The sequence below is a fragment of the Protopterus annectens genome, chromosome 1.part0 (genome assembly GCF_019279795.1).
Source record: "Protopterus annectens isolate FY-2018-M chromosome 1.part0, PAN1.0, whole genome shotgun sequence".
In the NCBI taxonomy this organism is placed as follows: Eukaryota; Metazoa; Chordata; order Ceratodontiformes; family Protopteridae; genus Protopterus; species Protopterus annectens.
In genome coordinates this window covers 327,454,962-327,599,140 of record NC_056725.1, presented here as the reverse complement: position 1 = coordinate 327,599,140, position 144,179 = coordinate 327,454,962, and positions in this window count along the sequence as shown.

The following is a 144,179-nucleotide window of genomic DNA, read 5'->3' as shown; positions in this document are numbered from 1 at the left end:
GGACTGTGTAAAAGTATAGCGTGTATATGTTCTTTGGGTTGTGTAAGGTGGGGGGGTACATGTGAGTGGCATGGACCCTTTCTATCTGACTGTGCATGCTGCTCTGGTCGGGGACTCTAGGGAATGCCATCAGTGGATACTAATATCCTTGTAGTGCATGTTACCTTTGCAAATGCATGTGTAGAGCCCATGATCTGGACTTGGGTAGTGTTATGTCCATCTGTTTGTAGTGTGGACAGTGATTGGAAGCTCAGTGCAGTTCCCCTACTGTTCTGTTATGTCCATATATTTGTAGGATGTACAGTTGTTTGACCAATACCTTTGGTCTGATCCTCATCACTGTTGTATATTCCTGACACATCAGTGATATGATGTGAAGATTGGGGTCACTACAGAATGAGTACTTGAGTCACAGACTTGTGATATTTCCATCAATATATGTTAGCAGTAACAGTGCTAGTGCAACAACTTTCTCAGCTTATCTACTCACATAATTTGGATATGTCTCTATTGTCATGCTTTTGTTCCCCCACTTTGTCTGGCTTGTTCCAGATTCACTGCACAAAAGGGTTCTGAGCATGCCTCTCCAATGCCAGGCTGTTTTCAGAATGTCCAGGTGTTTGGCCCATACATTTGTTCTGGTCCACAGTTTATTTGTATTTGTCTGGGAAATCACTGTTATGATCCAAGAATTTATGTCAGTGAATAATGACATACATGTCAGTTCCCATTCTCATATCCTGCTGAAGGATCTACTGATACACAACCTGTTGCTGTACAACTGTTCAGTTATGAGAGCAATATTCTGATTATGTCCCTATATGTAGCCCATTTCCCACCCTTTGTACGGCCTTTGTACATTAGTCCTGCACTAAGAGGTTGATAGGTATGGTTTTGAGGTATGGCTGCACTGCATGTTATATAACTACATGCATATGTAGATATCCCATGTTATATATATATATATATATATATATATATATATATATATATATATATAGATATATAGTATGTATCTACATTTCCATATATATGTTTCACCACACAGACACAGACACACACACACACACACACACACATATATATATATATATACTTATATATATATATATATATATATATATATATACATATATATATATATATATATATATATATATATATTCCTTTTTTGATATCTATACATATGTTTATCTAACAATATATATGTATATATTCTATACATATTTGTTTTATATATATATAGCTCCATATATCTGATGCATATACTTTTTAATATTTATCTATCACCATACACATCTATATGTGCATATTTGGAACAACTACTAAATACCGAACACTCACTCTGCCGACGCCCAAAATCTAGAGACCAAACATCCGAAACACTACAATAACGAAAAACCAGAAACATGAAATTCAAACTAACGAAAACTACAGACAACATACACCACACACAGACACATACACACACCTTCCCCCAAAACACAAACACACAAACCTAACCTACAGACAAGCAGGGAGGCAAGCCCCCACACCCCCTACTTAAATATTCTAACTCCAAGGTCGCAATACCCAGACAAACACATGAATACACCACCACATGCCTACATCCCTCACACACACACACACACACACACACACACACACACACACACACACACACACACACACACACACACACACACACACACACACACACACACATCACACACTTACACACTAAATCTCTAACCAACACAGTTAAACAGAAATACTTACCTGCCCTTCCACCATACCGCAACACCAGAAGTGCAAATTTCAAACTCCTGATAGTCAGGATTTTGAAATTTGTGCTTCTGGTCTTTCGGTAGTTTGGCGTTTCGACTATATGGAAATACCGAATTTCAAGCTTTCGAGATTATGTAGTGTTCCCATATATTTATATGTACTAAACATGACTGATTCCACTGAGATTGTTCCCTACTATTCTATACCTGTACTGAATGATATATTTGAAAAAACAGCATTCATTAATACAGCTCAGATGGTGTAGTGGTAAATTGCTCTGCCTATGGTGTACAGGGACTTGGGCAGTGCTGATTATTTTTTGCTAGGCAGAACAGTGGCTGATGGAGACAGAGTGATTAAGGCAGCTTTAACAGTTGTAAATGGGCTTGCGTGGGTTTGCGTGATAGTAACAGATGCCAACACACGGTTAAACGGGAAACTGCTTAACCTTTGTAGGCATCATTTAGCATTGCGCAAACTTGCTTACTGCTGCTTACTCCCCCGCTACTTTCTTTAAAAGAAAATAAAAAAGGTGTGATAGGAAAGTGGTAAAAAAGGGGGCACACAGAGGAAAAAACAATGTGACAGATAGCTAGGGATAAGCAGGACGGGTGTATGGAAGGTCTCTAACTGTCCATTTATGATACAGCAACAACTGTGCATTTGTACAGAATTTGAAGGTGAATTTGGGCTCTCAAAGCCCTGAGAGAGAGAGAGGTGAGGACAACAGTGATGTGTTGCTAAACCAATTAGACAAGATTACATGTGTCCAGTGGACACATATGCAAAATGGATAGCCATGTATAGAGTGTCCTTTTTGTGGGAACAGATTGCCCTTTTTTTGTTTTTTAATAAGGTGAGAGTGGGATGTTGGGGAAGGATAGTAGGTATATTTGAGGAGGTAGGTTGGGTAGGAAGACAGAGAAGACAAACAAGACAGCAGACAGGGGCAGTATATGACACATGTGGGGGGTAAACACCTTGGACAGAGAGGGTGGTTGGGAATCGGATACCCATGAGTTCCCAAATGGAAACAGTGGGACTGAGGTCCCCACCCATGGGCAGTCACCACTGCATCTTCATGGACCCAAAGATGGCTGTGCTGGGGGCTGAGCAGGAGGGGCAGGCTGACCCTCAAGATGTGCCACACAGCCCTCAAGCTTGCATAGCAGATCTTCAAACTCCTTTTGAAGCTTGCTATGCACCAATCCCCGGACCTGATGATGGGTGACGGTATTCTGTCCACACCCACTCCAATTAGGGGTACAGGCCCCATCCCCTGAGGCGGTTCCACCTGAAGGTGGTGCAGGACCAGGGAACGAGAAGGTCCTGGGTTGGTTCCCAGATGTGATGGGGCCTGGTGTCATGGCCAGTTGAGGCGGGACAGGCATATCTGCTGAGATCGGCCTTCCTAGATGTGCTATGGTGTTGCAGTTTTATAACATATGTTGGTTAGTCATGAAAAACACATTCCAGGATTAGTTATAACAGCATGCATAGGAATTCCCATTAACCCAAAACAACAGATTTGGAAGAGTTGTATAGCAAACAGAACACATGCATATATGGAACCACAGGGGGCATTATAATGGCATCATTTATACCTTTTCGTACCTGGCAGACCTGTGGAGGAAATTTCTGTTAACACTACCTGACTGTTTCTACACATATCCACATAGTCAATGTTACATATGTGCCCTCATTGTGTGTGTGTGTGTGTGTGTGTGTGTGTGTGTGTGTGTGTGTGTGTGTGTGTGTGTGTGTGTGTGTGTGTGTGTGTGTGTGTGTGTGTGCGTGCATGCTACTTCCATACTCTGCCTTGATTTTTATCAGTCATCCTGGGTGTTGGCGGCAGTGACCAATAACTGTGACAGCATGACATTTGAGGGACATTTCTTGGAGGACACTACTTTGTGTATGTATTTATCTTGCTGTCATTTGCAGCCTTGGGCTTGGACAGTGGGTGTTGTACACAGTGTATAATTACAGCCTTCTTACAGTTAAGGTATACCTTTCCTTACCTGTCAGACCCATGGAGGAAATTTCTTTTAAGACTACCTGACTGTTTCTACACATATTCATATATTCCTGGGTGAAAATATGCATGCAGTTTACTACCACTCTTGGTATTCGAACCGTGCCTTTTTGTGCATAAAAATAGAACAAATCTGTGTTTCATCAGAATGCACTATCAAGAAACTGATGTCTCTTATTTGACTGTTTTCTGCCAAATACTCTCTTGGTTGTATAATCTGACCTTGTAATTCTGACATTCATGCATGGCAGATATTTCTTATACTGTGTATTCATACTTTGACATAGCATATTCTGGAAAACACTAATTAACACAACATTACTATTCAGCTATCAGATCTTGGTGCATGGAGCATTTCATATAGCTAATCTCCTGTTTTACAACTCCACAATATTTGTAAGATGAGCCTTGATTATTTAATGCTTTCAGAGCTATAGTTGCTGTGCAGAAACTGTACACATTTCAGTTCATACCACCACATACCAAAGTAAACACGACCATTCTGGGGTTATGACTTTTATTGACAGGTATTGACACTTTTATTGATATATATACCCTGTACATCACTATTACTTTGCTAATGTCTGGTTTATTCAGTACAAACCATACCCATTTTTAAATACTGACAGGTGACATTCTACTCCTTTCTGTTTATTTGCCATGATTACTACAAGCTAGATTTGGACTCACCAGCCTCACAATGCATCCTTAGCAGCCTGCTGGCATGGGTGTCCATGTTCATGGCCTTCTTGTCTGCAGCTGTACAGGAGATAAAGAAACATTTATGCATATCTATCCATCACATGCACAATCTGGACTTTCAAAAACACTTATTGATACTGATACTTACACACAGCTGGGACATTCCTTGCCTATGCATCTTGAACACACCTGTCCAAGAGCTCCCTCTTCCTACACTTCAATTCAGCAAAGTGGTGCTGGACCTGCTCACCAGTCTGATGGATGCCAGTGGCACTGGTGTGGTCATGTGTGAGATGGTCCCAGGCTTCTGCTTTGTATTGGGAGCCCTGGCACAGGTCCTGCAGCAGTCTCCCTTCATGGTTTTGTACTAGGAGTCCAAACATGACCCTGGACTCCTGAATGCCCCAGCGCTGCACCCAAAAGCACCCACCTTCACCAACAGCAGCCATAGTGCCTGCAGTGATCAGCTACAACTGGTTATGGGCTGTATTCCCACCTGCAAGGTTTAAATAGAGCTGATTTCCCACACTTTGCCATGATTGGATGGTTTTGAATATGCTGCACTAAGCTAAATAATGGGCAAACCTGCTTAGCACAGATAGGCATTGCTTAAAGGGTGTGCAAATCCGCTTAGCTACACTAATTATTGCTAAGCACACAAATTTAAACAATGCTTACTCAGGCTAAGCATAGCTGAGCACAATGTAGTGTTGTTCAACTTTCATTTTATGGACTATCAGGATTGTGGGGTTGATTTCTTCTTAATGACATCTTATGATATGCATATTTCCCTTCCCTAACATTCCCCTATGTGCTTTTAATACATTATATTCTTTCTAAATATACTGTATGGGATACTTGTGTTTATATGGGGGTTCACATCTGTACTACACTGACACCTCACATTTGGACCTGCTACTCTACCCTGGTTAACAAATATATATATATATATATATATATATATATATATATATATATATATATATATATATACATATATATTATTCACTACCTATTTATAAAAAAGATACTTTTGCTGCTGTTTTCACATATAAAATGTATGGACTGCATAAGGGCATGAACCATGAATGACTGCATGCTAGGTGAATGCAGTAACCACTACGCTATTTCACTTTGACTGCTTTGGCTATATGTATCTATTTAGCTCCTTCTGATGTTTCAGCTATGCTATACACAGCTGTGTGATGTGCACACCCACTGACGTACACTTAAATGTTATTGGGAATGGAAAAAAAAATAAGTTAAACATTTTTTTTAATTTTTATTTACTGTAGGGGTATGCACATAGCTTTCTGCATGTTAGGGCAGGACATCTGGACAACTACATCATACATGGGGGAATTGGTTTAAATGTTCCTCTCAGGAACATGCTTACTTATTTGGTATGCCAGCATGTACACTGGCATACCATTCTGGACATTATGTGTTTTGGACCATTATGAGGGGCTGTGCTTTTGTGTGTTTTGTCCGAGGACACTGTTATGTTATGATAACAGTGTCAGTGGACATTGTTACTTGCTATGGGATTGCCGTACAGCAATTCTAGAGTGCAGGGGTGTGTGTACTGTGCGAGGAATGCTCAGACATGCCCCCTGCACTTGTACACAAATTGTGTCTGTGTAGAGAATACATCAGCATTCCTTCATTAATATGTAAGGCTTGCTGCTGTTGTACATGGGCATGAGCCACTCTGTGCAGGAATAGCACTATTCCTGCATGGAGTTTAATGAATCCCAGGGTATTAGATTCTCTTCTGTTTCCTAGAGACATAGCTGTGATGCAATGTGCTACCCATCAGACTGATAACTGCTGCATTACAAATGAAAAAACCTTTTTAGATTTCATGGCTAAATAGGCTGCATTGTATAATTCTGTTCAGGCATCTATTTTTGCAGCCCTTACAAATTAGTTTTGTTTCTGCATCATTACAGGAAGGCTTTTCTTTTCAAATGCAAGATGAGGACAACAAAATGTTAAAGCATATGTGTGATAACCTCTGTTGCTGTGCATTGAACTCACATTGGCCCCAACCTGATGGAAGGCTAGTAGCCCCGTGATAATTTTTACCGTAATTGGTTTGATCATTTCACATGGTATTTCATTGAGGCACGAATGCCACAGTTAAGAAAATTGTAACTGCTATCCCCCTTAAATTTCCAAAGTCATACACCACATTATAAGATTGTGTGAATCTTGTATTAAAATAATATCTGAAGAAGCAGAATGGTCCCCATTTATGTGCTACCAAATCCCTGGAGTCTGTTCTGCTTTATACAGTTGGATTTTGTGAATTACCACAATTTTAAAATGTTTGTTTTATGCTAGTCATTGTAGATATGTTTTAGGTGGGTTGAAGTTTACCCATGTTCAAAAGCTGATGTGACAACAGTTACAGAGAATTTTTTAAAGCAACTCTTTCCTGATTTGGTTTGGTTTGCTGTATTCAGTCTGACAAGTGGACCCATTTTATGAGTCAGTGTATCCAGCAAATTAGTAAAGTATTAGATGTGATTATTCAGTATCATTGTCAGGTATGATTGAGCACATGTACTAGGCAATTAAGGTTAAATAAATAAAACCTTGTGGATAAACTAGCCTTAATTTGCCAGATACCTTACCTTTAGTGTTTTTTTTAGTATTCATAGAGCAATAATCACTTCCAGAAAGTATTGCCTCCATGAAATCCTCATTTTACACTCCATATGGATATTAAATACTCCATTTTCCACAAATTTAAAACTTCAAATTATTGATGAAAACATTTGTCTTTGTTGTAAAACGAACTGTTTCCTTACTACACAAACTATTTCAGTCCAACAATAACCTGGCCTCACCTCATGAGGTATATATTCAATCATTCTTCCGATAACATGCTCTCCAGAGCAGATGGAAAGGCCCCTCTCTAATTCTCCTTACAATGGCAACTGCAATTAGGTGTGAAAGTGTGTCATCCAAAAGCTCCATTCAGATGGGGTGAGCCATCGATAGCAGCAGAAACAGGAACAGAATCAACATCCTGCAGATCATCAGCCATTGCAGGGGAGGCATCAGTTAGTCATCTCTGGTATACCACCTGTAGATGACCATGGAATCAACAGAACATGACCCATAGTTTGACTTAGTGCCACCTGAGAAAATCCATGATCCAGTGACAATTTTGATGTCATCACCCAATGAGCCCAGTGACTTAGTATCAGTTTCAGATATATAAGGAAACTGGTCTTCACTCATTGGAGTTGTTATGACTTACAGCTGTAGTTGCAACTTATTTGTGGTCAGTCAGAGAAATCAGCAGAGGACAGTTCACACATGTTCAAGACTTGATCAAACATAACAACTTTATCTGTTTCATCACTATCACATGGAACTTACGTGAATTATAGGAACAAACACACTCAACTTTTATTTAACATTTTGGTCTGAGTGGTTCATTTTTGTGAGTACTCAGATAAGCATCATACAACAGCAGAAAAAAAATATATGTATGTCTCAGTAGATTAAATTAATGCAATAAAATAGTCAAATCCATATAAGCATACATAGCATAAAAATGGGTCTATGTCAAAGCATTGAACGTTCTCTTCCCTGAACTACTATTCATCAAGTCTACAGGAGCAAACATGCTATTCAGCGAACCCTTATTTCAGTGAGTTTCACATTGTCAAACTGCCATAGTTGGCCAGCATCACAGACATTACACTAGTTGGTGAATAACAAAAGTAAACAGAAAAAAAACACTCTCCTGCACACACCACAAAAAACTGTTTTGCTATTCTGACTGCAAACGTTTTATAGTAGGGATCAGGAAATTTGCCCTTTCCCCACTGTAGTGTGATCTCGGAGTTGGTATATATAATTAGCAGGATGAGTGGGGGGCCAAGCCCCCCACTTGTATGCGCAGGGGAGCTTGCCCCATGCAAAAGCTGTTTTGTGGTGTGTGCAGGTGAGTGTTCTTTTTTTGTTTACTTTTCTTATTCACTGGGTATTATAACATCTGAAAACCTCGTCAACTATGGCAACTTGACTATGTGAAACTTAACAAAATCAGCATTTTCTGAATGGAATGTTTGCTCCTCTGGTCTCGATGAATAGTAGTTTGGAAAAGAGAATGTTCAATGGTTTGACATAGACCCCATAAAAAACATTTGTAAAATTCAACAGTTCAGAAAAAACTGAACACATCTCCATCTGGATCCATGTATTCCCTTACTGAAAAGATGGGACATAAGTGACCTCCTTGAAAGAGCTTTTGGATTTACTGTACTAAATCAGGGAGTGTACGTGCTGCTAGAGGATCGGAAGTGAATAGAAGAAGCATAACAGTCATTCGGCAATGAAGTTCTAACAGTACTGTTATACAGCCAAGGTTGTGAACCCATGCATGTAGGTCTATGTAAAGGCACAGCCTACTGCACAGGACTTAATTTAAGATATTATGAGTCAAAGCACATGTCTACTGATTCTGGCTGTAATATGCTTTCCCATGAAGTTCCTTTCAAATCAGAGTGAAAGCCCTTTAATAAAATATTAACAGTTGCTAATTTGACATGATTTAAGGGGAGAACAGGACAAATCTGTCAGTTATTGATTAGTTGTGGCTGAAATAGTTTGTTTAATGGCAGTAGTATAATTCAGGAATAAGTTTCTGAAGTGGAGTCAAGCCTCATTGATGTTCACCATGCACTAATCAACCAGAGGCATTTGAAAACATACTGAGATTGTATATAAGTGGAATTTAATGAGAGCATTTGAGATCTATACAAAAAGGCTCAAAGTAGTCAGTATGTTTGATAGTCAGTGCCTGTAAAACATGAAGTGTATAATGAAGTCAGGCAGAATTTGGTAAAGCTGCGGGAGAAGGCTAAGTAGACATTTAAAAGACCTGGCCAAATTAAATTGCATTGTACTGGATAAAATGCGTAAGTGGGATTCAAGGTTATAAGGTGCTTTGGAGGTAAAAGAGAGAACTGACTGACTGGACTGTGAGAGAGGGGAAAAGTGGAATGGCCTGTTTTTGCTAAAGATACTTTGAGCACTGAATTGATGAAACATTTGTTACTGCTAGAAAAGAAAGTAAGGATAGAAAGTCCAGGAAAGAAATGACAGAGTTTGTTTACTTGTGAGAGAATAAATTGCTGTGGTAATTGTGGTATCATGAAGGAGGGAAGAATGATGTTCATGGAGACAGATCACTCTGAGGTGACGTTAAGGAGTTATTCTCAATTGTTTAATGTAATAGGAAAGTGTAAATATAAAGGAATGAAATGGAAGCTGTCATTCCATGTAACATTGAGGTATTTTTGAACTGAAAAGCATTAGAGTTTGACAATCCTAATGAGGCCAGTGAAAAAATTGAAATGCTACCTGCAGGAATAATGCAATTGAAACTTGAATAAATGTGAAAATATATGATTGAAACTGAGAGACATATTCATCTGGGTTAGTAGAAAATGAGTGCAAGGAAAAACAATCAAATTTGATGCAGAAGGTACCTTGTTTGACAACAAATACAAAACTAATATATTGGCTGTAAACCTTGACACAAACTAGTGGGCAATTCTTACAAGTTGGTAATGTCCCAATGAGGACAAAAACGTTTGTTTTAGCTATTTTTTATAAGATGTGCGTAAAAGTCAATTTTCCATCTTTCTTGAATTGAAAGAAACAAAATCTTACAAATTGTGATCTGATCTCTTAAGTAAGACTGGGGAATAAAGACCTCAGTGATGATATGTTACAAATGGCAGTTTAAAAGCTTGAGTAATTCCACTCTTTACTGAATACATCATTATCCTATTTTTTTCTTTCTCTTTGTGTATGTTGTTTTTCCATTGTTGACTTTATTCAATGTTAAATAAGATAAGCATTTATTTTCTTTAAGTGTTGGTTGTTTCCTAAGAAATAATGATCCTTGATGGAGTTGCTGCATGTCCATAAGACAAACTCCAATCGAGCAACCTGCAAGCAAGGCCTTAACCTGGTCTGTGACATTAATAGAACTTGTTAGCAGGATAGATTTGTGTCCCTAAGACTCCCCATCTGTGGACTAGACTCCCTATCCATGTCAAGCAGAGTACCTCTCTAGCCTTCTTTAAGAGGAACCTGAATGACTGGATGGAAAACAGAAAATACACCCCTGGGATCCCACCTGTGTCCCTGCTGGACAGGGAAAACAGGTACTGACTTTGAGGGAACATCGGCAAAATTCTTGCCTAGGTTTATAAGGGCCTCTGGGGCAATAGCCTAGTATCATCCTATGAACCTATGAACTTATAAATATAAAATAACTGATATGGTGGATAAAAGGTTAATAGTCTAACATAACTTCAGGAACAAAATTTGATGCTTCCTAAAATAGATATAATACAACTTGAGATAAGCTCAACCATGTGTGTGAAGGTATGCACTGTAATGTGGGATCAAAAATTGCTAACTCACAATAAATACTTGGAAGTCTAGAAGAAAAGTAGAAAAGTATCTCAATATTAGGAACCATTGTTGGTAATGTATTTTTAAGTGCCTTAATTATAAACATACTAAACCAAACAAGTAAAGCATCTGAAATAACTGTTGTTATATAAATAATGAATCACTGAATTAAGAAACAGATGTGCTTCAATCCATAACAGATTATTTAAAGCTAATAACAATTGTGGTGAAATGAAAAACGTCTATATTTATAAAAAAGTGTTATATGTGCAGCCAAATGTTTTAAGGACAATGCGTTGGTTCAGTTTGCCCACAGGTTTAGAGTATCAGGATCAAAACAAAGACTAGATATAATTATATAGACTTATAAATGTTATGGAATAAAATAGACACATTTCAAATTGTTAAATATGTAGCAGACTGCTGTGGGACAAGTACTATATGACAGAAAAGTGAATGGTAAAAGCAAAATGAACAGCTAACTCATTTAAGTGAACAGTAATGCTGAAAAATGTAGCTTTCATTTTTTGCACCATACTTTGCCCCTGCAGTCTAAAAATAACCAGACCACTCCCAGCCAGGAAACCCAGTTGTTCACCATCACAGGGCAAGAGTCAAGTAGAAAGAGTCATCATTAAGGCAGTCATTGGGGCAATTCATTTTTTTCTGCTATGCTCTAACATCCCCATGTGCACTCAGCTTGCATGAGAGAAGGGTTAATAGTCTAACTGTGGAATAGACTAGCTACCATGAGAATTCCTGAAGGTTAGAACATTGGACTCATACTCTTTACCTAACATATTAACTTCCTAGTGCCACTGTATAACAATTATTTTCTACTCACATTATCTGGTATTGTTTAAAAATGGTCAATCACTTTCCAGCATATATATTCATTCAAAAAATGTTTATGTTATAGTGGGCTGACCCCAAAAGACAATTCCATTATTTTCACTAGGACCACCTCCCTGTGGTGGCTTCATATTCCCTTTCTTGCCAGGGCACAGTATACGTATAACAAGATATCTGATGAGGCATATGAAGACCCAAAAGCTCAAGAATGCATATAATACATATACATATATATATATATATATATATATATATATATATATATATATATATATATATATATATATATATATATTTATACCTACTGTCCACCTCTGCATCCAAATGTACTATTAGAGTAACTTTCACATGATACTATGTCATGCCCTGCAGTTATTACAGAATGGTTCTAGGTATAGCAAGTCATACATCTTCTGTTTTACTAGATTACACAAGTCTTTCTCAACCTTGCACTTGGCTTTCCTTGATCTAGATCTATGCATGCAAATAATTTGCATCCATATTTTCTGGAACTCTCCTGTACCTTCACAATCAGGGCACTAATACCTGTAATAAATCTCTTGCCAACTCCTACAGACAAAGATGGACTAAAAGGTGCAGTTTTTGTTAACTTGAAAAGGATGTTTTACACTTTAAAATCACTTACTTTTCATATGCCAGCTTCACTTATTTGGCATCTTTGTGACAGCTAGTTACAAGACAACAAATTATTCAAATAGATTTTGTTATGGTCAAAATTCACAAGACAGCCTCTATACAAGTAGCTACCATGAGAATTCCTGAAGGTTAGGACATTGGACTCATACTCTTCACCTAACATATTAACTTTCTAGTGCCACTGTATAACAATTATTTTCTATTCAGATTATCTGGTATTGTTTAAAAATGGTCAATCACTTTCCAGCATATATATTCATTCAAAAAATGTTTAATAAGACTTGTACATTCAGGTTTTTCAATTGTGTTATAAAGGGTTTATGACTGACAGGCTAATGAAATGGTGAGATTGGAATCAATAATATTCAAATTTTGGGGTCTATATTACATCACAAAATGCTTAAAAAAAGCGAACAGTGATTAATCGACCATGTGTAAGCGAAAATGTCGAACTGTCAGAACAGTGATTTTTTTTTCCAAGGGAAAAAAATCGCTGTTCCAACAAAAAAAAAAAAGAAAACACTAAAACATTACATTAAGTGGGGGGCTTTGCCCCCACAACCCCCTACTTAAAAATACCAACTCCGAGACTGCACTATTGTGCTGAAAATAGCAAAGTAATGAAGCGGCCAAGCAAATTCTTTCCCAGGGAAAGAATTTGCTTAAAAGCTGCTTCGATATTTTGCCATTTTAGTATTTTATGTTCGACCAAGATGCATTCAAAAGAATCCATCTTCGGTCTTGTAATAGGAACCTAAATTTTGTACCTATTTTCTCCCTACAAATATTAAAGTTTTGGTCAGTAGGGCTATGGTAAAATCCCACACTCTGCATGTTTTCTCAATCAGGTTTCTAAGTACTAGTATGCTTAGATACTCTGTATTGTGTATACTCTGTTGTATCCCATCTACACTTCATTTTTGAGTTGGGGTCAAAATAGATCTACAGTACTCTATTAGTTAGAAGATGCCAGAATGTTTAAATGTTTCTAGTTAAACAGGATGCCTTGTGCCTTCCTTCTTTAAAGATGAATTGTTAGAAACTATACATATACTAAGTACAGGAAAGCTGCTGGGCCAGATGGGCTCCTGAATGAGGTGTAATGTCTCTTTGGTCAGAGTTATTTGGATCCGTTGCTGAACATTTTAAATATCCATATTAAAGATCATTTGCATATCCCTCCCCTTTGTAAGTGTGAGACATCCATTTATTATTATGCCTCTGAAATTAGTATCCCTCTCTTTGAAGTGATTTTGGGCCTATCTCAGAAATAATTATATGGTTGTCTGAGAGCCTCCGGAATTGGCTTGCTACCACTTTGTTTAGTTCCTGCTGACCAGATTGTGTTCATAAACCAGTGGCAGGACCAGGTCAAGATTCAGGGGTTGTAATTCCATTTGCCTGCAGCGTTTCACACTGTTGCATAATGTGGATACAGAACAGCCTTTAGTAAATAATGTTTCCTCTATACATTTTTCCAGCCAGAACCATTTTGAGTTTCCATAGTAACCTGTAATTCGACGATGGAGTCTGTATAAAGGGATACTGTCTTGTGCACAGTCAAGTCCCTTATTTTCATGAATTTTATTGATTCAAATAGAGCCATAGCAGAGGTGTCTGCTATGTCTCCTTTGCTCAACACTAAATATTGATCTTATGGCTATATGCTTGAACATAAATGAGAATTGGTTGTAACTTTAGTTTTTATATATATATCTATCTATATATATATATATATATATATATATATATATATATATATATATATATATATATATATATATATATATATATACACACACACACACATATAGATATATATCATTATATATATATATATATATATATATATATATATATATATATATATATATATATATATATATATAGATATATATATATATATATTTATATATATATATATATATATATATATATATATATGCACACACACACACACACACACTCACACACACACACACACACACACACACACACACACGCAAAGATAGGCATGATTAAAAGCAGATTGTAAATATCTTAGCATGAGCCATCCCAGGCTGGTTCAATGGCTAAATAATGCAAAATCCCATGCATGGGTCCCCTCAAATTATTTATGGTATGATCCCAATTATTCTCATCAGGGGGTAATATGTAATTATCAGCCATGAGACAGGTAAGACCACTCTCTAACCAAATTAGATAGGTTAATTTGAACAGAAAAAGAGACATTGGCTAGGCTTAAAATAGCCTGCAAGGGCAGCTCACCTAGTACTTACATCTGAGCCAATGAACTTATAAAGCAAATATTGGATATATTCTGACTAATGAGGTATGTTATCTGGTCTTTTGCTGGAAAATGCAATAAAACTTCACCTGCCTTATGGATGTCTAGAGTTCTTGGCCATTGCATCCTGGGCCGGCCCATACTCTCACTGCACTTGAGTAAAGTCATTTATGCACCCTTGTTGACTCACATAGAGATTGTTTTTTGCAGATGCTATACAGGTCTTATATTCACATTAGAATTTTTGCATGCAAGTAACTCCAGTTTTATTTTATATCCCAGAAAAAAATGTTGCCTTTATTCTGATGCAACCTATTTGGTGTTAGTAGAGTGACGAACCAGCCATGGTCTCATAATGTCATATATTTACAGACGTCCCCACGCATACCCTGATGAGCACTGAGGCTGTGAGTATGTTCTTTATTTTCTGTGGTCTAGATTTATAGTCTGGCCTCACCTTTATATCTCCCCGGCAACTTCACCATTGTCCCCCATACTCAGTGTATTTTTATTATAGCCCTGGTGTATATTCAGGAAACCTGTTTGCTTAAATACCTATATGGTGTAGAATCTATTGTCAGTCTTATGTTAGCATCATGCCTCCCCATAGAGATGTTTTTTTTGTTTCCTAAGTTTTTCTACTGCTATTTTATGCTGTTGATTATGCTCCTATAATAAAGCTGATAAAATGTAAAGAAAAACATATATAAGCAATAAAGCAATGAAGAATCATGAATTCCTGGCACTACTAAAAAGGCGACAGTTTCACTTTAGGAGTACATCTGATGTTGCACACATTATTTTCATAAATGGAGCCTTTCATATGTATGCCATACAACAGCATCAGCCATGGAGAGCTCAGACTGAGTCTACCACTAACGCATCCTTCACATACCCAAAATAACTAAGTTAAATACATATACACCAAATCTGGAAAGCATTTCATGGAGCAAAATTCAGTGACATATTATAAAGTCTAACATGAAGTTTTCAAATTGTTTCCTCACAAATTTTCATAGATTAAAGAAAATGAGTCCATTGTGTCATTTTTTTCTCCTATTCCCTAGTCTTTTTAGAATTTTCCAGGTGATTTACAGGAAAAAATGTTCTTTTAATGATGACGATTTTGTCTTATGTTTGCTTCATATATAATTGTCTTTCACTGAACTCTCCCTATACCTATTGCTATCCATTCATAGTGCAATTTATGTGGTTAAGATTTACGCGACCTATAGTTACCGTTATAAGGTGCTCAATATATCACTGCTTATATTTCTAGCTGTAATGCAATATAAAGAGCTGTCCTTAAGAATCATTATTTCTTTATTAATTTTTCATTTTTTTCATACTTTTAATGGTTAGTCATTCTGAGGCTAATTCAGCAAACACCTGAAAAGAAGTTATGTATAATATTTAAACACTAATAAAAAAAGAAAAAATAATTCAGCCTTCAGCCCATTCATGCAGAATAACCTAGTAAGAAAATGGCATTTTACAAGAGCTGTGTAATATATAATATGGAACTAGTGATTCAGGGAGCACTTCAGTGTTTTATTAACATCGTAAATGTTACCAATCCCAAGGGTGTCTTCTTCTAGCATCCTTAGATAGTCATATGTGACATAGTTTCAGTACCAGAGTTAAGCAGTTAAAGACTAAAAGTAATATGGGTGAATCATGGGTTTGCAACTGCCAGTGGAATAAGATATTTATTTTTATTTATTTTATATTTGTTTACTGGGGAAGTCTAAATGAACTAGTACCCCTTTTTCAGTGGAGGCCTGCGGTGAAAAGCTCCACATATATAAAAATAATACACAAAATAAAAAAATGTGAAAAATACACATTTACAGAAATTTGAAATAAATTTACATAATTTGGTATTGTTCTAGATTGATACAGAATTGCAAAAGATGCAGAGAAATGCAAAGAGAAATCAACTAGTTAACACAGTGTTAACTAAAACATTCTTAACAGTGTATTCAATAATTTTATTCCCAGAAGTCAGGATTGTTATACAAAATTTGAGGGGCAGAAAAATACAGATATACAATGAACAAGATGAAATTTGTTTAATGGTCCTAGGATTGTTTCATTCTACAGCACGTTACAATATTTAGTTTCAGACATTGAACATGTCCCATTTGTTATTAGATAGAGATTTTGTGAAGACTGTGGAAATGTCAGCAGGTATAAGAATAGGAAAACTTGAAGAGTTATGGTAGTGGGAAAGAGGCTGGGTGGGTGGAGACAGAAAGTACAAGAAGTGCAGAAAGAAAGGAGTGAGAGTATGGAGGAGTCAGATAATAGCAATGTTGCAGTGGCTCAGCCTGGGGATATGTTTGTTTATCAGTCTGCAAACCTACAACTGTCACATGATGAACACTGCATTTGTCCCATGCATTAGATTAATGTCACTTTGCATATTGATGGCCTTCTGTTTAGATACTTAGCTCATCCTTGCAAGTTAGATATAATCCAAAAACACTATGTCATGTTGAATTTTACTGCTGTCTCACAGCAGCTGGTTCTCTGGTTTCTTCCCTGGCTGGGGTGTCTTCCATGCAGAGTTTACATTTCCTCCGTGTGTCTGAGTTGGTCTCTGGTTGCCATGGGCATGCTACAAGGTGAAATTTCAGTATTTCTAACTGCCCATAGATGAGTGTGCATGTCTTGAAATGGGCTAGCTTTGCATCTAAAATTTGTTCCATGCCTTATATCTAATACTTTTGTTATAGACTCAACTTCCCTACAAACTTGAAAAAATAAAAAACGTGCCAGAAAATGAATGAATGGATAAATGAAACTGACAATTCACCAAAGTTGTAATCCACCAATTTACTTAGATGAGTCACTTGTCAATAAATATATCCTTTTGTCTCTCTTGAACTTTAAAATGATTTTCATGTTATTTACCTAGATGAGTCACTTGTCAATAAATGTATTCTTTTGTCTCTCTTGAACATTAAAATGATGTTCATGTTTTTGTTTCTCTGCTTAAGAAGCTGTAAAAGGTATGTTAGTGGCCCTTCACTAACCATTTCACTGACTATCTCACATTTAATGTATTATCCAAGTTCATTACACTGCATCATATCAGTCTTTAGCATAACGTTAACTTAGATTAGTGACAAATTCTCCAAATTCATCATTAAGTTATACATAATTCTTTGGATTGGTAACTAGCTGTCTGGCAAAACTCATACTGTTAAGGTTGGGAGTGTTGCTAGACAGAAATATGTCACCAGCAAAAGGGCTCTGTCCTGAGCCCCCACGTCTTTGCTTTAAATTTCTCTGATATAAAGCCGATATTAAGAGACAATGGCTAGCCAAGTTTGCTGATGATAGAAAAGGGGGAGGCGAGGGTTATCAAATCACATTCTGATACTCAAATTCTGTAGCAAGAGCTGGACTTCACAAATGCTTGCTATATTAAGCATGGGCTTATCATCAATACGTCCATAGGTATGTATTACGCTAATGAACACCATGACCTTTATAAGCCTAGACATGCAACCCAACCCAACCCACTTGTGTTCCTGTATATCATGGGCATTTATTAAGAGGTTGTATGCTAGTAAGAAAGTCTATACAGGTTATATTGGGGGTATGTTAGTTTGGGCGCTACTGTCTGCCTCTGACTATCAGAGACATAGGGGCCAGACCCAGGGTGAATTTATGATTTCCAGCCATTGGTTGAGGTTACTCTTAAATAGAGTTAGGGATGGACTCTGCTTCAAATGGAGTAGGAGCTTGGTGCATGAAGATCCTCTGAGACACATATCTGTCTTGCTAATATGTCTTATTTATGTACCATGCCAAATGTAATTCCTTGGATCTATTGGCTCTGGTGGTGTTTGTTTTGCAGATGTGCTTCACAGCTTGCTCCAATGATGCTGCTTGCCAGACATAGATCGCCTCTCAGTAACCTATAGGAGACAGAGTATAGAGATAAGGACTCTAAGACAATCTGTATAGGACAATGTGTTAATACCCTAGAAGTCTGAGTTGAATTTAACTGACAGACAATTTTCTATGTCATTCTGCTCATTGAAAGTAATTCCATTGACCAACTGTTTGGCACATTGATTTGTGCTGCATTTAAGCTTTTGGACATAGCTGTAGAAGGACTTGTGGTTGTCTTTAGCCTGCAAGGCTATATAGACCTTTTAATTGTTCTTGTTGGACTTAATTAATCATCTTAGTTAAATTATAGAGATCCTATCATTATGTGAGTTGGTCTTCCTGATTTTAGTCTTGACCTTTTTCCTTAACCTAATAGGTTAAAGTTAGGATTCCACCTGTGTGGTTTGTTTTAAAGTGTGTTTTGTGTCTGCAACTAAGAGACAGTGTGTGTTTTCCCATCTATAGAAGGGTAATTAAAGTCTCCTATGAAGTGGGTATTTGTTTTAATAGTGAGTGCCTTTAGTAGATCTAGGTATGAGCTAGTGGATTCTATGAACATAGAGTGCAACTTATAGCTTGCTGAGATATGGTATGGGACTTTGTCTATGGTGATTTGCACATGGATACATTCCAGAGCATCATCCTGTTTGACCATCCTAGATTTATGCTTGTTTCTAATATAAACTGAGACTCCTCTCTCAGCTTTTGTCCCTGTCTGTGCATCTGATGGTCTAAATGTGTGGAAGGCACTGAAGTCATGCACTGCTGGAGTACTTTCTACAGATTTAAACCATGCCTCATTAATGACACAGATGCCTATATTCTCCAGAGTGAGAAGAGCTTACAGGGTGTGGAGTTTCTTTTTTTTAGGCTCCTAGCATTGAACAGTAACACTTTTAAGTTTCTTTGGGTATTATTTGCTATGTCAGTAGGTTTGTCAATTTAGCATTGCCTAAAAAAGGCTCCAAGGGGTGTGGATCAAATTTTAGCCAATATTTGGTAGCCTAAGGGTGACAGGAATAGACCATTGTTTGCAAAGCAACATGGGTTTTTACTCATGCCCCCCCCCCCCCATGCTGACAAATATTGAATCCCCCTGGAAATCCACCCAAAACTAAGCCAATTATTGAAGTCAATAATCTTTTTTTCGTACTGTGGCATCATCCTTGGTGAATGTAGAATGCTGCTCAATGCAAGGCAATACCTGCCTGAAACATATATTCATTGTGATCAACAATGCCTCTCTTTGTATAGTCCAGGGAAGTATGTCTCAGGTAAGTAATTCCCACATGGACTATGATAGAATCATACTGGTATCTGTAATGAAGTGACTTGAGTGCATTTGTAACTTGGCATATCCTGGCTGGAGATAAGCAACTGCTTCTTTTCAGATAAGCAACAAACCATTACCTTCTCTTTTTTCAGTCCAGTGAGTTGGGTATCTGTTTGTCTTACTATGGAGTCCCCAATGATAAGAGTCCTGGGTAATTTGTTTGCTTGCTGTACAAGCTTTTTTCTTGAATATCCACTGGGTATAGGTGTACATGTGGTATTTGCTGTTGCTTTTGGTGAGAGCTTTAGAGATTGCTGAGGATAAGTATTGCCATTTATAGGCTTATGAGGTCTCTGATGTTTGGGAAGATTGTTTTTTAGTGGCTCAGCATAGGATGGTCTAAGTGTGTGTGGTGGACATTATCCATGGTGGATGTAGTATGTGTGTTCTTGACAACCTTGTTTGTATGCAACATTTTTGCGTCTAGTGAAACTGTCTATGTGCATCTCTCCCATACTGTGTTTATTTCTTTAAGTATTAAACAGTTGCTGTGAACATAAAATAATTGTTACATCATCTCAGGATGCCCTTATCCACCAACCTGTCTATAGAGACATTTGGAAATTGCATATCAGTTTTGTCTGGATCTTTATTTGGGTGGACGGCTGTAGGTTGTGGACTGGTATATACAGAGGTCTCCTTGGTTGGTCTCTGAGGTTTGGATCTAGACTAGGTCAGATTATGCTAATATTTTATAGTAGTGCTGTTTATGTGCGAGCTAGCTGCTCTAAGCTTGTCCCAGTAGAAGGGCTTTGTTCTAGCCACACTAAGCTACAGGTTTCAGTACTAAGAGTAGTTTTATAGATAAAATGTATTTTTTGGGCATTTCTGTCTGCGCAAGGCACTGCTAATCTCTTGGTGTAAAAATACTAAGAAAGACTTTTGCAAGTGTAATGCTACAACAAAAAAAACTTACTTGACAAGGCAATTAAGTATTAGGGAACCTTAGAATGATTTAAGGGCAAAATCAACAAATAAAGTAGAAATAAACAGTAGACTCTAAGCAGTTAACTGAAGTGCAAAACAAGATAAATCACTTATCTGCCAAGGATGAATCAGGACCCCTTCAGAGTGTGGCAAGAGTCCATGCAAATGTCAGCTCTGCGAAAATGAGCAGGAGACAATTTGTAGTAAGGGATGTTTACTCAAGTGTAATACTGAATTTCTGGGTCGGCAATTAGTGTTATGAATATATGGGCAAAAATGTGTGGGAAAGTAATTAAGTGGGTTATACAAGAGACAATGGTAATGGAAGAGGGGAGGAGAGACTTTGTAAGTAAGTTAGATTACCACAGGGAGTGGAAGCCAGAGACACAGACTTTTAAAACCACAAGAGAAAAGTGGAAGGGTTGGGGAAAAAAAATCAAACTACAAGGTAGAGAGATAACATTCCAGTTACATTTGACATGGGCATTAGGGACTTGGGTAAGTTTTTTTTACTAAATGACACTTGCTTAACCACTATGTCTCTATGTAGGTTAGGAATTTCTACTTTGCACCTTAAGGTCCAAAGATATTGTCATCCCACTTTATTTCTCTCTTATTAGGCCCATCATTGTATGTAAAGCACCTTACAGCATGCACACTGCTAATCAGCTAAACCATCTCTGCGACATTGATGTTTCCTTGCCAAAAAGATCTCAGGTTTTAGTACCCTTAGCTACTGCGATACATTAAAAGCACTGTCCCACTATTCAGTGTCATATAGACTTCTAAGGTGTGAGCTCTTCTTATCCGTCCATGCTATGAATGACCCAGCACTCTTTGAACTCTTTCACCTAAACAGAACCAGTGGTAAAGCAAACACCATTTCTAGAGACATAAACCTATACCACCATATAAACAATACCAGAGAGTGTGATAGATACATTACTCAATGTATCCCATGTATTCCCACCATCTAGGCTAGATTGTTGATACTTATCAAGAAAAGTACTTCCCTAGCAAACTTTAAACCTGGCTGATTGACTGGATGGATCATTGTAAATTTTTTTCCATGGGTATGTGGAGAAAGTCTGTTCAATGGGACTTTTGTTAGTCTCATCTCAGAAATGGGTGATGTGGCTGAGGTTTTTTCCTTGCAGTAAGCTTATAAAGAAATTATGAACCTTTAAGGCTTCTATCACTGTGGTCTGATTTATGTTTGGTTATGTTAGTTCAAAATCTTTTCACTGTTTCATAATTTCAAGGTTTGAGGGTGAGTGTGGGAATGGAAGGATATTCATGCAAAATGTTATTTTAACAGCTACCACACATTAATGCGTCAGTCTGAAATTGGTGTGTCCAAAAACAACAACCTGCATTCACTTAAGCTAATAAGACAATCATGCTGTTTAAAATCTGGCAACAAATGAGCTTGTTAAGAAGTAAGGAGATGTCATACAGACACCTATATTAATGTGTGGAGCTTATCTTGTCACAGTAAACTTTTTTGTGCACTTTATTAATATAGGGCTGCACAGTGGTGCTGCAGCTAGACTTGCTGCCTCAAACTACTTGCTTCTCCAGTTATTGGCCGCAGCATCTTCAGTTGGCAGTCTGCCTGTCATCCCTAAGACTGTGTGGAATTTGCAATAATTTCTGGTCTCCTCTCATATGCCACAAATATGTCAACAGGTGAATTGGCAAACAATTAAGTTGCCCTTATGTGTGCATGCAGTTTGCATGTGTGTATGTGTTAGCATGTGTACGCATTCTGAGATGGCCTGGCATCCATCTAGGACTCCTTCTTTGCATTACACTTACTTAAGAGTTCCGGAATATGATCCAGCTCCCTTCAAGTCCTGAATACAAAAAACAGGTATCAAAGAATGAGTGACTGAATGAACAAATGTTTTGCACAGAACTAAAATGGATACAAATGTGATAATCAAAGTATTAAATATAGTCATACAAATCTTAGGAAATGTGCATGGCATAGTCACAGTGTATAGAACAACTTGTCTTACCCCAAAGAGGTGGAATCACAAGCTGTGTATTATAAATGTTATAAATGAACATTTTTTTGTTTTGCAACCCAATCAAACTACAGATGTAAGCAAATGCATGTATTAGGTATATGTGCATTTTCTTTTAGCTAACCCTTTGGGCTACTTTTTGTTATGTTTGTTAACATTACATTATGGAAGCTTGTATCACAAAATCACAGAATACTGACTGAGGAGTAGCTTTTAAGTGTAATAGTTATAATATTCAAATATACAACCCAAGGTTAAGAATCAGTTACACGTGACGCATTTGGTAATGATTTCTAATTGCCAGTCTAAAACACCCGTTCTTTATATAACTGATATAAGTAAGGAGGCCTGCATTATTTCTAACATGGCTTTTTCAGCATACATCATACTTAAATAGAAACAGATAAAAGTAAACTTCTCTCCCTGGAAAAAATAAGGCAAACTCAAACTTTCAGCAGAGAAATTATAAATCACATATTTTCTTTTAGCTCTGTTTCTTTCTATTATGAGTTCATGGATATAAGAAAACAGTTATAAATATATGCAACAATATCCTGCAAATAGAAGGAAATTGACTAAATATGATATCCATTTATTTTGTAAATGTTTTAAATTAATATTCTAGTAAAAAAATAGTTTCATCTTAAGAAGAGGAGGAAGGAAACAAAGGCTGGGATACAGAAATGGCAGCCAACAGAAGTATGCAAAACATGTCTAGTTCCTGCTGCTAGTGGTAGCCTTTTCCATTTCAGAGGTACACCCTTTGCAGTGTTTCCACACTGCCATGGTCATGCTTCAGTGTTATTGAGGCAATCTAGGGGAGTGGCCTATGCTAATTAGCTATATGCTTTCCCCAGAAATGCCTGTGTTAATTGATTTATGAAACTAAAAGATTCAGAGAATCACTTGTCTGCCTACATTAACGCAGCCAGCCATGTTAATAAACACAGTTGAAACACTACAGTGCCCCATTGTAGTCAAGGGGAAGGCTGTGTAAAAGGTAAGTGTCTGCAGAAATGTAGTGGTGGTGGGGGACTGTGTGTGTGTATATGTATGGCAACATGTGAGTGTGTGTGTCTATAGGGGTATGAGTGGGCTTGGGTGAGGGTTTTTTCTGTGTGTGTGTGTGTGTGTGTGTGTGTGTGTGTGTGTGTGTGTGTGTGTGTGTCTGTGTGTGTGTGTGTGTGTGTGTTTGTGGTTGACTGTGTGGAAGTCTGTGTGGGATAGTGAATGTGGGCCGATGTGATGCATGAGGCACTAGTGGTAGTCATTTACCAGTACTGATTACCTCTGATTAGAACTAACTCTAATGTGATGAGATAAAGTGACATGGAAATTAGCCTATAATGAGTTCTTTCCTGATTGTGGCATGTATGTCTTTGAATTTCCCTTCCTACGATTACAAAGACTGCTACTTTTGTCAGCAGCAGTTCTGCAAACACAGCAAAATCTTTCTGAATCCAGGCTTTAAAGTGTCTTGTGTTAGAACAATTGGCAAAAATGTTTCTTTTTATTTGATCACAAGATTATTCAGATGTTCAGCAAACATCCAGGGGGACTGCAGAATGGAGGTGGTAGTTTCAGTACGACAACAGAATAAATTCAACACATGCTGAGCACTAAATAGGTCAAGAATGCCCAGCCAGCAGGTGGGTGCACCTTTCTTTAAAATAATTAATACAGTCACTGGCAGGCAGGTGAGTATAAAAGATGTTTAATAAACTGAAAGCAGCAATATCATAATGGACTAAAATCCTATCTAATCACCACTGTCAGCACCACTCCCTGTAGCCTAGTGTAATACTGAAAATGAATTGCACTAAATGCTGAATTTCATTCCAGCTGGTTTTACTGTATAGTATATTGTATGATCTTCTTATATTTCTATGCATTTCCTACTCAGCAACTGTGCAGAGATGAAATGCTTAGTTTTATTTTTTTCATGTTATGCTTTTTGTTAGACTCATCAAATTTTGAGTGTAGTATAGTAATCACACTGATGGTATCCATAACATTTAAGTAGAGATATTTACTTACTTTATTTATTTATACAATTGTAAACTGTATCAGAAGAGCTAAATCATCTTTATTAGCTATGCCCTTGGTGATGGTTTCTGCCTTTTTTAGCTGGAAAGGATGCAATCAATGGTTTATTTTACTGCGTTTGGTTTAATGAAATGAAAAGAAGTAAAAGTACCACACTGTGATCACAATATAATATATATATTGTGTAATTACCAAAGATACCTACAAAACTCACAAAATACCACAGATTATCAAACCAGTGCTAGAAAGAGAAGCAGGACATTTTCAATAACAGCAGCAGACTGAGCAGCAAACTACTACATGACCTTTAAGTCATTTAAACAGTCCCCATCCCCAGAATAAACAATAAAAGCAGACAACAAACTGAAGAATTGGACTAAGCAGATGCAATGCATATGAAAAAAATGCCCATCATGTGATTCTAATTGATTTTTTTATAATTGCTTTCACAGAAATGATGGCTAATTCAATGCCAAAGGTAACAAAGTGTGAAGGTTTCATATATACTTTTCAGATAGTGTCTATTTATTTGCAGGCAGACCATTCTTTCCACAGCAATATTTCACCCCAGAAATAAAACTTTTAGTTACGATTGCCCTCATAGCACTATTAATACAGTGGCAGTACAGAATATTGAAAAAGGCAATTCTATGACAAAGATGAAGAAGTAGAATGCAATTCCAGTTTGGAAAGCACATGTATTACTTGCACTCAGCTAGATAACACATCTACATGACTCATCTAGGAGACAGAAAAACAATGTTTTTGGTGATTGCTTTGCTCTAGGACAAACAAGCAATGCCTTACAAGCAGGTAATATCATCACAACTATACATTTCCAGCTCAAAATAAAAGAAGACGTCAGTTGCCAGCAATAAGTGAAAAAATATTTGCACAATTTTGAAATTTTACATTTCATATCATACTGAACTTCGTTTTTATCAAAAATGGCATGCATGTGTATTCTTGTTTAGGGTACTTTGCCAGCTTAAGTGATAACAGCAAGGGTGCTGTAGCAGTTCATTTACAGACTTGGTTATATATTAAAATCAAACAAGGGTCTGTAAAGTAGGTTAGTGTACAAGGAGTCACAGCATAAGTAGCAAGTAACATACAACTCCTTCGCAAAACTGGAAACACAACAAGGAGGCATATATATATATATATATATATATATATATATATATATATATATATATATATGTATGTATATTTTGTATGATATTTTGTGTATTATAATAATTCTAAGTTTTCCCTTGTACAGATTCAGTCTGATTTTTTTTTTCTGTACAGGAAAATGCAAGTGCAGCCATTTTTCTTGTTTATGAACTAATTATGTTTGTCTTTTCAGCTTTTCCCACTTAGGGATCACCACAGCGGAACTCCGGTCTGCTAATGATTGGCAGTAGATTTTTATGGTGCCAAGTTGCCAGCCCAACGCCCAATCTTCAGCAAAGGCACTCCCATTCATGCATGTCTTTCGGAGGCCACTCGACCACGGCGATGACATGCAGACACCAAACAGAAGGCACTAATTATAAAGCTTAAAAATACTTTTCCTTATATCGGCACTTCAAAACTTTTACTTTATGTCTGTGAAATATTTGGTATAGCCCAATATATACATATGCAAGATTCTTCTTTTTATTACTGATCTCAGTGGGCATCCAGTCTGCAGGAAAAGTGAGAATGTAAATACTGTGTATTCTTCCTTCCTTCCTTCCTTCCTTCCTTCCTTCCTTCCTTCCTTCCTTCCTTCCTTCCTTCCTCTTATTTATTCCTTCCTTCCTCTTATTTATTCCTTCCTTTAGGACAGTCCACAATGCCAAGTGACAACTGTTCCAAAGAAAGGTAATGGGTTTCCTATTATCAAGCGACCCCACTGATCACTGGACAAGCTGTCCAACTTTAACATGTTGCTCTGGATGAAATGTAACAGTCTTATATACAGGGGTGGGATTGTTTACCTTTTTTTCTGTGATGAGCCAGTCTTAGACTTGGCAAAAATAAGTAAATGAGGTGTGACAGATGCTATCCCCTGCATAGTCCTTGTCTGAGTATAAGGTAAGAATTACTAACATTCACTCAGAAAGCACAACAGATGAGGTGTTTGTCTGTTGGCATGTTGACTTTCAGTGGGACCTCTTTAAATCCTCATTTCCGACAGCATTTGATGCACTACAGTATGATAACAAGGTCATCATAACTGTTAACAAGATCTCGGCCTTCATTCATTTTTTTCTTTATCTCTCTCTCACTCTTATTTTAGAAGTGTAGTTTCACTTGGTCTAATCTCTAATAAGCACACTTCTGAAAGTTCCATTGCAGGAAAGCAAACTGCAAAATGAACAGGTTATTAAAAATACTAAAAAAAAAAAATCAAAATAAGCTTGTCGAGGATTTTGGTATAGCTACATCACTGGATGAGGCTGCTATTATTTGGTAGTCAAGTATTTCATTGATACAGTAGTGCCTATAGATTGTGTTTCTGCTGGGCTATTACTGTTTGTACACTGTGCTCCTCAGTGTTACAGCATAGGTTCTGTACTGCTGCAGTAGTTGCTGTAAGGGGTATTAATATTTGTACGCTGTGTCCCTCAGTGTTAAAACATAGCCTCTGTACTGCTGTAGTAGTTGCTGTAAGGGGTATTAATATTTGTACACTGTGCCTCTCAGTGTTACAGCATAGGCTCTGTGCTGCTGTAGTAGTTGCTGTAAGGGGTATTAATATTTGTACACTGTGCCCCTCAGTGTTACAGCATAGGGTCTCTGCTGCTGTAGTAGTTGCTGTAAGGGGTATTAATATTTGTACACTGTGCCCCTCAGTGTTACAGCATAGGCTCTCTGCTGCTGTAGTAGTTGCTGTAAGGGGTATTAATATTTGTACACTGTGCCCCCTCAGTGTTGCAGCATAGGCTCTCTGTTGCTGTAGTAGTTGCTGTAAGGGGTATTAATATTTGTACGCTGTGTCCCTCAGTGTTAAAACATAGCCTCTGTACTGCTGTAGTAGTTGCTGTAAGGGGTATTAATATTTGTACGCTGTGTCCCTCAGTGTTAAAACATAGCCTCTGTACTGCTGTAGAAGTTGCTGTAAGGGGTATTAATATTTCTACACTGTGCCTCTCAGTGTTACAGCATAGGCTCTGTGCTGCTGTAGTAGTTGCTGTAAGGGGTATTAATATTTGTACACTGTGCCCCTCAGTGTTACAGCATAGGCTCTCTGCTGCTGTAGTAGTTGCTGTAAGGGGTATTAATATTTGTGCACTGTGCCCCCTCAGTGTTGCAGCATAGGCTCTCTGCTGCTGTAGTAGTTGCTGTAAGGGGTATTAATATTTGTACGCCGTGCCCCTCAGTATTACAGCATAGGCTCTCTGCTGCTGTAGTAGTTGCTGTAAGGGGTATTAATATTTGTACACTGTGCCTCTCAGTGTTACAGCATAGGCTCTGTGCTGCTGTAGTAGTTGCTGTAAGGGGTATTAATATTTGTACACTGTGCCCCTCAGTGTTACAGCATAGGGTCTCTGCTGCTGTAGTAGTTGCTGTAAGGGGTATTAATATTTGTACACTGTGCCCCTCAGTGTTACAGCATAGGCTCTCTGCTGCTGTAGTAGTTGCTGTAAGGGGTATTAATATTTGTACACTGTGCCCCCTCAGTGTTGCAGCATAGGCTCTCTGCTGCTGTAGTAGTTGCTGTAAGGGGTATTAATATTTGTACACTGTGCCCCTCAGTGTTACAGAATAGGCTCTGTACTGCTGTCGTAGTTGCTGCTCCTGCTTTGTTGCTTTCACATAATGTGTGCATGGCTGCACTAAACTGCTCTTAGATGCTCAAAATTAGTTTTGCCTTCACTTAGTTTAGCTCTCCTTCTGCAACTTACACCTGATTGGGCTACAAGGCAGTGTATATTGAACACTTATACCAAACTAAATCTGAGATCCACAAGGACAAAAAAATGTAGTCCTACTTGTGTATCATTTCTGCTGCCATCTTTGTAACTGTCAGACAGTGTAGGAACTTTAAAATGTTTACAGATAATGAACGTCTTCATGATGGGAATAGTTCAATCTGAGGGAGGCTCAACTACCAATGAAATCTGAAGGCATCCATCTCACCCAATAAGATGGTCTGTGAGTATCACATGCTATCACCCACGTCTCATAATAACCACATTAAAATGGCTTATGTTGAAGCTGTAAAAAAGTCACTGCTGAAGCCTCCTACATTTAAGAAGACTAGAGCTCAGCTGATTTCCACCACCACATCAGCTTCCTGTTCACATGGGTCTAACTGATACTATCGGATTCTCACTTACCCAAAAATTACATTCTCGAGACTACTTCACAGAAGACTTATTTTAATGAACACCTGGATCACTGAAGTTGTACTCTGGGAAACTAACAACTTGGCCAGCATGGTGAACTTTGCCTTTTTCCCCACTATAGTGCAATCTCAGAGTTGTTATATTTAGTTAGGAGATGTGTGGCTGAAACCCCCCCTCTTATGTGAGTTTGATTTGCTTTTTTTTTTTTTTTTGTGATTCGGGTGTTCATTAAAATACATTTTCTGTGAAGTCTTCTCATGAATGTAATTTTCAGATGATAATTTGATAATACGAAGTAGACCTGTTCCTACATAGTAAAGGTTCACCATGAGGTAGGCTGCAAACTTACTATCTCAAGTTTCATAAATAATAACAGCAATGTCTTAGTAACTGGTGGCTATTGTGAGGCACATTGACTCCACATTCACAAGACTAGACAAAGACATGTTTACAGTAAGTTGCCTTTGTTGTGCTAGAATCTGTGATATCACAAGGACTCTGAAGTCCCTCCCACTAGACAAATATGCAGAACCCTGAGGGACATGCAGAAAGACATGTTGGCGGTCACCATGCAAGTGTCCATTGCAGGCAGGACATTAGTCAGAAGGATATCTACATACAAATGAAAGATGCTTGGCTTCCATAATTGACTTAGTAGTTGTTGTCATTTGGAGGGTGGTAGTTGTGGTAGTATGTGTCAGCATGAGACAAGGTGGTTGACAGTCCAGCTTGCTTCACCTACAATGGGCTTCATCTCCAGTTACATGGCTTCTACATCCTGGCTAAAGTTCTTGCTGTTTCCACTGTGCCTTTTTTAGGACATCCTAACATAGCAGATATCAATGCAGCTACTTCCAACCCCAAAATAACCATATTAAACTGTCTCTTCTCAATGCCTGATCTTGTAGCTTTCCCATAACTTGAACACATACATGTTTATGCTAATACTGAGACTTTCAGAGTAAAGAGAATACTTCTTCCATACCTGGGTTTTACAACTATCATGCATTCAAGACTGATGGAAACTGTCATATCATTTTAATATTTGTTAAGGACTATATCATCCCTACACATATTCCGAGAAACCCACAGAATGAACTCATTAAACATATACTTACCTTGAACAAGACAAGTTATCAGATTGTTACCTTCTACAGGACACCCTTTATGTCCCCTGGTGACCATGTAAGATTCCAAAATGTACTTGAGGAACTACCTATTATCAAAAATAGCCTTATAAATGGAGATTTAAACTACCCCTCAATAAACTGGAACACCTATATCTTCCAATTAAGTTTTACTCAAAGATTATAAGCCTTAATACATAAAAATTCATTAGAAAAGGTAGTCAACAAAACAAATAGAGGACATAGCATTGATGATCTGGTCATATTTAATATAGCCACTACATGAAACATCCTTCTAGGTTCTCTAGCCCTTCTGACTACAAACCTGTAATCTTCAGTTTCAAAAATCTCTAATACAATAATTACGAATGCAAACATTTCAAATGAACAAACCTCCTCAGACTCTATGATGAACTATTCAAATCTGCTTGCAACATAGGTTCACAGGAGGTTACTAGGCTAACGCCCCTAGAGTCCTTACAAACCTAGCCATATTTATCCCAAGTTGCCCAGCCAGTTATCAGTAGTAAGGTGAGCAAAGTTTACAGAGATAAGGGTCTATGGTAGTTAATACCAACTTCCTCTGTCTAGGAAGGACATGGGCACCACCTCAGGAGTGAATTTTCAGTCAGCCATCCATTGATCTAGGTTGCATTTGAAAAGGGTCAGGGAGGAGCTTTGTTTCACATGAATTGAAGCTTTTTCCAGAAAAGTGGCAGTCTCTGTGATGTGTATCTATCTATCCAGCATGACCTGTTCAGGTCAGAGGCTTGGTTAAGATCCCTAGATTGAGTGACCATCCTGCACTTTGATTTTTGAATGTGTAGCATTTCCATTAGGGCCAGGTCAGGGACTGCCTTGTAAGCCAAGCACAGGTCACCCCTTAGCAATCTGTAGGAGACAGAATACAGTGACAAGGATTTCAGTCTTTGTGTGTAAGACTTGTTTTGTGTACTCTTTAATTTCTTGGTGAGAAATCTCTGTGGTCTCTCCAATTACTGCAGGTGTACGGTGAGGTGCACGGAAAAGGGAGCATTGTACTCAGTTATTGGTATGATGAGGGCTGAGTATAATAGAATTACAACATCCTTAGATCTAGATACAATGCCTTTACTTATAAGATGTGCCACATAGAAGGATTTCCTTACTATTGTGGATACGTGATGGTCAAGGTTCAGATTGCTATCAACCTGAGTACCCAGATCATGTACCACGGGGTCTAAACTTAGGGGTTACTATCTATAATGTAAATAGCAGGGATGTCAGTTTTTCCAAGCGAAATAATAATGCTTTTTTTTTTTTTTTTTGCATTTAGCTTTAATCCATTGCTATGGCACCAATCATTTGTCTGATTTAACACTGTCTGCAGTATATTAACATCTTTGAGGGACTCAATGATTGTTTCCAATTTGCAATTATCAGTGAACCTGGTCAACCTTAGGCAGTCCTAGTTTGCCTGAACTTCTGAGAAATCAATTCTGAGCATTAACAGGGGCCTAGGCTAGCACAGAACTCTGTGGCATGCCACTAGTGACTGCACTTTTGCTAGAGGTGAGGCCACGTGTCCTGTTGTTGAGCCAGTTGGCTACCCATCTGCTAATGTAGGGGTTAATTCCCAATTGGGAGAGTTTCTCTATAATAACTGAGTGGGGAATTGTGACAAATGCCTTAGCTAGGTGGTATGCACTGCCTTTCCCTCATCCAGGGCCTTGGTGACTTTGTAGAAGAAGTCAACAATGTTTAACAGGCATGATCTACCCTTTAATGTATCCGAACTGGGTTGGGTCCAGAGTTTGGAAATTACATATGTCCTTGTAAATAAGGTCCATAATTACTCATTCCATGGCCATTGCAGATGAGGCTGGTCAAGCTTATGGGACTATAATTCCCATGGTTGGTTAATGGTCTCCCTCTGTGCAGAGGGATTACTGTTGCTGTCATCTATTTTGCTCGAACATAGCCAGTTCATAGGCTATGTTTAAACAGGGATCCAAGTGGGTCTGGTAGGTCATGTTTTAAGTTGTTTAGGAGGTGACCTAGAATGTTATCTGGTCCCATTGATGCTGTGTTCTTGGCCCTGGAGATCGCTGAGATGCTGGCAAGTATACTTTGGGGGATGACCAGTGGGGATGGAGGGGGTGAAGTTTACTCCAAATCTGTCAGTTAGCAGGTTGGCTATTACTGCCGGCTGAGTATGTGTGGTGCCATCCACAACCAGTTTAGCGCTTAGCTGGGTATTTCCTTTTAGATTTTCAATGTAGCATAGTTAAAGAATGCCTTGTGATTATCCTTACCTAGGAAGGCTATTTTTGCTTCATAGTTAGCTTTGGATGACTTGACAACATCTCTAATTTGTTTTTTAAGCTAGAGAGGGATTTCTTCCTCACTAAGCAAGTTACATCTTGTTCTTGGACATTAGTTTCTTTTTCTTGTTGTATAGCCTGTTTATACTAGGGGTCCACAATGGTGGCCTGTTTTTCAGCAAGACTTGGTTTTAATCTGATCAGGTAAAGCCATTTCTATACAACTGCTTAAGTGGTTATACAGGGAATTGGTGTACACCTCTGTTTAGGAGTCCATGTTATCTGCATTTAAGGGGGCTTTAAAACGTCTTATACTATCACTTTGTAGGTGGTAATTTGTCTTTGAAAAATTCTTAAGCATTTTTGAGCTTGATGGAGTATCTGGTCTTATAATTACATTGAACAAGACTGATTTATGGCCCAATCTTACCAGGGAAGTCATCACATGGTATGAGGGGGGAGCATTGCTCTCTCATTTTAATGAGTACTATGTTCCGGACATTTGAGCCTCTTTTTGGTGTACAGATTAGCTGTTACAAAGCATTTGCATTGACAAAGTCCAATAACCTCTGAGCCAGCATGTTTGTGGTAGTGTATGTTTCTCAGTCAATGGTAGGATAACTAAAATCACGCATGAGTAAGGTGTTGTGCTATATGGCAAGTGACTCCAGTAAGTCCAGGAATGCAGTACACATTTCCTCTTTGATGGAGGGGGACCTATAGCTAGCTATGAGGTGGTTGGGGGCTTTGCCTATAGTTAATTTGCCATGGAGAAGCTCAAGACAGTCATACTAGCTAACCGGTCTCAAGGTGTACTTATGCTTAATGAAGATGGATACACCTCCTCCTTTGGTTCTTGTATGGAAGGCATTGTAGCCCTGCATGGCTGGATTGCCTTCTGCACCTTTGAACCATATCTCAGCGACTGCACAGATGTCAGCATCTTCCAAAGTAAGGAGTGCTTCCAGGGAGTGCATTTCTTTTGTTTAGACTCCTTGCATTAAGCAGCTGTACCGTGAGTTTATCTAGAGAGGATTTTATTATGATGGAAGGTTGGTTATTTTGACACTGCCTAAAAAGGGACAATAAGGCTGGCTAACACATTTGTCAGTATCCAAAAGTCTAGAAGTGACTGGTGTAGACCATCTCTGGTAAAGCAGCGTGACCTGTTGATCATGTCTTCCCAGGCTGACAGATATTGGATTCCCTTGCACTGACACCAAAAGCTAGGCCAGTTTTTAAAGTCAATCTTTTTAGTTTGTATTGTGACATCATCCTTGAGGAAGGAAGAATGCTGCTAAAGGCTAGGCTTATACCTTCCTGTGGCACATAATCAGAGAGTTCAGTCATGTCTCTCTTTATATAGTCCAATGAAGTACATCTGAAGTCATTCACCACCACATTGGTTCATAGGTAGGTACTAGGCTATTGGCCCAAGGGCCTAAGTAAGCCTATCCAACAAGGTTCCCTGGCTCACTGCCACCCAAGAAAGTAAATTTCCTGTGCCCCTGTCGAGCAAAGCCACAGAAGTGATCACCAGGGTGTATTTCCTATTTCCCATCCACTCATCAAGATTTTTCTTAAAGAGTGCTAATGAGGAACTTGGTTTGACATAGGTGGGTAGCTTGTTCCAGAGTATAGGAAGTCTCTGGGACAGGAATCTATCCCTCCAGCATGTCCTGTTTATTGTGGTGACAAGGTTTAGGTCCCTAGACCATGTAGCTTGGAGGGATTGGGATTTATTTAGGTGTAGCATGTCCAACAGCTCTGGGTTTAACATAGCTTTATATGTTAGGCAGAGATCTCCTCAGAGTAGGTGATATGCTACTGAATAAAGCTGGAGTTTTTTGAGATGGTTAGTGTAGCACATCTGTCTGAGGCCAGTAATCCTCTTTGTGAGGTACTTCTGCGGCCTTTCCAGCTGCTGCAATGTCTTGTGAGATACATTCCAAAAGGGGCGTTGTACTCTATAATGGGTCTAATGAGTGCCGAGTAGAGGGGAACAATGACCTCTTTTTTCCTGGATGAGAACCCTTTTGTGATGAGGTGTGCCACATAGAAGGATTTCCTAACTACTGTGGTGATGTGATTATCAAAGGAGAAACTACTGTCCAACTGGGTCCCAAGGTTTCTTATCACACATTTGGCGTTAAGTAGTCTGCCATTTATGTGGTAGTTCATGGGTACAAAGTTTTTACCAAAGGGGATGACAATGCACTTTTTGGCATTGAGCTTGAGGCCATGCCTCTGACACCAGGCATCTGAGCTTGAGGCCATGCCTCTGACACCAGGCATCTGTCTCCGTCAGGCCCTTCTGTCATGGACTATGATGGAGTCATACCGGTACTTGTGTTTGAGTGACTTGAGTGGTTGACTGACTTGATGGATCCTGGCACCTGACAGGCAGCTAGCCATAACCTGCTCCTTATCCATTCTTGTGAGGGGGACATCTGTGCACCTCACAATGGAGTCACCTATGACCAATACATTGGGTTTTTGGAGTTACAGCTTATGCGCTTATTTGTTGATATACTAGTGTGTGTGTTATTATGTGTTGTGGTTGTTTTTTGCATTGTGTAAGAGGTTTCCATTTAGGAGGCTTCTGATCTTTTTGTAAATTACTAGTGAGTACCTCTGCATATGTGGGTTTATGTGTCATGTCCTTATTTAGTGGGGGAAGTGTGTGTGTGGGCTGATGACCTGTTTGGAATTCTATTTGTCCTTATGTGGGAGTCTTTCTTTCAATTTCATACTGTAACTACATTTCTCACATAAAGTATTTTTTTGTTCAGGAGTAAGTGGTTGTCTATATACATGATACAATTGCTATATTTCCTCAGGATGCCTGTATCTATCAGGCTAACCAGAGAGATGAGGGGAAATTGCCCATCCTTGATAGGCTCTTACTGTATGTTTTATTAGGGAAAGGAATGGGTTAATTTGGCAGGACTGTGCTGGTAGCACTGAGAATACAAGAGGGACGTATAATCTGTGTAGGCTAAGCTTGAGCAGTAAGGCAATGATGCTCCTAGAGCAGCAGAAAAGCATGGAAGGGTTTCATTGACAGCTGTTTATGGAAAACTGAGCTTCTAGGCATTTGCATCTATACAGGGCACTGATAACCACTGCTGCGCAAAGAGCAGCACTACTCAAACATGAGGCTTAAATATGAGCAAAGAGCAACAAATGTTAAGCTAACACTAATCAGGAAAGCACACAATAAGCCTTTAAGCATTCCACCAGCAATCCTCAACTCAGACAGGTTAGATCAGCACACTTATGCCACAAGGGTGCATAAAAACACCTCCTTAATGTAGAATAGCTGGTGTGGACCCCAAGTGTAACAAGATCGCAAAAACTATCCACAATTGCCCTACAACTAACAGAAGCAATGTAATATGGTGTGATTAACTACTTAAAGGAGCAGCACATGATACAGTTTTTTTGAAACTGCTAAAGTACAGTCACAGTATATAAGAGAAATGCAAAAAGATAATATGATCCCTTTTGTTTGCTTCTCAGCTCAGGTAGACCAGGTAAACTCCTACTGTGACTAGATGAATAATCTCAGTCCTCCTAATTTAAAAGTACAGCAAAAGATTGTCCAGTATGAAATGCTATCACAAAAAACTTAAAAGATACAAAATGCTACCACAAATACATGTGGTATATATGGCAGTATACTTTAAACAGCTTATAAAAGTGTGATTATTCAATAAAATTACTTTCATTTGTATAAATGAGCCAAGAGACACTCAATTGTACAGAATTTATAAAGGCACTAAGAACAAGATAAGCTGATTAATAAGCCCTCCAGCCAATAAAACTACATGGAGAAATCTCAAGTGTTTCACCAACCTAAACAGAGCAGGTTACTTCCCAGTGCACAAGATGGAAAATCCACTGACCACTTGATGTAAAATATGTGCTTGCTAGAGTGTAAAAATATAGTATAATCCAACAGCTAGCTAGATAATAAATTCAGAGCAAATAAATTAGTAGTATAGACAATGACAGGCAAAACACACTTTTTCAGTATAAGCACAAATAAAGGCAAATAAATAATTCAAAAATATCAACAGCAATGTAGAAGGGGAGGAGCCTATTACATTTAATTTACAGTTGGGGTGGACAGCTTAAAACATTAGGTTTAAAAAGGTAAATCAAAGAAGGAGAAGGTGGGTGGGAAATACTAGCAGGGAATCCCAAGCAGTACTTTAGTTTACGCAGGCTTGAAATCTTTTCAGAAGACTACAAAGGCCAACACATTCACTGTGTATTTAAGTATCAGTCAAGAAAGAATTTACCCAATAAAAAACATGTGAAATTTGCAGTTTAGCCAATTTAAGTGTCAATGTTTCACATGGAACAAAAACACCAGGCCAAGCAGATTTCTTAAAACATAATAAAAATAAAATGGAGCAGGTAAAACAGAAAGTAGCTTTATCACTCACAGATAAAAAATATAGGTTTACTTTCCTCACCTGGCAGGGAATCACCAGCAGTGCTTTAGGTTATGCAGGGTTGAAATCTTTTCAGAAAAAGACAAAGGCCCATACCTAACCCTGACACTCCTGCTATTTATACAAATGGAATACTATTCCTGCATTGATATGTTCCAGGATATGACAGTCCCTACTACAGCCAAATATAATGGGACATTTAAGAATAAACCACCCTAATGGTCCATTAACTTAAATAAGCTGTATAACAAGAGAAATAAATTCTTAAATTATACAACTGATTTCAAATTCCTTATGTTAAAAACTTCATCAACAATTTCAGCAAGGAATTAAAAGTTACTATTAAGACTAGTAAGGCAAATCAAAAACTCAGATTAGCTTCGGAACCTAAGGATATTTACAAGTCCTTCTTTGGTTACACTGGGAAACTAAGAAATAATATCCAGCGGTTCTCTGAACTTATCCAAAATAGCATTACCTTTGAGACCGACATACCAACTTTACTATTAGACAGATTTACTGCAGACTTTACCCTTGAAACAACTATCTTAATTCCAGAAATTCCCAAATTCTTTACATGTCCTAATATCACAAATGAACACATACTGAAGAAGCTGCCTAAAACCAAAAATACTACCTCCATGGGCCTGATCATTTACATGGATGCCTAATAAATAACACCAAACGTGCCCTTGTGGAGCTTCTCCTTATGAAGTTTAACCTGATCTTAGGTACAGGATTTGTCCGTGAGGTATACTTTAAGGATAAAAGTGGTTAATTATAATTTCCTTAAAGGGTTTTACTTTATTTCTGTGTGTTTGGAATTACTTTAGCACAGTGTTTAACTGCTTATTGGTGTTTGTTGCTGTGCTTTCTGTTTTTATCTTTTTTTTGTCACTGAAGAATGGCAAACTACACTGGTGATGACCTTGCACAAGAGCAGTTGTACCACTGACCTGGTAAACTATGGACTATGAATTGAAAAGCCATAGAACATCATCATGTCTGCCCTGATAAACTATGATATCAAAAAACATATCAGGCTAAACTCACATAATTTTGGTTTGCCAAAAACAAATCCTTTCTACTCACTTTAGTTAACTTCTTCAAGAAGGTCACTCAGGCTGTAGACAGAAGCCATTTTGTTTACAAGACTTATTTGGATTTAGATTTCACATGTTACCCTATGCTGGTATCATACACAAGTTAAGTCCTTTAAAAGTAGATTTAAATGTCTTGACATGAACAGCCAACAAGCAAAAATATAGAAACTGCATAGTTAATGTGTAAGGAGCCTCCCTAGAAAATACAGGTAACTAGTTCTGTGCCCCAGGACTCAGTTCTGGTGTCTCTTCTTTTTTGACATTTAATTTTCCGGTGTCCAGACATGGAATCAGGAACTTTGGTCAACTAAACATGCAAATGACTGAAAACTGGACATTATTTTCAAATATTTTTCTGATACTCATTTCTTACAACAGGAATTATCCTTCATAAACAAGTAGTATGTGGGAAAAGGGCTAAAACTAAATGCAAAAGAAGTGTAGTATTATCACACTTTGTAAACATCTCTCCCTCAGCATACAGTATTGTCATTATGCATCTCACTTGATCACCATGTAGTGGCAGTTGTCACAAAAATCCTTCTACTTATCAAAAATAATAATTAAAAGCATATTGTGTACATCAAAAGAAGTTATAATCTCTCTTTATGCAGCCATAATTAGACTAATCATTGAGTAAAACTTCACAGGATGTAATTTTTTAGACATGTTAAGCAAATGGAGAAGTCTAAGAGGTTTATAACTAAGACAATCACTAGGCTAATGTCTCTGAGTTACCATGCTTTTGTGGGGAGAACTATGCCTTGCCTTCTGTGCCATTAGGGGCCCTGTGCTCCTCGATCTCCTGTATCTCCAAATAACTCTATTAATACCATTAACTAGGGACTTAAATCTCCACCAACATATAATTACAACATGCTGGAGAGACAATTTTTTTATCCAACTCCTATTCCTCCTACAAGTTAAATAGTGACTCTCTAGCATACTTTAAATTACATTTGGATAATAAAATGGATATCAATAAATATACTCCAGGACTAACATGATTTAGTTTCCTTGAGAGGCTGGGTATAGCATTAGGGCCAGCATTTGCAAGGCAAAAAACATTGTGTGACTCATTTGCATTGTATTTCCTACAATCTTATGATCCTATGATCCTATTGTGTCTTCCATTATAACCAGCTTGTTAGGTTTCCAACACATGGATGTAAAGAAACTCACCTCAAGTATGAAGCTTGACAGGTGACACTTGACATCCATATCAAAAACTTATAAGTAGTTAGTTTTGGTCAGTGAGACACGATCACAATTCTTTATACTACATATAGCTTTGCCAGCTCCCGTGTGCAACAAATGTTAGAGAAAAAAAAGTATGGGAGCAGTAATCAGTAATGTAGCTAGGTTATCTATTACCCTGTGTGGTTCCCCAGTTTGGCACCCCCTCAACTAAAAGTGGAGGAATCAAAAGAAAAATGTAAAAATAAAAAAAGGTCTTCACTACTTGAATTCTAAAAAGCTTTAGTAAAGACACTGAATGATTCTATACAGTAGCTTCATAAAATATATTAAGCAGCCACCAATTGCACCTACTAAGATTTCATGCCTGGAGCAGCTAGCTGCCTGTTTCATCTCACCCAAGTTATGGGTCAGGCACTGTGTTGTACAACTTTGACCATAAAAGAATTATTACCAGAATATAGACACCAGCCACCACAGAACAGTGACAGGAAGTACAAACAGCTTTAAACCCTGTTAAACTCTTCAGTCAGTTTTCTATACTGAAAAACCTGACTAAAGTACTTAGCTTTCAAATATGCTTGTGCTTTCAGTCTCTGTTCTGTATTGGCTACTGACCTCTGTTAATGATCTAATGTGAAGCTAGAGTTTAACTCAAGTCAAAGGTGCTAAACAAAAAATCTTTTTTCTGACATCTGAAAGGTACATATAGTTAGCCCAGTTTTAGAGCATAATTGTGGCACTCCATACACTACAAGTGTTAGGTAAAATCTGTTGTGTTGAAGATGCTAGTGTACAAGTATATGCATGTGTACATATTTTTGAGGATTCCAGCATTCATGTCCAAAGCCAGTCATGTTACAGAAATGACATTTTGAGAATCACATAAGACTTCCTCTGAGAGTAGATCTGTGTGTGAAAATGTTTTATATGAAAATTGATATATGTTCCACTGCATTTTTGAACAATAATTTAAACATATTTCACTGTAATCAAATAAGAATGTTTATATTATTGCACTGACTGTATATTTAAATCTGAAGCATAGTATATTAGGGTATACAATGTGTATGTGTGTGACCATCTCTTTGATTGAGTGTGTATACTGATGACAAAGCAACTAAATGACAACATCATCTAGATTGCTTACCTCTTTTATTACTGCGGTATAAAGTCATGTAAAGTTAGGTTATTAAGAAAGCAGTAAAGTCTGTTACTAGCTCTACCCCCCTACACACACACACACACACACGCACGCACACACACACACACACACACACACACACACACACACACACACACACACACACACACACACACACACACACACACACATATATTCCTAGATTAGTAGTGTGATTATTTCTAATTACAGTTACTGAGTACAGGGAAGTGCATGCAGTCAGTTGCCATGTCTCTGTAATTTCCACTTCATATGGATGAATTATTTATTTCAAAAACTGTGCAGACAGCAAATCTTAACAAACATGTCTAAGTGTTGTGACAGTTTCCATTTTAATGGACACACTGATGCAGTCTGGGTAGGTGATAATGGGATACAGTGAATCTTTCAGTAGAAAGGGTGATTGAGGTTGTTGACATCATAATGCCCTTTTGCAGTCTGGTATTCCACTGTACGGGCCAGCTGTCAAGTATGATTTGCATATATGATTTTATTCCCTTCAGAAATTCAGCTTTCTGCATGCAGAATTCAGAGCTACATGGTTATAATTAATAGTTTGTTACTATCCTTACTTAAGTGGTTCATTTTTAAACTTTTACATTTATAAGATTTTGAAAGTCTCTTCATTTTCCAGTTTTTCCTTCTTTTTTCTATTTCAGTTTGAGCATGGACTGCTGTCATGAAATATTTGAAATATAATTTGAAAACTCAAAATCTTGAACAACTAACTTGTAGAATGTAATTCAGTAATGCCAGAAGTTGTTTACAGTCTCAGATTCAATAGTTAATAGGCTCAGTAAAAAAGAACATTACCTGATTAACAAAATTGAATAAAAGGACATCACACCTCTCAACTTCATAGCACAAAACATCTGGACAAGGCCAAACATAATGGGGGGGGGGGGCAAAGGCAAAAAATAGTAACACATTTTAAATATTGCTCTTATAAACTTAAAAAGTTACTAGAACAAAATGTGTTGTGTTAGCATGCATTTTATGAAGAATATGAAGTCTGAAACTCAAATGTCTGTCATTATTTTGGGAAGTTAAATTCTCAGTGATTTGTCAGAAAACCACAAATTTCATGAGGAACAGACAAAAATATGAGGAAAAATCTGGATATTCTGTGAAAGTCTGGACAGCTGAGTGGTATGAAGAAGTTCACCCTCAATTCTTTTGCAATAAAAAAGAGTATGATATTCATTAAACAGTTCTGCATGCAGCGCCATTCTTCAAAACAAAGGTTAGTAGCAGAATATACTAATTAAGGCATAAGTAGGAGAAACACATGCTAATGATGCAATTCAACATGGCAAAGTGATTCAAGAACTTATAAAATGTGTGCATATATGCTGCACTCCTTCTTAGACTCAATTCCCAGTAGTGTATCTAGGGCAGGGTAAGAGGGCAATTGTCCTGGTTACAAAGTGTTGGAGTCATAATCAGCTGATTCTGATCTCTCTTTAATGCAAAACTGGCTTTTTAAAGACGGTATTGCATTTGCAGTCAAATCTGAGTACTGCAGTGCTCTGTGTCTGGTCTAAACTGCAGTACTCTATGCAGTCAAGGTGTAAACTGTATCAACTGTTTGCTACACTTGTAGCAAACAGTTTACAAAAGTTTAAGAGAAGACATTTTTAATAAAATAAGTTGAAGGAGAATTGGGAGCAGGGCACACAAATGGGACCTGAATGGAAGGGGCAGGAGGGAGGGTATGTCATGCATCTGGCCACCTAGTTGGTGTGCCAGTAGACAAAATGTCTGTTTGATTTATTTATTTATTTATTTATTGCTGTTTAATGGAAGAGCTGGGGGTGTACATCTAACTGTAATAAGATGATCATTGCAATCAGCTTGCTAAAGTGAGGTGCTTTTTTTTTCTTCACGTGAAGAGCTAAGAGTGTGGGGTGTTAATACATAGCACGAGCCCAAGGAGCTGGTTTAACCAGCTGCACTTCTCTAAGTTCCAATACTTTTTGGACTACAGACACAAGCACACTTGGAAGAAAATATAAGGAGTTGTTGCTGCTGTCATTAACCTGAAAGTGGAACAGGCTTTAATACAAGGTGATGCTGCTGCAAGACCTCATCTTAGAAGGAAAAGGGTCTTCAGACCATGTTTGACTTGTCATGTACTTCATAATACATTATTATAGAGTGTACAGTGTGAACAATGAGATCTTATATGAAATATTCAAACTCTGCCTCTTGAGGCCACAGTGAAATTGTGGAGAACCATCCCAGATCAAACTAAAGTATATGTATCATGGCATGTTATACCTACAGGCACTTTTCACAGACCCACAGGAGATATATTGGGATGTCAATAGCCTCAACCTCAAGAAAATTTGCATCAATTTCTAAATGCAATGCTACAACATGTAAGGGATCATGTGTGGTTTCCCCAGAGGAGAGACCTACAACCATGCACCATTACTATACCATATAAACATTCCCTGATGTTCTGGTGACCACAGACTTAAATAAAAGCCCCACATGGTAGACAGAGAATGAGGTACATCAACAGGAAAGGATACTACTATGTCAGCTGTCAGGTGCTCTGTAATGCTCAAGGGATCATCCACAATGTGTGTGCAGGCAACCCTGGCAGTTTCCAAGGCTTGGACATATGGCACACAAGTGACCTGTAGGTAAGGTTTCCTAGGGGTGATTTTCCACAAGAGCATCTAATGGGGGATGAAGGTTATGCTCTGGAACATTGGCTAATGATACCCATGACAAACCCACACAACCACACTGAACAAAGATACTATGATGTCCGTGCTCAAAGCAGGAATAATGTTGAACACATATTTAGCTTACTAGAAATAAAATTTAGATGTGTCTGATGGTGTCTTGAGGTATGGCCCTGCCACCTTTCCTAAAATACTCACAGTCTGTGCCATGTTGCACAATATAATTGCCAGGAAACAGATTCAACAAGGACAACAAGACCAAGGACCACAGTTACCAGCACCACAGACAAGAGCAGCAGGACAAGCAGAAGAAGTCTGAAGAAAAAACAGCAGACATAGATGATCCTGGCATAGGTATTCATGCACAACATGCTATGGCCTTGGCTAAGCAGCAAAGCATAGTGTGATGCCCCACCACTGGCCCAGTAATCAAGGAGCCTCAATCCTCATCACTAGCACCAGTGGGGGACATACATTGAGAGGATGACAGGTGCCCAATCAATATATCCAGATGCAGCTCACTGCATCAAGTACAATTTCCCTTAAGAGCTCACAGAGACCACAGTCAGTCCAGGGCTGGTTTCTCCCTCTTTCTCCAGATCACCAATAAGACTCCCCACTGGCACAGCTATAGAGTTGAGATCTCAATTGAATGTCCAAGCCAAGACCTCCAACAATCTCTGTGTTCAACCAGTGCTTCATGTCTCTGCCCAAGTAGCTAACGCACACACTCCTGGAGCTTTGTTTTAGACACACACACACACACACACACACATACACACACACACACACACACACACACACACACACACACACACACACACACACACACACACACCTGGGAAAGGCTCACACAGGTTTGCTAGCTATTCCTCTTCTTCCCAGATTATAAGGTAGTTATTACTGCCACCAGCCACCTCTTTATCAGGTACTTTAAGGCTCTTAACAAAGGGTGCCCAATCTTATTGTGTAATGTTACTATCAATACAAATGTTAGTTTGATCAGTAGCAAAGCTATTTAAACACTTATTTAATTAGAGCAGCAAGCCAGATGTGGTGAGTAGATCTTGATGTTGTCAGGTCAAAGACAAAATACAGAATGCTGCCTATCTCTCAGAGAGTTCGTAAATTAATATTCCTACTATTACTGCTGGGATAGCTTGCAGAATGGCACGATTTCTTGTCATCTGACTCTATCACAGGTAACCCCCCCTCCCCACTGATGCAGCTGGTAGCATTTAGCATCTACCTGTAAAAATCAGATCTAAGCCAGATCCTGGAAGTCATAAAACAATAAAACACTTCCAAGAAAATACAGAAAACTTTTAGTTCTAGACATTGTATCTGTTACTGCACTGAAACTGAAAGATAGCATCCTTTTATTACGTGGCCATAAGGTAATTTAATTTCAGCTATATTTCTGAAGTTAACCTCTTGTGTTCCAGTTTCCATTGTTAAAATGTATACATCTAAACAGTTACAATAGTGCAGGTACATTTCTGTTCTAATCCAGTAGGGCATGCTGTGGTTGCATCTTTAAACAATACTTTGTAAAATACCTCTTCAGCACACGTCTGTACAAAACATCTTATATGGCATACAGTTCTAATACATTTGTAACACAAGCATATGAATCATTTTGATATTCACAAATGACATACAATTATTTACAAAATTTCAGATAGCTGGGCTGGCAGTATCTCATTTCATGACAGATAGCACACACACTCAATATATAAGTAAAAACATAAGAAGCTAAGGACATGCAAACAGTAACAGTGATCCATACAAAATTAGCAACCTTTACTTACCCACGTAATGGTTATATTCTGTGAGCATCAGACAGAGTCAATCCCAGAAGATACAACTTGTAGCAGCACCATTAACCAAGGTTAGAGATTAAGCTGTTAAGAAAAGATAAAAATGGTTACCCCATATGCAACATTGTACATCAGTGAGTTAAATCATGGCTCAATTGTACAGCATTGTTGACAGTAACTCATGCATGATATATGCAACAAATATTAATCTGCCCGGTACTACGTATCAAACTTGCCTTCTGCCAAGAATTGCACTGCAGGTTCCTGCTGTATATGAATACACACATAATACATAAGTGTACTCCCCCCATCCCAATATACAATCCAATATCAAACCTCGTAAGGATGAAAAAATCTGTAACATCTTAACAGATATCAGCATTAACAATGAATCAAGTGTAGGAAATGAAAAGGTCACCATTTGGGATAAGTTTTGTTGATGTCAGACATTTACATAGGCTTAGCACAGTTTTGTTGGAATAAAATGTAACCTTTGAATTGCTACTAGCCATATAAAAATTTTATCACTTGTCCACATCTTCAGACAAATGTTGCTATAAAGACATGAAACATTAGCTGACGATATTTTACATAAAAACTGCTATATTTTCTATACCAGCACAAATGGATACATTTCAGAAATTACACAATGTTATTTGAAAAACAAGCCATCACAACTGTTTAAATAATTTATTTGTAAAGAAACATAACATACCATTACATAATTTGTATTAAAGTCCAAAAAAAGTAATGCAATTGCAGCAATGAAATAGCAGTATTTCATGATGGTGACTTCAAACAATCCCCCTTCCTGTAATACACTTGCCTTCGCATCAGGTTGTACTTATATAGTGCAAATTAACCACACTGGACACTGTGAATATGCAAATCAGGTGTCAACTCATTATTCATAAATCACGCAATACACTCAAAGTGATGGGCAGGAAACATAATGTGAAGACCTAAATGATACAGTGCTCATGCCCTAGTAGTACTAGAACATGAATTAAGTGGGGCTTTCTAAGGGCCTACAAGTGAGACGCATTAGTAGTAGTGCATGAATAACTGCCATTTTGATGTACACTCACACTGGGTGTGTCAGGGAGAATAAACTTACAAAAGAAATATGACATTACTTTGACTTATTTAGAAAAGAAAACATTATAACACATTTCTGAATATGTGCTTAAGAAGTAAATGTGCGTGATGCAAATTGCATGTAAGCTATGTGAAGTACATGATAAAGAAACAAGCAAGATTTATATAAATACATTAAAAACATAGTACTATCTCTTTAAAAATGTATCAAAAGTCAATTAATGCTCACAAAGGAAAGGGAAAAACACCCTCTTGTATTGCACATAATTGTCATTACTGGGACATGATTTGTTAGATTAGCTTTTCTAATATCAAAAGTACGTGGACATCATCTGTCAATTGACAAAAGACAACTTTGATAACTTGGATATATTACTCAATAAAATTAAAATGTTAGAATGTCAGAGTTTGGTAAATGTGCTTCAATTTCTCTGCCTAATACACCCTTTTCTGTATGTGCCACATACTGCTGATCTTCCTAATGTTTTATGTTAATGCCATTGTTTCAAGGTTCATATCTAGAAAGAGAGAGTGATGTCTATGTGAAACTAATAATCCTTAATGTCAACATTTTCATGGTATAAGAGCGCAGAATTGAGAAATTATCTCACAGATACATTTTTTCATAGTTCTCTTTTATTTTATTTATTTATTTGGCTTCATCCTTTCTGCAGAGTTTATCATTGCTGTTAGTGGTCACTGGAAGTCAATGATAGCTCACTGTACAAGTAAAAAAATCTCAGAACATTGATTTGGAATGCTGTCAGTAGTGTAAATAAGGCTGGTACTGGTGCACTTCTGTCAGCACCCTGGACAATACTGAGTGGAGAAAAGGCATCCATCAATTACTTTTCTCTGTAGCTCTAGGTGTTAAAGCAGTATGTTTATATAATAATTACAGGTAATGTAGTGTTTGAATCCTGTTTACAGATAGTTTTACGGAGGAGGTCAGAATAAGAACTGTCACACACTTTTTATTGTGAACTGAACAACTCAGCTCTGTGAAATGAATGCCAAATGTGATACCCATACTCTTTGATGAATTCCGTTAAAAATAACACTGGTCATATAGGATCATAGGATCATAGGAGATTACTAGGCTTTCAACTTGGAGGTAATTTCAAGCCTAGCCATTTCATCCCAATGTAATACCATAGAATATACCACAGATACTCTAGTCAATACCCAGGATTGTATTTAGTAATGACTGACCATGTCTAGGATGGTTGTGGATAATATCTCCAGTAAGAATTTAAGGTCCCCTATCCACTCATCCTGGTTCCTTTTGAACAGTGTCATAGAGGTGCTCTGCTTCACATGAATTGTCAGCCTATTTAAAAGATGTGGTAGTCGCTGGGAGACAAATCTGTCCCTCCAGCACATCCTATTCAAGTCACAGGCCATATTTAGGTCCCCAAAATGGGTAGCTCTAACTCTGTTTTATTTACAGATGTGCAGATTCATTAGGTTTGGGGTGGAGATTGCTCTGTAAGCCAGGCATAAGTCTCCCCTAAGAGGTCTATATGATACAGAGTATAGTGACATGGACTTTAGTTGGACTGTGTAAGACACATGGTGGAGACCCTTGTTCTTCTTTGTTAGAAACCCTGAGGACTCTCTAGTTGCTGCAGGTGCTTTGTACAGTACATGCCAAAAGGGACACTATACTCAATTATGGGATTGATTAGTGATGGGTATAGAGGGGTTAAAATCTCCTCTGTTCTAGAGGTGGTGCCTTTGTTAATCAAGTGTGCTACATGGAAGGCCTTACTACTACAGCAGACACATAGTGGTCAAAGTTAAGGTTGCAGTCTACTTGTGATCCTAGATACCTTATCACTTCATTGGTACACTGTTTTTGTTAATTTGATAGTGTGAAGGGACATTGTTTTTACCGAAGATAATTTTATTGCTTTTCTTTGCATTCAGTTTGAGACCATGACTAAGACACCAGCCACTGGTCTGTGTAAGACCCTTCTGAAGTACACTGACATAATTTGGGGATACAATAATTACACCCAGTTTGCAGTCATCTGCAAACTTGATTAACCACAGCCCCTTAGTTTTGGCCTGAACTTTTGAGAAGTATATGCCAAACAGTAGGGTGCCCAGCACTGACCCTTATGACACCCCACTGGTGACAGGCCTGTTGGTTGATTTGGAGTCAGCCAATTTAATAGTGTGTGACTGGTTCATGAGCCAGTTGGCAACCCATCTTAGAACAAAGAGGATTATATTCAGTTTGCTAAGTTTATTGATAATGTCTTAGTGTGAAATTGTATCAAAGACCTTTTCTGAGTTGAGGTATGCTGTGTACACAGATTTGCCTTTGTCAATAGCCCTGGTCACATTTTCAAAGAAATCCACCAGGTTTAACAGACAGGATCTGCGCTTGTTGAAGCTGAATTTGGTTGGATCCAGAGTGTGGAGGTCACCTAAGTCTTTATTTATGAGGTCCATGATGATGCGTTTCATGGCCTTACAAATGAAGCTAGTTAGACTTATGGGTCTATAATTCCCCAGGTCTGTTGCTAAGCCACCTTTGTGGAAGAGAATAACTGTTGCTGTTCTCCATTCTGCAGGAACAAAGTCTGTGGATAGGCTTTGCTTGAATAGGGTACTTAATGATGATGTTAGTTCATGTTTTAGTTTGTTAAGAAGACAGCCTGGGATGCCATCTGATCCCATAGAGGTTGTGATTTTTGCCTTAGAGAAGGCTTTAATGACCTGCTGTTTACATATGCAGGGTGGTGGGGAAGTTGAGGGTAAGGTTTGTGATAAGTTTGATGGGGATAGGGGAGTGAAAGTTTCATCAAATCTGTCCACTAGCATGTTTGGTATCTCTGTGGGATCAGTGTGTGTGTGATACAGTTAGTCAATAGTTCAGTACATGCTTGGGTCCTACCATTTAGGCTATGTATGTAGCTATAAAAGGCCTTAGGATTATCTTTGGATGTGATTGCTAGGTGTTTTTTTTCAAAGGTATCCTTAGAGAATTTGAAATGTTGTCTTATTTGCCTGTTGAGGCTGAGGAGGGTGCTTTTCCATTGTTGGGGCCTTGTCTTAGTTTTCTTAGACAGCAACATTTTGGGTTTGTTGTAAAGTGTGGTGATGCTGGATGTCCACCAGGGTGGCTTGTTTTTCCTTGGGGCTCGGGCCTTGATTCTCTCTGGAACAGCCAAGCCTGTACACTTATACAAGTGATTGCACAGGGCTTGAGTGTAAGCTTTGGTGTAGTTACCACTTCCAGCAGGGGGTAGGGCTTGGAATGCATTTATACCTTCCCCTAGGAATATATTTCATTTAAATAAAACTGTCATATGTATAATGCTAATAATGCTTAGCAATAACTGACAAAAAGACAGTTATTATTACAGTTTCTCTGCCTCAACATATTAATGTTGTAACATATGTGTGGAAGGAACAATAAGGCAGGGTCTGATTACAACTTTTGATAATTTCAAGGATCCATTCACAGTGACCCAAATATTTTATTACTGGAAACTGAACTATTGCTAGTAGTAATAAAATTTGATATGCATGATGTAAAAATGACATTTTCTAAACTGTGAGAAAAGAAAATCAGTAGCATTCTGGATTAATTATCCATATTTCCCAAAATAGTAATTCCAGCAGTAATACATTTCCTAAAAAAAATGTAATTATTACTTGTATATGGTGTGTCAAAAGGAGTGTATGTAATCTCCTATATGGCCCCTTTCTTAAAACGTGTCAGCCATTGTTTGGAATCATCTTTATTTTATAATTAATTACTTTTTCCTTTATGTCTCATGATAATGATGCAAAACATTTTGCAAAATATACAGATTATAGTGTGCTGTTTGACTTTTTAGTTACACTGTTTAATCATTTTTTTCTAAAATTACACCCACACTGTGATGCCAAAGCAGGTACTAAGCAAATATTTACATAAAGCTGCAAAAAAAGCATTGTGAATAATTAATGTAAATTACCCCTTTGGAAGAGCTGCGTTTTATTTACATTGTGGTTTCACTACTACACCTTCATATTCTTATTTCAATGTAAGATAATCCATCTGCAACAGTTATTTAAGAACTTGTCTTTCTAGGAAGAAAGATACTAGTTCTGATGCATTTAACATGAAAATACAGTAGTTTATACATTAATCCAGGAAGTGAGGCACTGTGTGTTCATACTTTCATGTCATGGCAGAGATTTTCAGCTCTGAAAAATGTTTTGGGGCCATCTTTACCAACAAAGTGAAATGCAAAAACAACACACATTTTTGCTTGAAAAACTGTAGAATTTGTCTTTGTGGTTGGGAGGGTGGCCTAATGGTTAAGGTGTTTGCCTTACAAACACAAGGGGCAGGGTTTTAGTCTCACACAGGACAATTGGCTAGGCTTAAAATGGCTCACAAGGGCAGTTCGCTTAGTACTAACCTGTGTGAATAGCAAGTAGGTTATATCCAACTGCACAGGTTTGTTACGTATAACTTGCCCAATACACTTTTAGAATTGGCATTACCTGAAGGCATAAAGATGTGTAACATTAATGCAAATTATCATGTGGCAAACACTGTTAAATGGATCAATGCCATAAGTGCTGTGCTGATTGCTAAACAGAACACATTTTTCTGTGGCTCAAGGTTTTAATGTATCAGTGGTAATGGAGGGTTTAAATCCAGTTTATAGATAGAATAATTACTGTCATAGAATGTTTATTAGGCATGTAACATGAATTAAAACTATTAAGAATTAACTTTGCTACACAGCAGCGTGCAATGATTGATAAATACGTCAGCTATAATCTGTGTAAAGTATAAGGATAAAAATTATGATTTTTAATTTCAATTACACTTACACAAGTATACTATGTGCAATAGTTATTTGAAAAAAATATGACTAATCGCATATAATTATTTGTGAATGACAGTATGTCATGTAAAGTATGTATGGCACCTACACCAACATTTATTACTCAGGTCATGCAACTCAATGCATATGAAGTTTATTTACAGAAATTAATACTGGGTTTTACATATAACACCAGTATTATGACAAGTAAATGTCACATACACATATATACAGGGATGTCATAATTACATCTCCACTCATTTTGAAATTCCTACATTATTTATGTATATTTATTTATTTGTATCAAGCAAGCTCCAACTGGGTAAAACCTATTTTCAGCTGAGAGTTGAGACCCAGGGAGAAAAGCTCCAGATTTAAGTTGCACACAATACACATTGCAGAGTAAAACATCTATATATTAGCTTATTTACATGATTTTTAAATATTTCTTACATGAACACAGCATTTTAATGTATAAAAGTGAGAGAAATTAATTTAAATTGGCTGATTATTGAATACAAAAATTAAATACAATAACATATTTATAGAATGATAGCTGCAATAGCAAACTGGGGTGTTTTTGAGGATAGTAATTTACAGGCAACAAGCAGTAATATAGTATAAGAATTGATAAGAAAGATAGGAAAGAAGAAATTATGAAAATGAGCAGGAAGATAAATGGACATACAAGGAATTGTAGTTAGTGGTGGGTGTAAGGGAAGAAGGAAAAGCCAGAATTTATGAAATAAGTGCAGTATGAGGGCAAGCGATAAGGTACAAAAAGATTGGGAAGCAAAGTGGCTGTAGAAGTTGGAGAAAATTAAAATACGAGTCAACTTATAACATAGAATGAGAGTTCTCCTTTAGCATTGACAGTTAAACAACATGTAGCATTTTGGTCTTCTTTTTAGTCAAGAGTTCCATTCTCGGGTGATATTACTCATAGCTTATATTTTGTATGTCCCACCTACCCATTATGCCCTAATTTATAAAATGTTACCTCTAAACTACACTAATCTTAGCTAACATCATAAAACATTTGATAATTTTACAGTGCAATATTTCTAGTACAGCGAGCATCACACATGGCCATATCTCACTGCCATTTCTCAGAGCATCAGTGTATTTTGAATGAATCATTCCCAATATTTTCTGGCAGCCAACCTTTATGATTTTAACTGCACAAATGCAGCAGTCAAGATTGCCTGTAACTACTCATAGGCTGTTACATATGAGATCTGAAGTAGGTGGAAATTTAGAGTCATATTTCTAAGTGTTCTTCAGAAGACATAGTAGGCAAAGGTGAGGGTGTTGCTACATTTAGAACTGAAAGGTGGTGTGGAGAGCAGTCCAGGATATTTGTGGCATTCATCATAAAGCACTGCAGCCATACACTTCTGTAGGAGAATTATACTGGATCTCAGTATAAGGCTGAGGCTTGGAATAACTTGGCCAAGGCTGTCGTCAGTGCAACAGGCATTCCACACACTGGGGAGCAATGTCATCACCATTATAGTGACATTAAGGGCACTAGTAGGACTTCCTGAGCTGATGGGAGGCAGAACTTAAAACTGCCAACACCCTTGAGTTTTGTAAGAGTAGTGACTGATCACCAGCCAATATAATGAGTCAATATTATAACATCGAAGTCTTACAACTTCGAATGTTATAATATCAAACCCAGTAGAGCACACGCTGGAAATAGCGAAGCTGCAGAACACCGAATACTTTCCTAGGGAAAGTATTTGGTGGGCCATTTCTGCAGCTTCTCTATTTCCTCGACTGTGGAGCAAAGGTTACGGACTGGGTAAAGGTAAGTGTGCGAATGAAGGTGAGTGTGTGATTGGGCATGGGTTAGATGAGTTAGGGTTAGGGCTTGGGTCAGGTAAGTGTGCAATTGTGTGGACGTGAGGGTTAGGGTACGGTAGGTGAGTTAGGGTTAGGGACTGGGTAAGATGAGTGTGCGATAGTAATGGACCTTAGAGTTAGGGTTGGGTTAAGGTAAATGGATAGCTAGTGGTGTATGCATGTATGGTTTAGTGTAGGGTTTTGTGAAGTGTTTGTGTGTGAATTATTTATTTTGATGTGCTTGTGTTGTGTGTATGTTTGTTTCCCTGGGAAAAAATTTGCTATTCTGACTGTTCTGTTTTCTGGTGTTTCATTCTACTGGGTTCGATACTATAACATTCGAAGTTGTAAGACTTCGATGTTATAATATAGACCATATATAACACCATGCACCATGCATTGGCCAGCCAATACAGTTATTCATGATGTGCCTTATTCTTCTTTTTTTGTGTTCTGTGCAGCTGCTGTGGACATTGCTAGGAAAAAGGAGGTGCAAAAGGAATGATTTTTATGCACCATTGAGGCAAAAGATCAGCAGGGACCAGGTATGAATGCAAGCAAGGTCATAAGTACTTCAGTAATGTAGCTAATCTTAACAGATTTCAGACCATCAGTGCATATGAGCTTGAGTAGGCATGCCTAGCCTTTATATCAAGCATACATGCCTGTTCCAATAGTTCTTGACCTTTGCATTATGCAATGAGTAAATCAGCTTTGCTGTTTGTGGGTTCAGCTCTCAGCAGTAGCAATTACCTTTTATTGCAAGATAGTACATAAAATTATTTACTGCCATATTAAATTACCTTAAACATTCCATTTGTGTAACTGGATGTATTTACTTGGAATACGCATAGCCAATATGCCATAGTCACCTAACTGTTTTCATATTATTTATAATAGCACTGAGTTTGATGCATTTTATGGCACAGTAATGCCTTCACATTATATCAGGATGTGGCAAAGGTTAACACAGTTATGTGTTATATTTGCTTATATATTGAAAAATTAATATAATGTGGCATTGGAGTTATCTATGTTTTTTCTCTCCAAACCCTACCTCTCTCTTTTATTTCATGTGTGGAAATATATCTGGTGTTACACAAATGGCCATCAGCACAGGGATCGAGACTGGCTACTCAGGTTTGGCCCACCACACCTCCACAGGTGGCTGCAGTGGAACCACCACACTCAGCACAGGCACCCAGCACATCTGGGTCCCAAACTGTCAGCATTGCCTCCACAAAACCTTCTCTACCTGCACCAACTGCATGATGAAGCTCTGTCTAAGTTGCTGTTGGTGTGGTACCCAGAAGGAGTAGCACTAGAGGCAGGAATTTTGTCACATATCAGGAGCTGACTAGGCTGGTGGGGGACATCATGGAGAGGGATCCCAGTGCCTGAACTGGCAGATTAAAAAAGATCCTGCATTGGCTTGCACAGTGCATCCAGCACAGACCCAGGCAGGTGACAGTGATGACAGTTCTGAGGGTGAGGACTAAATTCTCACTGTACTCAAGCTGGATGCCAGTGTGCCTCCAATGTCCCATAATTATCCCCAATCATGGTGCCCTGTCCATGTTTATATCCTGTATGCCTGCACCTGCTTCTTATCCTACCAGACCTCCCTTACCCTCTTATTTCTAACAACCTTTCCCAACAGTCCTCTCTATAAAAACAAATAAATAAATAAAATTGGCACTTCACCTATGTGTTTGTTTGATGCACTTGATTTAGTCCAACTGGCAGTACAAAATTATTATGTTTTCACCTAGCCCTGATGTGGTGACTATTCAAATTCATCAAATTTTACAAGTATACTTTTATCTTGTGAAGATGTAAATAGCTATGGTGCTCTCCCACCACCATCATGTACATTAATTTCATCACCCCCCTTTGCCTGCCTAATGCTCTCCAATAATTTTCACCACTATCCTATTATCTCCTTTATCACACATTTAATCTGGTCTAAAAATATAATTCCACACAATATACATGGCCAGAGATGGCCCATATAAGATCTTTCCATTTTTCTTCTTCAGCAAATGTGATGGTAAATGGCATTTCACATCCTATGGTAAAAATGGTGAGCTTTTTACATCAACTGCATTACTACTTTTATCTTTGCACAAATTTGTTTATCCCTGCTGCACTATACAAATACAGACTGAAGGCAATGTTGTGAGATAGTTACTCTAACATATTTATTAGACTGCTGATTGTAATGTCCATCTAAAAGAAATTTACATTTGTCATTACTGTGATGAATCCCGATGCCTACTTTCTACCATGCTGCAATTTGTTGTCACTGTCCCTTCAAATGCATGATTTTAATTTTGCAAAGAATGAGGTCTTATGTGGTGTGTTAATATAATGCTCAGGTCTCTAGATTGCTTTCTGCATAAAATCAAGGGTTTGAATCCACAAATTTGCCAAACAATAAAAATTTTTTATGTTACTATTGTATGTGTAACTGTTGGCTACATATATTATCAACCCACTGTTATCCGGCTTATGTCTTAATCCTGCTTCTACTCTCCTAGCCTGCTTATTTCATATTTGCAGCACTTTATTGTACAGACTTGACAGAAAAATTCTGAGGACAAACCTAATAGTAACACACCACAAACAGGGGCAGAAATGGCCTATAAACAAAATTCTTTCTGTCTGTATCCCATTCACATAATCTCTCTTTCACTCTTCCCCCACTTATGTCTCATCATTGTTCTCAGCATTTGTGCGACGCCTGGCACTGAGTAACAGAAGTAACTGGCAGCAAATGGGAGTTCATGACTTATTGCATTAGTCTGTTGCCCCTTGCATTATTGTACTTAACCAAAAAGAACTTTGGAAACACAGACTGATAACTCTATGAGGAGGCAAAGAAAAATAAAATTGAAGCAGACCACCACGATAAAATCAACGATTTAATAGTAAAAGATTAGCGCTTTCGCGTGCACAAAGAGCACGCTTCTTCAGATCTAATATACAGACATAAAAATCTTACTTATATACAAAAAGGGGGAGTGTTACTCCCTACACTCTGTGTAATCATCCAATTAATCAAACAATTAAGAAAGCAATTAAGAAAACTAATCACACATCCATCCCAAGATACAGCTCTGACAACTTTAGACAAACTGATAAGAACACTGTTATCAGAAATATATGTCAAGATAACAAGATGTTAAGCAGAAATATATAAGTATATACATATAAAATATAAAATATAAAGTATGCAACTACTCAGTTAGGTATTTTTATCATCCTGAGATGTAAAAAATGTTCAGTGTATATATATATATAGCTCACTAAACATCCAATACCAACCTAGAGACATGTGTGTTTTAAAAACACTTTATATTGGGGGGGGGGGGGGGGGGAGGGTTTGAAGTGGGGACCGAAGCGTTCACGTCTTCAGTGGTTTAGAGATGTTACACTTTAAGGGCTTTTAACTGCAACTGCAAAGTAGAGAGAGATGCTGCTTCCTTCCGGGATGCAAGACCCTTATTAAAAGGATGTGCCCCGTAGGATTTTCTGACCATAGTGGCAACTTGGTGGTTGTAGGAGAGGTTGTTCCCTAATATAGGATTTGTTTTTTTAGGATGATATACATGTAATATATATACATTTTTTACTTTCCTTTTTTATATTTTTTCATTTTGGTATCTTTTTTTCATTTTTTGATATTTCTGTTATTAGTATTGTGTATTTTTATAGAAGTGTTTTTTAAAATACACATGTCTCTAGGTTGGTATTGGATGTTTAGTGAGCTATATATATATATACACTGAACATTTTTTACATATCAGGATGATAAAAATACCTAACTGAGTGGTTGCATACTTTATATTTTATATTTTATATGTATAGACATATATTTCTGCTTAACATCTTGTTATCTTGACATATATTTCTGATAACAGTGTTCTTATCAGTTTGTCTAAAATTGTCAGAGCTGTATCTTGGGATGGATGTGTGATTTGCTTTCTTAATTGCTTTCTTAATTGTTTGATTAATTGGATGATTGCACATAAAGAGTGTAGGGAGTACACTCCCCCTTTTTGTATATAAGGAAGTTTTTTATGTCTGTATATTAGATCTGAAGAAGTGTGCTCTTTGTGCACGTGAAAGCGCTCATCTTTTACTATTAAATCGTTGATTTTATCGTGGTGGTCTGCTTCAATTTTATTTTTCTTTGCTGTGTTGTTCACTTTTGAGGAGACCCTTGGGAGCTAGGATTGCTTATATATTTTTGTCTATGAGGAGGCAGTTATCTCATTACAGCTGAGTGCACCTCCAGGCATTTCTGCAGTTAACTCCTGCTAACATCTCTAGGCATTAAATATTGCTTGTTCATATTTGCATTAATAATTCCAAAACCATGCTACATACAAGGTATAAGAATATTTCATTTTAAAGCATCCACAATAGCAACCACAATTGTATTGATATTTGACCTCTATTTAATGCAGTTAAAGAGATATTGAATAATATTTGTATACTGATTATTTGTACTGTAATAATTTTCATATTTTCTAAATATCTCAACATGCAGATAACAGTGACAGAACTGTATAGCCTCATATGAAAGCTCCTAACTGTATGAAGAAAATCCTGTTGCAGTATGTGCCTTACTTGAATAGCTACTGAAATATCACAAGCTGTTTATACATTACAAAATTGATATTCACTGTCTTTATGTTGGCTTATAAAATCCATTTTAAAGCATCAAACTAAAAGAATGCTATCCACTGGGAGTTAAAGGTACATTCTTACGAGAGCTGTAATGGAGGGAATGTGTTTTTATCATTTGTTGCACAGGCTGCAGACCTAAATGTACACTATATGGTATGTTGCAATTGTAACTACTGTTATGAAGTATGATGTGTGCTGTTCTTACATCTTCTAGGGTGGGTTCCTCTTCTTCTCTCATTGTAGCAGTACAGCTTCTGTGGGGTTTTCTTCATTCAGAAGCTGCTGGAAATACTCCTTCCATCTGCCTTTGATGTCCTCTGGACTGGTGAGCAGGTTGTTGCTGGCATCCCTTATGAAGGGTTTCTGACTATCTTCTTTATCTTTCTGTCTTTGCCTTGCAACCTGATATAGTTTCTTTGTGCCACTTACTGAGTCACTTTCAGAAGTTGGTAGAGTGCCTCCAATGCCCTATTCTTTGCTATTGCAACTTCTTTCTCAGCTTCTTTGTTAGCCAACCAGTAGTCTGTCCTAGGCTGGTCAGTCTTTTCTATCTCCCACTTCTTCCTGCACTCCTTCTTTCTTTTGATGACTTCCTGGACTTCTGCATTCCAGCACCAGCTATCCTTATGTACCTTAGCTCCATACCTGGTTCAGCCACATATCTTTTCAGTAGTCCTAACACATGCTGTTTTTAGGCACTGCCCATTGGCACTCCTATTTTTGTTCAACTCCACCTCTTCTTGAGGTACTACAACCATGAGTAATTGCTTTAACTGTTGTACTTTCTCTATGGTCAACTTCTAGTTTTTCAACCTGGTCTCTGTTGACATTAGAGCCTTCTCTGACCACTGCTTGTAGCTGATTGTGGCAAATAGTAGTTTATGCTGTGGGACAACTGTTTTACTGGGGATGACTTTGCAATCATAGATTCTACCCTAGTGCCTTTTCCTTATGAGGAGGAAGTCTACCCGAGTGGCATGATGTATGTGATCTTGTAACTGTCTCTCTTTCTGAACCAAGTGTTGTCTACTATCAAGTTATTTGCCAGACAGAAGTCTAGAATGACTTCTCCTTCTTTATTCCTGTTGCCCCACCCATGTTGACCCAGGCAGTCCTCATATCATGTTTTGTCTGTCCCAATATGTGCATTCAAGTCACATTATCAACACCAATTCATGTTGTCCTGCTTTATCTAGTAGGTCCTGCAACTGCTGTCAGAATGCACTCTTTTCATCACTATCACAAACCTGCTGTGGGGCATACGCTGAGATTATGAATAGTGCCCTATTATTACACTGGAGTCTGATTACCATGGGTCTGTCATTAATTCTGATGATATCTCTCACTGCCATCTGAAGCCTTTCTCTCACCACAATTCCTACACCATTTCTAGTCTGCCCCCTCCTGAGTAGTGGAGTCTGGATACCAAGCCAAGTGGGTTTTCTGCACTGCTCTTCAATCTTGTCTCTTGGATACATAGGATGTCCAGCCTCCTCCGCATCATCATGTCATCCACTTCCAAGCTGCATCCTTCAGTGAACCGACATTAAGTATAACAATTCTTAGTTCATGTTTGGCAGGTGTTTTGATTTTACATCCAGCTTTCGCTCAACAGAGCTATCCCACGTAACCAAGGCTGGGCAATTAGGCACCTGCCAGCCAGTAGACCCAGGGCTGCTGGCCTTTATGGCAGGCACACACTAGCCAATAGAGGCACTTATATCTCTCCCATCATTAGCAAGGGTCCCTGGCATAGGTCAGAGTAAGCCAGGTCCTCAACCAGTTTATTACTAGTAACTACCCATTTTGGCGACATTAGTCAATATGACTGAATCACCCAGACCCATATTTTACACCATCAGGTGGCTAGCTCTGCCATGGCATGCAATCTTTGATATGTGTTCTTCTATCTTGAGGATACTGTGCAACATAGGAGATGCCCAAAGTGGTTGGTCTATACAACTCTTCCCCCTATAGGGCACCATACAGAGTCTATGCTGCTGACCATAGCTCAATTCATTGTTGAGTTTGAGATGGAAATCCTCAGCATGTTTTTTGAACCTTGAAGAAACCCTATGTAGACACAGGGAGAGCATGCAAACTCCAAACAGGCATTGGTCGGAGTTCAGGATCGAACCTTGTACCTTGTGCATGGGAGGTGAAGACCTTAACCATTATGCCAACTATGTAAATACTACATAATGTAAATTTATGTCTGTAGTCCAACACATGTAGACTTGCAAATTATGTACAATGGTGTGAAACCATAGCATACATACTTCCTGAGTGGTATTAAGTATTGCACTTCATATTTTTGACCTGTCTGTATTTACACTTCACATTGTCCAGGCATGAGAAAATGTTATACATGGCACAGCAAATGAGTATTATTTGCATATAGTCATCCTGGGCTGAACATTCAGGAATGTTTAATTGTCACTGTGATATAGCTACATGTCACTCGTACTGTACAGATAAGTTATCTGAGCAGTATGTAATTTCTTGCGATCAACACATTTGTGTTACTTTTGCTTGTCATGACACATTTCTTTTCACCCAAGCTTATGATGCCCATTAGTTTCTCTGCAACACATTGATGTTGTAACCCTTACAAATGTGCAGTATCTAACCTTTAAAATCAGACTTCTCTTGTGGCACTTCTGGTTGGTACAATGTACTCTATATTGTGTAATTAGATAGGTAGGCATTCAAATACAGCAGTGACTGACTCACATGAGTGTGCATGTGTATGTGTCTGTACTGCTAAGTAGGACTGACTTCATCCACACATCTGATGTATATAATTCCAATCAGGAGAAACATTTAGACTTGGGGAGGGCTCCCTCATTTCTGCCACTTTTATTACAAACATCTTCTCTACAACATAGTGATGAAGTAATCCTTTCATATGTACACTGACAGTTGTAATCAGACATCTCCTGTGGCACTTGAAGTTGATACTATGTATTTTACACTGTATAACTAGATAGGACAGTGGTTCAAATCCAACAGTGTTGAACTAATAGGAGTGTGTGTGTGTGTGTGTGTGTGTGTGTGTGTTTGTGTGTGTGTATAAACGTGTGTGTGTGTGTGTGTGTGTGTGTGTGTGTGTGTGTGTGTGTGTATGTATGTGTGTGTATATAAATAGATAGATAGATAGATAGATAGATAGATAGATAGATAGACAGATTGATAGATCTGTACACACACACACGCACACACGCACACACGCACACACACACACACACACACACACACACACACACACACACACACACACACACACACACACAGTTTGAGGTTTGATCTACACACACATGCACACACACCTGGGAAAGGGTAAATTCGTTTCCACTGCCAAAAGACCCTACTTATCAGCTACTATAAGACACATTTTTTTTAAATGTTTTAACAGCTACCATACCCTAAAGAAAAAATAAAGTATAGTTAAGGGCCAGTTTGTCAGGGAGATGCAAATGATTTCAGATTAAAATGTATTGCTTCAGGAAATTCCTAACTTGAAGCAGATGTTTATGGATTCGCCTACCCCAAGTTATTCATAGAAAAGACTTGGGATGAAGTGTTTGGAAAGTATAAAAAAGGCACATATAGGCCCATTCTGGAAGGCAATGGTGACATTAATACAATGGCAGCAACATATGTCACTAATAGACGTGCCAATTTCATTACCACCTTCTCTACTAACTGGTGTTTTTGCACATATTATAAAGAAGAACTGGGAAATGTTTAAATTAGACAACAGTTTCAGTAATTGACTTCCCCTTACAGTAAGAGCTAAATCTCAGGAGAGGGGCAAATACTAAGAACTTTTTGGAGAGATCATTCCCTATGAAAAGGGAAAAGAAGGATAAATTTAGATGTATTGGATGCAACATTTCCAGCTGCATTATACTGGGTGACAGTTTTAAATTAGGAAGAGTTATGGTTAATCTCAATGGTTTCAACATATGTAAGTCGAGAGTGTATGTGCAGCTTTATGCCAGTCTTGTTCAGCTATTTATATAGGAAAAATTGGGAGGACATTAAGGGAGTGCATACTTGACCACCTATGTGATATAAAAATAAAATAAGAACATTTTGTACAAACACTCTATCAATTGTACTGCTTTCAAAAAGTTAATTTTATTATTATTTTGGAAAGAGTAACCATAAATCTTAAAGGTGATCTCTGGGTGTAGAAAACAGAAGTTAAGGAGCTTTTATGGCTGCAGAAATTACATGCCTGTCACCCTTCCGGTATCGATGAGAATATGCCTCTTTTGTCATGTTTGAAAATTAAGTCAGTCAGATTGTGATTTTGAACAGTTTTAAATTTTTTTTCACATTTTACTTTAATTTTTCAGTGTTTTGTTCATATGAATATGTTACTTAGTATGTGTTTTTTTTTCATCTACTGTATTTTTATTCAATGTATGTTTCTTGTTCATGCACCTTTAAATACTCTATGTGGTTTGTTCAGTAGTCACATGATCAAGCAGGTCATGTTGCATAACAGTTTGGGGACATAACAGCTAACATCATGTTTCTGAAGACATCTGTACTTTTTGTGAAAGAAGAAAGTGGTTAACCATTACAAATATTTTACTGCTACTGCTATGGTTGTTTACTCAAGGGTGTACTGATGATTTTGAGTTTATTTTTTCAACTCACATGAAACATCATTTTTGTGGAGAACATATTTTCATTTATTTTGACTCTTGTTGAACAAAGAAGTCATCCTCAGTTGCTCAATTGCTTTATATTTTATATGTGGATGAGTTATGATTTGAATATTTTACATTTTTTGCTGTAGTTTTTTACAGGCTATCTTTGGTGCTTTGATTTCCTTGACCACATTCATTGTAAGGATATAGAATTAGCTCCTTCCATTTTTCAGTGTATATGTGAGTACATCTAGCCTTGGGTGGTGCAGCTTGCCAACAGCCCACAGTTATGCTGGTCAGCTGTTTATTTAATGTACCTCAAACAATGAACTCAGTCATTCTTAATTACTTTTTTCTGCGTTGTTTTGTTTTGTTTTTTGTATGATTTTTGCTGCAATGCCAGTCAACCATCAAGCCTTCCAAGACTCTTTAGAGAATGTTCACTGGGTAGCCAAAGGGGTTGTTTCTGTTGTGACTAATATGCCCACAATGAGAGCATTTTTCTAGTTCCTAGACTCTTTTTTTGAATGGGGACATGTAGCCCACTTCTCCACAGTGCTACTATAACATTTCTTTCATACACATGGTTTTGTACACCTCTTAAAGAAGGATATAGCAGTCAGCCAAATATTCAGCCTAGACCCACCCCCAATTATGGTTGCCTCTCCTTCAAGGGACTACAGCATAGGATGGTCCTATTCTGTCTCTAATCCGCCACAGGATAGGAACTCCCAATCATCAAAACAAGCTCCAGCAGTCATCCTTGTTGCTAATCAAACATGGATTACCTGGGTCCAGGGTCATAGTCAGGGCTTTATTCTCACTACACCAACACAGTTGACATACTGATTGCTTTTGAATGTATTCTAACTTTATTTCAGTGGAGAAAATGTTGTACATTTTTGCATTATTCAAGAATTTAGTGTATGTATACGTTTGCATTTATTTATTTATTGATATTCAGACGTGCTACATTGCCAGTTACAGTAGGTTCATCTTTTTCTCCTTGATTCTGATTGTGCAATGCTCCCCAGAAGCCCTTTCCCACAGTAGTCTCTGATCTAATTGCATAGTGCTGATACCCATCCCTAGCTCTGACAAGCTGAAAAGTACTGGAGAAGAATGGAGAGTTGCCATTGCCACAGGGAGTTAAGTAATCTTATTTCTGCTGGTGGGCCTGTCAACTTAGGTGATAACACTTTGTTTTATAGGGCGATGTCTGTTATCGGGCATGGTGTAGGAGCTTTACCACCTCCCGCAAGCATAGAGTATCAAGTGTTCTAAGCCCTGGTCTCCAGCAAGACTTCCAAAATTGTCCTAACATTACTCCTGTATATTGTTCAGACCCTCCTTTTGAATAGAGGTAAGAAGGTGACACCCCATCTTTCTCATGTTTCTTATACCCCAACTCCTGCTGGTACCAAGCTGCTACTTGAACACCAGTCTCCTGTTTAACACCTGGGGCTTTATCCCTATATTCCAGTGTAATGGGTTGTATGACTCATAATTTGCTAGATTTAGACCTACTACCATATACTTCTGGATTACTGTTACTGTAGAAGTGTGAAGACATTTGATTATAGTGCCCACATTTGGACATATGGTCAATTATTGACAGTAGAGTACAAACCAAAAGCTAATCCATTACATGCTGTGTTGAATTTGTAATGTAGCATTCTTTCTGCTTATTTTAAGCAAGTTAACCATTCAGACATTTAACACAGGCAACAGAATGTGTTTTTCTGTGTTGCAGTAATTTAAAGCGACTCATACAAATTAGATTTCAGTCTCCTCTGCTGAGCAATAAGTATTAAAGGTTACACTGCTTTTTTTAATGAGTTATGGACTGTAGATTGGCTTACAGTAAAGAAACATAGCTGATAACATAGAAGATTATGACTAGGTCAGCAATCTTAATCACTGTATTATATGTTCAACAAATGGATTCTATGAAACTCAATGTCAAGGTTAATTTTGGAAATCAATTCAGGAACACATAACAAATTGGAGTTATGACTGGTGATGTGACCATGTTCTTTTGACATGAATGGGAAATATTACCTGCTCCAACCAGTTAAAGATGAGAGAAAATAGGGTCTATATTATAACAACCAATTATCAAATGATCGAACATTGCTATATCGAACTCAAAAGTTCAAATTCACAACACAATGAACTACAAGAACAGCAATTTTTTTCCAAGAGAAAAAAAAATCGCTGTTCCCAAAAAAACAAACAAAAAAAAACCACATTCAAACATTATATCAAGTGGGGGGCTTCGCGCCCCACACCCCTCCTATTTAAATATGCCAACTCCAAGATCTCACTACAGTGCCGAAAATAACAAAGTGATGGAAGTGGCCAAGCGACTTCTTTCCCAGGGAAAGAATTTGCTGATATGTCACTTCATCATTTTGCGTTTTTGACATTTGAAGTTCAACCAAGATACATTTCACAAAATGCGTCTTTGGTCTTCTGATAGGGACCCAGAAAATAAGGGGGCATTCAATGTGTTTTACAGCTTTAAAAGTAGTGAACACTTGTAAAAGCTTGCAACACTCTTAGTGATGCTGCACAGACAGTGGCTAGAGGAGAACTGTACCTGTCATCGATGAACAGCTTTAAAATCAGTTACTTATTTCATACTGCCACACGTCTGTATGTGCTGGGAGGCAGTGTAAAGAATGTTATTTCTTCAGTAGCTGTCAGAAGTTGTGTCTGATGCAGTTCTCTGGTGTTGCATCTATTTGATAGCAAGAGACTAGATAATAGCAACCTCGAAAACTGTGTAAGATAGAGGATTATGATTCGGTCGCTGATCATAACCTATCTATTATGTGTTTGAGACACGGATGCCAAGAAATTCACTTCAGGTGCGAAGCTCAGGACATGAATCTTTGCATCCATGTCTCAAACATATTACTAAAGGTTATGTTCAGGGACCTCTTCATAATTCTTCATAGTACTTGGAGCTTTATCTGCTGTATGTACTAATAGTTACAGAAAGAAAAGAAAGAGAAAAAGAAAGAAAGAAAGAGAAGAAAAAGCCAAGTGTTTTTCTGTCTTTCAAAGCCATAAAGTGCTTATTGAGTGCTGTCAGGAAGATAGTATAACAGAGTTCCTTATATTTGCACTCACCTTGCCATGCCACTAAAGTGCCCAGATTTTTGCCTCACTGTTCCTCATAACTCAAATATTTGGTTTTAGGACAAATCAGTGAGAACCGATGTCACTAAATAATGACATTCATTTGAGCTTCAGATATTGCATCCTTCATTAAATTCAGGAGAACACAAATCCTGTTACACTAGCTACTTTCTAAGTTTATGAGAGGAAGTGATGGACATGTTACTGGTACAGCCAGCCAGCAGAAACAAATCTGTTTTTATTCCGCCACTGTCTTTGCAGTACTGGCAAATTTGACTGTCAAGCACAAGAAGTGACTTTAACAAGTTAAACGGGGTAATTAACATTTGTTAAGATCAAGTCTCATGCTATAGTACTGTTTAACTGATTTGCCTTTATCTGAATATCGGAGAATAATCGCAATTATCCATGCGTTATATAGAGGGTTATGATCGGGTCGCTGATTAGAACCACATTATTATGTGTTCCAAACATTGATACCAAGAAATTTACCTTGAGTCATGGATTCCAAGATGGTGGACATTCAGTAAGCACCCCCTCCATGGAGCTCCTTGGAATAAAACAAGTTTTTCTAGCTAAAGCCAAATTCCCAGCATAAGAAAAGGAAAAGCTTCTGGGTGAAGATAAACTACACTACTTTAGATGCATTGATGGTCTATACTTACAGAAACCTGAGTTAAAGAAAACTCTTATCTGCCAGCTGTTTATCTGCAAAGCTCTCCATGTGTAATCCCAGGCCTGAAACTACTGAAACTCTCCAAACTACAAGATGCCAAAGGAGAAAGAAATAGACACAATGGAAACTCAGACCACCAAAACTAAACTCTCTGCCATAGCATCTCTGAAAAAAGATGTGGTCTCAAAAAGACAAAAAATAAATAAACAAGAAACATCTAAGTAGATGAGTAAACAGAATCCTGAAACAAGTTTCCATGTGGATATTCTAAACCAAGCTCTACTTCCACTTCAAACTGCAGTTCAAAGTTTTTACTGATCAGCTCTCCAGTTTTGGAAATACAATAAACCAAATAGCAGAACAAATGGATATCATCGAGGCCAAAACACAAAATAATGAATTCCAAATAAGTAAACTGAAAGAAGAAATTGATGCCAAAACCAAAAGAATAATGACATGTCCACGATATGATCTACACTCACCATAACTACTGTACATTGGGTATGTGGACCAATGGTATTCCATCAGTTATACACGCACCACTGATCTTGTGTGTATACACATCATGCATGAGCTAAAACTGTGTTCACAATTATTTGCTAAAGACACAGAGGCTCTAATCAGAATTGGCTATCTATGTGACACACAGATACACATCCAGCCATGGTATGTAGACCTGTGAGTGATGGTGCACAGTACATTACAGAGTTTTGAATACTTGCACAACAATGTTATGTCCATGTATGCATTGCGTTCCAGGGGGAGGCCAATCATCGAACAAAACACATGCATCAAAGCCATGTATACTGTTAGTAACAAGGACTGTCTACACTTGCACTGCATGCTGTTGAGCAACACATGCCATGCATGCTGACATGTGTGATATGACTGTTTTGCTTGTGATACTGTACCCCACCATCAACTGCTATTGAGTATGTTCTGAGATTGCTGGTGGTGTGTGTGTGTGTGTGTGTGTGTGTGTGTGTGTGTGTGTGTGTCTGTGTGTCTGTGTGTGTGTCTCTCTGCTTTAGTGAGGAGTGTGTTTGTGTGTGTGCATGTGTGCATGTGTGCATGTGCATGTGCACGTGTGCATGCACATGTGTGCATTTGCATGTGTGCATGCGTATGCGTGCGTGTGTGCATGAACATGTGCATGTGCGGGTGTGCATGTGTGCACATGCATGTGCATGTGTGCATGGGCATGTGTGCATGTGCGTGTGTGCATGTGCATGTGTGCATGTGCGTTTGTGCATGTGCATGTGTGCATGTGGTCTGACATCATGTACAGGTCTTAAAGTGTGTTTCCTGTTTTCCTATCACAGATGCTGAGGTGGGGCTGGTTCAGTGCAGCAGGGAACCTGATGTCACTGACACAGATAGTGATAATGAGGATAGGTGTGTTGAGGCACAGGCAGGTTTGTCAGGGTCTGTTGTTGGGCCAGCAATTGACAGTACACAAGTCTCCACCCCATCCATGAACACAGTCATACTGCCTGTACATCCATCATCACCAATGCCCTTAGCAGATGGACAGTGTACAGCCGGCAATGGCCAGGACAGTGTGGTATCTATGGCACATGCATCAGGACACAGCAGCCATAGCCAGATGTCTGGAATGATACCACATAGGCAGATGCCCAGGGGTTCACGTCAGAGCACTGCTGGTCATCATGCCCCTGGCAGATGTGCCACAACTCTTACAACCACATGAATGTTCCAGGCTGTCATGGAGGCACAGGCACATATGAAGCGGTACAACAGACAGGGTCTAAGGGCACAGAGGGCTCATAACACCTCTGTAAATGACAGTATCCGTGACCTAGCAGGTGCCATATGTAATTACACTGAGGTCATTGATAGACATTGGGGTGAGAGATTAGATATCCTCCACAATGTCATGTCCATGTGTCAGGACAGTGCGGGAGGGTTGAGCCATTGACGTGGATGTATGCCAGCAACATCATCAGCTGGCAGTCGCCGTGGACGTCCAAGTCACAGCCACTCCCGTAGTGCCAGTACCAGCCCCAGCAATGTTGGGGGGGCTGTCCATAGACCGTCCTAGAAGACCACGTGCACGTGGCTCTAGCCATTCCCAGCAGAGACCTGGATCCAGTGGACATATGTCAACTTCTGAGGATAGTACCCAGTCTGAATTAGTACCTGATACTGTCTGTAGCACCCCTGCCAGGCACAGGTCCCATATCTGTGGCCAGAGATGGTGATATGTAAAGCCTGCCAGGTACAGTCTGTAGCTATCCCACAAATCCATGTATATGGCAGCCACATGGTGGAACTGTGTGCATGAAGACAGCCACACATAAACCAGACACCTAGGGCAAACACATACCCGCATCCACATTGGCCCATAACAGTACTCTTGGCCCTCACACACACAGTCACACACACATGTCGATTGTATGGCTCAATGTAGGCCTCTGGCAAACCAAAAACACACCCTGTGCATATTACGAAACCTGTGCCACCTCATGTCATCTGTAACATTGATGCAGGAACAGACTAACATGGTGCTGATGCAGAGGGTGACTTTATTACAGTATAGCAATGTTTTAATGTGTAGCATGTTGTCAGCAATAAAGTGTAATGATATCCTTGAAGGTGTAGCTGAGCAGACATGATGCATTAAAGCTATAATTATCAATGTAGTATTCTTTATACCAGTGTTTATTCCAATTGTGTATTGTCTGCCCATGTGCCACTTGGCTGATGTGTGTAGTTTTGTCAGCATGTGTTATAGAGTGGACAGTAAGTGTGGGATGTGTGCAGCACCGATTTGCAGGTGTACATTTGTGAACATGGTTGAGGTGCACTGTCTGCATGTACGTGCATATTGGACACATGGGAAGGGTGACATGCCCTGTATTAGACAGTGTTAACACTCCATAGTTTCTATTGGTGGCCAGTATGCATTGTACTACACACATTTTGGAATGTGAGTACACGTGTGTGTATGACATGGTTTAACACTGTGCTGTGGGTGATACTGTTGTTACTATCTGTCATTGGTTTGCATTCTGGTAGTATACATAACCTCAACAGCCTGCCCATAAACAATTGTTAAATGATGGCTTGACAACTGACACACAGATGTAGGACACACAGTAACATTTGCAGCCTTCAAGTACTATTATATGCCAGTAACAAGTGGTATTCACCTGCACTCAGTCCTTGGACCACTCCTGTTTGGCATATAGCTTTCTTAGGTACAAGCAAACACAGTAGAGATATGTCTGGCCACGTTTAGCAATGCATACTGTGGGCTATAATGCATTCTCCAGATGACACACACATCCTCCAAAAGGGTATCATACCGACAGATACCTGGTGTCAAACTCGTGCTGTAAAGCTATAAGCCAAATAAAGCATAGTCATTCACTTTTACAAAACATAGTATCCCCAGAGTACCACATAGGTAGTAGCCCCCAAAATGTGGAATAGGTACCGATGTATATATAGAGCCATGTGTTAAGTCATCTCTCCTTTGATAATCACATTTCCAAAGGGTTTTGGAAATCCCTCTGTGGATCACATAAGCAATAAGGGGTCTGTATGCATATCCACAAAGGTTGTTGCACACCTATAATAAATAGCCATCTTTGACAGACTTTGCTGCTTTTGAACAGGTTTCAAATATACCTCAGCATAAACCCTCACTCACACTATTCAACAGAAACTGTAATGAGTGTATGTGAAACGGATGACGTAGGCCAGGTATCACTGCAGTGGCTAGGCTTGTCACAAGCATACAGATGTGACCTAAGGTCTGGAAAGTGGCAGCACACTCTGGCAAAGATAACAGATGTGTTCATGGGGAAAGCAGGGTTCCCACCTATGAAATAATTGAGGTCATGTGTATGTATATGTATTTGCCACACAGCTACCTGACGTGTAATGCACATACTGTTGTCATTGTGATATGTCATACAGTAGTAAAAGCAAAATCCATGACACATTGACAAACAGTGTCTCACACACACACACACAGTCACCAAGTGCAGAATTCAAAACCCTGCCTAACTACTTTATGATATTAAAGCAGTACACATTTACACGATACGCTATACACATTACTGGGAGCTGTGCTTTCCACAGGTATATTTGTAGGATGGTGACATCATCAGACTTGGCAAAGATGAGTATACCACTTTTAAGGTGTTTCAGTAGTCTTCAAAAGATTGCTCCTCTCCAAGGAAACACACACGCGCTCCCATACAGTGGGCAAATACAGGATTCAAACCCCAGCCTAACAACTTTATCATACTAGAGTAGTACACATGTACATGACATGCTATACACATTACTGGAGCTTGTTCTTTCCACAGATATATTTGTAGGATGGTGATATCATCAGACCTGATAAAGTGGGTTACATTAGGTGCTATTAGGTGGGCTGCATAGAAGGAATTTCTAAACACTTTGGCAATGTGATCATCAAAGGAGAGTTTACTATCTACCTGGGTCCCCAGGTTCATAATTACATTCTCCGTACATACTGGATTACCACCTATGTGGTAATTTGTGGGCACTTTATTTTATCCAGCGGGGATGACTATGCATTTTTTGGCATTCTGCTTGAGGGCATTGTTTTGACACCAGGTATCTATCTCTGTAAGACCCTTCTGGAGGATGTCTGTGTCAGCGGTAGAGTCTATTATGGACCACAGTTAGTAGTCATCTGCAAACTTGGTCAGCCATACTCCTCCCCTGTTTGCCTGTCCCTCTGAGCAGTATCTACTGAACAGGTGGGTCCCAGGACCAAGACCTGTGGGATGCCACTTGTGACTGGTTTAGAGTCGAACATGGCACCTGCAACTCTGACCATGTGTGTTTGATCTGTGAGCCAGTTGGCCACCCATCCTGTGACATAGGGGTTAATGTTCAAGCTGGTAAGCTTGTCCATGATGCCAGTGTGGGGAATGGTGTCTAAGGCCTTAGTGAGGTCCAGGTGGGCTGTCTGGACTACTTTCACCTCCATCTATGTCCTTGGTAACTGTTTCAAAGAAGGTTTAGGAGGCAGCATCTGCCTTTAACAAAGTCAAATTGGGTAGAGTCCAGTTTCTGGAGGTTCCCAATGTCTCTGTTTATGGGTTCCATAATAATTTGTTCCATAGCTTTGCAGACCAAGCTGAGTAGGCCTATAGGGCAATAGTTTCCAGGTTCTGTTGTGGCACCACCTTTGTGGAGCTGGATGACTGTTGCTGTATGCCATTCTTCGGGTACATAGCCTGAGGTAAGGTTGAGTCTGGACAGTGAATGTAGGTGAGGGTGTAGTTCCTTTTGGGGCTGGTGTAAGATGCAGCCTGGGACACCATCCAGTCCCATTGATGCTGTGTTCTGTGCTTTGGAGAGGGCTGTTTTTACCTGCATGTCCATGAATTATGGGGCTCTGCATTCTTCTGGGATGGACACAGGCCCTTTTGGGGGTGAGGGGGGGTGAAGTTTGCACCGAACTTGTCCGCCAGGATGTGGGCAATGTCAGTTGGTTCAGTGTATTTTTTGCCATTTTACAATAGCTGACAGCATATTTGAGAGTTGCCACCTAAATATTTGGTATAGCTAACAAAGGCTTTGTGGTTGTTATTCTTAGATTCCTTGGCAACTTGTCTTTAGAAACTGGCCTTGGATTATTTTATGAGTGATCATTGTTTCTTCCTAATAATGATCAGTGATGTCTTTCCTTTTGTGACGTTTACTCTATCATGTGTTAGTTTCCTCCTTCTTTTGTATAGCTTATTTATGGGCAATGACCACCAGATTGATTTCTTCTTTTTGGAGGAGTGCGTGTTGGTTTTATTTGGGATGTCTCAATTCATGCATCCCTGTAGATGTTCATAGAATGCACTTGTAAATGATTCTGCAGATTGTATAGCATTATCCTATATCAAGGGGGCTTTGGAACTTTCTACTTTGGTCTTGAGAAGTGTGCAGTTTGCTTTTGAAAATTTCTTCACAGTGGTTTCCATGACTGGGGGAGGGGGTGGATGTCCAGTCTGATTACTTTATGGTCTGATATTACCAGCGAGGGGTTTATCTCTGGTGTGGAACACTGGTACCCCATGTTGGTGATGATCAGGTGTAGTATGTTGTCACCTCTAGTGGGCATGGTGACCAACTGTTCCAGGTTGTTTGAGTTTTTAAACTCTAGGAAGCATTGGGCAAAGGACGTTGTACATGAGTAATTATCCCAATCAATGTTTGGGTAGTTGTAATCTCCTCATATAATGGTGTTTGGTAGGACCTTTATATTTTCCAGTGTTCCCAGGAATATTGAGTGAGGTTCCTGAGACAAGGTAGGTGATCTGTAGCAGGCTACAATCTGATAAGCAGCTTTGCCCAATGTTAGTTGCACTTGCATGGGCTCCAAGGCCTCATGCTGTGCCACTGACCTGAAGGTGTGGGAATCCATAAGGTAAATAGATACACCCCTTCCTTTTGTATTTCACTGTGGGTTTTGGGGCAGAAGATCAGAGGGATTGTGAGTGTTTTATGTGGAGCATGTCCAACAGCTCTGTTTGACATAGCTTTGTATGTTAGGCAGAGATCACCTCTGAGTAGGCAATATGCAAGAGAGTACATGCAAAGACCTTGGCAGTTTGTGGGAACACATAGCATGATTTTCTAACCACTTTGTGAATGTGTTTCTGGAAGTAGATGTGACTATCCACATGTGTCCATAGATCCCTTATTATCACCTCCGTATTTAGGGTGTTGGCACCTATGTGGTATTTGTATGACTGTAGCTCGAGGCCATAATTTTGTCACCACATCTGTCTGACTGAGACCCTTTTTAAGGATGTCTCTGTTGTCCCAAACATCGATTATGACAGCTTTTTTACAGTCATCCACAAACTTTGCTAAACATAGCCCTCGTGTGTTTGACTGTATTACTGAAAGGTATACACCAGACAGGAGGGGGTCCCAGGACTGAGCCATGGGGGACAGCAGTTGTTACCAGCTTGAACAGGAGACCACAATTCTTACCTTGTGTGATCTATCTGTGCCCCAGTTAGCAATCCATCAGATGACATACATATTTATGCACAGGTTGTTGATTTTGTGGATACAACATGTGTCTGGGATGTTGGAAAAAGGCTTTTCAAGGTCGATGTGTGACGTGTGTATCTCATTTCATTGATGTATGTCCTGGATGACTGCCTTGGAAACAGTCTAGCAAGTTTGGGAACCATGATCTGCCCCTGACCAAACCAAAATGGGTAGGGTTGGGTGTTTGTAGGCTCCTAATAGCTCTGTTTATGAGTTCCATCATGATGGACTCTATGGCCTTGCAGATCAGGCTTAGTAGGCTTATAAGACAATAGTGCCCATGGTCTGTTGTGCGCCAACACTAGTGGAGTGTGCCAAATGTTGCTGTAACCCATTCAACAGTTTCATATCCTGTACAGAGGGTGAGTCTCAACAGACTGTTCAGGTGCAGGGTCTGTTTGTTTAGGAGTTCACATATGACACAGCTAGGGAAACCATGTCATCCCATAGGCGTTGTGTATTTAGGTTTGGAAAGAGCTGTTTAACCATTGTATATGTGATTTCTGGGTTTTCACAATCTCCAGGTATGATAATGGGCCCTTTTGTCAGTGAGAGGGGGTAAATATGTATGAACCTGTCTGACAAGATGTTGGCAATGTCAGTCATGTACATGTATTCATTTACAGTTTGCACTGACTCAGAACATATTTGAGTTTACATTGATATTTATGACATAGCGAAAGAAAGCTTAATGGTTCTCTATGGACTCCATGACAATATTTTTGCCAGAACATGGATTGGATAATGTTAGGAGTGCTCATTGTTTATTGATGATACTGATCGGAGATTTATTGATCTTCTTTGAATTTTCACTTTCTTTGAACAACTTAAGTACTTGTAGTACATAGTTTGATTATGACAGGAGTCCAATATATTATATGGGTCAGTTTTCATATAACTGTGTGTGCAAGACAGTATTGGTGAATAGTGATAAATTTCTGGGGTAAGAACTGCAACTGCCAGATATGTGTGGCCCACCGCTGTACTTAGACATGGCCTAAGTGTGTGAGCATGCCCAGTATGACCTTTCAGTATGTTGTTGACTGACATTTGCTTTGTTTATTTAAGTGTGTGAGCACGCCCAGTATGACCTTTCAGTATGTTGCTGACTGAAATTTGCTAAATTTGTTTAAGTGTGTGAGCATGCCCAGTGTGGACATATATACTATATGCGTGTAAAAAATCAAGTTGGTTTTTACTTCAGGGCTCACCTTTGTGTTGTACATCGACAGGAAGCACACTGTGCCTGCAGGGCTTCCATGAGTCACTTTGCATAGACTTACCAACATTTCTACATACAGGGAGGACAGCTATTAGTTCTACATTTCCACCCATGGCTGCACACCTGATTGCTACTGTGGGTGTACATAGGATGAGGGGTTCACCTGACACTTATACACATTTGCTAGGCCTGCACTGCTATGTCAGGTACTCCATTTCAGTCTGTACTGTTGCCTATCGTACTGGTTCGAGGCATACTACTGTACTACAGATCATAGCTTCCAATTTCACGTATATTAGTTTGTGACTTCATAGCCTACCCAACCCACATCACACTGCTTGACCTGCTGTTATCTGTCTGCATAGGCCTGGGGGGAAGTTACTCATATGCTTCTTCAGAGGGTATGATACAGCATTTGTTTGTGTTTGCGTTAGTCTACAATTGTCCTGCTGTGTCTGTGCCAGTGAAATGCTGTCATGGCTTAGTTGTTCAGTACTGTGACTATAGTGCACAGTATCTTGAGTTCAAGCCCTGTCGCTGCTTTTTATTTTCCTGCTGGGCAGACCAGACTGCTTAAGGAACAGTAAAGAAGGTGTGAGCATGTTTACGTGACTTTGCTCAACTTTGCCCAACCTTGCCCGACTTTGCTCAACATTGCCCAACATTGCTCAACGTTGCTCGAAGTTGTGCTAGTTAGCACGGTGTGCAGCTCCACGCAGTTGTGCTTAAATATGCTAAATAGTTGTAAAACGTGCTTAGCACTGCTTTATATTGCTTAAAATAGGGCAATCATGCCTCAGGTGGTGCTGCAGGGCTGCCTATGTTGGATACACATAGTACACTCCCTATACATGTTTGAAAACAGGTAGTGTCAAGTTAGGCATCCCTTTTATTGGCTGCACGAGTCAGAGAGAGGTGTCATTTCCAGGGTTCCTACTGAGTCAATGTATGTGCTATGCGTTGCCTCTTTGCCAAGGTCAAGGAATACTGGGCATGCCTCCTTCTGCCTTCTGGGGCAGGCTCAGGTTGTTCCTCCTCTAAGTCACACTGTGCCTGTGCAGGCCTTGGCAATGGTAGGGGGCTGTTTGGCCCTGCTCCATGCTGTTCCTGCTGCAGCTGTTTTAGCAGGATCATATTGTGTAGCATGGCACATAACGTGACAATTTGGGTACATGTAGTTGGTGAGTACAGCAAGGCTCCACCAGATGTGTCCAGGCTCCGGAACCATGACTTCAGCATCCCAAACACACGCTCAATAATGTTTATTGTTTGTGCGTGTGCCTCATTATGGAGTTCTTGTTCGGGTGTGTGTGCATTTCTGATGGGTGTCATCAGCCATGGCTCCAGTGTTTATCCAGCATCCCCCACTAGGTGACTGTCAGGGATGTCCCCATTGGCAAATCTCTGGTACAGCTGCGTCAGATGCCAGATGTGGGAATCGTGAAAGCTTCCAGGACAGCTAGCACATACATTCATTATTATGCGCTGGGCATCGCACACAACCTGGTAGTTGATGGAGGGGAAGCCCTTGCTGTTGATGTAGACCCTACCCCGCTCACCGGGTGATGCTTTAATGTGTATGTGCGTGCAGTCTATTGCACCCACTACCTCAGGGTATTCTGCCATTTGGTGGAAAAGACGCCTATTGCTGGCCAATGCCTCACGGGAATTGGGGAAATATACGTGGTCACTGACATGTGCTGACATGGCATCCAGGAACTGGTGCAGTACCCTGGATGCTGATGCCTGTGAAACCCCCATCTTATCACCAGTTGGACTCTGGAAGGTACCTGTAGCTAGTATTCATAGGACAACACATACCTTGGTATCCACTGGGATGGGTTCCCCTCTGTTGGTTCTGTGTGTGAGGTGTGGCCAGCACAGCTCAATAATTTGCTGTAGGAGGTCTCTCTCCACTCTATAGCGCTCCACTATCTCCAGCTCATGTAGCCCTGGTAAGTTACCCTGGGTCTGTACACTCTTCTCCGTCTCCTTACTGTGGGTTGATCAGCAGCATTCACAACATCACCACCCTCAGCATCTTGCACATGTTGGTTTATAATAATAATAGCAGTCCTTAACATTTTGTCTGACTTAAGCTTTTTAAGTTTTCACTCTTTGTATACTGCAGTGTTGCAGAGTTCTTGGGAAAAAACTGAGTAGACTGTTGTTTGCAGAGTTTAAAGTGCTGGGCTCTGCTGTGCTAGTCTACTACCTGTGTAATTGGCTGATTCTGATATATTTCACCTGACAGCTCTGCTAGTTTTCATTGGTTAACTTTCTACTACTTCTTTTCCTTCCTTTTCCCTTTCTGTTTCTGCCCAGGACAGCACTGTGCAAACAAGTGCAAACACGCACACACGGGTGCACATGCTGTGTGCCCATTTGCAAGAAATTTCAGATATATCCATGGTGTATGCCTTTGATTTCTTGTTTTCAGCTAGGACAACTGTAGACACACCTCTTGCAATCCTGAGCAACTCAGGGCAAACACAAGCCACTGTACTCCAATAATCTTACAGTCTTTCAGACATACCCCCTCATGATGTCACCTATCTTCTACTCTACTACTCCCCTACTCCTACACTTACACTCTAGGGACATGGCTCACATGCCAGGGAACATTGGGATTCACTATCCTTATCCTCATTTGCATAGGATTGCCTACTAATGCTTGGTTACATCTCTCACACTGAGCTTCCCCCCCCCCCTTAGCAACCACTACTCAGTGGCCATGTTGTTTTCAGCCTGCCATTCACCTGCATGGCAGAACAAGCTTTTTAGTGAAAATGCCCATTTTTGGCTTTTTTCAATTTTTTTCATTTTAATTAAAGCACTGCACATTTGCGTGGTGCTGCGCTACGCTTAAACATCGGAGATCGGGGAAAAATGGATTTTAAGGATTTACAACATTTGCAAATGCCAATGGCCTTATATTTGGTCATTGGCATTCTTCCTCAACTAGATGCATCCTTTATTTGGAGCTGTCATAGCTCCGTTTAGCTATTTGCAGAACAGTACTCCATTACCAACGGAGTAGATTTCTGCAAACAACACTACTCTTACACGAACAGGTTAGTGTTTCCTGGATTGCAAATTTACCTCATTTGCATAGCTTTCAGCAGCAAATGAGGTAATTTGCATACCATAACACTGTCCGTGCAAGAGTAGCTTTAGAAGCTCTCATGCACACCCCTGCCCGATGTTGCTGGATCACTCGGCAGACATATTGGCTGTCTGCCATCTTACACTAATCAAAGACTCCGTGCAAACCTTCGTAAATCCAGCCCAGACTGATAGCTCTATGAGGAGGCAGTTATCTCATTACAGCTGACTGCACCTCCAGGTATTTCTGCAGTTAACTCCCACTAACATCTCTAGGCAATAAATATTGCTTGTTCATATTTGCATTAATAATTCCAAAACCATGCTACATACAAGGTATAAGAAGATTTCATTTTAAAGCATACACGATAGCAAACACAATTGACCTCTGTTTAATGCAGCTAAAGAGATATTGAATAATATTTGTGTACTGATTATTTCTACTGTAATAATTTTCATATTTTCTAAATATCTCAACATTCAGATAACAGTGACAGAACTGTATAGCCTCATATGAAAGCTCATAACTGTATGAAGAAAATCCTGTTGCAGTATGTGTCTTACTTGAATAGTTACTGAAATATCATAAGCTGTTTATACATTACAAAACTGATATTCACTGTCTTTATGTTGGCTTATAAAATCCAGTTTAATGCATCAAACTAAAAGAATGCCACCAATGTAAATACTACCCATTTACAGTTTTCTAGTAACACTTCGTTCCAGAGATATGAAGATTTGTTTGAACTGCAAGGTGATAACTTTAGTTTTTTAAAGGCTGAGGTCACACCCACTGGGAGTTAAAGGTGCATTCTTATGAGAGCTGTAATGGAGGGAATGTGTTTTTATCATTTGTTGTACAGGCTGCAGACCTGAATGTACACTATATGGTATGTTGCAATTGTAACTACTGTTATGAAGTATGATGTGTGCTGTTCTTACTTCTTCTAGGGTGGGTTCCTCTCCTTCTCTCATTGTAGCAGTACAGCTTCTGTGGGGTTTTCTTCATTCAGAAGCTGCTGGCATCCCTTATGAAGGGTTTCTGACTATCTTCTTTATCTTTCTGTCTTTGCCTTGCAACCTGAAATAGTTTCTTTGTGCCACTTACTGAGTCACTTTCAGAAGTTGGTAGAGTTCCTCCAATGCCCTATTCTTTGCCATTGCAACTTCTTTCTCAGCTTCTTTGTTAGCCAACCAGTAGTCTGTCCTAGCTTGGACAGTCTTTTCTATCTCCCACTTCTTCCTGCCAGCCTTCTTTCTTTTGATGACTTCCTGGACTTCTGCATTCCAGCACCAGCTATCCTTATGTACCTTATTTCCATACCTGGTTCAGCCACATATCTTTTTAATAGTCCTAATACATGATGTTTTTAGGCACTGCTATTGGTGCTCCCATTCTTGTTCAACTTCACCTCTTCTTGGGGTACTACAACCCTGAGTAATTGCTTTAACTGTTTTACTTTCTCTCTTGGTCAACTTCTAGTTTTTCAACCTGGTCTCTGTTGACCTTCTCTGACCACTGCTTGTAGCTGATTGTGGCAGATAGTGGTTTATGCTGTGGGACAACTGTTTTACTGGGGATGACTTTGCAATCACTGATTCTACCCCAGTGCCTTTTCCTTACCTGAGTGGCATGATGTATGTGATCTTGTAACTGTCTCTCTTTCTGAACCAAGTGTTGTCTGCTATCAAGTCATTTTCCAGACAGAAGTCTAGAATGACTTCTCATTCTTTATTCCTGTTGCCCCACCCATGTTGACCCAGGCAGTCCTCATATCCTCTTTTGTCTGTCCTGATATGTGCATTCAAGTCACATTATCAACACAAATTCATGTTGTCCTGCTTTGTCTAGTAGGTACTGCAATTGCTTCCTGATTGCACTCTTTTCATCACTATCACAAACCTGCTGTGGTACATATGCTGAGATTATGAATAGTGCCCATTTATTACACTGGTGTCTGATTACCATGGGTCTGTCATTAATTCTGATGATATCTCTCACTGCCATCTGAAGCCTCTCTCTCACCACAATTCCTACGCCATTTCTAGTCTGTCCCCCTCCTGAGTAGTAAGGTCTGGATACCAAGCCAAGTGGGTTTTCTGCACTGCCCTTCAATCTTGTCTCTTGGATACATAGGATGTCCAGCCTCCTCCGCATCATCATGTCATCCACTTCCAAGCTGCATCCTTCAGTGAACCTACATTAAGTGTAGCAATTCTTAGTTCATGTTTGGCAGGTGTTTTCATTTTACATCCAGCTTTCGCTCAACAGAGCTATCCCACGTAACCCAGGCTGGGCAATTAGGCACCAGCCAGTCAGTAGACCCAGGGCTGCTGGCCTTTATGGCAGGCACACACTGGCCAATTGGGGCACTTATATCTCTCCCACCATTAGCAAGGGTCCCTGGTGTAGGTCAGAGTAAGCCAGGTTCTCAACCAGCGTATTACTGGTAACTACCCATTTTGGCGACATTAGTCAATATGACTGAATCACCTAGACCCATATTTTACACCATCAGGTAGCTAGCCCTGACATGGCATGCAGTCTTTGATATGTGTTCTCCTATCTTGAGGATACTGTGCAACATAGTCGATGCCCAAAGTGGTTGGTCTATACAACTCTTCCCCTATAGGGCACCATGCAGAGTCTGTGCTGCTGACCATAGCTCAATTCATTGTTGAGTTTGAGATGGAAACACTCAGCATGTTTTTTGAACCTTGAAGAAACCCTATGTAGACAGAGGGAGATCATGCAAACTCCAAACAGTCATTAGTCGGAGTTCAGGATCAAACCTTGTACCTTGTGCATGGGAGGCGAAGACCTTAACCATTATGCCAACTATGTAAATACTACATAATGTAAATTTATGTCTGTAGTCCAACACATGTAGACTTGCAAATTATGTACAATGGTGTGAGACCATAGCATACATACTTCCTGAGTGGTATTAAGCATTGCACTTCATATTTTTGACCTGTATGTTTGTATTTACACTGCACATTGTCCAGGCATGAGAAAATGTTATACATGGCACAGCAAATGAGTATTATTTGCATAAAGTCATACTGGGCTGAACATTCAAGAATGTTTAATTGTCAATAAAAAAGTCTGACAAATTGCTGCTTCACAGGTAAACTCCCCTGCTCAGAGAAATATAAAAAATTTTGTAAAACAACCAAGTACTGAGCAGGAGTGAGAGTGAGAAAATAACAGAAGATAACAATCCAAGATGTAAAATCCACGTAGTTTATTGCAGACAAGAACAAACGGATAAGCGCTTTCACTGTATCAGCTTCTTCAGATCCATGAAACAAACCTCCTAACACAAACTAGTTATATATTAAAAGCACACTGAGACAATTACATAATTAACCTATCAAGAAGATGCTCCAACACAAACCTCTATTTAAAGGCATAGCAAACTGCAAAGAACAGGAAAAGAACAGAAAAAAAAGCTCACTACAAGAATATAAATGCATAAAATAACTTAAAACATCCGTAAAATGACTTCAAGCACTCCATAGAATATATACAAGATTTCCCAAAACACATAAACTAATACATGAAAAAAATTTATATATAAATACATAAAAAACTTTGAGACGTAAGGACATAATGTAGGCATACGCATATAAGTAATTACTAATAGTCATTTTACATGCCTGTGCTGCCTTAGGCTAGTTTTTATGGATGCCCTTTCATTTAAACCCAGTCCCCTAAGCGTTATCCAGTCACTCTCTTTTCCTTCAGTGTATATCTAACATCACCATCCCTCTGATTTGGGGTGATGACCTCTAACACTCTAAACAAAAACTTGTGGTCATGACCATGCGTGACCATGTGTTTAGCTAAAGCATTATGCAACGTACCCTTCCTAATGTGGTAATTATACTCTCTCATCCTATCTCTGAGTGGGCGGTTGGACCTCTAACACTCTAAACAAAAACTTGTGGTCATGACCATATCTGCAGCTCCTCATTGACTTTTTTCATCCAGAGGAAGCTAAGTTAACTGACAGTATTAATATGACACAACAAGCGCTCTTTGGTGAATTCCCTAGTGAAGTAGTACAACCACTCTTCAAGAATGTATTGGACAGTGTGTTAGCGTTTGAACGTAAACTACTTCAATAGAAAAGGCATAAGGCTACTAGGGACATTACGGATTTTAAACTGGGCCATGTGTTTATGTGGCCCAGAAATGGTAATAATACCGTTACTCCCTCTACTGTTTATACAAATAGGAGGCATGGTTGTGATAAGTTTGACCATGACCCTATTACTAAGGACAATAGTAATGTGAACATTAATGTAAATACTAGGACTTTGGATGCTGAAGTTGTTGGTACTGTGACTAAATGTAATAATGTTGTTAATACAGAGTCTCATAGGTCTGAAGTTTGTATAGAGAACACTACAGGAAAAGATGTTGGTGGTCCCCTGATTAGAGGGGAATCTCTTGTCAATGAAGCCTTTGTGCATGATTCTAATGATTCTAATGATGTCATACATATTATACATCCTAGTATGCAGCCAGGCACTAATCTATATCCTGAAGTGCGCATTAATAAGGATAAACCCACATCTTTGGCTGGCAAATCTGAAGTTGTGGTGAGACCAAAGATAAGGGCAGAGCAAGTATATTCAAGTAGTAATATTAGCCCTGATGTGTCTTTTCCTCTACCTACACGCCTGGAGAAAGGCCCACGGAGGTCACGCTCCATGAGTCGAGGCAGACAGAAAAGGAAATCTTCAGGGGAACCCTTATCCCATCAGACCCTGAAAAAGATGTGGACCAACAAACATTAGTTCACAATATATCTCAAGTGATACTTAGTATTGATGACATTAGGCTGTTGAGTAAAGGGTTGAATTTTATTCCAAAGACACAGAGTAGGTTAACGGATACTATTACAGACCTTAAATTGTTTTGCAGAAATGTTATGTTAAAATATATGTTTAAGGGTTCCAGTAATGAATCAGCTGATAATAGGGAGTTCATATTTAAGAATTTGAGTGAGTTTGTCCCCACCAATCATCCTTTGGTTGAGGCTTTCTTAAAACTAATGGAAGATGAATTATATAGCTTTTACGACAGCAAGAGAGATAGGAGACCTGTGAGGTCTGATAACCTTACCTATAAGGAGAGGTTAAGCTTAAAGAAATTACAAGATGACTCCACCATCATTATAAGGCCAGCAGACAAGGGTGGTAGGATTGTTGTTATGGATACTTCGCATTATAACACAACCATGGAAATGATGTTGCTTGATAAGTTTTATGAAGTGATTACAGTGGATGATGTTAATGATATTATTAGGTATGTTGGCGATACACTTTTGGATATTTTTAAGAGTAATTTAACAGGGAAGGAGTTATATGAATACCTTTGCATCAGGGCGCCTGTTATTCCTGTGATACATGGGCTACCCAAGATACATAAAGACCCTAAAGACCCACCCATGAGACCAATTGTTTCTGGTCATGGGTGGGTAACTGAGCATCTATCTGTCTTTATAGAAAAACATTTAAGGCAAGTTTTGAATAATAATACTTTTGTATTACGAGACTCTAAGCAGTTCTTAATAGACCTCTATGAATGTATTAAACAACAAGGAACTGTTGCGGACTGTATATTTGTAACCTTTGATGTGCAGTCCCTTTTTACAGTTATACCGAATGGGCTAGGACTTACCTATGTTTCAGAATATTTAAAGGAGCATAGTGACTACTTGGATGTTAAGATTGACTTGATAACACACTTTCTAGAACTGGTTCTTGAAAATAACTTATTTATGTTCAGAGATGTTATTTACAGGCAATGTGATGGCGTAGCCATGGGCACACCTTGTGCGAACAGCTACGCTAACATATTTCTAGCCCATTGGGAGGAACATGTGTTGTTTTGTCAAACATTGCTCAGGGAGCATGTAGTATTTTATCAGCGGTTTGTGGATGACCTTTTTGTTTTATGGAAAGGGACATTGGCACAGTTGCAGTCTATGTATACAATGATGAACAATCTAACCACCTTCCTCAAGTTTACTATGCATTTCTCTGAGCATAAGATTGAATTTTTGGATCTGTTTGTTGAAAGGTTACCAGATGATATTATTAACACAGGGGGTTTTCGTAAGACCTGTCACTGTAACTCATTACTTATGAGAACGAGCATGCATCCACCATTCATATTTAGGAATATTATGACAGGACAGGCAATTAGGGCCTCAAGGTTAAACCCTATGGATATAGGGTTTACCAATGAATTAGATAACCTGACAAGGAGGTTAACAGAAAGGGGGTATAATGTGAACTAGGTCAACCACCATCTGGATGAAGTACACAATCTACATTTGACTGTAGCCAGTCCTTATTTTGGACCCATACATCCTAGTGTTGCTGGGGATGAAAAGATTGATCGTTGTGTTAAGTTCTCCACAACTTTTTCATCAGATCAGTTTGAAATCAGGGAGATTTTCAGTAAGTTTTGGGGTGTCCTGCAGGTCGATGATGACCTTAGGCAGATAGTCGGTGAAGCTCCACGTTTTCTTTTTAGGAATAAGAACAACTTGAAAAGGATGTTGTGCTATCCAAGACATGATAGACATCCTAAAAAGGTAGGATGTACCAGACCCTGTGGTCACTGCAACTTTTGCCCTTTTATAGACAGCAATGTGGAGTTTTTTCATCCTGATTTGAGAAGAGTTTTTTATACTAAAGTGGAGGCGAATTGTATGACCGTACATGTCGTTTATTTGGCAGTGTGTCAGTTGTGTTCCTCTTTCTATGTGGGTAAGACCAACCGCTCACTCTGAGATAGGATGAGAGAGCATAATTACCACATTAGGAAGGGTACGTTGCATAATGCTTTAGCTAAACACGTGGTCACGCATGGTCATGGCCACAAGTTTTTGTTTAGAGTGTTAGAGGTCATCACCCCAAATCAGAGGGGTGGTGATGTTAGCATATACACTGAAGGAAAAGAGAGTGACTGGATAACACTTTTAAGGGCTGATAGGGGACTGGGTTTAAATGAAAGGGCATCCATAAAACCTAGCCTAAGGCAGCGCAGGCATGTAAAGTGACTATTTGTAATTACTTATATGCGTATGCCTACATTATGTCCTTATGTCTCAAAGTTTTTTATGTATTTATACATAACATTTTTTCATGTATTAGTTTATGTGTTTTGGGAAATCTTTTATATATTCTATGGAGTGTTTAAAGTCATTTTACGGATGTTTTAAGTTATTTTATGCATTTATATTCTTGTAGTGAGCTTTTTTTCTGTTCTTTTTCTGTTCTTTGCAGTTTGCTATGCCTTTAAATAGAGGTTTGTGTTGGATCATCTTCTTGATAGGTTAATTATTTAATTGTCTCAGTGTGCTTTTAATATATAACTAGTTTGTGTTAGGAGGTTTGTTTCATGGATCTGAAGAAGCTGATACAGTGAAAGCGCTTATCCGTTTGTTCTTGTCTGCAATAAACTACGTGGATTTTACATCTTGGATTGTTATCTTCTGTTATTTTCTCACTCTCACTCCTTCTCAGTACTTGGTTGTTTTACAATGTTTAATTGTCACTCCGCTATGTCACAAGTTTGATTTTCAATACAACATACTGTGATATAGCTACATGTCACTCGTACTGTACAGATAAGTTATCTGAGCAGTATGCAATTTCTTGCGATGAACACATTTGTGTTACTTTTGCTTGTCATGACACATTTCTTTTCACCCAAGCCTATGATGCCCATTAGTTTCTCTGCAACACATTAATGTTGTAACCCTTACAAATGTGCAGTAGTTAACCTTTAAAATCAGACTTCTCTTGTGGCACTTCTGGTTGGTACAATGTACTCTATACTGCGTAATTAGATAGGTAGGCATTCAAATACAGCAGTGACTGACTCACATGAGTGTGCATGTGTATGCATCTGTACTGCTAAGTAAGACTGGCTTCATCCACACATCTGATGTATATAATTCCAATCAGGAGAAACATTTAAACTTGGAGAGGGCTCCCTCATTTCTTCCACTTTTATCACAAACATCTTCTCTACAACATAGTGATGAAGTAATCCTTTCAAATGTACACTTGTAATCAGACATCTCCTGTGGCACTTGCAGTTGATACTATCTATTCTACACTGTATAACTAGCTAGGACAGTGGTTCAAATCCAACAGCGTTGAACTAATAGGAGTGTCTGTGTGTGTGTGTGTGTGTGTGTGTGTGTGTGTGTGTGTGTGTGTGTGTGTGTGTGTGTGTGTGTGTGTGTGTATAGATAGATAGACAGATTGATAGATAGATCTATGCATAAACACACACACACACACACACACACACACACACACACACACACACACACACACACACACACACACACACACACACACACACACACACACACACACACACACACACACACACACACACACACACACACACACACAGTTTGAGGTTTGATCTATACACACACACCTGGGAAAGGCTGTCACAGCTTTATTTGCTATGCCCCCTTCAGCCCAGACTGTAGATTAGTTTCCACTGCCACAAGACCCTACTTACAAGCTACTATAAGACACATTTTTTTTTAATTTTTTAACAGCTACCATACCTTACACAAAAATAAAGTATAGTTAAGGGCCAGTTTGTCAGGATGATGCAAATGATTTCAGATGAAAATATTTTGCTTCAGGAAATTCCTAACTTGAAGCAGATGTTTATGGATTATCCTCCCCTAAGTCATTCATAGAAAAGACTTGGGATGAAGTGTTTGGCAAGTATAAAAAAAGCACATATAGGCCCATTCTGAGAGGCAATGATGACATTAATACAATGGCAGCAACATATGTCACTAATACACATTGTGCCAATTTCATTACCGCTTTCTCTACTAACTGGTGTTTTTGCACATATTATAAGGAAGAACTGGGAAATGTTTAAAGTAAACAACAGTTTCAGTAATTGACTTCCCCCTACAGTAAGAGCTAAATCTCAAGAGAGAGGCAAATACTAAGAACTTTTTGGAGAGATCATTACCTATGAAAAGGGAAAAGAAGGGGAAATTTAGATGCATGGGATGCAACATTTCCAGCTACATTACACTAGGTGACAGCTTTAAATTAGGAAGAGTTATGGTTAATCTCAATGGTTTCAACACATGTAGGTCAAAGAGAGTGTGTGTGCAGCTTTATGCCAGTCTTGTTCAGCTATTTATATAGGAAAAACTGGGAGGACATTAAGGGAGTGCATACTTGACCACTTATGTGATATAAAAAGAAAATAAGAACATTTTGTACAAACACTCTATCAGTTGTACTGCTTTCAAAAAGTTAATTTTATTATTATTTTGAAAAGAGTAACCATAAATCTTAAAGGTGATCTCTGGGTGTAGAAAATAGAAGTTAAGGAGCTTTTATGGCTGCTGAAATTACATGCCTGTCACCCTTCCGGTATCGATGAGAATATGCCTATTTTGTCATGTTTGAAAATGAAGTCAGTCAGACTGTGATTTTGAATACAGTTTAAAATTTTTTTTTCACATTTTACTTTAATTTTTCAGTGTTTTGTTCATATGAATATGTTAATTAGTATTTGTTTTTTTTCATCTACTGTATTTTTATTCAATGTAAGTTTCTTGTTCATACACCTTCAAATGCTCTATGTGGTTTGTTCAGTAGTCACATGATCAAGCAGGTCATGTTGCATAACAGCTTGTGGACAGAACAGCTAACATCATGTTTCTGAAGACATCTGTACTTTTTGTGAAAGAAGAAAGCGGTTAACCATTAAAAATATTTTACTGCTACTGCTATGGTTATTTACTCAAGGGTGTACTGATGATTTTGAGTTTAGTTTTTCAACTCACATGAAACATCATTTTTGTGGAGAACATATTCTCATTTATTTTGACTCTTGCTGAATAAAGAAGTCATCCTCAATTGCTCAATTGCTTTGTATTTTATATGTGGATGAGTTATGATTTGAATATTTTACATTTTTTTGCTGTAGTTTTTTACAGAATATCTTTGGTGCTTTGATTTCCTTGACCACATTCATTGTAAGGATTTAGAATTAGCTCCTTCCATTTTCCAAGGTATATGTGAGTACATCTAGCCTTGGGTGATGCAGCTTGCCAACAGCCCACAGTTATGCTGGTCAGCTGTTTATTTAATGTACCTCAAACAATGAACTCAGTCATTCTTAATTACTGTTTTCTGCATTGTTTTGTTTTTTGTATGATTTTTGCTGCAATGCCAGTCAACCATCAAGCCTTCCAAGACTCTTTAGAGAATGTTGACTGGGTAGTCAAAGGGGTTGTTTCTGTTGTGACTAATATGCCCGCAATGAGAGCATTTTTCTAGTTCCTCAACTCTCTTTTTGAATGGGGACATGTAGCCCACTTCTCCACAGTGCTACTGTAACTTTTCTTTCATACACATGGTTTTGTGCACCTCTTAAAGAAGGATATAGTAGTCAGCCAAATATTCAGCCTAGACCCACCCCCAATTATGGTTGCCTCTCCTTCAAGGGACTACAGCATAGGATGGTCCTATTCTGCCTCTAACCCGCCACAGGATAGGAACTCCCAATCACCAAAACAAGCTCCAGCAGTCATCCCTGTTGCTAATCAAACATGAATTATGTGGGTCCAGGGTCATAGTCAGGGCTTTATTCTCACTACACCAACACAGTTGACATACTGATTGCTTTTGAATGTATTCTAACTTTATTTCAGTGGAGAAAATGTTGTACATTTTTGCATTATTCAAGAATTTAGTGTATGTATACATTTGCATTTATTTATTTATTGGCATTCCGACGTGCTACATTGCCAGTTACAGTAGTTTCATCTTTTTCTCCTTGATTCTGATTGCACAATGCTCCCCAGAAGCCCTTTCCCACAGTAGTCTCTGATCTAATTGCATAGTGCTGATACCCATCCCTAGCTCTGACAAGCTGAAAAGTACTGGAGAAGAAAGGAGAGTTGCCATAGCCACAGGTAGTTAAGTAATCTTATTTCTGCTGGTGGGCCTGCCAACTTAAGTGATAACACTTTGTTTTATAGGGCGATGTCTGTTATCAGGCATGGTGTAGGAGCTTTACCACCTCCCACAAGCATAGACTATCAAGTGTTCTAAGCCCTGGTCTCCACCAAGTCTTCCAAAATTGTCCTAACATTACTCCTGTATATTGCTCAGACCCTCCTTTTGAATAGAGGTAAGAAGGTGACACCCCATCTTTCTCATGTTTCTTATACCCCCAACTCCTGCTGGTACCAAGCTGCTACTTGAACTCCAGTCTCCTGTTTAACACCTGGGTCTTTATCCCTATATTCCAGTGTAATGGGTTGTATGACTCATAATTTGCTAGATTTAGAACTACTACAATATACTTCTGGATTACTGTTACTGTAGAAGTGTGATGACATTTGATTATAGTGCCCACATTTGGACATATGGACAATTATTGACAGCAGAGTACAAACCAAAAGCTAATCCATTACATGCTGTGTTGAATTTGTATTGTAGTATTCTTTCTGCTTATTTTAAGCAATTTAACCTTTCAGACATTTAACAAAGACAACAGAATGTGTTCTTCTGTGTTGCAGTAATTTAAAGTGACTCTTATACGAATTAGATTTCAGTCTGCTCTGCTGAGCGATAAGTATTGCTTTTTTAATGAGTTACGGACTGTAGATTGGCTTACAGTAAAGAAACATAGCTGATAACATAGAAGATTATGATTAGGTCAGCAATCTTAATCACTGTATTATATGTTCAACAAATGGATTCTAAGAAACTCAATGTCAAGGTTAATTTTGGAAATCAATTCAGGAACACATAACAAATTGGAGTTATGACTAGTGATGTGACCATGTTCCTTTGACATAAATGGGAAATATTACTTGCTCCAACCAGTTAAAGAGGGGAGAAAATAGGGTCTATATTATAACAATGAATGATCAAATGATCGAACGTTGCTATATCGAACTCAAAAGTTCAAATTCACAACACATCGAACTACCAGAACAGCATTTTTTTTTCCCCAGGGATGTACCTGTCATCGATGAACAGCTTTAAAATCAGTTACTTATTTCATACTGCCACACGTCTGTATGTGTTGGGAGGCAGTGTAAAGAATGTTATTTCTTCAGTAGCTGTCAGAAGTTGTGTCTGATGCAGTTCTCTGGTGTTACATCTATTTGATAGCAAGAGACTAGATAACAGCAACCTTGAAAACTGTGTAAGATAGAGGATTATGATTCGGTCGCTGATCATAACCTATCTGTTATGTGTTTGAGACACGGATGCAAAGAAATTCACTTCAGGTGCGAAGCTCAGGACATGAATCTTGGCACCCATGTCTCAAACATATTACTAAAGGTTATGTTCAGGGACCACTTCATAATTCTTCATAGTACTTGGAGCTTTATCTGCTGTATGTACTACTAGTTACGGAAAGAAAAGAAAGAGAAAAAGAAAGAAAGAAAGAAAGAAAGAAAGAAAGAAAGAAAGAAAGAAAGAAAGAAAAAGAAAGGAAGGAAAAGCCAAGTGTTTTTCTGTCTTTCAAAGCCATAAAGTGCTTATTGAGTGCTGTCAGGAAGATAGTATAACAGAGTTCCTTATATTTGCACTCACCTTGCCATGCCACTAAAGTGCCCAGATTTTTGCCTCACTGTTCCTCATAACTCAAATATTTGGTTTTAGGACAAATCAGTGAGAACCGATGTCACTAAATAATGACATTCATTTGAGCTTCAGATATTGCATCCTTCATTAAATTCAGGAGAACACAAATCCTGTTACACTAGCTACTTTCTAAGTTTATGAGAGGAAGTGATGGACATGTTACTGGTACAGCCAGCCAGCAGAAACAAATCTGTTTTTATTCCGCCACTGTCTTTGCAGTACTGGCAAATTTGACTGTCAAGCACAAGAAGTGACTTTAACAAGTTAAACAGGGGGTAATTAACATTTGTTAAGATCAAGTCTCATGCTATAGTACTGTTTAACTGATTTGCCTTTATCTGAATATCGGAGAATAATCGCAATTATCCATGCGTTATATAGAGAGTTATGATCGGGTCGCTGATTGGAACCACATTATTATGTGTTCCAAACATTGATACCAAGAAATGTACCTTGATTCATGGATTCCAAGATGGTGGACATTCAGTAAGCACCTTCTCCACGCAGCTCCTTGGAATAAAACAAGTTTTCCTAGCTAAAGCCTAATTCCCAGCATAAGAAAAGGAAAAGCTTGTGGATGAAGATAAACTATATTACTTTAGATGCATTGACAGTCTATGCTTACAGAAACCTGGGTTAAAGAAAACTCCAGTCTGCCAGCTGTTTATCTGCAAAGCTCTCCATATGTAATCCCAGGCCTGAAACTACTGAAGCTCTCCAAACTACAAGATGCCGAAGGAGAAAGAAATAGACACAATGGAAATTCAGACCACCAAAACTAAACACTCTACCATAGCATCTCCTGAAAAAGATGTGGTCTCAAAAAGACAAAAAATAAATAAACAACAAGAAACATCTAAGTAGATGAGTAAACAGAATCCTGAAACAAGTTTCCACGTGGATGTTCTAAACCAAGCTCTACTTCCACTTCAAACTGCAGTTAAAAGGTTTTCTGATCAGCTCTCCAGTTTTGGAAAAACAATAAACCAAATAGCAGAACAAATAGATATCATCGAGGCCAAAACACAGAATAATGAATTCCAAATAAGTAAACTGAAAGAAGAAATTGATACCAAAACCAAAAGAATAATGGAAATACAGCAGAAAACAGTGGATCTTGAAGCCAGGAGCCATCACAATAACATATTAGTAGGAGGATTACCCAAAAAGTATGAATCAAGTCAGTTACTAGCAGTAATTAAACAAATATTTGACAGCTTAATCCCAAAAGAAGACAGAAACAATGAGATAATTATTGAGAGAGTCCATCGTTCACTTCATAGAAAGCAGGAATCAGACTCACCAAGACAAATCTATGTAAAACTTCTTAACTATCAAGACACAAAAAATCCTGATGGTGGTTAAAAAACAAAAATATGTACTTTGTAATGGTATAAAACTAACATTATCGCAGGATTTACCTCTTGAGATCAAAAAGAACAGACAGACCCTTGCACCTTATTGCGCCGACCTAATCAAGCATAAGATTAAATTCCAGATGAGATACCCAAATACCCTCATTTACCAACATAATGATGTTAAATACCTAGCAGCCTCAACAAAAGAAGCAAAATCAGCCTTTTTGAGAAGCTCCGGTAAAGCACCAGAAGTCTAATTCCTGACACACTAGTTAAAACCTAAGCAGACTAAGTTTAGACACTGGATTCATTCCTTACTTATTTATTATCAGGAAAATGTCCGCAAGATATGCTACGTCTAATACGTTATAAAGAAAATGAGATTTATGCCTGCGGTTAATTCTAGGTAGAGAGGAACAGAATTTCAGTTAAAGGTTGTCAGAGGGAGACACTTTAGCTGACTCCTATATGCAATTTCGCCAGGAACTTCCCATCTATCTAACTTCCACTTTTAGAAGCAAGCATGGCGAAGATTTCAGTGAGGAGAGATGTACCCCACTGAGGAGTTAACAAAGGGCGAACAACTAACTCCTCATGCTGGAGTGAGACCCTGTATTCTGTATTCCTGTGTAACAAATACAATGCCCCTCATGATATTCTGGACACTAGATGCAGTTAGGCAAACCATACAGTTGCAATCTACATTTAGTAACACTGTAGGTTTTTGATATAATATGTAGAACTACAGAAATAGCATTTTTTGACCTGAATATTATTTCAAGGATGCCGTTATAAATGATATATAGAATATACGTCTCTGATATATGCAGATCAGTAGAGATTAGGTAACATAAGTATATAATCTCCTACATTAAATACTAATATACAAATCCTTGGTATTAAGTTGAAGAACTGACTATTAGGTCTCAACATAATAATACTGATTACACATTTTCTGGTTGTAGGAAGATTCTGGATATTAAAATTGTAATCTAGATATTATGATTAATCAGTAATTAAACATATCATAGCAACTGGATAACCCAGCCACTGGGGATGCACAAACCAGTGCATTTCTTTGTGCCGGTCCAAAGCCTGGATAAATGGGGAGGGTTGCGTCAGGAAGGGCATCCGGTGTAAAATTTTGCCAAATCATACATGCAGACAACACTACAGAAATACATACCGGATCAGTCAAGGCCAGGGTTAACAATGACTGCCACCAGTACTGTTGGCCAACAGGGTGCTGGCAGAAATTGGGCTACTGTTGGCCGAAGGAGGAGAAGAGGGGGAAGGCATGCTCAAAGGCAGGTAAAGGCTAGGACTGTGATAGTGAGGGTTGGAACTTTGAATGTTGGCAGTATGACTGGTATAGGGAGAGAGCTAGCTGATATGATGGACCAAAGGAAGGTTGGTATATTGTGTGCAAGAGACCAGATGGAAGGGGAGCAAGGCTAGGTGTATCGGAGGCGGTTTCAAATTGTTTTATCATGGTGTGGATGGCAGGAGAAATGGTGTAGGCATTATCCTGAAGGAACAGTATGCTAAGAGTGTTTTGGAGGTGAAAAGAGTGTTGGATAGAGTGATGTTTATGAAGCTGGAAATTGATGGTGTAATGATGAATGTTGTTAGTGCATATGCCCTACAAGTTGGGTGTGTGATGGATGAGAAAGAAAAATTTTGGAGTGAGTTGAATGAAGTGTTGATGACTGTACCCAAGGGTGAGAGACTGGTGATTGGAGCAGATTTCAATGGGCATGTTGGTGAAGGGAAAAGAGGGGATGAGGAAGTGATGGGGTAGGTATGGTGTTAAGCAAAGGAATGCAGAAGGTCAGATGGTAGTGGATTTTGCAAAAAGGATGGACATGGCTGTGATGAATACATATTTTAACAATAGGGAGGATCATAGGGTGACATACAAGAGTGGAGGAAGATGCACACAGGTGGATTATATCTTATACAGAAGGGCCAGTCTGAAGAAGAATGGACACTGTAAAGTGGTGGCAGGGGAAAGTGTAGCTAGGCAGCATAGGATGGTGGTTTGTAGGATGAAATTGGTGATCAAGAAGAGAGGATGAGTGCGAGGGCAGCACCAAGGATCAAATGGTGGAAATTGAAAAAGGGTAATTGTGAGGTGATGTTCAGGGAAGGGTTAAGACAGGCACTGGGTGGCAATGAAGAGTTACCACATAGCTGGGTAACTACAGCAGAGCTAGTAAGAGAGATGGCTAGAAAGGTGCTTGGTGTGGCATCTGGAAAGATGAAGGAGGACAAGGAGACCTGGTGGTGGAATGAAGAAGTACAGGAGAGTATACAGAGAAAGAAGTTGGCGAAGAAGTGGGATTGTCAAAGAGATGAAGAAAGTAGACAAGAGTATAAGGAGATGAGGTGCATGGCAAAGAGAGAGGTGGCAAAGGCTAAGGATAAGGCGTATGAAGAGTTGTATAAAAGGTTGGACACTAAGGAGGGAGAAAAGGAGCAGTACTGATTGGCTAGACAGAAGGACCGAGCTAGTAAAGATGTACATCAGGTAAGGCTGATAAAGGATAATGAGGGAAACATACTCACAAGCGAGGAGAGTGTGTTGACCAGATGGAAAGAGTATTTTGAGGTGGTGATGAATGAAGAGAATGAGAGGGAGAGAAGTTTGGATGATGTGCAGATAGTGAATCATGAAGTGCAGTGGATTAGCAAGGAGGAAGTAAGGATAGCTATGATGAGGATGAAGAACAGAAAGGCTGTTGGTCTAGATGACATTCCTGTGGAAGCATGGAGGTGTTTAGGTAAAATGGCAGTGGATTTGTTAACTAGATTGTTTAATGAAATCTTGGAAAGTGAGAGGATGCCTGAGGAATGGAGAAAACGTGCTTTGGTACCGATTTTTAAGAATAAGGGTGATGTGCAGAGCTGTAGTAACTACAGAGGGATTAAACTGATCAGTCACAGCATGAAGTTATGGGAATGAGTAGTGGAAGCTAGGTTAAGAAGGGAGGCAATGATTAGTGATCAGCAGTATGGTTTCATGCCAGGAAAGAGCACTGCAGTTGAGATGTTTGCTCTGAGAGTGTTGATGGAGAAATATAGAGAAGGTCAGAAGGAGTTGCATTGTGTCTTTGTGGATTTAGAGAAAGCATATGACAGGGTGCCTAGAGAGGAGTTGTGGTATTGTATGAGGAAGTCGGAAGTGTCCGAGAAGTATGTAAGAGTGGTACAGGATATGTATGAGGGTAGTGTGACAATGGTGAGGTCTGCGGTGGCAGCGACTGATGCATTTAAGGTGGAGATGGGATTACATCAAAGATCAGCTCTGAGCCCTTTAATATTTGCAATGGTGATGGACAGGTTGACAGACAAGATCAGACAGGAGTCCCCGTGGACTATGATGTTTGCAGATGACAATGTGATCTGTAGTGAGTGTAGGGAACAGGTGGATGAGACCCTGGAGAGGTGGTGATATGCTCTAGAGAGGGGAGGAATGAAGGTCAGCAGGACTAAGACAGAATATATGTGTGTGAATAAGAGGGAGGATAGAGGAATTGTGAGGATGCAGGGAGTAGATGTAGTGAAGGTGGATGAGTTTAAGTACTTTGGATCAACAGTTCAGAGTAATGGTGAGTGTGGAAGAAAGGTGAAGAAGAGAGTACAGGCAGGATGGAGTGGGTGGAGGAAAGTGCCAGGAGTGATTTGTGACAGACGAGTACCAGTAAGAGTGAAAGGGAAGGTCTACAAGAGGATAGTGAGACCAGCTATGTTATATGGGTTGGAGACAGTGGCATTCACAAAAAGGCAGGAGTCAGAGCTTGACGTGGCAGAGTTGAAGATTTTAAGATTTGCACTGGGTGTGATGAGGATGGACAGAATTAGGAATAAGTATATTAGAGGGTCAGCCCAGATTGGAAGGTTTGGAGACAACGCCAGAGAGGCAAGATTACTTTGGTTTGGACATGTGCTGAGGAGGGATGCAGAGTATATTGGGAAAAAGATGCTAAGGATGAAGCTGCCAGGTAACAGCAAAATAGGGAGGCCCAAGATAAGGTTTATGGATGTGGTGAGAGAGGATATGCAGGTTGTTGGTGTGACAGAGCAAGATGTAGAGGACAGGAAGAAATGGAAACAGTTGATCTGCTGTGGCGACCCCTAACGGGAGCAGCCGAAAGAAGAAAAAGAAGATAGCAACTGGATGAATTACTGATATGTACAGGAAGTAAAATGGTGGTGCATGCATGGTTATTTCCTCTACAAGTACATTCTTAAGAGGCATCAAGAAAGATATGAACAAAGAAAAGATATATCAGGAGGATACTGAAATATTTGGTTTGATGTACCAAATAAAAAGAAGTAATACTAGATTGCAATCAGATGATGCTTAGACTTCTGTGACTTTCAAAAGTTGCATGTGAAATTTTATTTAATGTTGCATTTTGAATCTACCTAGAGAACTGTTTATTAAGAACTGTTCATTAAGAAATATGAGTTGGGGGGGGGGTTGCATATGTTAGAGCCGCAAATGAGGCACATATATGATGGATCTGTGAGGCGGTAACATATTTACGACACTGGGGGTGAATTGAGACTATTTGGTTTTCTGTTGCTTGAGAAACGATTCCCCCTCATTCATTTGGTTTGAAGTACAGCATTCTGAAGATCGGTCAGTCTTCTGTACACACGCACACGCCCACATGAGAGCAGGCATTAATTCAAGTGCACACATACACAAATAAGATGGTAAGCTTTCAAAATTTTGGTAAACTAAATGGCAATGGGCCATCAAAGTAAAAATTTACCTGCAGCTATGCAAATACAAAGAACTCTTTTAAATGGAAATATATTCTAAATTTAGGTATAAATTGTGTTAATGTAAGAGAAAAGAAAAAATGCATCTATATCATTTTGAAACTTGGTGACAGTTACAAATTGGGGAGATTTTATTACATAGCTGATGAAAGAAATAAAAACTTCTTTACAATCTCATAGACACCTGTGATTTTTATGTCCTGGAGGGACAGGTTCATAACCCAGAGACTGCCCGTGCTATGGAATAGACTTCCCATACAAATCAAACAGAGTACCTCACTGGTCCTGTTCAAGAGAATTCTTGATGAGTGGATGGGAAATAGAAAATTCACCCCGGGGATCACTCCAGTGGCTCTGCTTGACAGAGGCACTGGGAACTAAGGTCACGTGGCATGATGCCAGGGTAATCCTATGGCCTAGGCTTATAAAGGCTCCAGGGCCATTAGCCTAGTACACACCTATGAACCTATGAACCTATGTATGACATAAAGCAGCCATGTAGTAATAGATTTTGGTTTAAATTTGACATGATAAACAGCATGTTAATATTAACAGAATTGAAGGTAAACGCTAGGCAAAACTTAGCAAGATAGTAGAATCAACAGTTTCAAAATATGCTATCCTGGTACCAAGGATCAGTTAGGAGTTGAGTGATGCTGTGGTACAGATTGATGAATGAAATATTTTTGGATGATTCTAGGAATGTACATTAGTTTAAGATATGTACAAAGATGTATATACTTAGCTTTAACAAACATTAAAAGCTACACTTTTGTTTTTGTAAACCAATACTCATTACTGTTTTATCTAGTAGCCTTGCACTATCAAGCTCTTCTAGATGCAGATGTAATGTGGGTAGTTTAGTCCTAGGAGGGTTTGAAGCTGACAAGTTAAAATATGACTATAGATATAATAAAGGAGAAAAGACTGAGGAATTTAAATACCCAAAAATCACACATAACAAAAAATAAATGATTGATAGGATTGCAACAACATACTGGTTATACTTGTGATAACGGATCAACAAGAGCTATTCAATCTAGTACACTAATACATTCATATTCTCTAATATCATAATCAGTAGGATATATAGCTCCCTATGATAGGTTCAACGACAAAAATGTTAGTGCCTAATACACATCAAAGGTAGTTGAATGTGGACAATTAATTCTTGGAATGTGAGGGGACTGCAAGACAAGAGAAAGAAGAAATTATTGATGCACCTTATATATAAATCTAGGGCTAATATCTTCTTTATACAGGAAACGCACATGTTGGAAGAAGATTGGAAAGGGGATTTAAATAAGAAATGGATTAAAAATATTTGTGCCTCTGGGGACAGCTCAAATTCAAAAGGGGTTACTATCATAATCAAAGAATCACTTCAAGATCACATAATCGAACATAAATCTGACAGAAATGGTAGATGGTGCTACTTGAAAATATTGAATCCTAATTTATCAAAACCAACCCTCTTATTCAGCATATATGGCCCATGTTTGAAACAACAAGGTTTTATCTCTGAACTCCACAACCTATTAAGTCAATTTCCAGATCACTATTTCATAATGGGTGGGGGGACTGGAATGCAGTGATAGATGCTTAGGTCGACCATTCGAGTAAAGCAAACAAGCATAACTATCAACCATCACTAGCCTTAACTGACTTAATCTCAGACTTCTTTCTTCTAGACCCGATCTCCTTTAGAGAAGACTTAAAGAAAGATAACTACTGTACATATTATTCTAAATGCTACAACTCTTGGGCTCAATTAGATTTCTTTTTAATCTCTGAAGATTTTGCAAGAGGGAAGTTAAAATACTCAAGTGAACCTAGATACTTGTTGGATCATTCTAAAATTATGTTAAATATAATTTGGCCAGACACGTTGGCGATGCCTAGATATTGTAGATGTAATTGGTCCCTAAATAACAACATTCTTCTTATGTCTGAAGTTGTCAAGGATATTTCCGATTCCCTAACAGAGTTAGATAATAGCCTTAATAATACTGATATTCCTCTAGATGTACAATGGATGGAATGTAAAACAACAATTAGAGAATTCCTGATTAAAAAATCATGAAACTTCCAAAAAATGGGGAGACAAAAAGAAAATCAGCTAATCCTGGAACTTAAGATAGAAAAAAAAAGTACAAATAACTCAAGACCCTAAATTTGAAAAACAGTTAAATAAAACACAAAAAGAACTATTTAACTTACACCAGCAAAATTACTCAGTAAAGAGTTAAAGTTTATAGCTAAATATTCAGACGGAGCACAAGCACCTTCAAAACCTCTTGCAAGATTAATAGAAAATAATAATAATTAATAGAAAATAAATGAGAGACCTCTAGAATAACCCTCTTGCAGTTACAGGACAAAATATTTAAAACAGATGAACAAATTTTAGAAGTATTTCAGAAAAGGTATACAGAAATCTATAAGGTGAATACTCAGCAAGCCTCAAGACATGAAGCAGAAAACTTCTTAATAAACCTTGATTTCCCTAAAATAAATACTACTCAAGCAAGTCTCCTATCAGCCGCATTTAAACAACAAGAAATAATGGAAGTAATCAAAAACTTAAAAACAGGTAAAGCACCAGGTCCGGATGGATATACTGCAGAGTTCTATAAGACATTCATTTTAAAGATTTCCTCTTTACTCTTAAAAGTATTCAACTATATCAGAACAAATGTGATTACTGACCTCCATTTAAATAGCTCCAAAACAATACTAATACCTAAAAACAGAATTGATAGAGCAATGGGTAGCCGTGGTGGTACAGTGGTTAGTGTTGCTGCCTCACAGCAAGAGGTTTTCTGGTTTGACCCTCAGTCGGGGTGCCTTCTCTGTGGAGTCTGCATGTCCTCCCTGTGGTCACATGGGTTTCCTCTGGGTGCTCCAGTTTCCTCCCAAAGACATGCTGTAGATAGACTGGACACTCTAATTGGCCCTAGGTGTGAGTGCATGCATGTGTGGGTGCCTTTTGTGGAAGGTTGGGTGCCGGGCTGGCAACCTGACACCATAAATCTCCACTGCTAATCATGAGCAGACAGGTAATCAGCTGTGGCAACCCCTAACAGGGAAAGCCGAAAGAAGAAGAATTGATAGAGCAAATCCCCACAACTATAGACCAATTGCCTTGATAAATGTAGACATTAAAATTCTGACCTCCTTACTTGCAGAAAGACTGAAGAATATTATGCCATCTATTATCTCGCAGGAACAAACTGGCCAAAAGACATACATGGGACAATACTCTCTAGCTTTGGATGTTATTTTCCAACACACCAAAAAGGAAAGGAATGCAAGATTGACCTTAGTTCTAGATGTTTGCAAAGCCTTTGATAGGGTCAGTTGGAACAACCTTATCCTATTTCAATATCCCCAAAGATTTCACAAATTTCACTGAAACCTTATATAATTACTTATATATATATATATATATATATATATATATATATATATATATATATATATATATCTCAATAGAGCCCTGTTACACCCAATTAAAATAACCAATGGAACAAGACAGGGATGCCCACTCTCCCCACTCCTATTTAACCTATACATTGAACCTTTTTTTCCTATACATCTCGAAAAAATACCTTCCACTATATACCCAAAATATCGAATTCCAAAATTTTACTATCTGCATTTGCGGATGATTTAAAAATATATTTTGAACTCCCTACTACAGACCTTGAAAAAATAATATCATCAACAAATAAATATTCAGAAGTTTCAAATTATCAAATTAATTGAACTAAATCACATATATTCCCTATTAACCCCCTAAACCATAAAGAAGGATATTTCGCAAACTCCCCTTTTAAAACAGTATACTCTGTTAAATACCTTGGAATAAATTACGAACACAACCACCAATACATGTTGCATAATAATGTGTTTAGAACATGGAACAATATTACATGAGCTCTAGATAGATGGAAACTATTAAAGCTATCCATAATGTTAAAAGTGGCAAACATAAAAATCAATATTTTACCAAAATTATTGTATCATTTCAATACTACAATGTTAATGATATCAAACTATTTCTTTCATAAAATTAATAAAGAATTAGCCAAATTTATATGGTATCCGAAATCAGTATGAATTAATTATACAAAATTAATATGCCCTAAAGTGAGAGAAGGAATGGCCCTACCCGACCTTCAGGTCTACTATAAAATTACTAATGCCCTCAAACTTATTTCAATATCGAATTATTCAAAAAATAACGAACTATGGTCGCCAACATGGGTTATGATCTGGCATCAACACTTGCTTGCCAGTAAAATTAACCCTAACGCCATCCCATACATAACCTCATCCAATATTAAGATCCTCAAACTAAATCAGAGTCTAATAGCTGGTGTAAAGAACTTTCAGAGTTGGATGAGAACACTGAAACTAGAGAAGGCCCTGCCTCTCCTTCAACCAATACATCTGAATCCAAATATCATAGTTAATAATAAGATATTAAACTTGGTGGACTACCCACTAATCAAGGAATGTATGGTGTGGGGCATCTGTAAACATAGAAACAGAACACTACAAGAACTATGAGAGATCTTAAAGGTTGGAAAGAAATACACTGTCATTTTAAGACAAATTAGAGAGACCCCTCCAGTAATAGTCGGTGATCCATCTGTAAATGAAAAAGAATTGATGACATTTATAGAAATTTTGGAAAGCTTTGCAAATAAAAAAGTGATCTTGAATACATACAAACTTGTGAATTCCCTCATTTATGAAGATACATTATGATTCTCCACTTACTGGGATAACAAGGGAAGTATAGCATCAAAGGAACAGAAACTTGCAGCTATTAACCACACTATTAATTTCTCTCCATTTAAAAAAAACGTATAGGTACACAGCTGATGATTAATGACAATGCATACTACACCCCAAGACTATACATAAATTTAGTCCTAATTGTTCACCGGCATGTAAATACTGCTCCTATCCACAGGCAGATTTCCTCCATGTCCTGTGTTTTTTTAATTATTCACAAAATGTATGGGGTTCTCTCAAGATACGTTTACAAAAAATGGGTTGCCACAATATAACCCTATGTTGGGAACTAGCAATTTTATATGCTACAGTTTTAAAACTCACCAAAATACAGATACATATGTTGATCATTACATGTTCACTTGTTAAATTATACATAAAAAACTGGACTGATCTTACTAAGTTGACATGGAAAGGTTTCCAAGCTATGGCTAAACAGTACATGTCATCTCAAAAATTAATCTTTACGAATCCTAAGAAACGAAGCTACTACCAGATGCTATGGAACCTACTGTTTGAAAATATCTTGCTTACTTGAGATTTGCCTAGGGTTAATTTAGAGACATTTGAACTACTAGAAACTGGGCATGATAGATAAATCTCTTATTTAACATGAATATGTAACTAACAGTTCAAGATTTTGACACTACAGAAACACACTTAGAAAATGATTGATCTGGTGTTTCCTCACTATCTCATGATTAGCTTATCAGCAGTATTGTAAATAATGTATATATTTTGTTAGTAGCAGTTTGTTTTATAGCATGGTATGACTTTGGTAATATAATAATTAAAATCTTGTGTGACAAATAATCTAACTTACATCATGCAAATTAATTGTTCAATATTTCTGTATGATACACAAGTCAAATAAAATGTTATTTGAAAAAAAATTTAATTTACCTTGAGAGCGTCACTCTCAAGGAGATTCTTGGCATCTGTATCAAGATCATAACTCTTTGTAGTGCATGGAATGTTATCTACACATGTACTACATGTTAAAAACAAAAAAAAGCTGAAAGTACTTATACATTTCTGGACTTTTTTATTTGACAAAAGAACATGGCAAAGTTATTAGTTTGCTGCTTTTCCAGCATAATCAACATACTCCGTGTACTACTGCTATTTCCAACCCGGTAATGACAGTCATAAGTTTTGGTTTTAGTTAGAAGAAATGACTGTAACATTATTGCTTTACAATAGTGTTCTTAGGTAATGCTGTGGGTGATTCAGCTTTTACTTATTGCTAGCCATTTTTTCATATATACCAGAGATATGAAGCTATGGTAGGCTGCTTTACAAATGATTGCTTTGTGTGCTGTTAATTATACTCTGGTAAATTGTTCCCGAAACACAAATTACTTGGACTCTTCCAATATGTGAGGTAGCTCCCCTGCATTACATTTTTTTTTAAATGAAACAGCCTTCACATAACATTATTTTGCTACCATACATCCTCAAGGTTAAGATCAGGAGTGACTAGTACATGTCCACCTCCCATTGGCATTTGACATATGACATAAGAATATTTGTCTAAATTACATAGGTAATATTACTATGTGCATGAACTAGTTCTCATGAAAGTAAGCTATGGAGAAGTGATTCTGCTGTATGGTCTGTCTGTCCTCCTTTCTTGGCTGTAGCATTTGCTAGGCCCCAGAAAAACAAATTTTGCCATGGTGTTATGCTACATAATTGGTTGTTGTAGGGAATGGACTGCATAAGTGGCAGAGATGTCTGTATACTTTCCTTTTAAACTGGCTAATCCAACAGAGTGCTTAAAGAACTTACATTGATGTAAATATCCTAGCTGTATACTTTTCCACAGTTTAGACTATTGTGAAATGACACTTTTTGGTTATCTGGATTCTACTTTCCACTAGACTACTGAGTTATAGTACAACACTAGTATGTACTTAAATGAGTAAGGATACTGCCATTAATAATTTGTTTATCTCAGGTGCAGTAGTATATCATTAGAGAGAACTTTTGATGAGGATAAATGTTTTGGTAAGCCACTTAAGTATAGTTGTATTAGATTGCTTGTTCTCATGGGTTCATTGATAAGTACTCTATCTTTATTTGCAAGCCATTTTAAACCTTGTGTTTGCGAGCTGAATACCTTAATCATTATGTTAACCATCAACACCCCTATGGAAGCATTTGTGGATGGACTCTAGCAGCAACTCATCTGAGCACTGATTCTATGCAACTAGTTCTATAAAATCAGACATAAATAGTTTTAATCTGGCTTCATACAAATATATGCGCAATCAAGCTATTCTATATGCTAGCTAACAATAGTCTTAAATATTTGTATCCCATCATGTTTGTTTCTGATTAGGTGTTACACTTGAGTTTAGAGGGCTTCTGCATTTTTATATACTTTAATAAGCATATATGCAGCTGCAAAGAAAAGACAGCACCCATCTGCCATAAAAATAGCAGTAAATTCAGAAATAAACCTCTCTGGTGAAACTCTCATATTATTATAGTATATAATGTATAATGAAAGAAGGAAATAATTAAATGTTGTAAGAAATCTCCTTATCCTTATCTGAGGACCACAATGAAACATGTGAACAAGGAATTTAATAGCACTGCTATAAAATTTAAAGTTTCCAGAGGTTAGTACTAGGCTAATGGCCCTTCTGAGCCTAGCCAATTATTCCTTGTGAGACTCAAACCCTGCACGGCAAACACTTTAACCATTAGGCCATTCTTGTATCTTCAAGTTAGTACAGATATCAAAGAAAATTACAGACCCTTATTGAGTCACATCAGGAAATAAAGGAATGATGTCCAATAATGCACTGAGCTCAACCATATCACACATCCTGATCCCAAAGCTATACCCAGTATATTAACAGGCAAACTTGGTGGTACACTTTTTTCCACCTACCAGCATTGTTGCTTCCAGTATCCCTTACAATCTAGCTTTCTCTGAAATCACTGGGAACAAGTCTTAGGATCTTTGTCAAAGGTTAAAAATAATTCTTACATTGGATGAGACAAAACACAGGCAACATTCTCATCAGTAAAAAATTCACAAACAAGATAAAAACAAAAAATAATCGGCAAGGGTAATATCCAGACGAATTTAATATGAGTGCTTTCAACACAATAAATATGTGAACTTATTCAGACCTGTCTGTTTTAAACATTGTCATCAGTGCCAAGTACGCTCTGTCTGAGCCTGTACTTAAATTGTTCACCTCAGAATGGCGACTGTCACTCTACTACACCAGTGTCGACCTTCTGCAGAACTAACTAATTAAAATCCCATCAGCCTCACCAGCCTTATATGTAAAACCATAGAATGCATCATAGCAGAACGTATTTATACATACACAGGCAACTTAGTTAAGCTAGATGGATCTATATCATAACAACGAAAGCACATATGCGTGACTACATAAAAGTAGACACATAATACGCAAACTCTGTAAATAGCGAATGGCCAAAAGATCAAATTTTTTCCTAGTGAAAAAATTGACGTGGCCATTCGGAAAAAATAAAAATTAAAAACCATTATCAGGTGGGGGGGGGGGCTTTGCCCCCCCCCCACACCCCCCACACCTCTCAACTAAATATACCAACTCGGCGACCACACTATAGCGGAGGAAAGGGCAACTCCATGTAGTTGGCCAACTACCTCTTTGCCCTATGACATATTCATCAAATCGCTTAAATGCGGTTCGATGAATGTGTCGCTCTTTACGTGTTCTCTCAAAAGCACTTTTGTGCTTCTGATGTAGACCCAGCTAGATTGCATTCAGTTTTGTATTGAAAAGTGGAGGGCTCTGTTTCATAACTTAATAAGTTGTAGACTGTGGTTATTAAATGTAAATTGCCTTAAAAAGCTTATAGAATCTGTGGACAGTGATAATTGCATGTGTATTGCTTATCTACATGTGGTCAAGGCATTTGACACTATTCCCCATGCTGGTATTATTGAAAAAATTATACAAACTTAATACCTACCCAAGGATTCCATAAACTTTGGGCGAACCCTACATGGAGTTTAAATATTTGTGAGGTGGTGCAAGGCAAGTGGCAGCGAGCTGCACCGTGCAACACATATTCAGTGTTGCTGGCCAGGAAACCATGTAAACCATGTAAATGAACATGGATAGCAATACTGCTTAAAGCAGAATACCTACAGTCTGTGGTTTTGTGTAGAATGCCGCAATGTTCACCAGGGCTTCACAGATAGCTCTCCAACTGTTAATTCAACACATCTACACAAGGGCAACATAATGTGGGAACAATTAACCAAAAATAGGGACATATTTGGCATAGATGTCACATATAAATGTGGTAGAATGAAACTCCAACATACTTCTCAACCTTTTAGAGCAAGAACTCTGGGCAAAACCATAAATAATGAGGGGACAAAGGCCCAAAATTAGGGACAGATTTTAATATTGCTCTTACAAACATAGAAAGTTGTCAGACTAATAGCTTTTACAGTAGCATGAATTTTCTGAAGAGCATGGAGTTTGAAACTCACATGTCTGTCATTAGTTTCTGACTTCAATCCACAGTGGCATGCCAATGATTTGCTAGAAAAACAAAACAGTGCAGAGTATTGTGATACCCATTTCTGGTATTCTGTACTGAAGCTATGTAAGTGATCTGTAGTGTTACATTTTCATTTATTTAATATGCATGCAAATGCAGGAAGGACATGCAGACTCCACACAGAAGGTGCCCCAACCAAGAATCAAAAGTAGAACCTCTTGGTGTGACGCGACAATGTTAACCACTGTACCACTGCACTGCCCTGTGGTCATATGGACTGCCATGTAAAATGAACACTCAGGGGAAGTGTGTGCAATGAATAGGGACACACAGATAAATTATAGGAATGAACAGAAGAAAATAGGACAGGTTAAACAACCTACTGTACAGCAGTTGAGGACATGTCAATGGAAGATGGTTGCAGCAGCAACACCAGTCACTTATCTATTTGGTGCAGTAGGGACTGTACAGTGAAAATGTGTTTTATGTGACTGTCATATAAAGTGACATAACAATGGGTATGATGTCTTTGTGATATAAGCATCCTTACTTGAATAACGCAGAGGACATTTACCAAGGATCTAACAAACAATTGGTGTAGGATGCATATTATGAAGCTTTGCAAACTGATATGCCTGAATATGAGTGTAATCTCAACAGAGGTCTCCAGAAAGTGGGGCACAAGTAAATGCTCATGGAAAACGTTAAAAGAACTAACCACAATTATGGACCATATCATTATAATACCAGCATTGATCCCATGCAGCTGATAAAATATATGTGATTTACAGTGATAACAGATGAGTTTGCACACACACACACACACACACACACACACACACACACACACACACACACACACACACACACACACACACACACTTTAACAACTATTACGATACATCCACACTCTATGAGGATAACCATGCACACTGCCTTAGCATTGTAACATCTGCTGGAGGTGTTAGGAGGGACACTGCTCTACCTGTATACGACATTATTAGCAATAGAGACTAGTTGACTGGTGTGCATGGCATATATTTGTGGCACAAGCCACACTATCACAAATAATATCCATGCCATTAATGTCGTCAAATACCTATGTATGTAGTCTGTGCATCAGAAGAATAGGTACCACACGTGCATCTGGTGTAACAACTTGATTGGTGTTCTGTACCATCAGACAGCCATACATATTCCAGGAACAAGTACCTAGGTATAGCCAATAAGCTGTGTGACAGCTCACTGTGACAAAGGTGGTACAGTTCAGTTACACATCACTGGAAGATGTGTAGGGAGGTACATGAAGATGGGTGCATTGTACTAATTTATTGGTGTGATGAACTCTGAGAACTGTGAAGGCATTATGGCTTCTGATGTGGATATCCTTCACATACCCAGTACTTGTGTTATGTAACAAGGGAGTAGTCACCCCTGTGGGAAAATACTGGTGGGAATTCCACTTACCATCTACCACAGGACACAGGTCACATAGCTACTCTAGCTACTGGTATGATTATAGGGTGTGATGTCCACATTATAATTGGGTTGTGTGTTAGTTTTCCTGACTTAACTAATCCTCCCATGTTTTCTTGTCATTGCAGATGTTGTCATGGCTGTGGCAGCAATGTTTGGTATGCATTGATACTGTGCATTGTACTAATTTCACAGATGGAATCAATGATTGCCCACAATCTGTAGTCCTTGAGGCAGCTGTTTGGACACAAGATGTTTATGTCATATGTGATGACCATCACTTTCATGGAGAGGAAAGGGTCTAGCAGACAGCCCTGATGTATGGACCTGATCACTGGAACTGAGATATAGGTCACTTCACACATTTCAACGTAGTGAGATGCCACATATGTGATATACTGGTTTATCCACTTGGTGATGTAGCTGTTTATGGCTACAGATGACAGTGCAGATCGAATACCTCAGTGTGGATTTATGTCAAATGCCATGACCTAGTCAAGTTCCACAATATGATACTGTTGTCATTATGCATGCCCTCAATGAACTCTTTGAGGAAAAAAAATCAGATGTGACAAACATGATGTAGCATTAACTCATTACAGCCGAGTGTGCCTCCGAGGCATTTCTGCAGTTACCTCCTACTGCGCTTTAGGCATCAAATAGTACTTGTTCATATTTGCATTAGTAACTAAATCCGCAGTGGTGCAGCAGTAGCGTTGTTGCCTCACAGCAAGAGGTTCTCCTGTTTGATTCTTGGCTGGAGTGCGGGGAGTGCCTTCTGTGTGGAGTCTGCATGTCCTCCCCGCGGTTGTGTGGGCATTCGAAAGACATGCGTAAATGGGTGTGCCTTCACTGAAGGTTGAACATCGAGCTAGCACCTCGGTGTTCATGAAAATCTACTGCCAATCATTAGTGGACCGGAGTTCCGCTGTGGTGACCCCTAACCGGGAAAAGTCAAAAGACAAACAACAACAAACAACATATTTGCATTAGTAACTTCAAAGCCATGCTACATACAAGGTATAAGAATATTTTATCTTGAAGCATACATGGTGGCAAACACAGATGTATTAATCTTTGACCTCTGTCAATAAGTAAGACTTGTAAGGTGATAACTTCATTTCTTAAAGGCTCAAGCCACACCCACCAGGAGTTAAAGGTACACATTCAAAAGAGCTGTACTGGAGGAAAAGAGTTAATAACTGACACAGATCTGTTGCACACCATCGGAATATTACTTGTGCCCATGTAGAAGAGGTTCATGTTGGTCTACCTCACAGCTGAGGAGAGTCACGATCTCTCTATACATGCATGCATCAGGTGCTGTCACCCCAGCTCAGATGGATACACATTGATGTAAACCCATCTATAGGAAAATAGCCCATGTGTAGAGTGTTTTGAAGTATGTATTCAACTGTATCAGGAAGGTGTATGTGCTGAGACATGCCACAGATGATCTGTGATGCTGTCAAAGCCTACTGATTCTGTGTGATAGACCTGTATGAAGGTAAGACAGTGCATACTGCCTGTCATGGTCTGGCTGAGGGTTTGGACACAATCACCATGCAGGAATCATTGAGAAATTCTCCCAGCTGGAGAGTAACCCTTATGTCACTAGATGCGCAACCAATTGGCTCACCGACAGAATACATACTGTGAAAGTTAGTGAATGAACCTGTACCAGTAGAGCTGTCTTCACTGGCAAACCCTATGGATCTCTGCTTCACCCTTTACTGTTTGGACTATATGTCTTGACAGCTCAGGCCAAAGTACATGGCCTTTGGCTTCCCATGTTTGTTGATTCTTGCATATTGGTTGCAAACATTGAGTCCACCAATAATGATAACATACTACAGGAAGAGCTAACACAGACAAATGACTGGTGAGAAATTCACAAGATCTACAAATAAATAGAGAAATGCATCTTCATGCTGTCCTTCTGAACAGTGAAAGTCCATATCAATTGCAGCATTGACAACAGTCCTGCTATGCTGAAGCCCAGTGATGCAGGCACAGGAGAAACATGCAGATAGCAATCTGAACTTCAATGTAAGTGTCCACACTGGTACTGAAAGCCTGTGTTGTGCACATTATATGTCACAACATCATATTCAGATCTTAAGATTGTATGACAACACTGCACTCAAACCTTATCAGAACTCTACTAGAGTATAATGTGGTCTTTTGCATGTACCTCACCAGACACATGCAGCAGCTGGACAGACAACAGGACTTTCTCCTCAAGAAAATACAGCACCTACAAACCATGATGTATGTGGATAGATTAAAAGCCATGCCACTGTAATCTGTATCATATAGGAGAAAGTCCCTTCTGCCTAGCCTCCAGACCAGTCTGTGACCCTGCCCTGGTAGGAATAGTGCATATCTACAAAACTGATACAGCTGATGGCATCAGCGGTGTCTGTTGAGGAGAATATGGTAATAACAGTTTCCCACATGCTGGTGTAAAATGCTCTCTGTAATGTCAAGAAAGAGGGCACACACACACATACACACACACATACATCTGCAGTGAGAACTGAACTCCTACTTACCTAAGTTCACAGACTACAAAACTCAATACTTTACATAAGCGCCACTGCACAAGTCTGACTTTTACAAGACTGCAGGTCATCTTATAGTGAATTACATTAGCAGGCCATGTAGGAGACAAGATGTTGGAAGGCCTGCATCAAATGGATGTGTAGACATGTGCAAGTATCACAATACTATCAATCAATGGCATTGGAGCAATAACTGCAGGATACACTCTACTGCTCTTCTGTCTACACACACACCCAGTCAACTGCAATGAGAAGGGAACCCTTACCTACCTAAGTACAGAGACCACAGAATTTTATGCAAGTGTCATGGCACAAGTATGCCTTTTACAAGACTGCAGGTCAGCTTATAGTAGAAGACATCAGCAGGTCATGTGGGAGACAAGATCTGGGAGGCCTGCATGAAATGGATATGTAGACATATGCAAGTATCAAAATACTGTTAATCCATGACATTGATGCAGTAACTCCAGGATACACATGTCTGCCCTTCTATCTAGACCAGTGATGGTGAACCTATGACATACGTGTCAAAGGTGACACGCGTCAATACATTTTGGGTGACACATCAGCGATCACCAACACCAGTGACACTGCTTTTGCATCCATTGCTCATGTGAAGTGCACTAAATTATTTTGTGTCAGGAGCTTTTAACACACCAAACCTAAAAGTTCACCATCACTGGTCTAGACACTTACACACCCAGTTAACTCTAGTTAAAATAGAACCACTACCTATCTAAGTACACAATCTACAGAACACAGTACTTTACCCAAGTGTCATGGCACAAGTCTGCCTTTCACAAGATAGCAGGCCAACTTATAGCAGATGACATCAGCAGGCCATGTGGGGGACAAGATGCTAGAAGACTTGCATGAAATGGATGTGTAGGCATGTGCAAGTATCAAAATATTATCAATCCAAGGCATTGGAGCAGTAACTGTAGGAAATACACTTCTAGTCTTCTGTCTAGACAGACAGACAGACACACACACACACACACACACACACACACACACACACACACACACACACACACACACACACATACACACACACACACTTGACTGTAGTGATAAATAAACCACTACCTTTCTAAGTACACAGACTACAAAACACAGTACTTTATGCAAGCACCACGGCACAAGTCTAACATTTATATTGCTACAGTCCAACTTATAGTGGATTATATCAGCAGATCATGTGGAAGGCAAGATGTTTGGAGGCCTGCATAGGTACATGCAAGACTACCAGCATAATGGCCCTTGGGTGTTTACAAGCCTAGCTGTGTAAAAACACAAGTATCCTTATTGAACATAGTTAGATGGATGTTGTTAGATCAATTTTGTGAGCAGCACAAACTGGCCCTGTCCATGAGAAACATAGTTGCCACCCCAGATATGAATTTACAATTAATCAACTGGTTGGCAAGGTTGCACTTGAACAGGGTCATTGAGGAGCACTGCTTCATATGCAGTGGAAGCCTATTACAGAGGAGTGTCAATCACGAGGGGATATATCTGTCTCCCCAGCATGTTCTGTTTAAGTCTCAGGCTAGGTTGAGAACCTTGGAACAAGTTACTCTTCTCCCATTTGATTTACAGATGTCCAGTATTCCTAGTAGGGCAGGGGCTGAGACTGCTCTGTAGGCCAAGCATAGGTCACCTCTCAACAGCCTGCATGATACTGAGTACAGTGATTGGTCTTTCATTCTTTTAATGTATATCATGTTTGGAGGCCCTGGATTCTCCCAGTCACAAACCTCTGTGTTTTCCTCAATTGATGCAGGTATCTGGTGAGGTACAGATAGAAGGGAGCATTGTACTTAATTAGTGGTCTGATAAGGGTAGAGTACAGCAGAGCTATGACCTCCCTGGTCTTGTATGTGAAGTCCATATGTATGATGTGCATAATGCAGAATGCATTTCTCACCAGTATGGACACATAACGATGAAAGCATAGATTGCTATCAACATGTGGTCCCAAGTCTCACAACACTGTGTTTGAGCTTAGAAGGGTGTTATCTGTATTATAATTAGCAGGGTGCTTCATTCACAAATGGGACAATGAGGCATTGTTTGCTTTAATGTCAGTCCATGAATTTGTCACCATTCATTTGTCTGTGACAGCCCTTCCTGTAATATGTTACCATCATTGACATACTCTATATGAGTGCATCCAGTTAATAGTTATCTGCAAACTTGAAACTACACAAGCCAACTACCATTTTCTGAGCTTCAGAAAAGTAGTTTCCAAAGAGTTGAGGGCCCAGCACAGATCCTTGTGGTATTCCACTGGCAAGTGGGATAGTGGTGAAGGTACATTTCCCAGCTTTGTGAGTATATGTTCTGTCAGTGAGCTAGTTGGCTATCCATCTAGTAATGTATGGATTCATTCCCAGATGGGAAATATTCACTATGAGACATGAATGGGGGATTGTATCCAAAGCCTTGGATAACTCAACATAGGTAGTATGTCCTGTTATCCCTCATCCAGGTATCAAAGAATTCTACGAGATTAAATAAGCAAGACCTACTCTTGACAAAAAGAAAATGTGTCAGGTCAAGTGTGATGAAGGTCACCTATGTCCCTGTGGAAAAGGTCCATGCTGATTGCTTCATCAGCCTAGCAGATAAGGATTTTTAGGCTTATGGGTTAACAGTTACAGTTCTGCATGCTACCAGATTGATGTTCATTGCATATCACACAACATTTGATATTACTTTCTGTAGTGTAGGTGATATATGTGTGGAAAAAGTTCTGAGACACCAGGGTTGCAGTGCTTGGGGGGGTGGCAACACTTGGCTGTATTGTAAATACGTGACATATTGTTAGATAGGGCTTTCAGTTTATGTTGCCACATGTAATTTCATGTCATATATAGAAAATGGGCAGTAAGCAGTAATACATAACAATATGTATTTTTCCATAGAGCAGCAGGCAGAGGACTTGCACAGCATTGTCAAAATGTATACTTATGTGATATACACGTTTGCATGTAGCTAAGCAATGCACAAATGCGTGCCACATTGCTAAACTCTGACAGTATTCAGTCTATGAAACACACCTGTTGTTTAACTGTCTCTGTGGCAGTATGTATTGATGCAGTGATACATTTCTTTTTGGGCCCAGGTGGTATCTGGTTTGAATCCAGGTGTATCTAATTTCTTTAAATACTTTTACATAAACATTGTTAAGGCAATGACATGAATTCTTTATAGTACATGTGTTGCTGTGTGTTGGCATAGTGCAATGTGGTTAAATGGCATTGCGCAGAGGTAACCACAGCATTTTGCCACATCTTGCTGTTGCTGCACGTTGTACAATGCACACCTCTGCTCAGACATGGATCTCAAAAGATGAAGGGATCCATTGCCTTTTCTGATACTTATTTGTGCTGTGTGTGATTCTATTTTTTGACCAGATTAAACAGATTAAAATGGGGTAGATAGGAAAGTGATGAAAAGGGGAGCAAGGAGGGGGAAAGATAAAGGGAAAGTAGGACAGGAATGTGCAGGAGGGAGGTAGAAAAGAACCATTAGCTATCCATTTCTTAAACAGTGTAAACTGAAAATATGTGCAGAATATTAACTGAATTTTGTCTGTCAGCTCCAGATAGGGGGTGACCAAAATGCAATCATGTTGTATACTCAATTAGACCAAATCAAGTATGTCAAGAAGAGGTGTGTGAAATGGAGATCCAAGTATGGAATGATTTTTTTTTTTTTTTTTTTTAGTGGGACAGTTGCCCGTTTATTTATTTTTTTTATTTGAGAGAGAGAGAAAGAGAGCAATGTTGGGGAAGGAATGTATGTATAGTAGGGTCAGGTAAGTTGGGTTGGTGAGGAAGCAATTGTAGACAAACAAAACAAACAAGGCAAAAGACAGGGACAGTGATGGATACAAAAGGTCAGCGGACTTCATGATTGGGGTGAGGGTGGGAACAACCCAGGCCCATGGCCATAGAGCTGGAGACAGTGAGAATCAAGTCCTCACCCACTGGAATGTCATCACTGTCACCTTACTCTGCAGGTGGCTGGAGTGCTTGCTATTTCTCCCTCCTCCTCCTCTAACTGAAAACGAAGGAGCGCAGCGTCTTCATCTGGCATAGGGATGCAGCAGTGGTGCAATGCATCATCCTATGCACCATCACTGGCAACTCGCTGTGGGTGATGAAATCACCACCTCTACCACTGCTCATGGAAGGTACCACTTGACCAGCCTTCAGGGCAGGACTACCTGAGAGTGCAGGTAGAGCAGGGGCAGCAGAGGCAGTGCTACTAGGCTGGTTCCCAGATGTGCTGGGCATCAGTGCTGTAGCCAGTGGAGAGGGAGAATGTTGATAGAATGGGGTTGGCCTACCTCGCTTTGCAGTGAAGAATTTACTTATGTGGTACACACTGATAACATAGACACATTTAGATGACACATAATAGAAATAAAAAAATAAAATAAAAAAATAAATAAAAATAACATAAAAAATATTTTTTTAAAAAATAATATAACCTAGAATAAAAATAAAATAAAAAAAAAATTAAACATAAAATAAAATGAAATAAAAATTTGAAAAATAAAATTAAAAAAAAGAAAATAAAAACAAGAGAGAGAAGGGTTGGAGTGAGAGAAAAAAGAGATAAAATTAGAACCATCTTATGTGAAATACAATGCACTAATGCAGTTATGCAACTCTATTATCTTAAGTTTTACATTTCCGTATACCTCTTAACACTATACTACAGATTGCTGCAAGTAATCTTTGACATGTGCATATATTGCGCATATGTGTGTTCCAATTATACAGATTACAGTTTACAACAGGGCATTTGTGCCACTGGTATAGAGGTTTTAATTTATTGTAAATATTATTGAGGAAATAATAGTATTGTATAATTGTGAATTGTGGTATTTCAACCCACAACCTCTGACTAAAGTCTAATATCGGACTCTTCCAATTGGTTTGTGCTACAGACTAATGCATGCATACTTGCTTTTACAGTTGGGATATGCATGTTCAATTTGATACCACTCTATAAAATACCAAAAAAGCTATTTAACTCTTGCAATGCTACAATAACACTTCTCCTCTGCTGAAGACACACCACTTGCATCCCTCAGTCTCTCTAATCGAGTTTTATAGGCCCAGACATTGAACTCCCTATCTCTGGCAGCCGTGAAAAGAACAGAAGGAAAGAAAAGAGCATTATGCATATTAGTCTTTCCTATTTTAAGCTTTTTAAGTCTTAGGAGTACTCTCTTTATTTGGTACTTACACAGTTGTGGGTTGTCAGCAGTCCTACATTCCTTGAACCAATGGTTGAGAGTATCCCTCTTCCTCCTCTGTAGGTCATTAAAATGATGACTACATTGGTCTCCAGTGTACAGGATAATAGTGGCATTGGATACAGCCTTGAATAAGCTATTCCAAGCCTTGCACTGGGAGCTAGAGTAGTCCCCCTGCAGAAGCCTGTGGCTATAATGCTTTACTAGGAGCTCAATAAGTATCCTGGACTCCTGGACACCCCACCTCTGTGCTCAAAACCTGGCACCTTCCCCACTAACACCAGCTATGTCTATAAGCAGACCATGAGCAATGTAGACTGATGCTTTCCCACCAATCCCACTCACTGTGTTTACTGGGTGCACATACTCGAGCAATGCACTTGCATGATGGTAAGTGGAAAGCAGTAGTTTCAAGCAGTGAAAAATGAAATAATTACAATTGTAAGGTTAATCTGTTAACACAATAACAGTGTCCCATCCCTCATAATATCAGCTCTACAATTTAAAGTGTTATAAATGAGAATGAATATAATGGGAAGGGAGACGACAGTAAAAATGTATGGAATATCCTGTCTTAACACCCAGGGCCATGTGTATGGCAGTCCTACACTTACACCTGTTGCAACATGAAAGTTGAAATAACACTTGTTCATGTTTCAGTTTATTGCTATCTAATGCAATGTTGCAACAGTAAAAAAAGGTTGCACTCCCTGTAGTAGAACCCAGGACCATCTGTACTCCAGCTCTACAATTACACCTGCTGCCACAGGACTAGTAACATAACATTCCATAATTTAATAATCATTTTTAAGGTCTGTCTGCTGACCACCACACAACCCCACTTAGCAGGTTTGTGTGGTGCCCAAGGGAATGAATTGAATGTATCCGGTTTCTATTTTTGGCAATTTGGGTCCCGTCTGCTTCCTGAGTGGTCCAATTGTCCAATTTTCACAATCCTGAGCTTCACACAAATGAGATAAGCATGGACAAACTTGCCATTCATTTCCTCCATTCCTATGGTTTTAGTGAGCACCGCATTGCACAAACACTGACCAAAAAAACAAAAATAAAAACAAAAAAATAAAATAAAATAAAGGAGAAAAAAGAAAAGGGAAAAGTAAAAAAAAAAAACAAAACCAAAAAAATATAAAATAAAATAAAAAAAAGAAGAAGAAAAAAGAAAAGGGAAAAGTAGCTGACTTGAGTAAAAGCAATGTATGACAAAACATTGCAACATGTATTACGCATGAGGTATTTCTACAGAGGTCTGGATTTGATCTCTCACTACACTGAACCTTCAGGACACAGTAAGTGTGCCTTATCCCTCTTTGCCACACAGGTTTTCAGCAAGGAACTAAAATCATTCTGCATACAACCAACTGCAACATCATTTATGGTAATATGACACCATACAACTGTCATTTGTACATTAATTACTTTTAGATGTGGTGTACTGAGTGGTCTCACAACCAGTTATGATTATTGCTTGCAAATATAGAGCTCATTGTTCCTTCTCTGTGTTTGTTAGTAATTTTTCTCTTATCAGTAATCTGAGACATGCAGTCTGTAAGCCATTCTATATAACTGACCTTAAAATGTGTGATGATAGTACATGCTAATAATATTATAGTCAGTTGCCTACAAATGAAAATGGGTTGGATATTCATGAAAAAATATGTGAATTGTGTGCTGTGTACTTACATTTCCAAACTTGACTAAAGTACATCTAACATTTTCTAAGTCTAACCTGACACAGCTACTGGATGTAGGGCAGTCTGCATTGTTGCTGTGTTTACCTTCTCCCAACCAGTAATCATTCACATTTGCAATCCATTAAAAACAAACACTTGAGGGAGTGCCTGCACTATGTCTATGTCTGTTGCATGGAGTCAAGGCTTTGGGATTTAGCCATTCTAATGAGTTCATATCTCATTTGCATCTTCACCATGCTGACACCCCTGAATCTACACCAGAAGGCTATCATGTAGCTAGGGAAATTGAAGGTGAGCAGAATTGTTTATGTGGTAAATTCAAAAAGACAGACTATTACTTTGGGATATACCTGTACAGAGGATTACTGATTTTGAGTTGGTATGCCTACATTTTCTCAGCTACATGCTGCATATGCCAAGATATAATTATGAATAATCTGTTTAATAGTTTATATATATATATATATATATATATATATATATATATATATATATATATATATTGATATGCACAGACTTTTATACTTTTTTTCTGCATGCATTAGTTAGAAGTGTACTGATGGTGTGGGCAAGTTTGTAAGGGCATTTCACAGGTATGCATGATTTGCAATGCCATCACATAGAGCAGTCTGTATTAAATCTGTAGACATGTTTCAGAGTCAGGTAATTTGATAGCACTTTTAGCATTTTAACGATGCTTTGTTAGACAAATGTGTCATTTGCCTGTTCTTTGGGGGTGGTATGGCACAAGCAAGGACATGTTGCTATTGTTACTCTCTTTTTTTGCATACAGCCTACACATCTAAGTGAAATATGTCTATGCTGTCACATATTAAGGTAATTTCTGTAGAAATCTCCCACCTTTGAATTGCTTGCACTATCAAGTAACAACATGCAAGGATATGCCACTCATTCATTCTGTTACACAATACACTCCAGGTTCAAGACTTACCTTGTAAATGCAGCAGTTTCCATAGTTTTAGCTCAGGGCTGACTCTGTCTGATGCAAGCAGTACACAGCCAATACATGGAGGATAAAGGCTGTGAGCATTGTCTGGCATCAATGTTACTATATGTATGTACATAGAAGGAAGTTCTTAGGCCCCTAGGTGGTGAGTGAGTGTGCTACATGTTGTCTCTTAGCCAATGCAAGGGCATATTGAGCATGCCTATGTCTGCCTACACCCATAGCAGTTGGTGGTTCTTCCTCTGACTCCTCCTCTGCCTGTAGCTGTGGTCACCTTGGCATTAGTGGTGCAAATTGAGGCATATTCCTCCAGTTACCTAAGATCAGAATGTCATTTCCTAACATCCTGAAGGGAAACATTAATCTGAGGCTGAATGTGATCAATACAGGGGGTTTCCAGATAACAGGTGCAATTAATCTATTACGTTGGGTTGATATTTATTATTATTATTATTATTATTATTATTATTATTATTATTATTATTATTTGACATTTGTTTACCGGGGTGATCTGACTGGGTCTACAGAACTCATTTTCAGCAGAGACCTGGGGAGAAAAACTCCACATACATTGCAATATGAACACAGTATAATCCAATACAACACAAATTACATTTGAAATACTATACAGGAATAAGCTGAAAGAACAAACTATTATTACAAGATGTTGTAATATATTACTACACATTTAGAAAGTTCAATAGAGTTAAAAACATTACAGAAAATAATAGTCAGTATCATCATACATGATAGATAGTGTCCAAAAAAGAATAGTACGTAGGTAGTACAATGTGTGACATTTACTATTATACTAAATGAAAAATAGAATGTTAGTTTCAGTTAGGAAAATAGAAGCCAGAAAGTTAGTGATGCAGATAGATAGTGAGAGAGAGAGAGAGAGAGAGTTAAGAAGAACAGAAGCAATAAAGCCTGAGCAGTAGCTTAAAGATATGGTATAGAAAGAGAAGGAGTTAGAAGAGCCTTAGGATCTCACAGACTGTGAGGAACTGAAATGTGACAGAAGAGGAGGATGAGGCTAGTGTGGAAGAAGAGGAAGACCTGAGCATTAGGCAAGCTTTATGCAGGAGCAGAGCCACGTGTTTTTGAGATGAGTTTTTAAAGAGGCTTTGAAATGGGTTAGGCCAGGCATAGACCTGGTAGCTGGAGGTAGTGAATTCCAAAGTATAAAGACAGAGTAGGAATACAGAGAGTGACCTGGCTTTCTTGTGGGTTTTGAGATAGCTAAGAGATTTTGCCTTCTGATGGTAGGGATCGATCTGGTGTGTAAGGTGTGACTAGATTGGCTAGTGCAGGGCAGGTAGTAGGCTTGAAAATAAGGTTGTGCAAAGTAGCGAGCTGAATAAAGGCAAGTTGGTTGGGGAGTTCAAGTCAGTTTAATTCTAGATGTGATTTACAATGGTGTGTGTGATAGTCAGAATTTGTGGCAAACTTTGCAAATTTGTTGTAGCACTGTTCCATCTTGCTTAGGGTAGAAGTTTATAAGTTAGTTAAGACAGGGGCACCATAAAGAAGGGAGGGAAGTAAAATGTTTTTGCAAGGGTAGTTTTGGTTGCTGCAGTAAAGAAATGTTTGTTTCTATACAAGAGTCCCAGTTAGTTTTAGATGAGTTTTCTTTATATTTTGCTGTATATGGGGGTCAAATGAAAGTCTATTGTCAATGATAACACCTAGAAGTTTGGTTTCCTGCACTATTTCTATGACAGTGTTGTCAGATGCAAGGATGTTGAAATGATCAATGACAGGGGAGGTGTTTCTGGGATGAAAGAGTACTACTTTTGTCTTCTTTGGATTAAGAAAGAGTTGGGCATTTCTTAGCCAGGATTCGACTGCAGTAAAGGACTGTTGAGTTTTTGAAAGTAGTTCTGGTAGTGACTGAACAGTGCAGATAATGGTGGAATCATCAGCATATTGAATGAGGGTCCCAGGGTGAGAGGCAGTGTGAAGGTTTTTTGTAAAAATGTTGAAGAGTAGGGGTCCTAGGATAGAACCTTGAGGGACTGCAGTAGGTTTGTAGAGAAAGGGTGAGAGTTCATTGGACCATTTCACTGCTTGTTTACGATCCTTGAGGTAGCTCTGAAAACATTTTATTGTGTTATGTGAGAATCCTAAGTTAGACAATGTGTTCAAAAGTAAGGGGTGAGACAATGTGTCAAAGGCCTTGGAGAGATCAAGAAATACTGAGGCTGTATAGCATCCTGCATCTCTGGCTTTGTTCACGGTGTCTGTAAAAGATAATAGAGCTGTAACTGTGCTGTGGTTAGGTCGGAAGCCATGTTGGGTTTTGGTTAAAAGATTGTTTTGCAGTAGATATTGCATTATCTGCTGATGGATACCTCTCTTGAGAATTTTGAATATGGGTGACAAGATGGATATAGGACGGAAACTGGATGGATCAAAAGAGTTGCCTCCATCGTGGATGGGGGTGATATAAGACTGTTTCCATATGGTAGGTATACCTGATTTGGATAAAAACCTATTTATAAGGATACTGATTGGGTAGGCAACTGAGTTAGCAGCTAATTTGAGGTAGTATGGCAGGAGATTGTCAGCTGAGGTAGAGTAGAGTTTTAGTTTTTCTAGCAGTTTCTTAATGGTGTCAGTGGGCATAAGCTGAAATGAGAATGGGGTTTGTATGACATTTTGTTGAGTAGGAGGTTTAATAATGACAGTATTAGAAGTAGTTGATGGTCTGTGGTTGGTGTCTGAATAGGGTGAAGGGTGGAGGAGGTCCTGCATTAGGGGTGTTAGTTAACAGGTTCTAGATTGATTTTATGAAGCGATTGTTAATGTTTCTGGCTATTTGTGATGGAGGGGTATCAGGTGACAGGATGTGCTCTCTATTTCTTCCAGGGTTTAGTAGAGAAGAGTGCCAAATTTTGATGGGGTTGATTTTACGCTGGAGTTGAAGCTGGGAATAATATGATTTTTTTATTTCTCTGTTGATTAGTTTTGTCACTTTGTTACGTAGCATTTTGAAATTAACACACTTTTGTTCATTTTTGTTTTGTTTCCAGGTTGACCAGGCTAGGTCCCTTTGCTTCATCATGTGTTTACATTCCTTAGAGAGCCATGGTGCTGAGTTCTTTTTGATTGTTTTCATATGAATGAGAGCTAGAGTATTAAGTATGTGAAGGAAGGTGTTATTAAAGTATAGTACAGCATCATTAAGGGGTTAGTTGTTTAATGGGTGTCCAGTCTATTTCCTGCAGGAGACTGTTGAATTTATGTGGACAAAAATTAGTTGAGCTCCTAACTGATTTTAAAGTGTGTACATTTAGTTGCTGAGTGTTTGTTCTAAGAGAATAAGCTGGTAGATGATCACTCAGGGAGCTAGACAGTGTACCGGAAGAGGGGTAGTTGGCAGGGTGGGATACTAGGATTCAGTCTAGGGTGGATTGGCAGGTAAGATATTTGCTGTATCTTGGAGTATTGATAAGCTGAGAAAAAAAATACAGATTTATACTATTTCTGGAGGAGTTGGAAGCTATGGTTTCCAATCTATATTTGCATCTCCTAAGATTATTGTTTCAAGGTTTATTGTTTGGGATGTCCAGGATAAAATATTTTCCAACACTGGAATATTGTTACCTGGGGGAATATATATTACTATTATGCAAATTCTTTTTGATATGTTGAGGTTCAGAAAAGAGATTACTACCTCAGCATTGGAAAAGATGGGTATAATTCTGGTATAGGGTGTGACACTGAGTGTAGAGGGATATAAAAGTGATATCCCTCCCCCCCTTTTTATATCTATCTCTTCTGGTTATTGCAAAGTTTGGAGGTATTATTTCAGTGTCTTTTACATTGGGGTGTAGCTATGTTTCAGTAAAGGCTAGTACGTCAGCTTTGTTTTACTCAATCCAGGCATGCAGTGGGGCTATTGTATTACATATACTTCTAAGGTTCAGAGTAAGTATGTTTAATTCTTTAGGGTTACTCTTGTGGTTAGGATTAGAGGGTGGGCCAGGGTTAGGATGTATGTCTCCACATTTAAGTAGATAGGTAATGAGGAATGCGTACCATGGGAAGTGTTTTTATACCTAGGTGAGGGTACAGGTGTCAAGTGTGGTCACAGGAGGTGAAGAGGCCAGTTTATGACTTGTACAATATGGGAGGGTATAGGGGCAAGGCTGGGAGGAGATATGTGCGAAGCTTTGTTGTTTATTGGGGAGAAGGTTAGAGGAGGTTGTTGATGTGTATTGCTGTGCGGGGGTGTGCGAAGATATAGCTGTAGTGAGGTTAAGAATTAAGAGTAAAGAGGCTGGGCAAGTTAGTAGGAGCATGTCAGCTGTGATAGTGGGTTTAAACATAGTAAAAGTGGAATTTGTGTGTTTGAATATGATATCAGGTAAGAATAGAGATTATGTTATGGGGTATGTGTACAGCAAAAGGTAAGGTTGGAAATGTTTTGACTTCAGAGTGGGCTGAAGTGTGATTAGGTGTTTTGACTTGCAGTTTGTGCTAAGGATGGGTGGGGGAGATGTGACTGGTTAGTAGTAAAGTTATGGTGTAATGTTAGTTTGTGTGAATAGCACAAGAGAAGGTAGTAAGCCTGGAGTTAATGTAAGATAGTTTGAGGTGGTGATTGTGTTGTGATGGTAAAGTAGAGTAAGATGCAAAATATTATTGTAGAGGTAATGAGAATCCAAGGGAGAGCAAATAAGTTTGGCTAAATAAAAGAAAGAAGGCATGAATGAAATGTGGGTGTGGACAAGTTAGAGTTGTATTTAATTGAATCATAGGAATGAGGGGGAGTGGTTTGCGTAGTATAAGAGTAGAGATGCTGGGGGAGGGTGGGATATGGGGGAAGGGCAGGGGAGCAGAGTAAGTGTAGCGAATGAAGCAGGAAGAACCACCTCGATGGTTTTACACCATAAACAATCTGTAAGGTAGAATGTCCATGGATGCCAAAACAAGGTGGCTGAACTCTAAATACTTGACCCGAGTCACAGCATCAAATTTTATACTTATGGGCTTTTCAGTGTCTTTCCAGGGATGTATTACACTGATAAGAGTGAAATATACTTAAGTGTTAATGGAGCTTCACCTTCTGCAGTAAAAGATGTGTGAGTGTGGGTGAGTAAGTGGGGGTGGGGTTATCCTTCCAGAAGATTCAACACTACAAAACAATACACACTAGATATAACAAATTAAGTTATTAGTGTGAGTCTTGGAAATTGCCTTACATAGATTTAACTCAGTGTTTTTTTTTCCTTGTGGAACTGTTGCTAACTGCAGGTGAAATTCAGCTGTGCAAGTTCTTTCAGTAGTGGAACAGGATAACTTTTGCTGCAGGAGCAGTAGTCAAACTTACATGTGCTTGTTTCACTGGGAGAGAGTGAGAGAGAAAAAAACCTTAAGGATTTCTTGATGGTTGAATTAGTTAGGTACAATACTATATGTCTACACTCATCCACATTAAGTAAGGTTTGGCAAACAGTAGTTCACTGTATTACACAGTTGTGCATTTCAGCTTTCTAGCCTTTAAACAGGACAGCAAGCTTACAGGAGATAGTTGTAGGTATGCAAGTTTGGGATTTACTAAAAAAATGGTGGCTTCTACAGACTAGAAGAACAGAAAGAAAAATAATCTAAACCAACAAGAGATAATTGTTTGCATTCAAGTGCGGGTTACAGAGATGTAGTTTTACAGATGTTACAGGGACAGGTAGTAAGCCTGTTAGTTCCCACTCTTTGCTGCACAATATACAGTCTGTAAATTTGATATTTAAGCACTTAGAAAAGGCAGCCAGCTAGAGAGACATATTTAGAATAGCAGTTTATTGTTTGAGTGGTTCGGGTTTGATGGCAATAACAATGTGCTCTACATTCTATTTATGCATATAACACAAAGTATGGCTTAGTTAATGAAGTATGCCACACAAATAAGATAGAGAGGCCAAATTATGATAATCATATTGAGGAAGTTGAAGGCATCATTAGCCTTGTCAAGGTAAAAAAATCTCCAGAAGGATGTTTAGGTTCTTACATGCACAGTGTCTAGTAAACAAATTAAAGGCAACTTTTAGGCGATAAAAACTTAGCGATAAAACCTTTCTACTTAAAAAAAAACTGTTGCATCTCAACCAGCAGTAAAACAGGAAAGTGAGCATCAAATTAATAAAACCTATCAAAAATGTTTTAGGGTAACTACACCAAAAGAGGTATGGCTGCACAAGGCAGTATTCTCTCTTAAATGTTTCTGACAAATGCTAGCAGCCATAGTAAAGTAGTAACCAATCTCCAGGACTGGTGGGAAGTTACAACATTGTATTTATTAAAGAATATAGTTTAGTCATAGTTGCCACATCTTAAAAATTCCTGCTTTATTGAACATAGATTGTGCAAAAGAGATGATGGTGTTTCAATATATATATAGTGTTGTAATCATGCCACCTTTTACAGCAGAAATAATATTAAAGGCTAATGAAAGTTGGAATAACTACACACACACACACACACACACACACACACACACACACACACACACACACACGCACACACACACACACACATACACACACATATATATATATATATATATATATATATATATATATCGATAGATAGATATATAATATACATACATATACAGTATATATATATATATATATATATATATATATATATATATATATAGCTATAGTCACTCAGACCACCTAAACAAATACAATGAACTTTTGAGAAGCTAGCCATTGAAATACAATATTGTTTTATTAAGAACTATTCTAAAGCATCTCTGGATTTTAATGCATGAAATATATTCTGGAAAACACTTACCACGGGATTCAGCAAGCTTCTATTCCTGCACAGAAGGGACCATTCCCATACAGCATGGCAGCGCGCCATGCATATTCATGAAGGCACGCTGCTATGCTGTAAAATGGACATGGTTTTGTGTATGAGTACAGGGGGTGTGTCTGAGAGCAGTGCTATCACAATACACATGCTCCCTGCACATCAGAATTGCCGCACTGCAATTTAAATAGAGCGAGAATGCTTGTAACACCCCCAACCCATCAGGGTAAGAAATCTGGCAATGGTATAAGGGACAATTGTCCCTACCATACCTCTCAACCTCTTATAGTAAGAAATCTGGACAAAGCCATAAATAAAAGTGGGACAAAGTTCCAAAAATAGGGGCACTTTTTAAATATTGCTATTACAGACTTAGAAAGTTGATAGAATAACAGGTTTAGCATTATCATGGATATTCTGAAGGGTACAGAGTTAAAAATGCAACAAATCATTTTTTTAACATGTGCAATAAAGTTTAAACATAGCTGTGCGGGTGTGCCTGTTGCTTAGCTATACTTAGCCCAGCTGAAATGGCAAGATAAGTTATCTAGTAATAGATGTCCAGCATAAGCAATAGTGTAGTGGTTAGAGTACATGCCTTACATGTAATCATTCACTGTTCGAGCCTCACCAAAGCTGTTTTCATGTTGTATGTGTAATCATTGCAATTTTAATTTATTTGTATATTTATGTAGGAAGTAATTTATATTTCTCAAGCAAAGTAGTGTATTAGGACCAGATTTGAGGTGTCAATGTAATAAAGTAGTGAACCCCCATATAAACACAAGTGTGCCATACAGTATAGTCACACAAGAATAAATGTAATGAAAGCACAAATGTATAATATGTAATGAATCATGACTCAATTCCATACAGGTAGTAGTCCAATAAAATAATACATAAGCAATGCTGCGCATTGTACAGCTATGCTGACTGGGTGTAAACATTGTGCAAATATGAATGCTAAGCAATGAGTAGCCCAGTTAAGTGGATTTGCTCATTGGTAAGCAGTGCTGAACCTTCCCCTTTAAGCACTGCCAACCTTAGCTAAGCAGATTTGCCTGTAGCTTAGCTTAGCTCAGCATATTCAAAAATATCCAATAAAGGCAAAGAGTGGGAAATCGGCCGTATTTAAACCTCGCAGGTGGGAATACAGCTCATGACCAGTTGTAGCTTTCCATTGTAGACAGTATGGCAGGTGTTGGAGAGGGCATGTGCTTTCAGGTACAGCACTGGTGCATACAGGAGTCCAAGGTCATGGTAGGACTCCTGGTAAAAAACATGATGTGAGACTGCTGCAGAACCAGTACCAGGGCTCCCAATACAAAGCAGAAGCTTGGGAAAGTCTTGCCTGTGATCCCACCAGTAACACTGGTATCCCTCGGACTGGTGAACAGGTCCTGCACCACTCTGCTGACTTGAAAGGGAGGAAGAGGGAGCTCTTGGAACAGCGGGTCCAAGAAGCAAGACAGAGGGGTGATGTCCCCGCACTGTGTAAGTACTCATAGCAATAACTGTTTACCAAATTCCAGCCTGTGTATGTGATGAATAGGTATGCCTAAATGTTTCTCTATTTTCATTACAGCTCCAGCAGAACAGGCTGCAAACCAGGAAGCCCATGCCAATATGTTGCATAGGCTGCATCACGATGCTAGTGAGTAACAATCCTGCTTGTAGTAGTCATACCAAATAAATATAAAGGAGTAGAATGGCAGTAGAAAAAATGTGCATGGTTTGTACTGAATACAATCCAAACAAATGCTCGGTGCTGACTGAGTCCAACCAAAAGATAAAAACAAACAAAGAAGCAAAAAAATCCTTGGAAAGACACCGCTATATATCCAAATGTTTTATTAAAAATCTCCAATAGAACAAGCCAAAACTGCAAAAGGATAAGCGCTTTCGGGTATTAACCCTTCTTCAGATAAAACCTTTATCTGAAGAAGGGTTAATACCCGAAAGCGCTTATCCTTTTGCAGTTTTGGCTTGTTCTATTGGAGATTTTTAATAAAATGTTTGGATATATAGCGGTGTCTTTCCAAGGATTTTTTTGCTTCTTTGTACTGAATACACCAGACAATATGACAGTAATAGTCACATATAGGTCATATTTAAATAAAACTGCAACTGCCTGGAAATAAAGTTCCAAATCCTGGACTGGTTGTGTTTACTCTGGTATTGTTTGGCATGAAATGTTGCATTCACCAAGATCTGATATCTAGGTCCTCTCCTGTTTGGCATCTACTTCTATGAAGTTCAAGCCAACACAAAGGGACTCTGGCTGACCAAGTTTGCAGATGATTGTAAACTGGGAGCCATTATTTATTCTCCAACTGATGTAGACATTCTACAAAAGGGCCTCACTGACACCAGTGACTGGTGCCAGAACCATGGCCTTAAGTTCAATGCCAAAAAGTGCATTGTCATTCCCTTTGGGAAAAATTCAATGCCCATGAACTACCACATAGGCAGTAGTCTAATAAACACCAAAGGTGTGATAAGAGACCTGGGGACACAGGTTGACAGCAACCTCTCCTTTGATAACCACATTGCCACTATAGTCAGAAAGTCCTTCTAAGTGGCACATCTCATTACAAAAGGTTTCTCATCCAGGAAGAAAGAGCTCATAATCCCTCTCTACTCATCCCTCATTAGACCACTTATAGAATACAATACCCCATTTGGTATGTACCTTTTTAGACATCTACAACAACTGGAGAGACCACAAATATACCTCACTAAGAGGATCTTAGGCCTTAGACACAGGCCCTATAAGGACAGACTCAAATAAACCCAGTTATACTCTGTCTCTTATCGCCTACAAAGCCATATCTGACCCAGAGCTGCTAGATATGCTATACCTAAAGAAATCCCAATCACTCCATGCCACATGCCCCAGGGACCTTAAACTCATTACAACAATAAACAGAACATGCTGGAGGGGCAAGTTCCTAACCAAGAGACTTCCCATACTCTGGAACAAACTTCCCATTCACATCAAGCAGACCACTTCACTGGCCCTCTTTAAGAGAAATCTTGACCAGTGGGTGTGCAATAGGTTGTTCACCCTGGGGATCACTTCAGTGTTCACCCCGGGGATCACTTCAGTGGCCTTGCTTGACAGGGGCACTGCAAACTAATTTTGGGTGGCATAATGTCAGGGAATCTTCTTGGACGAGGATTATATAGGCTTCAGGGCCATTAGCCTAGTACACACCTATGAACCTATGAACCTAAATGTAAGACCATGCCGCTAAATGCTAGTAACATACCTATCAAACTCATAGAGGAAGAAATCTGGACAAAGCCATACATAATGGTGGGATAAAGGCCCAAGTATAGGAACACATTTGAAATATTGCTCTCATAATGTTAGAAAGTTTGTAGAATAACAAAGAGGTGTGTGTAATAGCATGAATGTCATGAAGGGTGTGAAGTCTGAAACTCTAATGTTCTGTCATTATTCCCTGACTGCAACCCTGAGTGATTTGCAAAAATAGTGCTAGAAAACCACAATGTTAAGGGAAACCGACAAGATGTATGAGGGATGAATCTGGATAATCTGTGAGAATTTGTACAGTTGACAGGTATGGCCACACCAGGATATGACCTTTCAGTTAAGAAGAATACTGCACAACCAGGAGATCTCCAGCCAGTATATCACCAAGGTGCTGGACCTTTTACACAGCTTCATCAGTCAATCGGCTGTAGCCACACCTCCTAAGTAACCAGACTGTGCAAGAATGTCTAGCCTTTACCTCATAACATAGGTCTGTGTATCATATATCTTGTATTTCTCTGGTAAATAACTGTGATGATCTGATTATATCTGTCAGTAGGTAATGACACAATATAGTACAGTGTCAAACATTACATATGCCAGAAAATGTCTGCTAAAACAAACACTGTAACTCAAGCAAATCATACATCAATAAGAGCAATAGTTACAGTACCCCCCTATGTTTGGCCCATTGTTTCCCCATATTGGTAGCCAGTCACCAGCTATTTTGCTCAAACAGGTTGCAAGGTATGGCTGTAGCACACAGCACCCTGGACTGGAGTACAACTATCCCTGGAATGGATTCCCACACTTACTATAGAAGGTCATACTGAGCATGCTCCTACACTTAGAGAAGTGAAGCCCATGTCTGAAACCACATCGGACTATATATCTGTGTATTGTGAAAATGTTTTTGTGTGCACACAGCTATGTAAACCTGTTTCCACACACACCCATCAGACAGGATTACCCACAGCCAGCTGTAGGTGGCCCATATGTGGTATTTTTGCATCTGTTGTGTGTGATACACACACACACACACACACACACACACACACACACACACACACACACACACACACACACACACACACACGCACACACACACACACACATATGGGCAACATATTACAATATGTCAAGCATACACACACATAGACATGGGGAAGAGAGGGACAGACAGTGATAGATTGAGACACAAAGGGAGATGCACATATACAGTGAGTCATACACAGGGATACCCTGAATGGCATAGAGTGATGTCCTGCTGCAGCCAGTTGCATACCAGTTGTAACCACTGGCATGTGTCAGCATGAAGATGAAATTCATTGTCGGATGGTACTGAGGTGGGAGTTGGAATATCACATCACCTACCTTTGTGTGTGTGTGTGTGTGTGTGTGTGTGTGTGTGTGTGTGTGTGTGTGTGTGTGTGTGTGTGTGTGTGTGTGTGTGTGTGTGTGTGTGTGTGTGTGTGTGTGTGTGTGTGTGTGTGTGTGCAAGACTTTAGGTCTAAGTATTATGATGCCTTTCCTACCCAGGACACTTCCCATTGCCCTACCTTACAAGATCTGCTAATGTTGTTCACCTTAGAAGTACCTTTGGACAGGTTTCAGTCCTATAAACTCTATAGTACGCATGATAACTGTGTAACACTATCATACAAATACCTAGATAGGTAGGAGTTCTAATCTCAGTCTTGGCATATGTAACAGTGGTTGTGTGTGTAAGAATAAGTGTTTTAGTCTATTCCCACCCAGTACACATCCCATTGTCCTACTTCACAAGATCTGCTGATGTCATTCACTGTAGAAGTGCTGTTGGACTGGCCTCTACTATATAAGCTCTGTGGTATGCGCCATAACTTCATAAAAATGTAATACAAATAACTATTTAGGTAGGGATTCTAATCTCAGTCCTAGGGTTTTCAATTTTTTTGCTGTGGTCCACCCATTACATGTCCCAATGCCCACTTTACAAGACCCACTGTTGTCATCTACTGTAGAGGTTGCAGTAGACACTCTGCAGCCCTATATGCTCTGTGCCACTTGCAATAACTATGTAACAGTATGGAATAAATAACATGATCGGCAGGCCTTCTAATCCTTGGATACCATTCCCCACTCAGGAATCATAGACAAACACACTCAGCTAGTCATCAACCCCTGTATCACTAGGTGCCTTGTAAACTGGCTCACAGATAGAACCCACGGTGCAAAAGCAGCAGACTCCATGTCAGATTTCTGACCAGTCACAAATGGAGTCCCACAGGGTTTGGCGATCTCTTTCTGACTTACAAAGTCATGTCTGACCCAACTCTGTCAGGAATGCTACATCTAAATAACCAAATCTATCCACACCACATGCCCCAGAGACCTCAAACCCATTTCCACAATCAGCAGAACATGCTGAAGGGACAGGTTCATAACCCAGAGACTGCCTATGCTATGGAATAGACTTCACATACATGTGACACACAACACCTCACTGGCTCTCATCAAGGGAAATCTGGATGAGTGGATGGGGAATAGAAATCCCACTCGGGAATTACTCTATTGGCTATACTCATTAGACACACTGGGGACTATCGTCAGATCGCACTTTGCCAGGGTAATCCCATGGGCTAGGCTTGTAAAGGCTCTATGGTCATTTGACTAGTACACACCTATGAGCCTATAAACCCATGGATCTCAGTATTGGCAAATGTGTGTGTGTGCATTAGTATGTATAACCATATTTGTGAGTGTGTAAATGTGGGTGAAAGCAGTTTGAGGCCTTTCTCACCCAGTACACCTACCATTGCCATATTTTACAAGGGCTGGTGATGTTATTCACTATATAGGTCCCTTGGGACACTCTTCACCCTATAAGCTATGTGGTGCATGGGGTAACTTCCTAACACTATTGTACCAATGTGTAAGTGTGTATACTTGTAGGATACAGCATTTTGAGAACTCAGTCTCCCAGTACACTGCCCATTGCCATACATTACAAGGGCTGGTGATGTTTACCTTAGAAGAACTGTGGGACACTCTTCACACTATAAGCTCTGTGGTATGTGTGATAAATGCATAACACTGTATTAGCAATAACTAGATAGATAGAGGTACTAATCTCAGTCTTGGCAAGAGTGTGTGTGTGTGTGTGTGTGTGTTTGTGTGTGTGTGTGTGTGTGTGTGTGTGTGTGTGTGTGTGTGTGTGTGTGTGTGTGTGTGTGTGTGTGTGTGTGTGTGTGTGTGTGTGTGTGTGCAAGAACTGTATCCTGTGTTTCAGTGAAAACCATATCTATTGGGGTGGTGGGTTTTACATTTTTAGGCTATGGTACTCCCAGTACACATCCAAAGGTTCACTTTACAAGGCCCACTGTCTTCATCAACCATAGAGGTATCTGTTGGCACTCTTCAGCCCAATAAGCCCTGTGCCACATGCAGGAACTATGTAACAGTATGGACTGACTAACAAGATAGGCACGGCTGCCAATCTCAGTCCTGGAAAATATTGTGTATGGATGTATTTCTGTGTGTAATTGTGCTTAACTGTAGGTTCAAGTATTTTGGGTCCATTATCACCCAGTAAATCATCCATTGCCATACTTTACAATGCCTGGTGATGTTATTCACTTGGAATTACCTTGGGACACTCTTCACCTTGTAAGCTTTGTGGTGCATGCGATAAATGCATTGCACTGTAGTAGCATTTACTAGCTAGGAAGAAGTTGTAATCTCAGTCCTGGCAAGTGTGTGTGTTGACTGAGAACTATATCCATTGGGTGGCCGTGATTTACAATTTTAGGGCATGTTACTCCCTGTAAATGTCCCAAGATCCACTTTACAAAGGCCGCTGTTTACATCCACAGTAAAGGTATTTGTGGACTCTCTTCAGCCCTATAAGTTCCCTGTCACATGCAACAGCTATGTAACAGTAAGGAATGAATAACATGATAGGCAGGGCTGCTAATGTCAGTACTGGCAATTGTGTGTGTATTGGTATGTATAGCAGTGTTTGTGAGTGTGTAGACTTGTAGGTGACAGTCTGATAAGTCTTTCTACACCCATTACACCCCATTGCCATACCTCACAAGGGCACATGATGTTATTCACTTTACAGGTACCTTGGAACAGTCATCACACTATTAGTTCCGTGCCACCTGCGATAACCGCATAGCACTGTAGTACCACTAACTACATGGGTAGGGGTTCCAAACCCAACACTGGCAACTGTGATTCTGAGTGTGTGTGTGTGTGTGTGTGTGTGTGTGTGTGTGTGTGTGTGTGTGTGTGTGTGTGTGTAACTGTGTGTGGGAATAGTTTTCTCTGTGTGTTTGGTTAACACAATAGGGGTGTGGGTTTTACCAGTCTGAGATGTATTCCACCCACTACACTTACCATTGTCTACTTTACAAGGGCTGCTGACATAAAAAACGATAGACTTACCTGTATACACCCTTCAGCCCTATAAGCTCTGTGGCACATGCAATAACTGTTACACAGATCTGGTAAATGTGTACATATACAGTTGTGCCTCAGCTTTGGCATGATTGATGTGTTACCACTCTGTCATACCCCTCATTGGGAATGTCTGCATTGCCACATCCTGCTGACACACAGACACCTAGAACACAAACAGAATACAGCATGTGAGACTAAACTCAGTCAGCATTACTAAGACCAATAATGCATCATGGTTGAAAAGGTAAACACGCTCTGAAGTGTACCCATTACATATGCCAGTTGACAGCACCTTACACAGCATTACATAGCTAAACTATACTTAATCACTTTGTGCATCAAAACCATATTAGCATGTCCCTGCATCAGTGGTATGGATGACAGTGATGTAGCATAGGTATCATCAAATGCACATGGTGTTGTGTGGGTTTGCCAGAAGCCTAGCCAGGGCCATATGGTTGACATCATGTGTGTGTTTGGAGGGGTGTTCTATGAATGGGCCATGCAGAGGTGGTGTGTGTGTGTGTGTGTGTGTGTGTGTGTGTGTGTGTGTGTGTGTGTGTGTGTGTGTGTGTGTGTGTGTCTGGAGTTGGCTGGGCTGTGATGGTCATGTGTGTGAGTTTGTATGCACACAGTCACACCATATGGCTGCTCTACACAGGGCTATGTTAGACAGCTGTGGACGTTTATGGCAGGGTGTACAGTTCACTATCTCTGGCCATGGAGGAATGAACTGGTCCTGCCAGGGGTCTCACTGGCACCACCAGGCCAAAGAACAGATGCAGTACTACTCCCTGATGGTGACTGCTGTCTGCTGCATCCATGTCTCTGACGGGACCGACCAGGACCATATGCCCATAGCCTGCTCTGTTGTGGTGTGGACATCATCTGCCCTTTGGTCCTGCTGGTGGGACTGCCACTACAGGAGTGCAAAGGTGCACAGCCATGTGGACTCTCAGCTGATGTTGGTGCTGACCTACGTCCATGTGGCCAATGCCCATCTCCCACCACACACTGCAGCAGAGGCATTCCACAATCAAGGATTACAAAGGTCTCACCCCACCATCTATTCATGACCTCAGTATTTTGACATGTGGCCTCACCAAGGTCACATATGTCATCACATAAGGCAGGAAGAGGTGCACCCCAGACCCTGAGTATTTGTCTGGTGTTGCATTCATTATGTGCCTTTGCATCCATGACAGCCCAAAACATGCATCTGCTGAAACCTGCTGTGGCACTTGCAACAGTGGCTCGATGGGCAGCGGTCCTCCTTCGAGCACCCCCTCCACTCGCCTGTGTGAGGCCTCACTTGCACTCTGGCTATGACTAGTGTCTACATTCACACTTGCCATAGTCACCACACTAGTCTGTTCCATGCCACAACCCGCCAACTGTCCATTTTCTGTGGCTGCTGGGGATGGGGTATGTGTGGGCATTGTGACTGTGTCTGGGGACATTGTGGACAACTGTGGGATGCCAACTGATGGCACAGATTCAGCTGCTGACAACCCCACCTGTGCTTTACTGCATCACCATCATGGTCTGAGTCTGCAGAGACACTGACATCAAATTTTGAGTGGGAGGGTCACAGCTACCATGTCCAGCTGTGAGGGGAAGACAACATATGTACATTAATATATGCACTATAAGGCTTGCTGGTACACATACACACACACACACACACACACACACACACACACACACACACACACACACACACACACACACACACACACACGCACACACTCACACACGCACACACATGGACGCACACACACACATGCACGCACACACGCACATACATGCACACACGGACACACACACACACACATACAGGTGAGGTGGCACAAAGGCATTACACAGACCTCACAATTGCCAGCTGGTGACATTCATGACACACAGACCACAACATACACATTCTGGACAGGCCCTCAACATCATGCAATACTGCCCTTTCCACTTAATGTTCCTACTAATATACACCTCTGGGATACGTGATCAGATGGGTCTTCACCTAGCACACACTGCATCCATGTACACATTATTGCTGTTCACCTGTATAGCACAGTGGCAACTCCTACAGAACATACCCCAACTATACAAAGTTTTGCTGAATGTCTAGATGTGTGGCTCATATTTTTGGTCTGTTCCTCAGACAGTTTTTGTCCTTGGGAAATAAGTAGCATACTCTGGAGATTGCAGTCAGTAAATGCTAACATCCATTTGTGTTTCTGACTTCATATTCCTCATAAAAGATATGTTACAACAAACCCTGTAACACCAACAACTTTCTCAGTTTCTAACAGCAATATTTCAAATAGGCCCCTGTTTTTGGACCTCTGTCCCCCAATTATGTCAGGCTTTGTCCAGATGTCATGCAGTAAGAGCTTGATAGGTATGGTATATCATTATTTAGTGCCTTCGTTCCTGATATCATCCCAGTGATGTAGCAGACTATCAGACATGTTATGAGGTAGAGGCCATATAGATGAGGACAAAGCCTGGATATTCTGTGGAAATATGTACAGCTGAGAGGTCTGTGTATATCTGGGGATTGTTGACAGACTGTCAAGACTGTGTAGCAGTGTAGTGTGTAGATTTTAGTTGGGCTGTGTAGAGGGGGTAGATGTAAGTGTCATGGCTCCTTTTCTGGTGGTCTATCTGCTTTGGGCAGACTGGGACATGTCCCGTCCCAGCTCAGGATTCCTACTACACTGTAAATTGGGCCAGTAGATGTATGGGTAGTGTGTCAGTGGCAAACATGATATTTTTGTTCACACAGTCATTATACTCTAGTGTTCATTTGGTTTGCTGGTATATCACTGTGACTGTGGTGGAATTGGTTATGGGTATGCACTTTCACACTAGTCTGTTTTTCACTACTTTTACATCTCTGTATTGTCTGATATATTTGCAAATGCATGTGTAATTGCCCATAGCTGATTTGGGGTAGTGTTGTGTCAGTCTGATTGTAGTTTGGATCGTGCTTGGTGATATGCTCAGCAGCACAGTGTGGTTTCTGTAATGTCATGTTATGCCCAGATATTCGTAGGATGTCCAGTTGTCTAGCTCATATCTTTGGTCTGGTCCCCATAACTGTTGTGTATTTGTGACAAATTAGTGGGATGATATGAATATTTAAGTCACTAACTAATGAGAAACACTTCAGTCTTGGACTTGTGCTATTTCAGTCAATATATGTTAGAACAGACAGTGTTACTGCAGCAACTGTCTCAGCTTATCTACTCAAGTATTTCAGATATGCCCCTATGTTCATGGCTTTCTCCCCCCACTTTGTCGGGTTTGGTCCAAAGTCGTTGCACTAAGGGGTTCTGAGCATACCTGTCAACTGGCTGGATTGTTTCAGAATGTCCAGGTTTATTGCTCATATTTTTGGTCAGTTCCACATATTGTTCTTATTTCTTTGATAAATCACTGTGATGATCTGAGAATTCCTGTCAGTAAATGATGAAATACATTTCAGTGTCAGACCTCATATCCTTCTGAAAATGTATGCTGAAACAAACCCTGTTACTCTTGCAACTGTCTAAGTTTCTGATGGCAATATTTAAATTACGTCCCTACGTTTAGCCCATTGTCCCTTCCTTTTGACAGCCTTTGCCCAGATGTCTTGCACTAAGAGGATGAGAGGGATGGTTCTGAGGTATGACTGCACTACATGTTATCTACATATATATGCATACGCATATATATATATATATATATATATATATATATATATATATATATATATATATAATATATATATTTTTTCATATATATGTGTCTCCATACATATATATCTGTATATGTATATATACAAAACCTGAGTGATTCCACAGACCTTTTTCCCTACTATTGAATGACTCTGCTGAATGGTATGTATAAAAAAGCATCAGAAATTCTTACATCTCAAATGGTGTAATGGTACATTGCTCTGATTATACTGTACCATGTCCTGGGTTAGAGACTTGACAGTGATGATTATTTTGCTGCTAGGCAGAAGAGTGGCTGATGGAGAAAGAGTGATTAAACAGTTTTAAGCAGGTTTGCACAAGTTTGCATGATGCTAAGTGATGCCAACATATGGTTAACCATATAGATGCTTAATCCATTTTGGCTTTACTTAGCATCACGCAAACTCGCTTACTCCCATGCTAATTTCTTTAAAAGAAAAGAAAAAGGGTTTATAGGAAAGTGGTGAGAAAGGGGCACGCAGAGGAAAAAACAATATAAAAGGTAGCTAGGGATGTGCAGGACAGGTGTACGGAAGGTCCATAGCTGTCCATTTGTACTACAGCGACAGCTGTGCATTTGTATGGAATGTTGAGGTAAATTTGGACACTCAAACCCCAGGGAGAGGGGTGAGGACAACAGAAATATGCTATCAAGCCAAATGGACCAGATTACGTGTCCAGTGGACACTTGTGGGACATGGAGAGCTATGTATGGGGTGATAATTCTTTTGGGGGACAGATGCCCTTTTTACTTTGTTAAGGTGTGAGTGGGGTCTTGGGGAAGGATTGTAGGTATGTCTGGGGAGGTAGGTTAGGTAGGGAGACAGACAAGACAGAAAAGACAGCAGACAGTGGTGATGTATGACACATGTGGGAGGTGATCACCACTACAGAGCAGATTTGTGTGTTGCCTCTGGAATTGCAGACACATGTGTGGAAGGCCTAGTGATTTGCCTTGCTGGATGTGTCCAATTTGCACTCAAAGACAGCCTTGGGGTATATCAGCTGTTCCCTTATTTGCTTGTGCAGACCAAGATGACATTGCTTCCCATGATGCACCAGTTCCTTCTTGGCCTGTCCAGCAATTGTTTTCACCTATTATTGTATTTGTGCATTGCTCATGTCCACCACAGGCATTTATCTTACCTTGTGGAAGATGATGTTGTCCTGTCAGGTACTGCTGAGTCCATACAGCTATGTAGGTGCCCACGTAGTATTGTGGTGTGGACCTGGACACTGCTGCTAGTTCCAACAGATGGTACATTGGCTGTACAGCTACTTCTACCTGCTCTGAGGGGATTAATAGTCATTTGTGTAGAATTCATTCTGTTTGACATTGTAAATGGGGGGTGGGGGGACCTGAACAGTGATGGCTATATGGTCAGATAGTACTAAGGGGGATGGCACTGTAGGAGTGCTACAGTGGCTACTCATGTTAGTTAGGACCAGATACATGAGATTTCCACCTTCCTTAGGAGTACTGACTGGCTGATCCACTGCAATGCCATTGACAAAGCTGAGGAATCTATGTACATTCATGTTCAGGTGGCATAGGTCATGCACACTATGTTTGGATATTTGAAGTCACCCAGGAGCAGGGTAGATAATTGAATCCTGACAGATTCCAGCAGGTCCTAATAGGTGTCATGGTTGTCCATAGTCATGGCTGGAGGCCTGTAGCTAGCTATGATTTGAGTAGGTGTTTTATCAACTGTTAACTGCACTTAGGATGTCACCCATGCGTCATACAGTTTGGCCATCCTGGAGGTGTGCATATGTATGTTAATGTTCAACACTCCACCTCCTGTGGCTTTGTGGGGCTCCATTTGTGGATCTAAACATATGATGGGATGAGTGACCTGGCAAGGTTGGTGTTCTCTCCACTCCTTGAAAGCAGGTTTAAGTGGCTGCACAAATGTCAGCATTCTATAGGACAAGATACGCTTGCACTGACATTGGTTTCATAGTGAGACACCTAGTTCCTGTTAGAGTAAGACATCTGCACAAAGGCACACATCATTGGTGGGCAAAGGACAGTAAATAATGTCACTTTATGAATCTAGATAAACCACACTTAGTTGCCAGCAAATATGGTGTCAGATTCACAGGTGTACTCTGCAGAATATGACATTTGACAATCACATGTATGCTAATTTATTATGACTTCAGTCTTTAATGGGTTGATAGTGATGTGCTAGACAATACACAACTGTCTGAGGCATTGACTACATATGAGGCAGACATATGGTCAGTCTGCAAAACTCTGGACAGTTCTCGGGTATGGTCTCAGTATATCAAATACAGTTCAACACACACACATCTGCACCTGTCATGTAGTATGCACATACCCTGTGTACATCTCTTACATTTCTAAGACAAGCATATGTATCAGAGTAGCATTCAGAGATGACATATGAATAATTACAACATCCCAGGTAGCTGGCCTACCAGTGACACAATCAGTATTGGACAACAGAGACCCCAGTAGTAGTCATACATGAGCTGACCTTTGCTGGGGTGATTCAGAGGCCAGAGATGTGCTCCATGGCAAAGCAGGCAGGGCAAGAGGAAATGACCATAGGTGCTGGACAGCAGCATGTGAGTCCAGCAGGTCTTGTTGCAGCCTAATGTTTGATGTCCCATTTCATATCATTGCATCCCCCCTTCTGCACTCCATTACAAGCTTACATGACTAACGTACATGTTATAGTGCTCAGGAGTTTCCTCACAACAATGCAAATGTTTAGGTTTGTGTGGTTGCAGTCTGTCTTTGTGGAGATGGGTTGTGACCTGTGTTGCATAGGCAGCAGCTTCCCTTTTGTAGGTACTGCTCATGAGGAGGTGATGGCCTGTGCACCAATCGGTGTCTCCCACTTGCTACTTGCATCGAGCAGCTGTGTTGTCTTTCCATTTGCCAAAGCCACAGCAGCACAGTGCTATAATTATGGTCTTCATGTGTGCCTTGCCCCTTTTTCTTGCCTGTGTGGAGGACATTATGAAGGTTTGGGGGCTACAGCTTCACAGACAGTAGATGGGAATACCACTCAGGAGAGGACTTGCCGAGACAACCCAACAACATGGGGAGCAAAGATGCAGAATTGGATACAGATTGTAAGTCAGTAGTGCTGCAATACACATAGAAGGTTGCTAGTTTAACAGGGTTCGTCTGGACATGGATTTTCTGCGTGGCTTGACATCTGACAGCAATATGTCTCTGACATACCTTTCCACTGTCCTGATGTCCACAGACTGCCCTGAGGATTGCCTGTTATGTTTAATCTGTTTCTCAGACAATGTCTGTTTTTGTGGAAGCAGTGAGATAATGTGAGGATTGTAGTCAGTAACTGTTGACATCCATTGGTGTTTCAGACATTATATCCTTCAGGGATGTTATGTTACAACAAAGCCTGTGACACTGGCAACTGTTTCAGTTTGTAACACCATTATGTGAGATATGTCACTCTTTCCAGCCCCCTGTCCCTCAAGTATGTCACGCGGGTCTATATTATATTCTTGAAAGCCGACAATATCAAAGCTGATATTGTCAACACGAGAATAGCAAAAGTGCACAAGATCGAACGTGTAAACGGAAATCTCCGTAAGGTGAGATTTCCATTTACTGCAATGTAGTGCAGTCTCAGAGTTGGTGTATTTAAGTAGCGGGGGGTGTGGGGGGCACATCCCCCCACATGGGTGATGCAGGGGGCTTGCCCCCCTGTTTAAACCCACGAGGGTACTTTTGTCTTTTTTTTTTTGTTTGTTTTTATAAGTTCAATGTTTGAAGACCATATGGTGTTCGATGTTTTCAACTGTTGATCTTATAATATAGACCCATATCATGATTTGTCCAGATGTCTTGCAATAAGAGGGTCAGAGGTATGTGATATCATTATTTAGTGACTGCACTCAAGGTATCATCCCATTGACTAAGCAGACTCTTTGAAGTTTTTGCGGCAGTGGACATTAATATGGTCTCACACGCTGGACATTCTGTGGAAATCTGTACATATGAGAGTTATGTATGTCTAGGCATTGTGAAGTAACTGCCAAGATTGTGTAGCAGTGTTGTGTGCAGATGTTTGGCTGAGTAGGGACAGTAGCAGATGTGAGTGTCACAGATTCTTTTTATATCTGATTGTGGATGCTGTTACAGCTGCTGGTAGTCTATCAGGTGTATATGTCTGTAGGGGCAGAGTGAGAAATGTCCTGTAACACCTCACGATTCCCAGTACACTGTGAGTTGGGCCAGTATATGTCAGTGTAGTGTGTGACTGGGAATCAGGATATGTTCATTCAGACAGTCGTTCTACTGTAGAGTTCATTTGGGGTACTGGCTGGCATGTTGCTGTGACTGTGGTGCAAATGGTTGTGGGTGGACATTTATGCATGACTATCTGCTTTTCCCTACAGTTCCATCCCTGCAGTGCATGATATATTTGTATATACATGGGTAATTGCCCAGAGCTAATTTGGGAAAGTGTTGTGTTGGTCTTACTGTGGTTCTGCAGGTGCTGGGTGACATTGTTGGCAGCTGCCATGGGTTTTTCCAAACTGTTACATGACTGCTGTCATTTCTCTCCAATGTCAAGATGTCTAGACACTGTCCTGATGGGTGGCTCATATGTTTTGTCTGTAGGCCACAACAGTTGTAGATTTCTGAGAAATCAATGGAATGATGTGAGCATTGACATCAGTAAATAATGGCATTCATTTGTATTTCAAAACTGGAATCTATCCGGCATTATATGTTAAAGCACACCATGCCACTCTAGCTGTTTTCTACATGCATGACAGCCATATTTCAAAGATATCACTATTTTTTGCCCTTTATCCCCTCCCCCGTTTGTTGGGCTTTTTACAGATGTGTTGCAGTAAGAGGTTGGTTATCTGACTATATATCTATGTATGTAAATGTATGTATATAGACATATATATATATATATATATATATATATATATATATATATATATATATATATATATATATAAATATATATATGGATCACCTTCAGATGCTCGAAACGCCAAACCGCCGAAACACAAATCACCGACACCAAAAGACCGACAAAAAAAATACCGACAACGCAAAACACCGAATACCATTACACCAACACACTACACGTAAACAACACAGTACACTACATAACATATCCACTAGCCCTAACCCAAACCCTAACCCTAAGGTCTGACACTACCGCACACTTACCCTACCTGCACCCTAACCCTAACTCACTTACCCACCCCTCACCCCAAGATCCGACACTACCGCACACTCACCCTACCTGCACCCTAACCCTAACTCACTTAACCCACCCCTAAACCCACAGTCCCTCACTATCGCACACTTACCTGTCCGCTCCCTAATCCCTTACTCTATCGCACACTTACCGAGTCCGTCGGGTTCTCACCTTGTTGGTCATCTGCGTTGTCGGTGTTTTCGACCCGTCGGATTCCGTGTCGGTGAAATGCGATTTTGGGCATCTGAAGGTGATCCATATATATATATATATATATATATATATATATATATATATATATATATTGGTATCTATATATACATATATAAGTATATAACAGTACTACGGATTTATAATTCGCCCTTATGTTGAATGACTGTTGTGCATGAAATGTTTGTAAAATCATTACAAATTCCTACAGCTCAGATGGTGTAGAGGTATATTGCTGTCATTACTGTGAACAGGGTCCTTAAAAGTGATTACTTTTTTTAATTAATGTTAAATGACCTGAATGACTGATATGTTTGTAAAAGCATTAGACAGTATCACATCACAGATGGTGTAGTGGTATGCTGCTGTGATTGCAGTGCACAGCATCCTGGGTTCTTGACCTGGAAGCACTGAATATTTTGCTGCTGGGCAGAACAAGGGCTGATGGAGACAGAATGATTAAGGCACTTTTAAGCAATTGTAAATGGGTTTGCGAGGTTTTGCATGGAGCTAAACAATACTAACAAATGGTTAAGACCTGTTAGCTTCGCTTATCACCGCTTACTCCCGCTTACACTCATGCTAATTTTCTTTAAAGAAAAGAAAAAAGGGTGATAGGGAAGTGGTGAAATTAGGGAACTCAGGGGGTAAAACATTATCAAAAGCAGCCAGGGATGTGCAGGATGGGTGCAGGAAAAGATCATAGCTCTACATTTCTTTGGCAGCAATATCTGTGATTTAAAGGTGTAGAATTTGGAATTTACAGCACAGGCAGGGGTGTTGGTGACAGACATTTGCAGAGTAATCTGTGGCTTCATTGATTAGTTTCACTGTACATGGGGGGGTGAAATGTAGAGCTATGTATGGGGCAATGTTTTTTTTTGCTGGACAGATGACCCTTTTTTTTTAAGGTGAGAGTGGGATGTTGGGGAAGGGCTGTAGGTATGCTTGGGGAGGTAGGTTGGGTGGGATATGTTGCATTTGCAGACAGGCAAGACAGACAAGACAGCAGACAGGGGTGGTATATGACACATGAGGGTGGTAAACACCTATGATAGGGAGGGTGGTTGGGAATCCGAAGCCCATGAGCTCCCAAATGGATACAGTGGTACTGAGGTCCCCACCCATGGGCAGTCACCACTGGTCCTGGATGGCCTCAAAGGTTGCTGTGCTGGGGGCTGGACAGGAAGGGTGGCCTGTCCCTCGAGGTGCACCAGGCAGCCCTCAATCTGGTGCAGCTACCCACCCAACTCTAGTTGGATGGCGCTGTGCAGCAAACCCCAGAACTGACTGTGAATGACAGGCTCCTGTCTGTGCCCACTCCTGGGGGGGGCAGTCCTGTCCCCTGAGGCAGTTCCACCCGAAGGGGGAGCAGGACCAGTGGATGAGGAAGTCCTGGGTTGGGTCCCAGTCGTGATGGGGCCTGGTGTCACGGTCAGATAAGGTGGGACAGGCGGATCTGATGGAATCTGCCTTCCCAAACATGCTATGGTATTGAAGTTTTAAAAAATACGTTGGTTAGTCATAAATAACACATTTCAAGATTAATGATAACAGCATGCACGGGTTTTATATATATATAAATATATATAGTGTCACAATTTGTGCGATTGACAAAATCTCAAATTTTGCTGGCACTGACTTATTAAGTCAACAAAGAAAATGGCAGAACTTACAACAGCGAATGCAATACAGCATTCGCTGTTGTCAGTTCAGACATTTCAATGCAGTTCGCACTATAGTGGGGATTGGGAAATGTACCCTTTCCCTGTCTATAATGCGATCCCTGAGTTAGTAGATTTAAGTAGCAGGGAGTGTGGGGGGGGGGGCGCCACACATGGAGGTTGCTGGGGGGTTTTGCCCCCCTGCAAACATGTTATTTACAGTGTCATGCACAGTAGTGGTGTCTCCGGAAGTTTGGTGACTGTTTGAAAATGTTGAAGTCGACATTTACAGTCACCACACTTCAATTTAATTGTCGTTCGTTGTTGTTAGTTTCGAGGTTTTGCCTCGACATAACCATGATTTGCTGTTGTGCGATCCGGTTAAATGATAGTTAACCTATATATTATATATATATATATATATATATATATATATATATATATATATATATATATATATATATATATATATATATATATATATATATATATATATATACATATACATATACACATATATAGGTTTTCAATCATTTTGTCGAGTTCAGTGTAGGCAAATTATCATTTCTATGAAATGTAAAAATGAAATTCACTAATAATAAAAAACTTTTTATATTCAATACGTATTGACTGTTTGCTGGATTCTGTAAGCAGTGGATTGATGAAGCAGTATATGAACTGAAACGTTGCAACTCTGTTTATTGGACTCTGCATGGTAGCTTTTGCTTTATTTTTTGATTTGTTGAGACTATATATATATATATATATATATATATATATATATATATATATATATATACATATATAGGTTTTCTATCATTTTGTCGAGTTCAGTGTAGGCAAATTATCATTTCTATGAAATATAAAAATGAAATTCACTACAGTGAACAACAAAAATCCCGAACTCGGAAGTGGTGAATGTTGGAATTAAACATAATTCAAGCATTCACCACAATTCTGGGAACAGCACTACTGTGTGCTGCACAGTAAAAAATGTGTTTGAAGGGAGGCAAGCCCCCCTGCACCCCCCACCCTGTGCTACTT